The following is a 144,179-nucleotide window of genomic DNA, read 5'->3' on the forward strand; positions in this document are numbered from 1 at the left end:
ACTACTGGAGAAGATTCTGACAGAGAAAATCTATCTCCCTTTGGAGAGGCAAGGTTTGCTCAGAGATAGTCAGCATGGTTTTGTCAGAGGGAGGTCATGCCTAACAAATTAGATTGAACTTTTTGCGCATGTAACCAAGTGTATGGTTAAGAGTACTGTGGTTATAGAGTCATAGGGGTTTACAGCATGGAAACAGGCCCTTTGGCCCAACTTGTCCATTCTGCCCATTTTTTTAACCCTAAGCTAGTCCCAATTGCCCGCACTTGGCCCACATCCCTCTATACCCATCTTACCCATGTTTCTGTCTAACGGTACGGTAGCACAGTGGTTAAGAACATAAGAAATAGGAGCAGGAGTAGGCCATCTAGCCCTTCGAGCCTGCCCCGCCATTCAATAAGATCATGGCTGATCTGTCGTGGCTCAGTTCCACATTCCCGCCCTCTCCCCATAACCCTTAATCCCCTCGCTTATCAAAAACCCATCAACCCGCGTCTTAAAAATATTTTGCGAGGCAGCCTCCACCACCTCAACGGGCAGAGGATTCCAGAGAATCACCACCCTTTGAGTGAAGAAGTTCCTCCTCAACTCCGTTCTAAATCGCCCCCCCCTTTATCTTGAGGCTGTGCCCCCTAGTCCTACTGTCCTTTCTGAGCGGGAAGAATCTCTCCACCTCTATCCTATCCATCCCATTCATCATCTTATACGTCTCAATGAGATCTCCCCTCATTCTTCTAAACTCTAACGAGTACAAGCCTAGTTTATTCAGCCTCTCCTCATAGCTCAACCCCCTCAACTCTGGTATCAGCCTAGTAAACCTCCTCTGCACTCCCTCCAAGGCCAAAATATCCTTGCGTAAGTACGGCGACCAAAACTGCACACAGTACTCCAGCTGCGGCCTCACCAATGCCCTATACAGCTGCAGCAAGACCTCCCTACTTTTATATTCAATCCCCCCTCGCTATGAAGGCCAGCATCCCATTAGCCTTCCTGACCACCTGCTGCACCTGCAAGCTGGGCTTTTGCGACTCATGCACAAGGATCCCTCTGCACCGTCGCCTGCTGCAGTTTTTCGCCACGTAAGTAATAGTCCTTCCTACCATTATTCCTACCAAAGTGGACCACCTCGCACTTGCCAACATTAAATTCCATTTGCCAGTTCCTGCCCCATTCGCCCAGCCTATCTAGATCCTTCTGCAGACTCTCCACTCCCTCCGCGCAATTTGCCGTTCCACCAATCTTGGTGTCATCAGCAAATTTTGACACCATACACTCGGTTCCCTCCTCCAGATCATCTATATAAATGGTAAATAGCTGAGGCCCCAGCACCGACCCCTGGGGCACTCCACTAGTCACCAACCGCCAATCCGAATAGCACCCATTAACCCCCACTCTCTGCCTCCTATTTGACAACCAATCCTCTATCCACGCTAACACCCTACCCCCAACTCCATGCCCCCTTACCTTCTGCAATAACCTCTTGTGAGGTACCTTGTCAAACGCCTTCTGAAAATCAAGAAAGACCACATCCACCGGCTCACCTCTATCCACCGCCCTAGACACATCCTCATAGAACTCCAATAAATTTGTCAGACATGACTTCCCCTTAACGAAACCGTGCTGCGTCTGCTCTATCAAGCAATTCCCCTCAAGATGCCTCGCTATTTCCTCCTTGATGATGGATTCTAACATTTTACCTACAACAGACGTTAAACTAACCGGCCTATAATTCCCTGCCTTTTGCCTGGCACCCTTCTTATACAATGGCGTAACATTAGCCGTTTTCCAATCTTCCGGCACTTCCCCGGAATCCAGCGACGTTTGGAAAATAACCACCACTATCACCTCCGCCATTTCTTTCAGAACCCTTGGATGCATTCCATCCGGTCCTGGGGACTTGTCCACAATCAGTCCCTCCAGTCTGTCGAGCACCGCCTCTCTAGTAACAATAATGTCATTGAGACCCTCCAGTCCTACCACCTTTCCATCGCTAACACCCGGCAAATTATTCACGTCTTCCTCCGTGAAGACCAAAACAAAAAAGTTATTCAAGACCTCAGCCATTTCCCCATCCCCTACCACTAAGTCCCCCTTCTCATCCTCTAAGGGTCCAACGTTCACCCTAGCCAGCCTCTTCCTTTTTATATATTTATAAAAACTCTTGCTATCCTTTTTTATATTAAGCGCTAGCCCAGCTTCATAGTTTCTCCTACCGTTCTTTATCATCTTCTTTGTCAATCTTTGTTGACATTTAAGCCTCTCCCAATCCTCTTCTCGCCCACTACTCTTAGCTACTCAGCACTGCTGCTTCACAGCTCCAGGGACCTGGGTTTAATTCCTGCCTTAGGTCACTGTCTGTGTGGAGTTTGAACATTCTCCTCGTGTCTGCATGGGTTTCCTCCGGGTGCTCTGGTTTCTTCCCAAAGGCCAAAGATGTGCGGGTTATATTAATTGGCCATGCTAAAATTGCCCCTTAGTGTCCTGAGATGCGTAGGTTAGAGGGATTAGTGGGTAAATATTTAGTGATGTGGGGATAGGGCTTGGGTGGAGTTGTGGTCGGTGCAAACTCGAAGGGCCTAATGTCCCCTTTCTGCGCTGTAGGGTTTCTATGATTTCTATGATGATAAATGTTTTGTAAAAGACAAAATTGTACCTCCCTCTACAACTATCTCTAGCATCTTGTTTCAGACACCATCCTCTGTGTGAGCCATTGCCCCTCTGGACCATTTTGTATCTCTCCCCTTTCATGTAGTTTACATGGATTTCAGTAAAACCTTTGACAAAGTCCCACATGGGAGACTTATTAAAAAAGTGGGATACAGGGTGATTTGATAAGGTGGATTCATAATTGGCTTAGTGGTAGGAGACAGGGTGATGACAGATGGCTGCTTTAGGTACTAGAGGCCAGTGATCAGTGATATAAATTCATATTATATTATTTATATTATAAATTTATATATTTTACATTTATATAAATGACATAGATGACTATATAGGGAATAGGATCAATAAGTTTGTTGATGACACAAAGATTGGCCAGGTGGTTAACAGTGAGATTAAATCTCTAGGGTACAGGAACACATGGATGAGATGGTCAAATGGGTGTGTAAGTGGCGGATGGAATTTAACCCTGAAATGTGTTAGGTGATGCTCCTTGGAAGGAGTAATTTGACAAGGAAGTATATTAGGAAAGTCTGATACTGGGAAGTTCCAAAGAACAAAGGGACCATGGTGCATTTGAACATAGATCTCTGAAGGCAGAAAGTCAGGTCAGTAGGGTGGTGAAAAAGGTAAATGGCACACTTGCCTTTATCAATCAGAGTATCGGTTACAAAAACGGAGAGGTCATGATGGAGTTGTATAGAACTTTGATAAGGCCATAGCTGGAATACAGTGTGCAGTTCTGGTCGCCATGTTATAGGAAGGATGTGAATGCACTGGAGGGGGTGCCAAGGAGATTTATCAGGATGCTGCCTGGGATGGAACATTTAAGTTATGAAAAGAGGTTGGATAGGCTTGGTTGTTTTCGTTGGAGCAGAGAAGATTGAGGGGCAACCTGATTGAAGTGTTCAAGATTATGAGGTGCATGGTAGTATGGATAGGGAGTAGCTGTTCCCTTAGTTGAAGGGTCAGTTACAAGAAGACACAAGTTAAAAGTGAGGGGTGGGAAGTTTAGGTGGGATTTGAGGACAAACTAATTTTACTCAGAGGGTGGTGATCATCTGGAATGCACTGCCTGTGTGGCTGTTGGGTGCAGGATGCCTCACATCCTTTTAAAGAGTATTTGGCATGCCATAACATTCATGGCAATGGACCAAGTGCTGGCAAGTGGGATTAGGTTGGCAGGTCATGGCATTTCATATATCGATGCAGACTCGATGGGCCGAAGGGCCTCTTTTGCACCCTTCCCCCCTATTGATCTCAGACAGAGGTGCAGCAGACTCCCCCTTCCCCCCGCTGATCTCAAGCAGATTCAGTAAGAAGTCTCATAACACCAGGTTAAAGTCCAACAGATTTATTTGGCAGCACTAGCTTTCAGAGCTTCAAGCTCTTTCTTCAGGTGAGTGAAAGACTGGTAGTGCCCCCCCCCCCCCCCCCCCCCCCTTATCACCACGCCCCCTCCCCAAAACTGGTCTCAGGCAGAGAGCTGTCAGACTCACCTTCCCCCCCACCTGCCCCCCGCTCTACACACGATCTCAAACAGAGAGCTGTCAGACCCAGCTTCCGCCACCCCCACTAATCTCAAAGAGAGAGCTGTCAGACACTTGGCACTTACCTCCTCATTAACTGGAGGGCCCAAATTGGACTTTTGTGGAGCATGTCTGTTTCGCACCGATTCTGGATGGGTGAATGCGGTGGTAAAGAGGAAAGTGCTGGTAAGGTTGGGCATGCAGCCCAATAAGTAAATTCAGATGCATGCAAATACATTTAAATGTCCGTCACATCATTTTAGACACAATCCTGATCACAGCCATTTTCGGGCCTTGGTAAAGGGGAAACCGGAACAGAGGCGGGCGCAGATTGCGCTACCTGCCTCACACCCGACTTTACCAGGTTTTCACACCCAAAAACGGGCACAACTTGATGATAAAATCGGGCCCTAGATATATAAATACTGTGGCCACAAGAACAGTTCAGAGAAATCTAGCAGCGAGTTCATCACCTTCTGACTCCTCAAAGCCTGTCAACCATTTACAAGGCACAAATCAGGTGGACAGTGAAATAGTATCCACTTGGCTGTATGATTTCTGCTGCAAAACACCCAGGAAGTTGACAGCATTCAGGCCAAAGCAGCCCACTTGATTGCTATCCCTTCCAGAAACGTTCCACCATGGGCAAAGCGTGCCAGCTGTACCATCAATAAGCTGCACGGCAGGGACTCATGAAGGTTCCTGAGGCAGCAGCTTCAAGACAAGCAGCCATTAACATCTAGCAGGCCAAGAGTTGCAGAAACCTGGGAACACCATCACCTGGACAGCTGGAAATGTATCACTGTTTCAAAATACTGTAATTCCCTCGCTAACAATGCTGCGGGTGTATCTACACTTCGCAGACTCTAGTGATTCAAAAAGTCACCTTAAAACCAACTTTTCAACGTTAGTTAGGGATGAGTCATAAAAGCTGGTCTGGTCAGTGATGTTCACATTCCGTAACTTATTAAAAATCATCAATTGTTCAGATTTGCCCATCTGTGTTGAGAGCATTTGACTTCAAATATGGTAAATAATAAGTTGTGATTCCAAAGGTTGCACAGGAATGGGTTAACTAAAATTGTTTGTTCTTTGACTGTAATTAATGAGAGAGTCTATGGCCCTCATGTTTGTCATTTGAGGGTTTCCCTCCTGAATAAGAGGATCTACAAGACGATCCTCCTTCCAGTGCTTAATTTCTCAGTGGCATTGATCGGGAGGGAACGTGAACACATTGACGGGAGGGAAAAATGGAAAAATGTTTTTCAACAGTGTTCCAGTTTCAGATTTTTATCTTTAGAGTCCAAAAGATTTATTATCCTCTGCTGGCTGCTGTTGGAGTTCCATGTAAGTCTGTTTGTGGAAATACTAAGTCCGAAACTCATGTTTAACACGATAATTCTTCTTGTTGGTTGCAGTTTGTCTATTTATCCGGTCATCAAATCCATCAAAAATGAACCATATTTTTGTTGCTGTAGCTATTTTGTGTCAGAGGAATTGGGTTTTTGCATTAGGTTAATGTTGTTTCATTTGTTCGATTAATACATAGTACGACAATTATATTTGCATTGAACAAATGACATATTCTGTCTAATTCTCCCTCTGGGAGATTATTCTAAAGATTTATCCTTTTTTTGAATCATTAGCACATGTTAGAAGTCAGAATCAATTTCTGCCACATTTACACAATTATATTAGTTTAAGCAGGAGCGTTACAGATTGATTTATTGTATGTGATGATCTATCTCAAGCTATCCATTTTGCTTTCCACGAACTGTAATTCAGGCTGATGCTTAGTATTCTAAATGGTAATTTAACCAACGTTATTGGTCTGCTAAATGTAAATTGTTCTATCAAGGATGTTTCAATGAGTTAATCTGAAATTAATTGACATCATGTAATTTGTCATGAGAGAAAACCACTCATTTGAATGAACACTGAAGCTTCTGTTGTCTTTTTGTTAGACTCTTTTTTCCATCCTGGTTCAAGGGGTCTGAGGTGCATGAATATTCCAATGCACCATCTACAGTGTCTGCAACAAGCAAGTTCTTTTTACATGAAAAATTGGGTTGTTTGTGCACTCCCTAAGAAAGATCATCAGCACTTTATGTTTACCCATTGACATCATTCCATAGCTTTCCAAACAAGGCTTCACCATTCTGGACAGTCACGTTGATTTCCGTGCGTCGGCGAGTATGTTTGCCTACTTCAGGATGTTTTGAATACATCCCACAATGTTTCTGTTGTCTATCAGGGAGTTTCCTGCCACGGTCAAACTTTCAAGTAGAGCACTTGCTGTGGGACTTTTTTGCCAGGATTTCGACGGGCATTATGTGCAGGTTAGATGGATTTACCATGTAAAATTGGTCTTATGGTCTAAGTATGTGCATGTTTCGTGGATTGGCCATGATCAATGTGGAGGGTTATGGGGAGAGAGGGGGCCTAGATGGATTGTTTTTCGGAGAATGGGTGCAGGTTTAATGGGCTAAATGGTCTCTTTCTGCACCGTAGGGTCTCTATGGATTTTATAGGATTCCAATGCTTGTTAACAAATCCAGCAAATGTGTGACTAGTGCTTCTGTGCTGCCTATTCTCGGAGAAGATGGCACAGTTAATGGTCCTTTTGATGTAAAATTTGATCTTGTAAAGCCACCACTGATGCTTGTTTCCAGAGCTCTGAGATTCATGGTGTAGGCGGTTTATGTCCTCGAAGCATACAGGAGTTTGGGGATCTCTACTGCCCGATGGACTATTAAACTTTCATCAGGTAACCTTTATCTCAATGGCAACAGTCTGCGCTGTTACATTGGAAAAGATAATAAATTTCATTTCATTTACCTTTCTTCCTCAAGAGGAGGCTCCTGATATGAAAATCACTGTTTTTAATTCACAGATGTCGATGTTGGCCTTAATCGATGGGAAAAGGCATTGTGCTTTGGAACTAGTTGGCAGAATGTTTTCCTTGTTTTATATGAAATGCCTATTTTATCATATAGTTCAGAGGAGTTTACAATGACTAGTGCTCAGTTCTTGGTTGACCACACATAGAAGTGTCAACTGTATACAGAAATTAAAGCAAATTACTATGACGATACAATCTGAAAAACAGAAAATTCTGGAAACACCCAACAGGTCGGACAGCATCCGTAGAGAGAGAACAAAGCTAATACTTCGAGGCTCGATAGCCCTTCATCAGACTGGCCAGAGCTCTGGCGAAGGGTTATCTAGACTTGCAGAACTAGTTCTACACTCTCTCCACAGATGCATTCAGACCTGCTGAGTTTTTTTTAGCATTCTCTGTTTTTGTAGCCGCATACTGGAACTTTGTGCCTGAAACTCATTGCTAGGGGAGGTAGCGGAAGCAGACATGATAGTGACTTGTTTCTTGACAAATACATGAATAGGAGGGAATAGAGAAATATGATCCCTGAAAGAGTAGGGGGTTTTAGTTCAGTCAGGTGATTTTCACAGTAACTTCATTGCAGTGTTAATGTAAGCCTACTTATGACACGAACAAACAAACAAATAGTATGGTCGATACAGGCATGGAGGGCCAAAGACCTATTCCTGTGCTGAAATTTTCTTTGTTCTTTGTACTGAAACTGGAGTGGTTTGGGTTTGGGGTTGATTGTGTGCACGATAGTCTCCACCTCTTCTGTTTATTATCTCAAAGGGTGTGTGTACAGAATTGCAGCAATTAAAATGGAAAACGAGTTTGATGAAGTGGAACAGTCATGTTTGACCCCAGTCTTCACTGAGATATTGTATCCTTCTCTCTTTACCTGTCAGTCTTTTTTATTTGCTGTTAAACTACAACAGTGTGAATTGCAGAGCATTTGATATTGCATTGTTCATGAACATTTATTTCTATAATGTTATTGCTGAATGGCGACAATTATTTCATTAGCCCTCTCAGAGTCATTGAAACATTATGTGACACCTCCAGGTAAAGTATCCCAATGGGCAGAATGAATGGATTAGATGCATTAGCAGCCGAATGTTGTAGATATTGTTCATACAAATAGATTAGAACATTGTTTTTTTCAATGAGTGGATAAATGGGCAGCTGATGTATAATATCGAAGCACACAATTATTTTCCTGATTCAATTTTGAACAAACAAGTTGCTTACAATTGTTAATTTTAGTTGTGCTGTGTGTTGTTCAATGGGATCTATCAGGCATCTGCCTTTAGGAAGTAACCATGCCGATGGCAAAATAATTTGATATATATTCTTGCAAAAAAAACATACATAAGCAAATCTCAATAGCATTAGCGAAACGATTAGCTTTTATTTGAGCCTCATGTGTAACTTCTCTATTGATTACCCTTATTCACAGTGAACATACTGACGATGCTGACACTCTTTCGTGGAAAGTGCGGTCTGTCCCAATGTGTCACCCGCTATCTCATGGCCATGGCAATGGCAGACCTACTGGTTGTTGTCATCGATCTGATATTGAGGCAGATACCTATTGTTTATTGGTTGCAGTTTATTTTCTTGTTTTCCGTTCCTGTATGTAATATTCATGCTGTCCTACTTTATGTGGCCACTGAGTGCTCTGTCTGGTTCACTGTTGCTTTCACATTTGATCGATTTGTGGCCATTTGTTGCCAGAAAATCAATAGTAAATATTGCACAAAGAGAACAGCAGCGGTGGTTCTGTTGACAGTCACTAGTATAAGCTGTTTAAAAAACATTTTCTGGTACTTTATGTTATCAGCAAAATATTGGCTTCAGAATATTCCCTGGTTCTGTGCTGTAACCATTGATGTGATGGAATCACGGGTATGGGCTACAATTGAGTTCCTTCATTATATCCTCACACCATGCCTTCCATTTGTCCTGATTCTGCTGTTAAATGTATTGACAATAAGACACATTATAGTGGCCAGCAGAGCACGAATAAGACTCCGAAAATGCAGTAATGGTGAGAACATGCATGACCCTGAGATTGAGAGCAGAAGGAAATCCATCACGTTATTGTTTGTTATCTCTGGTAATTTCATATTGTTATGGTCAGTTATTATGGTATACTCTATATGGTGGCGAATGTTGGGTTTGGGTTATGAGTCTGTATATCTACCCAGTTTTCTGCTAGAAATTGGCTTCATGCTCCAACTCCTGAGTTGTTGCACAAACACTGGCATTTATGCCATTACACAAACCAAGTTCAGAGAAGAGTTGAAAAATCTAGTGAAGTATCCTTTCACTCTTATTGTAAAAAATAATTGAACAGTAACTTACATCCTTTTCCAGCTTTTTCAATGTATTTCTCCTTTTGGATTAGTCATACTTTAAAATATTAACACAAATTGATACAATCTTCCACTGTATTGTTTTTAGATTAATGAGATTTAGGCATATCTGGCATGACTGACAACTGTTATCCTTTGCAGATTTGGGACATAGGACTTTCATTGTGGCAATATTAAGAGTCCGACAACAAAACATTCAGATAAAATCAGTAGGTAACACAATCTGTACATGATAGCACACTTAGGGTCTTTTGGCCCATCATGTCTACACCAACCACAATCCCATCCGGGCCCTATTCCCGTAACCCCTCATTTTTACCCTGCTAATCTCCCCTGACACCAAGGTCAATTTAGCATCATCAATCAATCTAGCTCACACACCTTTGGACTTGTGGAGAAACACCTGTAGCTCAAAACATTTTGGGGAAAGTCACTGAAAGCACGTTTATTTATATTTGTTATGACAGGAAGAGGAATCAGAAGTATAATATACTTCTGCAAGATAAATACTATGATGTTATTGTGCCTTTGAAAAATGTATTTTAGACATGTTCTCTGCAGTTATAAAGCAGACCTGCTTTTCTATTTATTGGGGCACTGAATTGTCTGAGCCAATGTCCTTTCATTGTTGATAGAGCCATATAATGAGCCTTTTGTTTGTTTTTAATCTGGGCCTAATGCAATGTCCTGGAGTTTTATAATCCTTTTGAATTATCTGGTTTGTGACTGACTGATAGGTCAAGATCAGGTGGGACCTTTCCAGGGAAATCCAAACTTTCAGTTTGGCAGCAGCTGTTAAGACTCCAGACTGCAAGCAGTGTAATTCTGTCTCTCCCCCTGGTATTGGGAATTTAGTTTTTGGTGGTGGATAGCTAGTAACTAAAGTTAATGAGTGCCTCTGTCTCTCAAAGTGTGTTGGAATTTCCAGGGCTGGAAGGGCTTAGCATTTTACTCAACATCCAAAGGAGTACTGCACATCAGGATTTGGAAAGCTGCAACACCTAGCATCACGTGAGCATCTGTATTTTCTATGCTAAACCTAGGATGGGTTGTGTATGTATAGAGATTTATTTGATTGGAATAGCATTCTTAGCTGTTAAGATATATGCAATATCATGGCTATTTCTTTTCTTGTTTGTAATTGATAAACATTTTTGCTCATTGTCTTATATGTTAACTGTATTCTTAAATAAACTTTGTTTGATAAAAGCTCCCCAGTGGGTCACTTGAATCACATCTGGAGTGAAATGTCTTATGCTTACCGTGCCAAAGTTCAAAGTGCAAAACTTATGGTCTAGGCTGATTTCATTAAACACCATACAGTTTCTGAAACCAAACAAGAAAATGCTGGAAAATCTCAGCAGGTCTGGCAGCATTTATAAGGAGAGAAAAGAGATGATGTTTTGAGTCCAGATAACCCTTTATCAAAGCAGAGCTTCTGACCTGGATTATAATGCTGAATCATATTGCAAAGTTTTTTGAGGTTCTCTTTCTGCCCAAACAAAATAAATCCCATACAATTAGACATGTGTAAGACAAACTTTTATTCCCCATGGTAATATTGGAATCATATGCAGCAGTAGGCCACTTGGCACCTGGATCCTTATCCTCCAATCAAAAAGTTCATGGCTTAATTTACTATAACTAACCATCTACCCCTTATAAAAGTTCACCCACTTGGTTATAAAAAAATCATCTATGTCTTCACTAAATCAATTCAAATATTTAGAGGGTAGGAAAAACCTGCACCTATTTTGAAGTGGCATGCAGTGACTGGCCAGGTCCAGCAGCAGTCAGTAATATTATCAACAGTTTATTATCAAATGTTTTGGATGAGTGAACAAAATATAACTTTTGCAAATTTGCTGATGGCACAAAACGTAGCAGGAATGTGGTGTTAAGCAAGATTTAAGTTGAGTTACTGGGTACGTATAAAGCAGATGCATCATAACCAGCAGTAATGCAAAATCATCCACTTCAGATGGAGAAACAGAATGGCATAGTTTTATTACAATGGTCATGGATTGGAAAATGTTGATGTAAAACAGCCTGTTTGCACAATATTTACAGAAACCTTGCATGGAGGTGTAACAAGTAGTTAGAAGACAATGGTATGTTTACCTTCATTTTATGAGGATGCCAAGGGAGGCTGTCTTGCTGCAGTTGTATGGGGATACGATGAGACCCTACCAGAGTATTCTGAGCTGTTTTGGTTGCCTTACTTCATAATTTCTATGATTTGTGTCGAATGAGGGCAGAACAGTTTTTATTTTTACTGATTCCTTGGATTAGGCGAATGGGCTTATGAGTGGAGATTGGGTCAGTGTGGTTATTCACTGAATTTTAGAATAATGAGATAAGAAGTAATTGAGATTGTGACAGGGCTGGACAAAGTGGAATTTTCCTTTTGGCTGGGTGTGTAGAAAAAATGGTTGCCATCTCAGGATAAGGGTTGGTGATGTAGGATTGAGATGAGGTGATACATTTTCACTCAGAATTTGATGGTGTTCTCTACTGGTGGAGTTCTCTAACACAGAAGGCTGTGAAGGACAAGTCAGTGAAAATATTTATGAAGAAAGCAGATAGATTTCTAGTTCCTAAAGATATCACATGGCATAAGGAAACCATGGAAGAATGGTGTTGAGATCAATGATCATCAATATTCTGATTCATTGGCAGAGTAGGCTCGAAGTCTGAATGGACTGCTCCTGCTCCTTGTTTTTTTTAATCATCTTTTTGTGTACGTTTGTAAATCTAGAGGAAATCAGGATTGAAATTCATGTAAAGAGTACCCAGATTTACAAATGTTAGTATAAATATATAGAGTCGTAGAGTCATAGAGCCGTACAACACAGAAACAGGTCCTTTGGCCCAACAGGACCATGACGGCTATATTGCCCTCCCAACCACTCACAATTGCCCATGTTTGGCCCACATCCCTCTAATCTTTTCCTATTTATGTACTTATCCAAATGCTTTTTAAATGTTGCTATTGTATCTGCCTCAACCACTTCCTCTGGCAGCTCATTCCATGTACACATGACCCTTTGTGTGAAGAAGTTGCCCCTCAGGTCCACTTTAAATCTTTTCCTCTCATCTTAAACCTATGCCCTCCAGTTTTCAATTCCCACCCCCCCCAAACACCCCAGCCCTCCCCCCCCAGGATAAAAGATTTTATATCGTTCAATAAGGTTCTTCTATGTTCCAAGGGATAAAGGCCTATGCACCTCTCCTTATAACTCAGGCTCACTAGACTTGACAACATCCTCGTGGATCTTCTTGGAACTCTTTCCAGTTTATCAGTCTTTTCCAGTCTTTCTTATAATGTGGTGACAAAAACTGTGCACAAGGCGCCAAGTGTGGCCTCAACAATGACTGATACAACTTTTAACATAATGTCCCAACTCCTACATCCTGGCTGATGAAGACCAGCGTGCCCTTCATGATTTTGTATAGTTCAATAAGGTCATCCCTCGTTCTTCTATGTTCCAAGGGATAAAGTCCTAGCTATGCACCTCTCCTTATAACTCAGACCCACTAGACTTGGCAACATCCTCATAGATCATCTTGGAACTCTTTTCAGTTTATCAATGTCTTTCTTATAATGTGCTGACAAAAACTGCATAATCCAACTTTTAACATAATGTCCCAACTCTTATATCCTGGCTGATGAAGACCAGTGTGCTAAATGCCTTCTTCATCAGCCTGTCTACCTGTTTAGCCACTTTGAACAAACTATGTACTTGCATTCCTAGGTCCCTATGTTCCACAGCACTCTCCAGGGCCCTACTATTCATTGTATAAGTCCTACCGTGGTTTGACTTTTCAAAATGCAACACCTCACTTTTATCTGTATTGACACTGATTTGCCAATCTTTGCCCAATTCCCTACCTGATCAAGATCTCCCTGTAATTTTTGATAACCTTCTTTGCTATCAACGATAGCAAATTTATTATCATCCTGGGGAGACAATAGCTGAGTGGTATTATCCTAGGCTACTAATTCAGGAAACAGCTAATGTTCTGGGGATCCGGATTCAAATGCTGCCATGGTAGAATTTGAATTCAATACAAGATATTTGAAATTACGAATTTACTGATGACCATGAAACCATTGTTGATTGTCAGGAAGAAAACATCTGGTTCACTAATGTACTTTAGGGAAGGAAATCTGCATTTATTATCGGGTCTAGCCTGCATGTGACTCCAAGCAAAAGCAATGTGGTTGCCTCTCAACTAGCCTCCAAACGAGGGCAATTAAGGATGGGCAACAAATGCTTGCCAGCCAGGGAAGTGCATGTCCCATGAATGAATTAAAAAAAATGTATTAACCATGCCTTGTGTAATTATTTATATAATTAATGAATAACAAAAATCCAACACCGATACCTGAGGCATGAAACTAATCAGAAGCCAAAAACAACCATTGACCATTACCCTCTGCTTCCTACCATGGAGCCAATTTTGAATCCAATTAGTTAGCTCTCCCTGGATCCCATGTGACCTAACCTTGCAGGCTAGCCTGTCATGCAGGACTTTGCCAGAGGCCTTGCTAAAATCCGTACAGATATCTACTGCCCTACCCTCATCCATTTTCTTGGTTGCCTCTTTGACTAATGCTAAAAGATGTGTCAGACTATGTTTATAATCTGACTATATCAGGCTGTGTTGACCATCTGTAATCTTACCTTGGCTATCCAAATGTTGGTGAGGTACCCGAGGTGACAATACAAGACTCTGAAGCCTCTGTCTCATTTTAAAAACATAACTTTATTTAGCCAGCAGCTGCCAGGAGATCATCAAAGGGTCAGGGCACAGTGAAGCAGAATTAAAATAGCAAATAGTGTGAAATTAATACCTTATTAAAACCTTTGCATTATCCCACCAACAATTTTACAAGTTGCAGACTTTGAAAAAAATGTTCCTGATATTTATTCTTCACTGCCACTCCCGAGCTATGACTGTAACACTCCATTCTCCACACTCTCCTTTCCTTCTCTATATACGGTATGCTTTCTACGGTGCATAAGAAACAATACTTTTCACTGTACACTAATATATGTGACAATACTAAATCAAATCGGTGGCACAGCGATTAGCACTGATGCCTCACATCGCCAGAGTCCCAGGTTCAATACAGCCTTGGGTCACTGTCTGTGTGAAGTTTGCACATTCTCCCTGTGTCTGTGTGGGTTTCCTCCGGGTACTCCAATTTTCTCCCAAAGTCCAAAGATGTGCGGGTTAGGTTGATTGCCCATGCTAAGTTGACTCTAATATCAGGGGATTAGCGGGATAGGGCCTGAGTGGGATTGTGGTCAGCACAGAATCGATTGGCTGAATGGTTTTCTTCTGTACTGTAGGGATTCTATGATTCTAAAGGCAGTGGATTATCTGGTAAATTTAAAGGGGATTATTGCTTCAAAATACTTGCAGTGAAAATTCAAGAAAAACATCAATGCAGGGACCATTTTAAATACCAGGTTTCCAAGTTTTCTCTTTGCATTTAATTGTTAGTAACAAATATTGAACAAATAACAATAATCCAAAATTGGTATTTCATATATATTAGCTTCATTGATTGCCTTACCTGGAATACTAATGGCTGTAAGGACTGGGTGGTAAATTCGCTCTATCTGGTAAATTACAGGGTATTCCATTTCTGCTGTGAAATATCAAAATCAGTCTTGCCAGTCAAAGATACTGAGTGTATGGATGTAGAGACTTATACAGAGGAACACTTATTTAAACCAAAGGAAAAGACACGTGGACTGTCACCTTGGGAATCTGAGCAGGGAAATTAATTGTATTCTCAAGAACAGTACAATGTTTGCTCAAGGGTTTGTCTGTAATATAACATATTCGATTGAGGATATGGGAAAGAAAACATTTTCTTTGGAAAATCCTTTCTTCACCGATGAATATGGCCAAGATTCAGAGAGTTTGCCTGGGTGACATGCATCAGTAAGAATAACTCAGATGAGGAATCAGCTGAATTATTCTTATCATCAATTAGCTTTGTTCGGTACTGACAGACGTTGTCAGACCCAATGATATTTTCAAGAATTTTTCGTTTTTTGATCAGTAAGAATAGTCATTTTTAATATGACTGAACTCTCACATTCACATTAACCTCATGTATTTATATATAAGCATATATATTCAATTACCTTCTGGACATATAAACGTTTTACGAACATTTGCCAAAACAATGAATGCATTCAAGAGGCGGCTGAATATAGCACTTGGGGCAAATGGGATAAAGGTTATGGGGAAAAAGCAGGATTAGGCTATTGAGTTGGATGATCAGCCATTATCATGATGAATGGTGGAGCAGAGTCAAAGGGCCAAATAGCCTCCTCCTGCTCCTATCTTCTATGATTTTATGTTTCAGCAATAACAGTCAATTTTTGTGAGGTTTAAGTATGAAACATTAAGTATTGGACCTTCATCCCAGGCATATTTTGAATAATTTGGACTGATAGTAACAAAAAAAATGTTCCTGTGGTTGTGGTTATATATTGTGGTTCCTATGGCCATAATATATAAAACATTGCAGAAAATACTGTGGATGCTGAAAATCTTGAGATCACCCGATGCACTTTGCAGCGAATCAAATGTTGTCTGTAGAGAAATAAGCAATCTGTTGATACAGTGGCATTGTCATGACACATCACAGGGCTTGATTGAATATATATTTAAATGTTTCTTCCCTCATGGATGGAGAAGTTTAGGCTAGTATATTACATTGTAAAAGATTAGCAGGTGGAAATTCTGAAGACAAACACTGAAACTGTTTATCAATAAGGGAAGAAAAAATGTTTTTCATGGTGTTAACAACGACGTGTAACCCCCAAGAATTGCCTGGGTTGACTAAACCTTACCAACTATCCTGGCTTGAGACAATTTACACCTCTTTAACCTGTGCTTAACCCTCTCTCCACTCGCATTGTCTGTATCTCTAAAGACTTGATTGCCTGTTAAGACCATTATCTTGCAATTGAGTCTGTGTCTACATATGCACTGTTTGCGAACCCAACTTCCCACATACCTAATGAAGGGGCAGCTCATGCTAGCAAATAAACCTGTTGGTCTTTAGCCTGATGTGAGACTTCTTACTGTGCCTATGCCCTCCAATGCCAGCATCTCCACATCATGGTGTTAACAACACCTTGGTGGTAGCTAAGTGCATGCTTTGCTGCTAGGAGACCTTGCATGAAAAATCTGTTGTCAGTAGATTAAGTATATTGTGACTCATTATCTATGAAAACATAAACTTTGCCTCACAATATCCCTACAATTCCTTGACATAACTGAAGTTTATTTAACCTAGCATTGTAGCTAAGTTCCAAACATCCAGATTTATTCCAGTGAATCTCCACTTCAGCGTCTCTAGGGAAAATAAATGGTTGAAAGTGTGTGGGGGTGTACAAAGAACAGGGATGAAAGAAAGGAAGAAGTATGAATAAGGATGCTTTTTTTAATATTCTAGAATTATGTTGGCAATATGTAAATACAGTTTGTGTCCTTTGTTGTGTGCACATGTGTGTTTGAGTGTGGGGATGGGCATTTCTCTGCGAGCATGTTTGCATGGATGTCAGCCAGATTTGATTAAGTTTGAGATATGTTAATAGAGTCAGCTTCTCAGAGATAACTGAAATATAGAATAATAAAGTGACCATACATGCATTTGGAGTGAGAAGCCATGACTTTCAGCAATTTGCATTCGGAGATAGAAAATTGTTTTTGTTAGCTGTTAGATTTCACATGTTATTTGAATAGGTATATTTTCTATTTTGCAAAAAATGAGATCAAAGAAATGCTGAGGACAGTGGCATCGGGAATGAAAGGTGAAAGAATATTGAAGGTAGAATATTGAAGGTAGAGGATGAGAAAGGGGACCTAGTGGTAGGGGATGAGGATATGGCTAAGGTATTGAATAACTTTTTTGTTTCTGTCTTCACGGAGGAGGATGTGAATAATTTGCCGGGTGTTAGCGATGGAAAGGTGGTAGGACTGGAGGGTCTTAATGACATTACTGTTACTAGAGAGGCGGTGCTCGACAGACTGGAGGGGCTGATTGTGGACAAGTCCCCAGGACCGTATGGAATGCATCCGAGGGTTCTGAAAGAAATGGCGGAGGTGATAGTGGATGCCTTGGTGGTTATTTTCCAGACGTCGCTGGATTCCGGGGAAGAGCCGGATGATTGGAAAACGGCTAATGTTACGCCGTTGTTTAAGAAGGGTGCCAGGCAAAAGGCGGGGAATTATGGCCGGTTAGTTTAACGTCTGTGGTGGGTAAAATGTTAGAATCTGTCATTAAGGAGGAAATTGCGAGGCATCTTGAAGGGAATTGCTTGATAGAGCAGACGCAGCACGGTTTCATTAAAGGGAAGTCGTGTCTGACAAATTTATTGGAGTTCTATGAGGCTGTGTCTAGGGCGGTGGATAGAGGAGAGCCGGTGGATGTGGTCTTTCTAGATTTTCAGAAGGCGTTTGACAAGGTACCTCACAAGAGGTTTTGCAGAAGGTCGAGGGACATGGAGTTGGGGGTAGGGTGTTAGCGTGGATAGAGGATTGGTTGTCAAATAGGAGGCAGAGACTGGGGGTCAACGGGTGCTATTCGGATTGGCGGATGGTGACTAGTGGAGTGCCCCAGGGGTCGGTGCTGGGGCCTCAGCTTTTTACCATTTATATAGATGATCTGGAGGAGGGAACCGAGTGTAGGGTGTCGAAATTTGCTGATGACACCAAGATAGGGGGAACGGCAAATTGTGCGGAGGGTGTGGAGAGTCTGCAGAAGGATCTAGATAGGCTGGGCGAATGGGCCAGGAAATGGCAAATGGAATTTAATGTTGGCAAGTGTGAGGTGGTCCACTTTGGTAGGAAGAATGGTAGGAAGGACTATTACTTACGGGGCGAAAAACTGCAGCAGGCGACGGTGCAGAGGGACCTCGGGGTCCTTGTGCATGAATCGCAAAAACCCAGCTTGCAGGTGCAGCAGGTGGTCAGGAAGGCGAATGGGATGCTGGCCTTCATAGCGAGGGGGATTGAATATAAAAGTAGGGAGGTCTTGCTGCAGCTGTATAGGGCATTGGTGAGGCCACAGCTGGAGTACTGTGTGCAGTTTCAGGCACCGCACCTGCGCAAAGATATTTTGGCCTTGGAGGGAGTGCAGAGGAGGTTTACTAGGCTGATACCGGAGTTGAGGGGATTGAGCTATGAGGAGAGGCTGAATAAACTGGGCTTGTACTTGTTAGAGTTTAGAAGAATGAGGGGAGATCTCATTGAGACTTATAAGATGATGAATGGGATGGATAGGATAGAGGTGGAGAGACTCTTCCCGCTCAAAAAAGACAGTAGGACTAGGGGGCACAGCCTCAAGATAAAAGGGGGGCGGTTTAGAACGGAGTTGAGGAGGAACTTCTTCACTCAAAGGGTGGTGAATCTCTGGAATTCTCTGCCCGTTGAAGTGGTGGAGGCTGCCTCGCTAATATTTTTAAGACGCGGGTTGATGGGTTTTTGATAAGAGAGGGGATTAAGGGTTATGGGGAGAAAGCGGGAAAGTGGAACTGAGCAGCGACAGATCAGCCATGATCTTATTGAATGGCGGGGCAGGCTCGAAGGGCTGGATGGCCTACTCCTGCTCCTATTTCTTATGTTCTTATGTTCTTATATTGAACTGATTTGCAGTAATGGGAGACGTGCCCTGAGATGAGCTTTGTGTTGAGAAAATGTTTGAAATCTGCAGCCTTCACTCAGTGACACCAGAAACATCTTTGCTTTCAAAAGCCATTTTTTCCCTTGAAATTATTTGGATTTCTACAGCAGAATGGTAGAGGTTAAGAAGTCTGGTGTTATTCTTTATTGAAGTGAGAACCTTTTCTCAATCTTTTCTTTCTTAAGTCTAACATAAATTGCTGGTGAATTTAACGGTTTACGTCCCATAGTCCAAAGATGTGCAGACTGGGTGCATTGAACATGCTTAATTGTCCCTTTGTGTCAGGGGGATAAGCAGGGTAAATGTGTGGGGTTAGGAATATAGGGCCTGGGTGGGATTGTTGTTGGTGCAGGCTGATGGGCTGAATGGCCACTTCTTGCACTGTAGGAATTCTGTGATTCTGTGAATGTTCCTTGGTGAGATCAGCCAGATGAATCATAGAATTCTACAGTGCAGAAGGAGGCCATTTGGCCCACCGAGTCTGCACCAACCACAAATCCACCTGGCCCTATAGCCCGTTATATTAATCCTAGCTACTCCCCCTGACACAAAGGGGCAATTTAGCATGGCCAATCCACCTAACCCACACATCTTTGGACTGTGGGAGGAAACCACAGCATCCAGAGGAAACCCACGTAGACGCAAGGAGAGTATGCAAACTCCACACAATGTCCCAAGCCGCAAATCAAACCTGGATCCCTGGCATTGTGAGCATGCACTACTAACCACTGTGCCACCATTATGTCCTAGTAAATGATTGCACTATGTAAATTGGGGCACTTGAAACCTGGTTCAGACTGCTTTATTTTTTAGATTGGTGAGGATGAGACTATAAAATATGCTTTCCAGTGATTCTGCACAGAGGACCATTTTGCTCTGTGTGTGTGAGAGTTGAGGTAAGCGAGCATTTTCAGATAATTTAAGAGATTTAACATCAATTTTTTTTTCTTACATCTAAACTAAATTATTGACAAATTTACTGCTTTCCAACTCGCTGTCAGAAATTTTAAATCCTCATGACATAAAGAAGGTATAACAAGGTCCCTTGGTGAGAATTGCCAAAGGAGCAAATTAGGGCAGTGAAAAACATGGTTCAAACTTATTTTTGAAAACAGGTGAGCAACAAAATTGCTAGGGCCTCTTCATGGAGTGCCATTATGGTGGCACAGTGGTTAGAGCTGTTGACTCACAGCACCAGGGACCCAAGTTCAATTCCCAGCTTGGGTCACTATCTTTGTGGAGTTTTCACATTCTCCCTGTGTTGTGCATGGGTTTCCCCTGGGTGCTCAGGTTTCATCTGACAGTCCAAAAGATGTACAGGTTAGGTGAATTGGCTATGCTAAGATTCCCTCAGTGTACCCGAATGGGCACCGGAATGTGGTGACTAGAGGATTTTCACAGTAACTTCATTGCAGTGTGAATGTAAGCCTACTTGTGACTAATCTTTAAACTTTATACTATGGGTGTTTGGGAATTAAGGTACCCTTGTAAGTTGAGGAAGAGGGGATAGTCCTATATCTTGACCCACGTGGACTGGGCAGGGAGACTAAAAATTAGGACAGATGGTGAACAGTGGCAGAAATTAAAGGAGATGTTCAAATACTTGCGACTGTTAAATATTCTGGGAAGCAGATATTTAATCGGTGTTTAAGCAAGGAAGTTAAGAGTAACAGAAAGATATAAACATATTGCCAAGGCCAGTGACACACTGGTAGAATCACAGAGTCCCAACAGTGCAGATTGAGGTCATTCAGCCCATCGAACCTGTTCCACCCAGGCTGCACAGTGGTTAGCACTACTGCCTCACAGCGCCTGTTCAATTCCGGCCCCAGGTCACTATCTGTGTGGAGTTTGCACGTTCTCCCTGTGTCTGCATGGGTTTTCTCTGGGTGCTCTGTTTCCTCCCACAGGCCAAAGATGTGCGTGTTAGGTTGATTGGCCATGCTGAATTGACTCTAGTGTCAGGGGCATTATGCTTGGGGTTACAGGAATGTCTGGGTGAGATTGTGGTCGGTGCAGACTCAATGGGCCGAATGGCCTCCTTCTGTACTATAGGGATTCTCTGATTCTCCTATGATTCTAGGCCCTATCCCTGTAACCCCACGTATTTACTCTGCTAGTCCACCTGATACTAAGGGTCAATTTAACACAGCCAATCTAACCCGCACATCATCAGAGTCTGGGAGGAAACTGGAGCATCTGGAGGAAATGCCTGCAGACATGGGAGAATGTGCAAACTCCACACAGACAGTGACCCAAGGCCAGAATTAAACCCAGGTCTCTGGAGCTGTGAGGCAGCAGTGTTAACTACTGTGCCACCGTGACACGCTGCATAGCAAGTATTATTGGCACTTGTTATGCAGGTGCTGCTAAAAGGTTAACATGATTAACATAGAACATAGAACATAGAACACCACAGCACAAACAGGCCCTTCGGCCCACGAGTTGCGCCGATCACATCAACACCTATCTATAACCCCCAATCCCATAAAACCCCATATACTCATCCAGAAGTCTTTTAAAAGACCCCAGCGAGTTCGCCTCCACCACCACTGACGGCAGCCGATTCCATTCACTCACCACCCTCTGAGTGAAAAACTTACCCCTAACATCACCTCTGAACTTCCCTCCCCGCACCTTAAATCTGTGTCGTCTCGTAGCGACCATTTCAACCCGGGGAAATAGCCTCTGAGAATCCACCCTATCTATTCCTCTCAACATTTTATAAACCTCTATCAGGTCGCCTCTCAACCTTCGTCTCTCCAGGGAAAAGAGACCCAGTTCCCTCAACCTAACTTCATAAGGCATGCCTCCCAGTCCAGGCAACATCCTTGTAAATCTCCTCTGTACCCTTTCAATAGCTTCTACGTCTTTCCTATAGTGAGGCGACCAGAACTGCGCACAATACTCTAAATGAGGCCTGACAAGGGTCTTATAAAGTTGCAAGGTCTTATAAAGTTATAAGGGTCTTATAACCTTGGTGTCAAGGTAACCTTGGTGTCAATGTTAACAGTCCTTTTGGGATAATTTGTGGTCATGAAGTAAATACATCACTCAAATTAATTCAGGAGCCACTGGTGCTTCAAAGTTCTGAATTTATTCTCCCAGCTTATGTGACAATTATGGGACATTTATCAAAAACTTGACAAGTGATGAAGACAGATGTCAATAAAAAACATTGACTCATATTTTCGCAGTTGCGGAAAATGATAGTATTTTTGACAGTTTCAGGTGACCAATTAAAGGTGAGTTTTCTTGGATCTTGCCAGATCAAAATGAGACTGAGTGAAATGAATTGTGGGAAATATTGCAGATAGTACAAAATGTCAACAAACGTGTATGTAAACATGCTCAAAATACTTTGACAGAGACGATATGTAGAAGAAGCTAGTGGTTGCTGTAGGCCAGGCTGAAGAACCAGAAATTAAAGAGGGTATCAGCACAAGAGGAGTAAGTCAATCTGATGTTTTTGTGATTAGATTGAACAGTGAAAATTGACCTAACAATCCACGTGTGGTTTTAATTTGCCTTCCAGAAAACTGTCAAAGGGATGAAGGGAAGAGAAAGGAAGGGAACGGAATTTCAGTTGGAAATCCTTTACATAAGAACATAAGAACATAAGAAATAGGAGCAGGAGTAGGCCATCCAGCCCTTCGAGCCTGCCCTGCCATTCAATAAGATCATGGCTGATCTGTCGTGTCTCAGTTCCACATTCCCGCCCTCTCCCCATAACCCTTAATCCCCTCAATTATCAAAAACCCATCAACCCGCGTCTTAAAAATATTGAGCGAGCCTTCAACGGGCAGAGAATTCCAGAGATTCACCACCCTTTGAGTGAAGAAGTTCCTCCTCAACTCCGTTCTAAACCACCCCCGCTTTATCTTGAGGCTGTGCCCCCTAGTCCTACTGTCCTTTCTGAGCAGGAAGAGCCTCTCCACCTCTATCCTATCCATCCCATTCATCATCTTATACGTCTCAATGAGATCTCCCCTCAATCTTCTAAACTCTAACGAGTACAAGCCTAGTTTATTCAGCCTCTCCTCATAGCTCAACCCCCTCAACTCCGGTATCAGCCTAGTAAACCTCCTCTGCACTCCCTCCAAGGCTAAAATATCCTTGCGTAAGTACGGCGCCCAAAACTGCACACAGTACTCCAGCTGTGGCCTCACCAATGCCCTATACAGCTGCAGCAAGACCTCCCTACTTTTATATTCAATCCCCCTCGCTATGAAGGCCAGCATCCCATTTGCCTTCCTGACCACCTGCTGCACCTGCAAGCTGGGTTTTTGCGACTCATGCACAAGGATCCCGAGGTCCCTCTGCACCGTCGCCTGCTGCAGTTTTTCGCCCTGTGTATACTTACTCCAGATACAATGAGTATGACTGAAAACGATGGTGGGGATTACGTTTGACAATGGAGACTGTTAGCGCGAGTAGGCGAAACGAGCACTACGGACTCGGGGTGAAGTTCAATAACGGCACAGCTTTATTTTCTTTACGTTGACGGAGACGCACAGTCAGGACATACAATCAGACTGTCCCGAAAGCGCTCTGCCCGTCCCTTGCAGCAGGCTATAGTTATACCTGAACTTCAGTGCAGTATGCAATTCAAATGCTAATACTTTATTTACAGTATTCGACCTTAATCATCCTGTCTCGATGTTTCCAAGTGTTGAGGAAATTGTTTTAAGTGTGTGCTAATTGTTTTTGTCTGATTGGTTATTAATGGTCTAGAACCTCTGGGGTTTGAACCATAGGTGTGTCATTGATCTCAAAAGAGGTTTGAGGGGCCAGGAATGTTTCCTTAACTATGCTAATTTTAGGTGTCTCCGTGGGTTGTTTGACTGTTTTAAAGGTGCTGATTTTGATGGGGTAGAGATTTAGTTCCTGTAGGTGCCATCCTGTCCAATTTCCCTTACGTGCTAGCCCTCATTTGCATTCTAAAAGCATGCTCTTGCCTACTGATCGGTGTCTGTTACTTTATGATTCTTAGTGGAGAGGCTCTGCGTGTAACTTTAGTCTGCTTCCATTTTGTGCACCCAATTTCATAAAATTTGTTGTCCGATAATAGAGACCAAGAATCCATTTTAAAACACTTGGCAAAGCAGAATAGCATTTAATAAGCTTCACATCTAAGAGGAGGGATGTAATCAATGTGTCGAGAGCAAGTGTATCCAAGAAAATAATGAAAAATGTTTTGTGGGGAAAGGTTGAAATGAAGTAATGGGTGACATTTAAGGATTAGCTTTCTCCACAAAGTGCATGCTGGATATATTCTAACAAGTCGAGTGGCACAGTGGTTAGCCTCACAGTGCTAGGGATCTGGGTTCAATTCTGGCCTTTGGTCACTGTCTGTACGGAGTCTGCACATTCTCCCTGAGTCTGTATGGGTTTCGGTTGCTCCGATTTCATCCCACAGTTCAAAGGTGTGCTGGTAGGTGGATTGACCATGCTAAATTGTCCCTTGGTGTCAGGGTTAGCAGGGTTAATACATGGGGTTACAGGGATAGGGCCTGGGTGGGATTGTTGTCGGTGCAGGCTCGATGGGCCAAATGGCCTCCTTCTGCACAGTGACGATTCTATGATTCTAAGTCGGAGAGCCTGGAAGCTTACATACCAGAGTCATTGGATAGAGGGAAAACACATATGATGAAACAAAACAAGTTTGCATGGGAATTTGCCTCAACTGTACCCAAACTATCTCCTCTCTATAAAAGGTAGCTGGTTGTTCTTTTACAGCTGTGAATACTGAAATCTGATTCCAACTTTCTCGGGTCAGATATGTTTTCACAACAGTGAGACTGTCCTTCCACCAATTGTGTACCTTTAGTCCCAATTTTTGTTTGACACCCTTTATAGTTAATCACCATTTTATTAGTTGCGGTCACTAACACCTCAATGTTGGCAGACTAACGATTCATTGAGTTGACTCAATTTGTCCCCCAGGGAGAACAGTTATTCCGCTGATCCTTTTGTTTCTCTATTAGACTCCTGGTCCTCTTGTCTTTGTTGTTTCTCTCTCTTTCTCTCTTCGTCTTTTGGCGTTTATTGGTAGGGGGATTGAATTTAGGAGTCGCAGTGTAATGTTGCAACTGTACACTACTCTAGTGCGGCCGCACTTGGAGTACTGTGTGCAGTTCTGGTCCCCGCATTACAAGAAGGATGTGGAGGCGTTGGAGAGGGTGCAGAGGAGGTTTACTAGGATGTTGCCTGGTATGGTGGGGAGGTCCTATGAGGAGAGACTGAGGGATTTAGGGTTGTTTTCGTTGGAAAGAAGGCGGCTAAGAGGGGATCTTATTGAAGCATATAAGATGATTAGAGGTTTAGATAGGGTGGATAGTGATAGCCTTTTTCCTCGGATGGAGAAAGCTAGCACGAGGGGGCATGGTTTTAAATTAAGGGGGGGTAGCTACAGGACGGATGTCAGGGGTAGGTTCTTTACCCAGCGGGTGGTGAGGGATTGGAATGCCCTGCCTGCTGCAGTTGTAAATGCGTCTAGTTTGGGGGCGTTTAAGAGATCTCTGGATAGGTTTATGGACGAAAAGGGATTGGTATAGGCTAGTGGGTCATTGTTTTTGTAACTGGTCGGCGCAACATCGTGGGCCGAAGGGCCTGTTCTGCGCTGTAATGTTCTATGTTCTATGTTCTATGTTCTATGTCACACCCTTTATCTCTCTCCATCTTTCTGCTCTCTTTCCCTTCACTCTTTTATATCACTTTCTTGTCCTCCTGATTCCTTACTGTCTGCCTTCATCTGTCATTCCTTTGAAATGATCTGAAACAACAAATCCTTATCAATCTGAAACAACAACAAATCCTTATCAATCCTTATCAAACAAGGGACAATACACAAACTAAGCTCCAGACCCATGAAAATGAGTTGGTGCTAAGGAGGCATTCCCCGCCCCCTCCAAAAGTGCACTGACATAATTCGGATCTCAAAGGTTCCTTTATTGCTTCAATTCAATAAAGATTTCTGCAAAAATGAGAATCATAACCACCGTAGGTAACATAATACATCCCTGTTTTCCGAATGTTGTCCACGTGAATACTCACAGAAGAAAAGTAAGAGTGTGTTTGTAAATAAAGCTGAATGAAACCTGGTATTATTACACTCGCTATCCTGTTACAATATGGGGCAGAAATAGGGTTAATCTTTCCCTATACTTTCCTGTTAAGCACTCACATTGCTAATATAGCATGGGTTGGATACAGTCAAATGTTTGTTCCACAATATCATATGAAATTATCAAAGGATAGATTATATAATTACTGTATTTTAAAATTAGGCTGTTTCCGCACTGCTGTATGAATCACTATCAGGGCAGACACCACACGAATTAGATATTGCGTAAAGCTCCCTCTACATAGCTCCACTAAACAGTCTGTTTGTTTGCTGCTAATCGCGTCTCCTTCCAAACTGGATGAACAGATTTCAGAGTACTGACTTTGTAATATTCCTGTTGTAGCTCAGTACCGAAATTCCCCATAATGTCTCCCCTTTCCATTCCCTGCTATTTCCATTCTTCCAAGCCTCCTTTCACCTAAATAACTTCCCTCAGACACACTGATGCTGAAGAAAAACAGGACACAGGAATACAGGAGATGGGACATCTTATTGAAGCTGTGCAAGACATTGGTAAGGCCACACTTAGAATACAATTCTGGTCACCCAATTATAGAAAGTATATTATTAAACTAGAAAGAATGCAGAAAAGACTTACTAGGTGCTATCTGGACCTGATGGTTTCAGTTTTTAGGAGAGACTGGATAGACTGAAACTTTTTTCCGTGAGGCTTAGGAGTGATTTTATAGAGGTCTATAAATTAAGGAGGGCCATAGATCATCTAGAGTGTAAATATACTTTCCCAAAGATAGGGAATCTAAAACTAGAGGTTTAAGGTGAGAGGGGAGAGATACAAAAGGGTCCAGGGTGCAATTTTTTAACACAGGGTGGTGAAGGTCTGGAACAAGCTGCCAGAGGTAGTAGTAGAGGTGGGTACAATTTTGTCTTTTAAAAAGCATTTAGACAGTTACATGGGAAGTTATGTGTAAACAATGTATTGGAGATGATTGTGTATACCAATCACAATCCTTTGACATTTCTGGAAAGAATTAAGGACAAAAGCACTAGATTATTTTATTGTAGTCTCATGTTACAAGCATTTAATTTACAGATTATACATGTTGCAGGTTGTGAAAATATTATCGTGGATGCTTTATCGTGAGTTTTAAAAAAATGAAGCCATCTTTTCATGATGATGGTTCCGTTATTTCTAAAGGGGGAGGTGTTGTGAAGGTGAGTTTGTGAAGTCGGAATTTGATGTTGGTAAAAATGTTAAAAATTGTAAAGATGTTAAAGGGGAAATTGTGCAGTCCTTTTTAAAACTGGTGCTTTGTTTCATTGCTTGGAGGTTTAAAATGCTAACTATACCCAGAGTCCAAGCTGAAACACTTATATCAAAAAGGTCAAGTAGTTGTCGTGACAAGACAACCTTTTTTTTAAATTTAGCCCAATAAATTTAAAGCAGGCACTCAGCTACCAATAACCTATAAGATTTGAATTTGATAATGTTGACAACATCAGGCCAATCCTATTATGAGAAAATTGATAGACCATCACAGGAATAAAAGTGAGAGCTGGGGGAAAACACATAGAGCAACTGAAAACTGCCACTTCTCAAGCCTTGAGAAGGAGAGAGCAGCTCTCAACTTTGCCAGCTTCAGGTATCTCTTAAGAGAATGTGCCATCTAACTAGCGAAAGGTACCAACTCTGAAAGAACTTACAGACAGAGGAATCAACAGAGGAACTCCAAAAGATTCGGAAAGCCACAAACCTGGTGTATTTTTTGAGAGTGACTGAATTCCTTTTATTTTCATTAATGAATGAATAATGTATTTATTTGAACAGCATTAAATTAGAAAGGAAGTCTGTGACTAGCAATGTTCCACAAAGATCAGTTCTGGGACCTTAGTTGTTCGCAGTATATATAAATGATTTGGAGGAAAATGTAGCTGTCTAATTAGTAAGTTCACAGGTGACACAAAAATTGGTGGAGTTGCAAAAGTGAAGAGGATTGTCAGAGGATACAGCAAAATATATACCAGTTTGAGATTTGGGCACCAAACTGGCAGATGTAGTTTAATCCAGACAAATGTGAGGTAATGCATTTTGGAAGGCCCAATGCATGTAGGAATTATATGGTAAACAGTAGAACTCTTAGGAGTATTGACAGGCAGAAAGATTTGGGCGTTCATGTCCACTGATCACTGAAAGTGGCAATGCAGGTGCATAGGTAGTCAAGAAAGCATACAGCATGCTTGCCTTCATCGGTTGGGGCATTGAGCATAAAAAAGTCACAGCTGTACAGAACCTTAGTTAGGCCTTATTTAGAACATTGTGTACAATTCTTGTCATCACACTACCAGAAAGATGTGGATACTTCAGAGAGGGTACAGAAGGGGTTTACCAGGATGTTGTTTGGTATGCACGGTATTAGCTACGAGGAGAGGTTGGATAAACTCGGAATGATGGAGGTTGTGGGGTGACCTGATAGAGGTTTACAAGATAATGAATGGCATGGACAGAGTGGATAGTCAGATGCTCTTTCCCAAGTTAGTAAATTCAAGTGTTTAGGCCATAGATTGAAGGTGCGTGAGGAAAAGTTTAGAGATGTGTGAGGGAAGTTCTTTACACGAAGGATGCTGAATATCTCAGACGTGCTGTCCAGGGAGGTGGTGGGAGCATGTATGATAACAGCATTTAAGGGGCATCTAGACAAATACATGAATAGGATGGGAATGAAGGATATGGACTCCATAAGTGCATACAGTTTTAATTTAGACAGGCACCATAGTTGGCACAAGCTTGGAGGGCCGAAGGGCCTCTTCCTGTGTTGTATTGTTCTTTCTTCTTTGTTCTTTGTTTTATTTATTCCAGATGAGGCCACACCTGAAGTACTGCGTACAGTTTTGGTCTCCTTACTTGAGAAAGGAGATACTGGCACTGGAGGGGGTGCAGAGGAGATTCACTAGGTTGATTCAGGGGTTGAGAGGGTTGGCTTATAAGGAGAGACTAAGTAGACTGGGGCTATAATCATTCAGAAGAATGAAGGGAGATCTTATAGAAACATATAAGATTACGAAGGGGATTGATAAGATGGAAGCAGGGAAGTTGTTTCCACTGACAGGTGAATCTAGAACTAGGGGGCATAGCCTCAAAATAAGAACAAAGAACAAAATCAGCCCGGGAAACAGGCCCTTCAGCCCAACGAGCCCGCGCCGCCATCTCAACACCACCAGTCCACCTACTCCACCCACGACCCCTGTCTAATGTTTTATGGCCATCCAGATTGAGGGATACTGATTTAGGGACAATTTATTCCTGCCAATCAGCCTAAGAGCACATCTTTGGGGTGTGGGAGGAAACCGGAGCACTCGGAGAAAACCCACGCAAGCACGGGGAGAATGCGCAAACTCCCACAGACACCGGCCCAAATCCATGTGTCTGCACAGCAATCAGCGATAGTCACTGAGCTGTCGTCTTGCCCAGTATCTTGTCCAGTTTAGGCACACACTAACGACATGAAGCACTAGGCCAATCTCGAACAACCAAGAGCAGCCCCAGTACGACCCATCGCCTGTATGCCCCTCATTGGACACGAGGTGGACCGACTTAAAACCTGTGAATGAAAGAGAAAAAAAAACATTATTATCATACTATATCCATTTACATTACCAGGGACGCCCCAATGCTAATGACCCTTATTTAAAAGGTTCTCCTATATCCACCCATCTCCAACTCAGTCATGTGCCTGTCTAAGTTACTCTTAAAGGACTCTAGCGTGTTTGCCTCCACCACCTTACTTGGCAGAGCATTCCATACCCCCAATACCCTCTGTGTGAAAAACCTCCCTCTAATATCTGCGTTGTACCTCTCCCCCCTCACCTTAAGCCCATGGCCCCTTGTCCTACGTGTCTCTATCATAGGAAATAGCTTACCTCTGTTTACTCTATCTATACCCTTCATAATCTTATATACCTCTATTAGATCCCCCCTCAGTCGGCGTCTTTCAAGGGAAAAGAGCCCCAATTTCAATCTTTCCTCATACCCCAGTCCTTCCATACCAGGCAACATCCTGGTAAACCTCCTCTGCACTCTCTATAAACCTCCTCTGCACTCTCAATATTTATTAACATTTATTAATAGGGGGAGCAGATTTAGGACTGAGTTGAGGAGGAACTTCTTGACACAAAGGGTTGTGAATCTGTGAAATTCCCTGCCCAGTGAAGCAGTTGAGACTACCTCATTGAATGCTTTTAAGGCAAGGATAGATAAATTTGTGAACAGTAAAGGAATTAAGGGCTATGGTGAGCGGGCGGGTAAGTGGAGCTGAGTCCACCAGAAGATCAGCCATGATCTTATTGAATGGTGGAGCAGGCTCGAGGGCCAGATGACCTACTCCTGCTCCTAGTTTTTGTGTTCTTATGTTCTTGTTCGGTATTTTACTTGCTTATTTAAGATCCCTGTTAGTTCAATAAATAAATTATTATGTGTTCATTTTAAAGTGAGTTTCGGGTATTTCTGTTAGTTAACTACTGAACATTAGTGAAGAACCGTTCACATCTTCATATACACTTATAACAGATTACAAGGTGAGGCATTCCTCTTTGGGGAATTCAGTATTACTTCTCAAAAGGGGATCAAAGTCTACATTGTAATTTTGATGAGCTTTACTGACCAGGTCCTATATCATAACCATCTCACACTTGCCACTTTTTTTTCCTGCGGTAGGAATGCACTGGCAGAAATATATGGCACCTGAAGGATAATTCTGCTCCATACCTACCAGATACATTGATAATTTTTGAAGAAATCAAGAGGTCTAACATGGAATGTTAGATGTGATGTGATTTATCTACATTATTCCAAAAACATCCACAGTAATTGCCAATATTGAAATCACGGAAAGACAGAGGCTGAGGGAAGACCTGATAGATGTCTTCAAAATTATGAGAGGCACAGACAAGATGGACAGTCAGAGGCTTTTTTCAAGGTGGGGAGAAGTGTCAAGGTGGCACAGGTTCAAGGTGAGAGGGGGAAAATTTAAAGGAGATGTGTGTGCAGGGTGGTGCGAGGAACACGCTGCCAGAGGAGGTGGTGAAAGTAGGCATATTAGCAACATTTAAGAAGCGTCTGGATGGGTATAGGAATAGGGAGGGAATAGAAGGATGCGGACCTTTTTAGTTTAGTTAGGGTATCATGCAGCAGACGCTTGGAGGGCTGAAGGGCCTGTTCCTGTGCTGTACTTTTCCTTGTCTTTGTTCTTTGATGGTGATTATCCGTAAAGACTGCTATTGGATACACAATGTGTGTGAACGATTCTGAGGGTCAGTTCATATGGCAATATGATGTTTACTGCAATTGAGACGCTGTCTGTGAATGTGCAGAATGTGCCTGGTTTCAGATCAGTGCTGGGTATCAGTTAGCCAGATAGAACAATTAATATCAAGAAGGAACACTTGAATAACGCACACATATGGATTCGGAGCAGGAAGGCAGTTACAGCGGCTCACAGCTCTCTGAGAAAATAATCATCATCTCCATTTTAACTGACTCATTTTTATGAACTTATCTTTAAACAGTGATACAAAGTTCTGGATTCTCCAGCAAGAGGAACCACACCCGCAATATTCACCTTGCCAATAGCCCTAAATTCCCTAAAGTAGCAATCAAGCTGCCTTTTGCTTTTCTAGATGCTAATGGGTTCAAAGGAAGAAAACCTTAGTCCCCAAAAAATCTTTGTTATTGGATATTCCCCTTTTTGTGAGGTAACTTGATCTTTCAAAATATGCTCTTGCCAACTCTTTCTGTAGAAGTTCCTGCAGGTGAGGAAGTGACTTTAAACTAGAAAGGATGGGGGGAGGGAATAGTGATGGGGAAACTGGGACCGAGGAGGTTAGCTCCCAGGTAGGGAAGGACCACAGGCAGTATGAGAGGGAGGTTAGACAGGGGGTGGAGAAGGGAAATGCCCAGACTGAGGGGCTGAAGTCTATCTATTTTAATGCCAGGAGTGTAGTAAATAAGGTAGATGAGCTTAGGGCGTGGATTGCTGCTTGGGAATGTGATGTGGTGGCCATTACAGAGACTTGGATGTCTCAGGGACAGGACTGGGTACTTCAGGTGCCAGGATTCAGATGCTTCAGGAAGGACAGGGAGGGAGGCAAAAGAGGTGGTGGAGTGGCACTGTTGATTAGGGACAGTGTCATGGCTGCAGAGAAGGAGGATGCCGTGGCGGGACCGTCTACGGAGTCTCTGTGGGTGGAAGTTAGGAACAGCAAAGGGTCGATAACTTTGCTGGGTGTATTCTATAGACCACCCAATAGTGACAGGGGAGTTGAGGTGCAGATAGGGAAACAGATTCTAGAGAGATGTAGTAATAACAGAGTGGTTGTGATGGGAGACTTCAATTTCCCAAACATCGATTGGAATATCCCTAGGGTAAGGGGTTTGGATGGGGAGGAGTTTGTTAGGTGTGTTCAGGAAGGTTTCCTGACACAGTACATGGATAAGCCTACGAGAGGAGAGGCTGTACTTGACCTGGTACTGGCGAATGAACCAGGACAGGTGACGGATCTCTCGGTAGGAGAGCATCTTGGGAATGGTGATCATAATCCTATCTCCTTCACAATTGCATTGGAACGAGATAGGATCAGGCAGGCTAGGAAGGTGTTTGTCTGGAGTAAGGGGAAATACGAAGACGTCAGAAAGTTAATTGGACAAATAAACTGGAAGGAGGCATTCTTGGGGAAAAGTACAGAAGGAAGGTGGCGGATATTCAAGGAATGTTTGTCTGGAGCTCTGCACGACAATGTTCCGATGAGACAAGGAGGTTTTGGTGGGTCGCGGGAACCGTGGTGCACGAAGGCTGTGGTGAACGTAGTCAGGAAGAAAAGGAAGGTGTACAAAAGGTTTAGGGAGCTAGGAGATGTTAAGGATCTAGAGGAGTATAAGGATTGTAGAAAGGAGCTTAAAAGGGAAATTAGGAGAGCCAGAAGGGGTCATGAGAAGGCCTTGGTGGGTAAGATTAAGGAGAATCCCAAGGCCTTCTATAAATATGTGAAAAGTAGGATGAGAAGAGAAGGGATAGGACCTATAAAAGGCAAAGGGGGAAAGGTCTGTGTGGAACCAGAAGAACATAAGAACATAAGAAATAGGAGCAGGAGTAGGCCATCTAGCCTTTTGAGCCTGCCCCGCCATTCAATAAGATCATGGCTGATCTGTTGTGGCTCAGTTCCACTTTCCCGCCCTCTCCCCATAACCCTTAATCCCCTCTCTTATCAAAAACCCATCAACCCGCGTCTTAAAAATATTTAGCGAGGTAGCCTCCACCACTTCAACAGGCAGAGAATTCCAGAGACTCACCACCCTTTGAGTGAAGAAGTTCCTCCTCAACTCTGTTCTAAACCGCCCCCCCCCCTTTATCTTGAGTCTGTGCCCCCTACTCCTACTGTCTTTTTTGAGCGGGAAGAGTCTCTCCACCTCTATCCTATCCATCCCATTCATCATCTTATACGTCTCAATGAGATCTCCCCTCATTCTTCTAAACTCTAACGAGTACAAGCCTAGTTTATTCAGCCTCTCCTCATAGCTCAACCCCCTCAACTCCGGTATCAGCCTAGTAAACCTCCTCTGCACTCCCTCCAAGGCCAAAATATCTTTGTGCAGGTGCGGCGCCCAAAACTGCACACAGTACTCCAGCTGCGGCCTCACCAATGCCCTATCCAGCTGCAGCAAGACCTCCCTACTTTTAAATTCAATCCCCCTCGCTATGAAGGCCAGCATCCCATTCGCCTTCCTGACCACCTGCTGCACCTGCAAGCTGGGTTTTTGCGACTCATGCACAAGGACCCCGAGGTCCCTCTGCACCGTCGCCTGCTGCAGTTTTTCGCCACGTAAGTAATAGTCCTTCCTACCATTATTCCTACCAAAGTGGACCACCTCACACTTGCCAACATTAAATTCCATTTGCCATTTCCTGGCCCATTCGCCCAGCCTATCTAGATCCTTCTGCAGACTCTCCACACCCTCCGCACAATTTGCCATTCCCCCAATCTTGTTGTGATCAGCAAATTTCGACACCCTACACTCGGTTCCCTCCTCCAGATCATCTATATAAATGGTAAAAAGCTGAGGCCCCAGCACCGACCCCTGGGGCACTCCACTAGTCACCATCCGCCAATCCGAATAGCACCCGTTGACCCCCACTCTCTGCCTCCTATTTGACAACCAATCCTCTATCCATGCGAACACCCTACCCCCAACACCATGTCCCCCGACCTTCTGCAATAACCTCTTGTGAGGTACTTTGTCAAACGCCTTCTGAAAATCCAGAAAGACCACATCCACCGGCTCTCCTCTATCCACTGCCCTAGACACATCCTCATAGAACTCCAGTAAATTTGTCAGACACGGCAGAGGTGCTTAATGAGTATTTTGCCTCAGTATTCATGGTGGAAACTGATCTGGGAGGTTTTGCTACAGGTTTGCAGCAGATGGAAAAGATTGAGTATGTGGATATTAAGGAAGAGGATGTGTTAGAACTTTTGAATTCTATCAAGATAGATAAGTCACCGGGACCAGATGGGATGTACCCCAGGTTACTGTGGGAGGTGAGGGAGGTGATTGCAGAGCCCCTGGCGATGATCTTTGCAGCATCGATGGAGACGGGAGAGGTTCCGGAGGATTGGAGGATTGCGGATGTGGTTCCTATTTTCAAGAAAGGGAACAGAGATAGCCCGGGAAATTACCGACCGGTGAGTCTGACCTCAGTGGTTGGTAAGCTGATGGAGATGCTTCTGAGGGACAAGATTTATGAGCATTTGGAGAGGTTTAGCATGATCAGAAATAGTCAGCATGGTTTTGTCAAGGGTAGGTCGTGCCTTACGAGCCTAGTTGAGTTCTTTGAAAATGTGACTGAACACATTGACGAAGGAAGAGCAGTGGACGTGGTGTACATGGACTTCAGCAAGGCATTTGATAAAGTCCCCCATGCAAAACTTCTTGAGAAGGTGAGAGGGCATGGGATCCAAGGGCCTTTGGCCTTGTGGATCCAGAACTGGCTTGCCTGCAGAAGGCAGAGAGTGGTTGTGGATGGGTCTTTTTCTGCATGGAGGTCAGTCACCAGTGGAGTGCCCCAGGGATTTGTTCTAGGACCCTTGCTGTTTGTCATTTTCATAAATGACCTAGATGAGGAAGTGGAGGGATGGGTTAGTAAGTTCGCCGATGACACGAAGGTCGGTGGTGTTGTGGATGGTCTGGAAGGATGTCAGAAGTTGCAGCGTGACATAGATAGGATGCAAGACTGGGCGGAGAAGTGGCAGATGGACTTCAACGCGGATAAATGTGTAGTGGTCCATTTTGGCAGGACCAATGGGATGAATGAGTACACTATCAAGGGCAGGAGTCTCAGCAGTGTTGAAGAGCAGAAGGATCTTGGGGTCCGGGTCCACAGGACTCTTAAATCGGCCTTGCAGGTGGAGGATGCGGTCAAGAAGGCGTATGGTGTACTGGCCTTCATTAATCGAGGGATTGAGTTTAGGAGTCGGGAGGTAATGCTGCAACTTTATAAGTCCCTTGTCAGGCCCCACTTAGAGTACTGTGCGTAGTTCTGGTCGCCTCACTATAGGAAGGACGTAGAAGCTATTGAAAGGGTACAGAGGAGATTTACAAGGATGTTGCCTGGATTGGGAGGCATGCCTTATGAAGTTAGGTTGAGGGAGCTGGGACTCTTCTCCCTGGAGAGACGAAGGTTGAGAGGCGACCTGATAGAGGTTTATAAAATGTTGAGAGGAATAGATAGGGTGGATTCTCAGAGGCTATTTCCCCGGGTTGAAATGGTCGCTATGAGAGGACACAGATTTAAGGTGCAGGGAAGCAAGTACAGAGGAGATGTTAGAGGTAAGTTTTTCACTCAGAGGGTGGTGAGTGAATGGAATCGGCTGCCGTCAGTGGTGGTGGAGGCGAACTCACTGGGGTCTTTTAAAAGACTTCTGGATGAGTATATGGGACTTAATGGGATTGGGGGTTATAGATAGGTCTATGGATTGGTAGGTATTGATGTGATCTGCGCAACTTGTGGGCTGAAGGGCCTGTTTGTGCTGTAGTGTTCTATGTTCTATGTTCTAAATATTGATGGCTTCACCAGTCTTCAGGAATTTTCTAAAACATTGTGATATTGTGGTGATTCCATTCTTGAACTGCATTCATCTTTCACATTGTAATCTAAATCTTGAAGATAGATTAATGGAATGGATCTATCTCTGTGTATGAAAGGCAAATGATGAGGAAAATTAAAATGTTTGCATTGACACGATGTATTCTTTAATTTCAGAAGCTGGATTTGGAGCTTAATGAAGTGTGGGATGTACTAACGGTTTGCCTTCATAACATTCAGACAGTTATTTAAAGGCTGGAGGATTCTGCCTATTGTTTATTCATTTACATGCACTTATATAGATAATTTATGTGGCAATGCAATCTCTCCTTACACTTTTGATGTTGTTTGCTTTAATATTTGTTCGGGGACCTGTTTCAGAGTGAGCAGTGTGAAAGGTTGGTGGTAGATTCTTCATGCCCATATCCATAACTGGATAAATATTGATCTATCCATGTTGTTAGTGCGTACACTCCAGCCACTTTTCAGGACAGATCTTGTGAATCCCAATGTTGAACAAACTACTAAGTAAGGCTGCTCACTAATTGTGATTAACGTGTGTATCCAGCACTTATAGCGCACAGATGTATTATGAAGCCTATGGCCGAAGTTCTTACTCCATTCTATGAATTGGACAATAACCTTCACTATTGAAGGTTATTCACTATTGAAGGGGCGGCACGATAGCACAGTGGTTAGCACAACTGTTTCCCAGCTCAAGGGACCTGGGTTCGATTCCCAGCTTGGGTCACTGTCTATGTGGAGTTTGCACATTCTCCTTGTGTCTGCAAGGGTTTCCTCCGGGTGCTCCAGTTTCCTCCCACAGTCCAAAGATGTGCGGTTAGGTTGATTGGCCATGCTAAAGTTGCCCTTTAGTGTCCTGGGATGTGTAGGTTAGAGGGATTAGTGGGTAAATGTATGGGGATAGGGTCTGGGTGGGATTGGGGTCAGTGCAGACTCGAAGGGCCTGTTTCTGCACTGTAGGGTTCTATGTTCTACTATCCTCCAGCCACTCAATATTATGTTCATATGTGATAGCTATCTGCAATGTGATCAGGCACCACACTGTCTGTTCCCTCAACTGACCAACAGTTATTCAACTACTTCATTCAACCGTTGATATGGCCATTCTCCAAAACATTTCTCCCAGTTTTGAGATCTGAATGAGCCAAATTTTACTTCAGAAATTTGCTCCCAAACATAGCTCATTTACTTCCACTTTTACAAACAGTATCACAATCCAGCATTGATTCTGTCAGCCCCTCTATTCTTAGTGCAGACTAATCCGTGTTCTGGACCCTTGTTGTCCACCAAAGGATATTAATCGCTGTTTATCCATCACTTCTGGAGTTACTAGGGCTCTTATTACCCTTTCCAGGGGCTTTTCATCAACTCAGTCTTGATTTGTATTGACAGTTATCATGCCAGGTTTTAAAATGTGACCAGAAAGAATAAAAGAATAACAATGGGTAAAGGTTTCCTTGTGTGTCCACACAGTGAGGGTGGCAGGATGACACTGCTGCCTCATAGTACCAGGGAGCTGTGTTCAATTCTGGCCTTGGGTCACTGACTCTACTGTGTAGGGAGTACGAGCAAATTGTCTTGATAACCAAAGGGCAATTATCTTGTGGCTGCTGGCTTCTGGCTGTTTCATTCAACCCCAAATATTTCGCAAAACAAGAAAAGCAAAATCATTTTTTAAGCTTAATTTGTTTGGCATCAGTCCCTGTCAAACCAAACGATCAGAAGGGAGCATCTTCAAAGACTACTGAGACTTTCCATCTGCGACAGTACAAATATTGCCACTTGGTGAAACATTGAGTAAGAATCATAGAGCCATAGAAACCCTGCAATGCAGAAGGGGGTCATTCGGCCCATCAAATCTGCATTGACAACAATCCCACCCAGGCCCCACCTCTGCAACCGCATGTATTTACCCCATCAATCCTTATACCTATGCGTCCCGGAACATTAAGGGGCAACGTAGCATAGCCAATGCACCTAACCCCCACATCTTTGGACTGTGAAGGAAATCAAAATGCTCAGAAAAAACCCACATGCAGACAGGGGGAGAACATGCAGACTCCGCAGAGACAACAACCCAAGCCGGGAATTGTGATCAATGCAGACTCAATGGGCTGAATGGCCTTCTTCTGAACTGTTGGTATTCTATGATTCAACTAACACCAGGATGTGATAATTCTTGCACTCTATGACCAACTTGGTTATATGTATGTTGTTTTCTGAATTACTCCACCTCCAAACTTTGGACAAAAAATGCATCCTTCATTCTCAAAGTTTCGATTTTGAATACTTAAAAATTGAAGCTGTTCCACATTAGATTCTACATGTTATTTCTGTGTGGTACAGGGCATTCTGGACATGGTACAATCTGTCATCTATCTGTCTAACTAACAGATTGCGTGCTGAGATGGAAACTGCCTGGAAGGAAGGAAAGACAATAGTTTAATTAAACATCTCAATAAACACCAGTTCTCAGAAAGGTATTGTCAAGTGTTGTGTCATGTATTTTGGCACACCAACAGCCCACATATCTTGGCATAGCCTCAGGCCTCAGTGGCAACAGAATGAGTCAATGTCTGGATTAAGATAGTGTATTGAGATGTGAAAGAACATGGTGTACATTTAGGAACAGTTCTGGTCTAATGGTGGCTCCAAAGTAATTGATGAAGCTGCGAAAGATGTTTGGGCCTAGGACACAAACATGGGCGGCATGGTAGCACAGTGGTGAGCACTGTTGCTTCACAACTCCAGGGACCTGGGTTCGATTCCCGGGTTGGGTCACTGTCTGTGTGGAGTTTGCACATTCTCCTCGTGTCTCCGGGTGCTCTGGTTTCCTCCCACAGTCCAAAGATGTGCGGGTTAGGTTGATTGGCCGTGCTAAAAATTGTCCTTAGTGTCCTGAGATGCGTAGGTTAGAGGGATTAGCGGGTAAATATTTAGGGATATGGAGGTAGGGCCTGGTTGGGATTGTGGTCAGTGCAGACTCGATGAGCAAAATGGCCTCTTTCTGCACTTTAGGGTTTCTATGATTTTATGAAAGGCAACTGCCACCTGCTGAATGACAGCTTAGTTCAGCTCTGAGAGAGAGAGAGACTGGCTGGTTGTCATAGCTGCATTATGTCTTAAAAGAAAGCCTCAGCTCAATAGTAAAGATAGCAAAAGAAGGCAGAGATTCCTCAGAGAAAAGAAAACAGAAGATTCCAGAAGGTGACAAACCTAAATGCAAGTTTTTTTTTGTTAACTGGGAATTATATTTATCTAAACAGCATTCCATTAGAATAGTGTTTTATTCGGTTTATTAATAGTTTAGTTAACCTGTTCACTGTTAGATAAATAAACTGTTACTTGTTGATTGTACAGAGTGTTGGATAGTTATTTTGATTAAACCACTAAAAGTTGCTGAAGAGCAGTTCGTACCACTTCTCACACACTTTTAATAGATTGTGAGACACGATACTCCGCTTTGAGTAGTTAGGTGTTAGTTCTCAGAGAGAGATCAACCTCCGCTTCATAACACCATTATTTAAGGTCAGGATTTTCCTGATACCTTACCATGCAGCAACCATCTGCAACATCTGCAAAATGTAAGATGCCAACTACAAAGCTCATTTAAAATGTAGGCAACCACATAAAAAAAATGCCACTGAACTGAAATCCAAAAGCCCAGCTTAATGCATTGGCGACATCAGATCAAATCCAAGAACATCCATTACATGATTGCCAAGTTTGATCACATTGGTGACCATGAAACCATTGCCAGTTGCTGAGGAAATCAATCTGTTCACTGATGTCATTTTGCGATGAAAATAGAACATAGAACACTACAGCACAAACCGGCCCTTCGGCCCACAAGTTGCGCCAATCATATCCATACCTACCAAGCCATAGAACTATCTGTAACTTCCAATGCCATTAGATCCCATATACTCATACAGGAGTCTTTTAAAAGACCCCAGAGAGTTTTCCTCTACCACCACCGATGGCAGCCGATTCCACTCACTCACCACCCTCTGAGTGAAAAACTTACCTCTAACATCTCCTCTGTACTTGCTTCCCAGCACCTTAAATCTGTGTCCTCTCGTAGCGACCATTTCAGCCCTGGGAAATAGCCTCTGAGAATCCACCCTATCTATTCCTCTCAACATTTTATAAACCTCTATCAGGTCGCCTCTCAACCTTCGTCTCTCCAGGGAGAAGAGAGCAAGCTCCCTCAACCTATCTTCATAAGGCATGCCTCCCAATCCAGGCAACATCCTTGTAAATCTCCTCTGCACCCTCTCAATAGCTTCCACATCCTTCCTGTAGCAAGACGACCAGAACTGCGCACAGTACTCCAAGTGGGGTCTGACAAGGGTCTTATAAAGTTGCAGCATTACCTCCCGAGTCCTAAACTTAATCCCTTGATTAATGAAGGCCAGTACACCATACGCCTTCTTGACCACCTCCTCCACCTGCGAGGCCGATTTAAGAGTCATACGGACCCGGACCCCAAGATCCTTCTGCTCTTCAACACAGCTAAGACTCCTATCCTTGATATTGTACTCCTGCATCCCATTGGTCCTGCCAAAATGGACCACTACACATTTATCCGCGTTGAAGTCCATCTGCCACTTCTCCACCCAGTCTTCCATCCTATCTATGTCACGCTGCAACTTCTGACATCCTTCCAGACCATCCACAACACCACCGACGTTTGTGTCATCGGCGAACTTACTAACCCATCCCTCCACTTCCTCATTCAGGTCATTTATGAAAATGACAAACAGCAAGGGTCCTAGAACAGATCCCTGGGGCACTCCACTGGTGACCGACCTCCATGCAGAAAAAGACCCATCCACAACCACGCTCTGCCTTCTGCAGGCAAGCCAGTTCTGGATCCACAAGGCCAAAGCCCCTTGGATTCCATGCCCTCTCACCTTCTCAAGAAGTCTTGCATGGGGGACCTTATCAAATGCCTTGCAAAAGTCCATGTAAACCATGTCCACCGCTCTTCCTTCATCAATGTGTTCAGTCACATTTTCAAAGAACTCAGCTAGGCTCGCAAGGCATGACCTGCCCTTGACAAAGCCGTGCTGACTATTCCTGATCATTCTAAACTTCTCTAAATGCTTATAAATCTTGTCCCTCAGAAGCCTCTCCATCAACTTACCAACCACTGAGGTCAGACTCACCGGTCGGTAATTTGCCGGGCTATCCCTGTTCCCTTTCTTGAAAATGGGAACCACATCCGCAATCCTCCAATCCTCCGGAACCTCTCATCGCCAGGGGCTCTGCAATCTCTTCCCTCACCTCCCACAATAACCTGGGGTACATCCCATCCGGTCCTGGCGACTTATCTATCTTGATAGAATTTAAAAGTTCCAACACACCCTCTCTCTTAATATCCACATACTCAATCTTTTCAGTCTGCTGCAAACCTGTAGTACGACCTCCCAGATTACTTTCCACCGTGAATACCGAGGCAAAGTACTCATTAAGCACCTCTGCCATGTCTTCCGGTTCCACACAGACTTTTCCCCCTTCACCTTTTGTAGGTCTTATCCCTTCTTTTCTCATCCTTTTACTTTCAACATACTTGTAGAACGCCTTGGGATACTCCTTAATCTTACCCGCCAAGGCCTTCTCATGTTCCCTTCTGGCTCTCCTAATTTCCTTTTTAAGCTTCTTTCTATAAGCCTTCTCCTCCTCTAGATCCTGAACATCTCCTAGCTCTCTGAACCTTTTATATGCCTTTCTTTTCTTCCTGACTGGGTTCACCACAACCTTCATGCACCACAGCCCCCGCGACCTACCAAAACCTCCTTGTCTCATCGGAATGTTGTTGTACAGAGCTCCAGTCAAACATTCCTTGAAAATCCGCCACCTTCCTTCAGTACTTTTCCCCAAGAACACCTCCTTCCAGTTTATTCGTCCAATTGTCTGCCTGATGTCATCATATTTCCCCTTACTCCAGACAAACACCTTCCTAGCCTGCCTGATCCTATCTCGTTCCAATGCAATTGTGAAGGAGATAGAATTATGATCACCATTCCCAAGATGCTCTCCTACCAAGAGATCCGTCACCTGTCCTGGTTCATTAGCCAGCATGAACTCTCCATTTACCTGATGAAGAGGCAGTCCCCTCGAAAGCTTGTGAGTTTACTATCAAATAAATCGGTTGGACTAAAACCTGGTGTTGTCAGACTTTTTACCTCATTAGCCAGCACCAAGTCAAGTACAGCCTCTCCTCTCGTAGGCTTATCCATGTACTGTCTCAGGAAACCCTCTGAACACACCTAACAAACTCCTCCCCATCCAAACCCCTTACCCTAGGGATATTCCAGTTGATGTTTGGGAAATTAAAGTCTCCCATCACGACAACTCTGTTATTACTACATCTCTCTAGGATCTGTTTCCCTATCTGCACCTCAACTTCCCTGTCACTATTGGGCGGCCTATAGAAAACACCCAGCAAAGTTATCGACCCTTTGCTGTTCCTAACTTCCACCCACAGAGACTCTATAGACAGTCCCTCCACGGCATCCTCCTTCTCTGCAGCCATGGCACTGTCCCTGATCAACAGTGCCACTCCGCCACCTCTTTTGCCACCCTCCCTGTCCTTCCTGAAGCATCTGAATCCCGGCACCTGAAGTACCCAGTCCTGTCCCTGAGACATCCAAGTCTCTGTAATGGCCACCACATCACATTCCCAAGCAGCAATCCATACCCTAAGCTCATCTACTTTGTTCACTACACTCCTGGCATTAAAATAGACACACCTCAGACCCTCGGTCTGGACACTTCCCTTCTCCATTACCCATCTAACCTCCCTCTCATACTGTCTATAGTCCTTCTCTACCTGGGAGCTAACCTCCTCGGTCTCAGTCACCTCAATTCTATTCCCTCCCCCCAACCTTTTTAGTTTAAAGCCCCGCCAGCAGCCCTAGCCAACCTTCCCGCCAAGATATTGGTCCCCCTGGGATTCAAGTGCCACCCGTCTTTACTGTACAGGTCACACCTTCCCCTAAAGAGGTCCCAATGATCCAGGAGCCGGAATCCCTGCCCCCTGCTCCAGTCCCTCAGCCACGCATTCACTCTCCACCTCATTCCATTTCTGCTCTCACTGTCCCACCGTGCAGGCAGCAATCCTGAGATTACTACCTTCATGTTCCTCTTTATCAGCTGTCTACCCAATTCCCTATAATCCCTTTTCATGACCACTTCCCTCTTCCTGTTTATGTCAGCGGTACCTATATGAACCACAACCTCCGGTTCCTCACCCTCCCCTTTCAGGATGTCTGGGAGGCGTCCAGAGACATCCCGGATCCCAGCTCCAGGGAGGCAAACCACCATCCGTGACTCCCGTCTGCGTCCGCAAAAACGCCTGTCTGATCCTCTCACTATGGAGTCCCCTATTAGTACTGCCTTGCTGCTCTTTTTCTTACTTTTTTGAAGTACTGGGTCGGGCTCAGCTCCAGAGAGCTGGTCACCGCTTCCTCCCCCAGGTGAGCTGTCCCCCCCAGCAGTACTCAGACAGGAGTGCTTATTTTGAAGGGGGACATCCACCGGCGTGCTCTCCATCACATGAGCTTTCCCCTTCCTAACCGTTACCCATTTGCCTTCTTCCCGTTGCCCCGGTGTAACCACTTGCCGGTAGCTCCTGTCAATTACCTCCTCATTCTCTCTAATGAGATGAAGGTCCCCGAGCTGCAGTTCCAGTTCCTTAACCTGGTCCCTTAGGGACTGCAGCTCCACACACCGAGCACAGATATGGATGTCTGGGAGACCAGGAGCCTTCAGGACCTCCCACATATTGCATTGGCAACAACATACTGGCCTCACACTCATACTTGCCCTTTTTAGAAATACAGAGAAGAAAGTAATAAAAACTTATAAACTTACCTTACCTCACCCTTTTTGCTTAGGCCCTGTGAGTCAAAGCCCTTCCAGCTCACACAAAATCTGATGTCATTTCATGGTCTAACCTATATGTATCCCCAGTACAAAAGAGAAGTCCTCACAAATGGCCCAGAAAACTTTCCCATTGTGCCAAACTGATAGAAAGAAATCTAGTCATCCACCCCTCAGAACACCAAGCCCATCGAAGCTCTATGTTCTTTTTTTAACTAGCATCTGGATGCTTGAATCAGAATTTGAATAGCTTCCCCACAGAAAGGCCAAGGAATGGTCTCGAGTGTTCATATTCAGGGCAACATACTTTACTGAAATTGCCCAAATGCCACCATCATTATCTGTGCACATTTATGGTCCCAATAGTAGTTCTGGCTTTTCACTGGGACAAAGAAGTGAAGGTGCTATACAATGATCTGAGAATTGCCCTTTGAGTGCTCAACAGTGATGAACACAGGGCATAACAAAAACAGTGTTGAATTCAATCACATTCTATATACTTATTGCGTGGTATGTCCCCCAAACTGTCATTGCCATCAAGCCAAGGGATCAGCATCAGTTAAATCAGACCTAGAGAACATAATACCAAGTGCAGCATCAACCTCATTAAGGTATAACAAGACTACCCGAATGCAAAACAACTCAATGATAGTGCCACTAACATAGCTAAGTGAATGCAGAAACAACTGCTGATGTCAATGATGACATCTTCATCATTAGGTCACAGATCTCAGGCTAAAGGAATGATTCTTTAAGACAGAGATTAGGAGGAATTTCTTCAGTCAGAGATGTGGTGAATCTATGGAATTCTTTGCTGCAGAACACTGTGGAGGCAGGTCATTGAGTGTCTTTAAGACAGCGATAAATAGGTTCTTGATTAATAAGGGGATCAGGGGTTCTGTTCCTATGTCATATGGTCTAAATAGTGAGTCTAAGTTTTGGAAAAAAAAGGATTATGCAGTAGAGAAATCTCCATGTCATCCTTATCCATGAAGAAAGCAAAGCCAAGCTGGTCAATGTTAATGGCAACAGTAAAATATTTACTATCACCATCAATATGTTCGGTTATACCTGTGTCTCATTATGAACACTTATCATCACAGATTCTAATTTTCAGCAACATAAAATAACTCCATGAGATATCAAATGGATTTTGCATGTTCTCCCTCTGTCTGTGTAGGTTTTCTCTGGGTGTTCTGGTTTGCTCCCGTAGTCCAAAGATGTGTAGCTAATGCAAATTAACTACTGTAAATTGACTCTTAATGTACAAAGATCTATAGGTTATGTGGCTTAGCCATTGTAAATGAATGGCCCTGTGGTGAAGGGGAGGGCCAGGGATGGACCTTTGGAGTTTCAGCGCAGACCTGATGGGCAACATGGCCACTTTTTGTACTGTAGAGAATCTACAGATTCTATGGATATTTGAAAATGACTTGGAGGATAGACCAGGCCCTTCAGTCCACAATTTTGTGCCAAATATGACTCCAAATAATCCCTTCTAAACTGCCCTTGGTCCAAATACCTCTATTTCTTGCATATTCATGTGCTAAAATTATCTAAAAACCCCTTAAACTCCACTATCATATCTGTCTGCTCCAGTATCCCTTTCAGCACTTTCCAGACACCTACCATTCTCTGTGTAAAAAACTTGCCCCTCACATTTCCTTTGAACTTCCCTCCCACTCACCTTGAGTGCACGCCCCCTAGTATTGGACATTTCAACTCTAGGGAAGAAAAAGATTCTGCCTGTCAACACTATGTATGCTTCTCATAATTTTATAGACTTCTATCAGTCTCCCCTCAGCCTCTGTCACTCAGAGAAAACAACTCTAGTTCACCCAGCACTTTGCTTATATCTCATACTCTCTAATCCAGGCAGCATCCTGGTAAACCTCTTCTGCACCTCTCCAAAACCTCCACATCTTTCCTGTAATGTGGCTACCAGAATTGAATACAATATTCTAAGTGTGGCTTAACCAATGTTTTATAAATTTGCAACATGACATCCTGACCCTTAACCTTAATGCCCAGACCATTAAACGTAATCATGCCATAAGGCTTCTCTAACACCCTATCTACTTTTGTGGCCACTTTCAGGAAGCTACGGACTTGCACCCCAAGATCCCTCTGTACATTAGTGCTATTCAGGATCCTGCCATCAACTGTATATTTAGGGGAACGCTGATATGCATTGAGGGAAGTGAATGCACAGTCAGATAGGGAATGTCTGGAACAACAGTCCTCTGAGAGTCGAGAATGAGCAGCCTGAGTACAATGGAAGTTTGCTCCACCAGAGAGGCAACCGATACTCCCACACTTATTCCTTCATCCCAACATGCCCTCTGTTCAAATAAATGTGTTCATTTTGGCTGGCATCAGCTCCAGGTAATATACTCTTATTTTTGATATACTGGACCCAGAGCGGATATCTGAGACGTGGTTTGGAACACTAAGTGAACATTGCGTACATAAATGAGTAAACCATCAGAATAAATTCACAATCTGGTAACAAATGAAACACCGTGTGATATATCTATGTTCCAGACATCCAGTTCTCTGAGAACAATCGCCTAAATGCAATAGTAATAGTAATAGTAATACTAATACTAACCTTAATTAAGTTAGAATGTTAAGAAATCCGAATTTACGTCAGCGCATTAAATTCATTAAAGCATTGATATGGAACACAAAGAAAAGGGGAAAAATGCCATAACGAAGAATTCAATCCAATTTGCATCACATACAGGGCTCTAAGTGTTTAAATCCATATAGTTCATATGAATGTCATTCCAGGATACAACTTAATGATGCTGAGAAAATTGTAATCTCTGTTCAACTCATGATCAATTGTAATTTTAAAGTGATGGTTTCTATCTTTGCAGTCTTGTTATTCTTCAGTGTGGATGTTAGTGGGAAAGTTATGCTGTTGACTTAAGCGTAGTGAATTTCTAAAACAGGCTCTTTATATCCAACAGCTTGCATTAAACATAATGATCAACATACCATCAGCTGTATCTTCTGTGAGAATATAATACATGTTTCAAAGAGTAAAATTTATGCAACGCAGATAATTTCTATTGTTTGCCTTTGTGCCAAAATGTTGACCGAGTATCTAATTATTCCCAGTCACCATTTATTTCTCCATTAAAGTATGTACCAATTCTCCTTCCGATGTTTCCACTGCCCATTCAAAGGGTGCCATCAAAAAGACAATAAATCACTCCGTGAAAAGTTAAGTTCACAATACCGCTCTGCTTTCATTGCTCCAAATCTGTGCTCTCTGGTTCATGGTACTTCTATCACTAAAAATAAAATATCCTATTGGCTCCTTTAAAGGGATCATCATATTGGTCTCTGAAATGTCCTCAACATTTTCTATCATAAGGAGAACAACACCATTATCTTGGCTATTCTATTAGGTCGTCCCTGTGTATCTGAGTCACATTTGCCCAGTGTCATTGCATGAAGAAAAAACTGCATAACATAGAAGACATTTATACCTTACAAAATTTGTTTTTATTGTTGATCACAGTATCTTGTGCCTACTTTCTGCACTGTATGGATTTTTGGATTCTATGATAACAAAAGATTGATCAGGATTCAGCAGCGGGAGTAGGGCACAATGATTCAATTTCCATAATAGAGCTAGTGTGGTATCTTTAGAATAACACACCATCAACAACAGCAGGACTGCACTCCAGCATGATCTGCAACCTCATGGCCTGGTACATCTCCCACTTACCTATTACCATCAAGCCAGGGGATCAACCCTGATTTAATGGAGAGTGCAGGAAGGCATGCCAGGAGCACCACCAGGCATATCTAAAACTGGGGTGTTGAATCTACAACTGCATACCAAACAGCAGCAACAGCAAGTTGACAGAACCAATGGATACAATCCAAGCTCCTGCCACATCCAGTCATGAATTGTGGTGGACAAGTAAACATGTCACTGGAAGAGGAAGCTCCACAAATTTCCCCATCTTCAGAGATGGAGCAGCTCAGAACATAGCCTGATAACATTCTGTAATATTACTGAAGACTTGTGCTCCAGAACCTGCCGCTCCCCTAGCCAAGCTCTTCCAGAATCGTTACAAACTAGCATCTACCCAACAATGTGGAAAATTGCCCAGGTATGTCCTGTATGCATAAAGCAGGACAGATCCAAGACAACCAATTACCGCCCAATCAGTCTACTCTCAATCATCAATAAAGTGATCAAGCTCAGCAATAATCTGCTCGGTGATATCCACTGTTGGATTTCGCCAGGTTCACTCAGCTCCTGGCCCCTTTACAAAGAACAAAGAACAATACAGCACAGGAACAGGCCCTTTAGCCCTCCGAGCCTGCACCAATCATGTGTTCCTAACTAGACCATCCGTTTGTATCCCTCTATTCCCAGTCTGTTCACGTAGTTATCTAGATACGTCTTAAATGATCCTAGCGCGTCTGCCTCAACCACCTTGCTTGGTAGTGCATTCTAGGTCCCCACCACCCTCTGTGTAGAAAGCATCCCCCGCATATCTGTATTGAACCTTGCCCCCCTCCCCCCACCTTGAACTTGTGATCCCTTGCATTTGTCATTTCTGACCTGGGAAAAAGCTTCCAACTCTTCATCCTATCTATGCCCTTCATAATTTTATAAACTTCTATTAGGTCGTCCCTCAACCTCCGTCTTTCCAGGGAGAACAACCCTAATTTACTCAATGACACCTCAGCTAATACCCTCCATATCAGGCAACATCCTGGTAAACCTTTTCTGTACTCTCTTTAAAGCCTCCACGTCCTTCTGGTAGTGTGGTGACCAGAACTGGATGCAGTATTCCAAATGTTGCCTAACCAACATTCTATATAACTGCAACATGATATGCCAACTTTTATACTCTATGCCCCGTCCAATAAAGGCAAGCCTTCTTCACTGCCTTTTCCACTTGTGCTGCTACCTTAAAGACCTGTGGACTTGTACACCCAGATCCCTCTATGTGTATATACTCCTGATGGTTCTGCCATTTATTGTATAGCTCCCCCCTGCATTAGGTCTACCAAAATGCATCACTTTGCATTTATCTGGATTAAATTCCATCTGCCATTTCTCCACCCAATTTTCCAGCCTATCTATATCCTTCTCTATTCTCTGACAATGTTCGTCACAATCTGCAACTCCAGCAATCTTTGGGTCATAGAATCATAGAGCCCTACCGTGCAGAAAGAGGCCCTTCGGCCCATCAAGTCTGCACTGAACACAATCCCACCCAGGCCCTACCCCCATATCCCTACATATTATACCCACTAATCCCTCTCACCTCCGCTACCCTGGACACTAAGGGACAATTTCTTAACATGACCAATCAACCTAACCCGCACATCTTTGGACATTGTCATCCGCAAACTTACTAATCAGATCAGCTACATCTTCTTCTAAATCATTTATATATATCACAAACAGCAGAGGTCCCAGTAGAAAACCCTGCAGAACACCACTAGTCACAGATCTCCGATCAGAAAAAGACCCCTCCACTGCTACCCTGTGTCTTCTATGGCCAAGCCAGTTTTGTACCCATCTAGCTAGTTCACTTTTGATCCCGTGAGATATAACCTTTTGCACTAGCAAAGGAACATTGTCAAATACTTTACTAAAATCCATGTAGATGACATCCATGGCCCTTACCTCATCAATCATTTTTGTCACCTCCTCAAAAAACTCAACCAAATTTGTGAGACATGACCTCTCTCGTACAAAACCATGTTGTCTATCACTAATGAAACTATTCCGTTTAAATGTGTATCTCTAAGAATTCTTTATCTAAGAATCTTCTCCAACAATTTCCCTACCATGGGCGTCAAGCTCACCGGCCTATAATTACCCAGGTTATCCTTGCTACCCTTCTTAAATAACTGGACTACATTTGCTATCCTCCAATCCTCTGGGACCTCAGCTAGGTCCAATGAAGAAACAAAAATTTCTGTTAGAGGCCCAGCAATTTCATCTCTTGTCTCTCTCTAATCTAGGACAAATGCCATCTGGCCCCGGGGATTTGTCTACCTTAATGCTTCCTAAAACATCTAACACTTCCTCCCTTGTAATTGTGATTGTTCTAACAGATCTACATATCCTCCTGAGACACTACCAACCAACGTGTCCCTCTCCTTTGTGAATACTGATGCAAAGTATTCATTTAGGATCTCACCTACTTCCTTGGGTTCTAAGCATAATTCCCTTCCTTTGTTCTTGAGAGGTCTGACTTTTCTCTGACAACCCTCTTGTTCCTAATGTATGTCTAAAATGCCTTGGGATTCTCCTTAATCCTGTCTGCCAAGGACATTTGGTGACTGCTTTTTGCCCTTCTAACTCCCTGTTTGAGTTCTTTTCTACTTTCACTGTATTCCTCCAGTGTTTCATCTGTTTTTAGCTGCCTGGCCCTTATGTATACCTCTTTTTCTTTTGATTAGACCCACAATTTTCTGGCTATCCATGGCTCTTGAATCCTATCTTTCCTGTCCTTCCTTTTTACAGGCACATGCCTGTCCTGCGCTCCTATCAACTGCTCCTTAGAAGACTCCCACATACCAGATGTGGATTTACCCTCAAACAGCCTCTCCCAATCAACAGCCAAGAAATCCTGTCAAATCCAGCTGTAATTAGCCTTCCCTCAATTCAGTACCCTATCCATAGGACAACACTCATTCTTTTCCATGACTATCTGAAAGTTTACAGAATTGTGGTCACTGTTTGCCACATGTTCCACCACTGAAACTTTGATGACCTGACTAGGCTCATTCCCCGGAACTAGGTCCACTATAGCCCCCTCTCTAGTTGGAATATCAACATATTGTTCCAAGGAACATTCCTGGACACATTTTACAAATTCCTCCCCGTCCAGACCCCCAGCCCTAAGTGATTTCCAGTCTATACAAGGGAAATTAAAGTCTCCCATTTCAACAATGTTATTTTTTCTACACCTGTCCAGAATCTCCTTTCATATCCATTCCTCAACTTCCCGTGGTCTGTTGGGAGGCCTGTAGTAAACTCCCAGCATAGTGACTGTGCCCTTTCTGTTTCTGAGCTCTACCCACAGTGTCTCATTACATGATCTTTCCAAATTGTCCATCCTCTGCACCGCTGTAATACGCTCCCTAACCCAGTATTGCTACTCCCCCACCTCTTCTAGCTCCTCCTCTGTCTCGCTTAAAACATTTCTGGGGTATAACCCCAGAATATTCAGCTGCCAGTCCTGTCCTTCTTTTAACCAAGGCTCTGTCACTGCAACCACATCCAAGTTCCGCGCATGCATTAAGACACTAAGTTCATCTGTCTTGCTTGTTACGCTCCTTGCATTGAAGCAGATGCACTCCAGTCCTCCAGGCCCACTGAGTTCATCCTCCCCCAGATTGCTCTTCCTCTTAGGTAGCCTTGTCCTGGCCCTATGCTTGTCCCCAGTCTCTACGCTTGCTGACCTATTGTTCTGATCCTCATCCCCCCCGTCATTACAGTCTTGGTTCAAACATGGACAAAAGAGCTGAATTCCAGAGATGAAGTAAGAGTGATTGCGCTTGACATCAAGGCACATTTAACCAAGTGTGGTCTCAAAGAGCCCGGAAAGAATGGGATCAATAAAATATCAGGGGAGGTTGTACCATTTATGAATTTATCCGCAGGTCAGAGCCATAAATGGTACTTAGGAAGACTGTAGTGTTTGTGGGTGGGGGAGAGAGCATCAGTCTTCTCAGCTCCACGACATCTCTGCAGAAGTCCCTCAGGGTCGGCTGCTAAGCGCAACCATCTTCAGCTGCTTCATCAATGACCTTCCCTCCAACATGAGGTCAGTAGTGGGGATGTTCACCAATATTACACAATATTCAGCACTACTCGCAACTCCTCAGAAACTGAAGCAGTCCAGGTTCAAATGCAATAAGATCTGGACAATATGCAACCATGGGCTGACAAGTGACAAAAAGCATTTGCAACACAAATGCCAAGCAATAACTATGACCAAAAGGAGGCACTCTAACCACAGCCCCTGACATTCAATGATGTTACCATCACTGAATCCCCCACTGTCAACACCTTTGGGATTACCATTGACTAGAAACTCAACTGAACTCGCTGCATAATGGCAACAAGAGCAGGTCAGAGGTTAGGGATGCTGTGGTGAGTAACCACCATCTACAAGACACAAGTCAGGGACGTGATGAAATGCTCCCCATTTGCCTGGATAGATGCAGCTCTAACAGCATTCAAAAGCTTTGCATCGAGGACAGAACAGCTAACAGACCACATCCCTCCCTCTATCTACTGCCTCCACCACCAATGCTCAGTTGCAGCAGTGTGTACTATCTACAAGGTGAACTGCAGAAATTCACCAAAGATCTTTAGCACCTTCCAAACCCAGGACCACTTCCATCTTGAAAGACAAGAGTAGCAGAAATATCAGAACATCCCCACCAAATTGCCCTTCCAAATCACTTACCATCCTGTCTTGAAAATATATTCCTGTTCTTTTGAAGTTGCTAGGTCAAAATCCTGGAATTCCCTCCCTAATGCTATTATCTGTCAACCCACATCACCGTGAGTGGCAGCATTTCAAGAAGGCAGCTCAGCAATACCTTCTCAAGAGCAACTAGGGGTGGGCAGTAAGTCTGGCCAGCCAGAGATGTTTATACCCCATGGATGAATAAAAAAAGTTACCATGCATCGGTCAGTAAATTTATTAAACATAATTTTGAAGGAAAGTAGTTGTTAGAGGTGAACTAAATAAGTTGATAAATGAAATGTGCAAAATGGTTCTTGTGATGTGATTGTCTTCCTTATGCACTATATCAACTTAATTAATGTGCAGCTGAATTAAGATGTAGCCATAACCTGATCAATACTTTTCTCTTCAATCTACATTTCCCAATGCATCCTATGTCCCTTCAGATCAGTGAAAGTGGACCATCTTATTCAATGAAATTGACCAAGACTGGCTTTTTGCACTCACTCACTTGTCATTGGAAGGAAGATCCTGTTCACCAACTATGAACTGAAGTATACGTTTACAAATAAAGAATCTGAGGAGCTGCAAGGTGGAACATTGTTCAGTTTTGATTTTACCCATCTGTGTTGTTCCAATAATGTAGAAAGATAGGTTTTCCGACAAATGTGTGCAAACTGAGATCATAATTTTGAGTATGAAAATTGCACCTTTTTTTCAGAGTGGTGCTGTCAACATAATGGCAAGAAGAGTGTCAATTATTCTCACAGAGAATGACTGAAAGAATCTCACTATTGCTATTTGAGAGAAGTGGCATAGCTTTTAAAAACTGTAAAAATGCTGCATTGAGTATATTTTTTCGATTGGACGTTCTGTTCTTATCAGGTCCTGTGGATGCACCTATGCAAGATAAATTCACAGGTATGTAATGAGCTGACAATTCAAGTTCAGAACTCTCTTAAGGTTAATTTGCAGGTTGACTGGGTAGTGAGGAAAGCAAATCCAATGTTCGCATTCATTTCAAGATAATTAGAATACAAAAGCAGGCATGTACTGCTGAGGCTTTATAAGGCTCCTTTGAGACCACATTTAGAATACTGTGAGTAATTTTGGGCCATGTATCTAAGAAAAGATGTGCTGACCTTGGAGCGGGTCCAGAGAAGGATCATGAAAATGATGCCCGGAATGAAAATCTTGATGTTTGAAGGGTGCTTGAGGACTGTGGGTCTATACTTGGTGGAGTATATAAGGATAAGGGGGAATCTCATTGAAATTACAGAATAATATAAGGCCTGGATATAGTGGACTTGAGAGAAGATGTTTCCATTAGTAGGAGAGAATAGGATCCGAGGACATAGCCACAGAGTAAAGAGACAACTCTTTAGAACTGAGATGAGGAGGAATTTCGTCAGCAGAGGTTGGAGGATCTATGGAATTCTTTGCCAGCGAAGGCTGTGGAGGCTAGGTCATTGAGTGTTTTTTAGACAGAGCTGGAGAGGTTTTTGATTGCTGAAGGGAATCAAAAGTTATGGGGAAAAAGCATGTGAGAATAAGGTTGAGAAACTTTAAAACTATGATTGAAAGGTGGGGCAGACTCAATGGGCCAAATGGCCTAATTCCACTCCTATATATTATGGTTTTATGGACAAGTCTCAATGGATGGATTTATCATATATTAACAGTATCATCAGGCCCAGAAAAAGACAATTATATCTACCAAATACTTCAAATGTAAATGCTTTTTTCCGACATTACCCTGCTCCATCTTTGTAGCCCAAAATGATTAATTCCTTAATTTGCCTGGTGAATTTCCTTTGGAAATCATATTTTCTTTCACCATTTGTATGCATAGTGCCTTTCAGCTCATATAGCTCAATGTACCAAAAAAAGTAATTCCTTGTATCATTTTGTGATTCTTGCCTCAAAATATATTTGGGCCAACCAGCCCTGTTAATGAATGTAAGTGTTTTTCTTGTTTTATAACTATTTTATCCACCTCCATTATATTTACTTGCAATCTGCATTGCATTGCCCATAAGTCAAGTTACTCCAAAATAAACAGGCTGGGTACAATGCTCATTCTCTTGAATTCTGTTACATCTCTGCTGCTCCCTCTGAAGGACCTGCAAGTACCCCTTACAGCATGTTAACAAGAACTGGCAGCAATACTTTCATTGTGACCTTGCCAAACTCTAGGATAACTGTCCAGCTCCAAAGTCAATGGGCAGAATTTTATGAGATTTTGTCTAAGTGTCAGGGGGGCGTGAAACTGGGAGAGTTCCAGATCTATCCTTTGGGTGTGTTTTTTAGACCTATTCTTACGCACCCTATCTACAAAATTTTGGGTGAGTCCGTTTCTTGCTACAGAAGGCCGTGGGTGGGACTTAACATGCCCAAAAACCTGCAGCTCCGATCGAAGCCTCAAACTGCGTGTGCGCAGAAAAAAGACTGAAATGAAGGCAGCTCCTTTGCCAGATCCCTCCTGGGCCAGATACAGCCTCCCCCATGGCCCCCATGGTCATTGGACCCTGCTCAACATTACTGACCCCCTTATACTCCACTCACACCACCCTGGACCCACTTGCATCATCCCCTGGCTCCAATGGCTGCCTGACACAACCCTCTGTCCCCTCCCCACAATCGTCATAGAGCCACAAATTTATCCCTCCCATCAGCATACCTGAAAGTGCTCACGTGGCTTCCCCTCGATGGGAACAAGCAAACTGCATTTAACTTGCTGGAATGCTCACCCAAACCACCTGCAGCTGCTCTGCTCTAACAGGGGACAGCTCCATAAAAACTCCAGGGTTGGACAGACAGGCAGGCAGTGCAGGAAGAAATGGCATCAAGAAAGGCAGTTCCTAGATTTCCTGAATCTGACCTAGCCAGGTTGCTGACAGCCGTGGAGGCAAGATAGCACACCCTCTTCCCCCCAGCAGGACACTGTCCCAGGGGAAGCGACAAAAGAACAGCCTTAGAGGTAGTGGGTGTATCTGTGAGTGCCACAGTGCCAGACAGGAGAACCAGCAAGCAGTGCTGCAAGAAGATAAATGACCTCATCTGGGCAGCAAGGATAATGTTTAACCCAATCTAGCATTTTCCCCAAATCACCTCCAGATTCCCCCACCCCCAGCACCCTGCATGCTTCCCCTGACCTCCAAGCATCTCCTTTCTCCCTCCCCACCCACCCAGACCAATCCAGTTTCGGTGAGCAAGATGGTACAGGCAGGCCAGCTGGCATGTTTGGGTGTGAAGGTCTGTTATTGACATTATGATGAATGTAAAAACAGATGACATTTCATTTTTTGTTCTTGATTACCATTTTCAATATTTCTGCCAACTGTCATAGCCTATTGCGAACGTGATTCACTCGGGTCATAGCAGTAAAGAACATAAGAACATAAGAAATAGGAGCAGGAGTAGGCTATCTAGCCCTTCGAGCCTGCCTCACCATTCAATAAGATCATGGCTGATCTGAAGTGGCTCAGTTCCACTTTCCCGCTTTCTCCTCATCACCCTTAATCCCCTTGCCTACCAAAAACCTATCTACCCGCGTCTTAAATATATTTAGCGAGGTAGCCTCCACCACTTCAACGGCCAGAGAATTCCAGATTCACCACCCTTTGAGTGAAGAAGTTCCTCCTCAACTCTGTTCTAAACTGCAACCCCCCCCCCTTATCTTGAGGCTGTGCCCTCTAGTCCTGCTGTCCTTTCTGAGTGGGAAGAACCTCTCAACCTCTACCCTATCCATCCCCTTCATCATCTTATATGTCTCAATAAGATCCCCCCTCATCCTTCTAAACTCCAACGAGTACAAGCCCAGTCTATTCAGCCTCTCTTCATAGTTCAACCCCCTCAACTCCGGTATCAGCCTAGTGAACCTCCTCTGCACTCCCTCCAAGGCCAAAATATCCTTGCGCAAGTGCGGCGACCAAAACTGCACACAGCACTCCAGCTGCGACCTCACCAGTGCCCCGTACAGTTGCAGCAGGACCTCCCTACTTTTATATTCAATCCCCCTCACTATGAAGGCCAGCATCCCATTTGCCTTCCTGATCACCTGCTGCACCTGTAGGCTGGGTTTTTGTGACTCATGCACAAGGACCCCCAGGTCCCTCTGCACCGTAGCATGCTGCAGCTTTTCACCCTTTAAACAGTAATCCCTCCTACTATTATTCCTGCCAAAGTGGATAACCTCACACTTGCCAACATTGTATTCCATCTGCCAGGTCCTCGCCCACTTGCTCAGCCTATCTAGATCCCTCTGCAAAAAGGACAGCAGGACTAGAGGTCACAGCCTCAAGATAAAAGGAGGGCAGTTTAGAACGGAGTTGAGGAGGAACTTCTTCACTCAAAGCATGATATTTGTGTTACCACCCCATCCCTGCTCTCTGTAATTAACTCAATGAAAAGATATTAACTATAGCGCCATTCCTGCTAGACATGTCACATCCTATTTTATGACATTTGTGCACCCAAAATGGGTGTGCCGGAATTTTAATGTCTCACCCACCCGAGGTTCACAGAATGGTATTTTCCATTGGCTTTGGGCAGGATCTTATAGGCCTTGGGCAGGCAAGGCACCCTGTTTCTAATACTTGTGTCACAAACGCCAGGCTCCATCAACTGCTACCTTTCACTTTAATGGGGAGATTACAATATTGTTAACATTCACACTTTTTTCTGATTCCCATTTTCCCGAATATTGTTGGAAGTCACCTGGTGGGATCTAGAGCCCAATCAACTTTATGTGAAGCTAGACATTCCAATGCATTCTGGCTATTAGTTAACTTGATCCATTGTCTTTACCCTATCAACCTTTACCAATAGTTTTTAAGTAGATTCTATTTTAGTATGCACAGAAAAATGAATGTTTATTTATTGTTTGTTTCTTGCCCCGTGGATCTAAGCATATTTTCCACAATAAGTTCCAATCTGCCTCTCGCTAGCTGAATAATTAGTGCACATCTGCGGAACTGCTTGATATTTCCTTTTATGTCAATTGCCACACCATTTTCATTTGCTCTCCTTGCAATCATTGTATTGCCCTTTATCTCCGTTCTCAACTTATTGTGTTAACGTCATGTATAATTGAATAATTCATCATGCATTCTGTTTCTTTTATTGTGTTCTATACTTCCATTATAATCCAATGAGTCATTGCTTCAGATACCTATCCCTACTCACTTTCTCAATTGTGATTAGCCGGGAGCTGTAAAATCTCCCCCTCCTTGATCACACATTGCTCTTGTTAAAAATAAATTCTCAATGTGTTTGATCAATTTTTCCAGAACAAGATCCATTCTAACCCTTTGGAAGTTTACATTCTATCAATGTAAATTTGTACTTCAGATTCTCCTTGATCTTTTCAATAATTACTTAAATATGATGCTTGCAAGTGTAAACCAATAGAGACATTTTCCAGTTGGCCCACCTAATCATAGCACCGGAACCATCAGTCATCTTGCTGTTTAGACAATGCAAAAAAACTAAGGAAGTCCTATATCTTTTTCTTCCCTCACCTGAACATTCTTCAAATCAAGGTTAAATTAAATTCCCAGGATACCAGCATTCTATTGTTCTTGCAGACCTTTGTGCTTCTGCTATCGATTCACTCCTCTGCCTCTTGTACTATTTGGAAACAGATGGGATACTACCTTTTTTGCAGCCCAACTATTGCCTAATGCATTTTGTCTGTGTCTCCCGGGACAATATTTCAATAAAAACAACTTCAATATGTTCCCAAATGCATACAGCTGATGAATTTTAATTTCTTTCCTTCCATATTTTATTTCTTCACACACTAAATCTATGAAGATTATAATCCAATGTTTCCAGCACATCCGCATTATTGCTACTCATTATTGCCAAACTGACATTTCTGCTTATAGGTCACCTATAATTTTCACTGCATATTGTGCATTTGCTAAGTTGTTATCTAACTTTCTCTGTACTTTTAGGCCTTCTTAGATTAGTTCAATCTAATTTCATACTACTTTTCTCAGGACAGCACCCAGGCATTTTGCATGCTGATAGCTGTTTTTTTGGAGGTGGGGGAGGCAATATACTGTTGGGGGAGTTTGCTAAAACTATTCAGAAGAGTTGAAACAAGTCTTGTGGGTGGTGGGACACTAAAGACTAATGAGGCAAAAGGGGATAAAATTTAAAGAGAGCAAGTTAAATAGTCAAGACAGGCATGAGCATGGTAGGGAACGAGGGAAGACTGATGAATTAAACTGCACTGATGTCAATGCAAGAGGCCTGACAGGTGTGACAGATTAACTCAGGGCATGGGTGGGTACATGGGACTGGGATATCATAGCTATTACAGAAACATGGCTGATGAAGGGACAGAACTGGCAGCTCAGCATTTTGGGGTACAGATGCTATAGGAAGGATAGAAGAGGAGGCAAGAGAAGAGGAGGAGTTGTGTTTTTGATTCTGGAAGACAATACAGCAATACTTAGAGAGGATATTCCTACAGGATCATTCAGTAAGGCTGTATGGGTAGAGAATCTGAGAAATAAAAAGGGGGTTATCACTCTGATGGAATTAGACTGTAGTCAGTGGGAAATTGTAGAGCATATATGCAGATAGATCACAGACAGCTGCAGGAATAATAGGGTTGCAATCATGGGGGATTTTAACTTTCCAAACATAGGCTGGACTATCATTTAACAGCTCGGATGAGGAGAAATGTGTTAAGTGTGTTCAAGAAAACTTTCTCAATCAATATGTAAATGGACCTACAAGAGAAGGGGTAAAACTCAACCTCCTCTTGGGAAATAAGGCACAGCAAATGAATGAAGTGGGCAAGTACTTTTGGACCAGGGAAAATAATTCTATTAGTTTTAAATAGTTATGGAAAAGTATAGGTCTGGTTCACAACGTAAAGTTCTAAATTGAGCAACGTCACTTTTGGTAGCAGTAGACAATAACTTCCAAAAGTTGATTGGAGGAGGCTGTTTGCAGGTAAAGGAAATTTGGCTACCGCAAAGCTTTCAAAAGTGATATAACGAGAGTTCAGATCCCGCATGTTCCTGTTAGTGTGAAGGGCAAGGCTGGCAGGAGTAGGGAACACTGGATGACTAGAGGTTCAGCTCAATAAAAAGAAGGAAGCATATGTCAGGTATAGGCAGCTGAGGTCTGGTAAATCCCTTGAGGAGTATAGGGGGTATAGGAGTACATTTAAAAGGGAAATCCAGGGGTAAAAAGAGGACATTAGATAGTTTTGGCAGATAAGGTAAAAGAGACAGTGAGTGGCACAGTGGTTAGCACTACTGCCTCACACCGCCAGGGACCTGGGTTCAATTCTGGACTTGGGTGGAGTTTGCACACTCTCCCATGTCTGCATGGGTTTCCCCTGGGTGCTCTGGTTTCCTCCCACACTCCAAAGATGTGCGGATTAGGACTGGCCATGCTAAATTGACCCGAGTGTCAAGGCGATTAACAGGGTAAATATGTGGGGTTACGAGAGTAGGGCCTGGGTGGGGTCGATGCAGGCTCAATGGGCTGAATGGCCTCTTTCTGCACTGTAAGCATTCTATGATTCTGTAATTCTATAATTCCATAAAACTCCAAAGAGATTCTACAAACATATTAAGGGCAAAAGAGTAACTAAGGAGATAATAGGTCGTCTATGTGTGGAGCCACAAGAGATGGGTGAGATCTTAAATGAATATTTCTTGTCAGCATTTACTGTGGAGAAAGACATGAAAGCCAGGAAACTTGGGGAAGTAAATAGTGATGTCTTGAAAATCGTTCACATTACAGAAGAGGAAGTGCTGAAATCTTAAAACACATAAATGCTGACAAATCCCCAGGACCTGATTCAGTATATCCCAGGATATTCTGGGGGCTAGGGAAGAAATTGTGGGGCCCTGAGTGGAGATATTTATATCATCGACGGCCATGGGTGAGGTGCTGGAAGACTGGAAGGACTGTCTTCCTTAAATAATGTTGTGCCATTATTTAAGAAAGACAGCAGCAGGAAAAAGCCAGGGGAACTACAGACTGCTGAGTCTAACGTCAGTGATGGGTAAGTTGTTGGAGACAATTCTAAGAGACAGGAACTATATGCATTTGGATAGGCAAAGACCGATTTGGGATTGTCAGCATGGCATTGTGTGTGGGAAATCATGTCTTACAGATTTCAGAGTTATTCAGAGTTTTTTGAAGGTTTGACCAAGATAATTGGATGAGGCCAGTGTGGTAGACATTGTCTATATAGACTTTAGCAAGGCCTTCAACAAGGTACTGCATAGTAGACTGCTCAGTAAGGTTAGATCACATGGGATCCAGTGAGAGCAAGTCAATTGGATAAAAATTGATGACAAGTGAGACAGAACGTGGTGGCAGACGGTTGTTTTTCAGACAGGAGGCTTGTGACCAGCAGTATGCCGCAGGCATTGGCACTGTGTCCACTGTTGCTTGTCATTTGTATAAACAATTTGGATGAGAAAATAAGATGCATGGTTAATACATTTGCGGATGACACCAACATTGGTGGTACAATGAAACCAAAACAGAAAATGCTGGAAAATCTCAGCAGGCCTGTAAGGAGAGAAAAAAACTGACGTTTCGAGTCTAGATGGCCCTTAATCAAAGCTGGTGTCATGGATAGTGAAGAAGGTCATCTAAGACTACAGTGGGATCTTGATCAACTGGACCAGTTGATTGAGGTATGACAGATGGAGTTTAATTCAGATGTGTGAGGTGTTGCGTTTTGGTAAGACAAACCAGGGCAGGGCTTAACAGTTAATGGTAGAGCCCTAGGAAGAATTTACTGGGTCTGGAAGATTTGAATTAGAAGGAGAGGCTGAATAGACTGGAGCAGTTTCCCTCGAGCATTGAAGGATGAGGAGTGACCTTATAGATTTTAATAAGATCATAAGGGGCATAGAGAAGGTGAATAGCCTAAGTCTTTTCCCTGGAATAGAGGAGTCCAAAACTAGAGGGCATAGGCTTAAGGTGAGATGAGAAAGATTTAAAAGTATGCCTTGGAGCAACTTTTTCACTCAGAGGTTGGTGTATATATAGAATGAGCCAGAGGAGGCGAGTACAATTACAAAATCTAAAAGATATTTGAAGAGATACTTGGATAGGAAATGGAAATGGGCCAAATGGAAGCAAATGGGACTAGTTTGTTTTCGGAAACCTGGTTGGCATGGATGAGGTGGGCCAAAGGGCTTGTTTCTGTGCTGTAAATCTCTGTCTATACGATACTTTGCAACTTCTATGTGCTGATTTCTATGCCCTTAAATATTTTGCTTGGAACCTTCACAAACGGAGCCGCTAACATAGCCATAAGTTCATCCCTCCTAATTCTCTTGAAGTCTCATTTGAAATCAAGGTGCGTAGCATGCCAAAGAATAGACCCATAGAGGAGGTACAGTGCAGAAAGAGACCACTTTAGTCATCATTACTGGCCAAGGCAGGGGAGAGAAAAAAATGTTGTTTTTAATCCACCTTTACAAGTGGAGGAGAGACAACTTCAGAAGATGAACTCTCTCCTCTATCTTCACCTCATTTCTATTTATTTTCTTCCATTTCATTTCATTCATCCATTTTATCATCGTTCTTTTTCATTTCTATTTTTCCATTTCTCCATTCCAACTCTCCTTCTTTCCACATCCTCCCCACCACCCGCCTCCCTAACCACCGCCATTCAGTGCAAATGCCACATTCTGATCACTTAATGGACACTTTTAGCACCTTCTCAGCCTTCTGTATCCTCATTTACATCCCCTTCCCCCCACCCCAATCTCTGCTGATTCTCTTTGCTCTTAGCTCTGCCGAAGGCTCATCTAGACTCGAAACGTTGGCTCGATTCTCTCCTCACAGATGCTGTCAGACCTGTTGAGATTAATCAGCATTTTCTGTTTTTGTCTCTAATACTCAACTCTTCTCAGTATCTTCCTTTTTTTTACTCACTATTCCTTGCTTTGTCCATGCTCCCAAAATGCAACATCCCACACTTTTCAGCATTGAATTGCATTTGGCCCAACTCTGTTCTCAGCCTCATAAAGCACAATACAACGACTTGGCCTTGCTCAGGATCCGAAATGCAATGTGCATGCTTTAATATCGTGGGAAAGCTTCCAGTAGACATGTTGCTGCTAGAAGGCATGAAGTGCTATGACGTTTCCACATATGGCATGAATTTTGAGCACCACATCTCAGCTTATGGTCTACAAGTCACGATTCCCTCTGTTGGAATCTGCTTTTTTACTTATATAAATGATTTCACAATTCATGGCAAACGGTCCATGAACATTTCCATTCTAAATAATGATGTTACCAAACAGCCATTTGTGGAAAAGGAAGACTGAAATACGTGCAACCACTTTCAGCCAAAAGTGACTCAGTGATCCATCACATATCGATAGTTATATATTCATTATGTGTAATATGTACACTTTGTCCATTGTGTTCATGTGTGAGGACCTGGGTCGACCAAACACAAAGTGTTGTGATTAGTGAAATAGAACTGAACTGAATTGCCAATGGAACCACCCATGCACAGAACAGAAATACCCTAGAATATATTAAGAGAAAAGCCACTCCCATTTTCTGCAAATATAAATTTTAGTCTTCTATTGGAGACTGGATTCAGCATACTTCCACACCAGCCTATTGAACTAGCTGAGTGGGTGGAAGATGGAAAAAGCTGTGATTTTACTGCTTTACTTTTTGCTGATGCCTGAGGTCATCGCTGTCCATCATGAAATCTTCAAAAGAGGTGCCAGAATTTATATCTGTCAATTTATCTGATCTTTCAGACACAGTTTTACTTTTATACCGTGTTAACGTTGCTGAATCTCACACTTCGATTAGTTAATGTTTATTTTTATTATTCTCTGTTTGTGAGCCTTTTTGACAAGTCGGGAACCTCAATCATAACTCTAACTGCCACAGGGAAAGTGGCGCTGACATCAATTCCAACCAGGGCAATCCATCTACTGTAACTAAACCTACAGCATTGCTGCCTTGGAGACTCTGCCAAGCAAAATTGAAGGAACTGGGTGGGATTCACTTCCAATCAGGCTGATTGGTGGCTTTGCGAGGACATGTAGGTGTGTGTTCCCATCCATATACTGCCATAAGAACATAAGAAATAGGAGCAGGAGTAGGCCATCTAGCCCTTCGAGCCTGCCCCACCATTCAATAAGATCATGGCTGATCTGTCGTGGCTCAGTTCCACATTCCCGCCCTCTCCCCATAACCCTTAATCCCCTCTCTTATCAAAAACCCATCAACCCGCGTCTTAAAAATATTTAGCGAGGCAGCCTCCACCACTTCAATGGGCAGAGAATTCCAGAGATTCACCACCCTTTGAGTGAAGAAGTTCCTCCTCAACTCCGTTCTAAACCGCCCCCCCCTTTATCTTGAGGCTGTGTCCCCTAGTCCTACTATCCTTTCTGAGCGGGAAGAGTCTCTCCACCTCTATCCTATCCATCCCATTCATCATCTTATACGTCTCAATGAGATCTCCCCTCATTCTTCTAAACTCTAACGAGTACAAGCCTAATTTATTCAGCCTCTCCTCATAGCTCAACCCCCTCAACTCCGGTATCAGCCTAGTAAACCTCCTCTGCACTCCCTCCAAGGCCAAAATATCCTTACGTAAGTACCATGATGCTTATAGTTAGTAGAAGCTGTGCTCTGAAACGTGATTTTGAAGGAGACTTATTTTGTTGCTGTGGAGCATCTAGTAGATGTTGCATACTGCTACTTCTATGTGTTATTGCTGGTGTGTAGGTATTTAGCATGGTAGGTGAACTGCAAATCGAGCCAGCTACATAGTCCTGGATGCTGCAGAGTCTTGATTTTTTCAGGAGCTGCACTCATCTTGGGAATCAAAGAGCCTAACATGTAAGTGTTGCTAATAGGAGTAAAAGGAAAGTGTTCTTGATTCACTTCATAAATGGCATCCATAAAGATGGAAATGCGTGTGAGAAGATTCCTCAGTTGATCCAATTGTGGTAAGTGGATGCCAGTCTGACATTGATGGAAATGGTGTGAATCTCACAACCAGTGTGCCCACAAACTCAAGATTCTGTCACATAAAATTTTCTGTTGATAGGATGTTCCTTTGCCCGGTTGAGGTGTTTCCTTTGAAACAATGCTGCATTTTTAGAAACTGCTGTGAAGATCATAATGCCCTTTCGAGGATGGGACACTTTAATTATGATTTTAAAAACAATTTGTTTTCTCAACCACTGATCATAGGTAGCGTGCGTTATTGAATCCAACCTGAGGAAATCCAAGTGAACTGCACGCCAATGCAGATAGTGAATCTGTACACTTTTGCAAATGGAGTGAGTTGTGTTGTATGTGATGCATTAGAGCTATGGTTTGATAGTGCAAGTAAGGCTGATTAACTATGGTATGTTAGCCTTTATAGGAAGGGGTATAGAATACAAGAACTGGAGTCTAATGTTGCAGTTGTACAGAACGTTGGTTAGGCCACATTTGGAGTACTGTGTCCAGTTCTGGTCGCCTTACTACCGGAAGGACGTGGAGACTCTGGAGAGAGTGCAGAGGAGGTTTACCAGGATGTTGCCTGGTATGGAAGGACTGGGGTATGAGGAAAGATTGAAGAAATTGGGGCTCTTTTCCCTTGAAAGATGCCGACTGAGGGGGGATCTAATAGAGGTATATAAGATTATGAAGGGTATAGATAGAGTAAACAGAGGTAAGCTATTTCCTATGATAGAGACACGTAGGACAAGGGGCCATGGACTTAAGGTGAGGGGGGAGAGGTACAACGCAGAGATTAGAGGGAGGTTTTTCACACAGAGGGTAGTGGGGGTATGGAATGCTCTGCCAAGTAAGGTGGTGGAGGCAAACACGCTAGCGTCCTTTAAGAGTAACTTAGACAGGCACACGACTGGGTTGGAGATGGGTGGATATAGGAGATTGTTTTAAATAAGGGTTATTAGCATTGGGGCGTCCCTGGTAATGTAAATGGGTATGGTATGATAATAATGTTTTTTCTCTTTTCATTCACAGGTTTTAAGTCGGTCCACCTCGTGTCCAATGAGGGGCATACACGCGATGGGTCGTACTGGGGCTGCTCTTGGTTGTTCGAGATCGGCCTAGTGCTTCATGTCGTTAGTGTGTGCCTAAACTGGACAAGATAGTGGGCAAGACGACAGCTCAGTGACTATCGCTGATTGCTGTGCAGACACATGGATTTGGGCTGGCGTCTGTGGGAGTTTGCGCATTCTCCCCGTGCTTGCGTGGGTTTTCTCCGGGTGCTCCGGTTTCCTCCCACCCCCCAAAGATGTGCTGTTAGGCTGACTGGCAGGAATAAATTGTCCCTAAATCAGTTTCCCTCAATCTGGATGGCCATAAAACATTGGACAGGGGTCGTGGGTAGAGAGGTGGATTGGTGGTGTTGAGATGGCTCGTTGGGCCGAAGGGCCTGTTTCCCGGGCTGATTTTTGTTCTTTTTAACTCAAGCTTAGGTTACTTATTGTTCCAATGGGTGTAATGAATCTTTCATTCTTTCTTCAAATGTGCTTCCAGATTTGTGCAGCAGGGCTGGAAAAGGAGTATGTCGTGGTAACACATGTTATGTGAAGGAAGATGCTGTTCCAAGTCTGGACTGTGCAACAGGCCGGTATTGTTGTGCATACAGGCACCGGAAAATCTCTACCACATCCTGAGCAGTCAGAAGTACCAACATTGCTGATGAATGGAACCTTGTCTCTTGGGACACAGGCTCCAATTAATCAATCAGTTAAATGTAAACCCCTGACATGCTTTAAGTACATAATGAGCTGCTTTCATAAATAAACTATACTGCCTTGATTAAAGCTACATATACTTGTCTTGTATTTATTTAAAAAAAAACTCATTTAAATGATACCTGTATCTGCATCTGAAGTGTTCTAACCAAACAGGCTACAAACAGGTACTGGAACATAGGAGTAAAATGAGCCACTAGGTTATTTTTTCACTCCCTTTTTTGGTTCATGTAAGCACAATGGGATGAATGGCGTCCTTGTGCACCATTACCTTTCTATGTTTTCATAGTTAGATTTCAGATCAATTTGCCTGAATATAGAGTTTATGTAGTGAAATGTTCAAAGAACAAAGAAAAGTACAGCACAGGAACGGGCCTTTTGGTGCTCCAAGCCTGTGCCGACCATGATGCCTGCCTAAACTAAAACGTATGCACTTAGAACATAGAACATAGAACACTACAGCACAAACAGGCCCTTCGGCCCACGAGTTGCACCGATCCCATCAACACCTTCCAATCTGTAGACCTATCTATAACCCCCAATCCCATTAAACCCCATATACTCATCCAGAAGTCTTTTAAAAGACCCCAGCGAGTTTGCCTCCACCACCACTGACGGCAGCTGATTCCATTCACTCACCACCCTCTGAGTGAAAAACTTACCCCTAACATCACTTCTGTACTTTCCTCCCCGCACCTTAAATCTGTGTCCTCTCGTAGCGACCATTTCAACTTGGGGAAATAGCCTCTGAGAGTCCACCCTATCTATTCCTCTCAACATTTTATAAACTTCTATCAGGTCGCCTCTCAACCTTCGCCTCTCCAGGGAAAAGAGTCCCGGCTCCCTCAACCTATCCTCATAAGGCATGCCTCCCAATCCAGGCAACATCCTTGTAAATCTCCTCTGTACCCTTTCAATAGCTTCTACATCTTTCCTATAGTGAGGCGACCAGAACTGCGCACAGTACTCCAAATGAGGCCTGACAAGGGTCTTGTAAAGTTGCAGCATTACGGAGGCCGTATCCTTCCATTCCCACACTACTCACATATTCATCTAGTTGCCCCTAAATGCTGCTATCGTAGCTGCTCCCACCACCTCCCCAGGCAGCGTGTTCCAAACATTCACCACCCTCTATGTAAAAAAGCTTGCCTCGCACATCTCCTCTAAACCTTTCCCATGCAACTTAAACCTATGTCCCCTGGTACTTGACTTTTCTACCCTAGGAAAGAGCATCTGACTATCCATTCTGTCCATTCTCCATGTTCTATGGAATTGCAAAACACAGAAGTGGAGGGGATGGGAAACAACTCAGTGAATGTGAGAAAAGAGCAGGTATCAAAAAAAGCAAGAGCTATGCAAATTTTCAGTATGTTACTGATATTGGCCCACTTACCCAAATCCGACATAGATTTTGCTTGCATTAGACCTCCTCAGGGAGATATACATGCAAAATGTCCTGTGCCATGGTTGTTCCGGAAGTAAATTATGGATGAAATTGAAGAGAGATTATTTTGTACCTAACACTGCTTTTCATTTCAGTTCATGGGAGTGGATGTGACTGAATGGGGCAACATCCAGCCCATCTCTGATTTCCCTGGATAAGGTGATGGCAGAGCACCTTCTTGAGCCATTGTAGTCCATGGAGTATAGCTGCATTCACAGTGCTAGAAGGATGGGGTTTTGAAGATTTAATGTAACGCTAGTGAAAAAACGGCTAAATATTTCCAGGTGAGCATGACATAAGATGTGGACTTTGCAGACTGTGGCCTTGCATTCATGTGTGCTATACTCCTTCAAACTCATCGCGGTCATGAGTTGGGTGTTATCAAAGGAGATTCTGTGAGTTGCTGCAGTGCATCTTGCAAGATGTACCCTGTGTTGCCATTGTGCATCAGAGGTGAAGGGAATGGATGTTTATGGTGGTGTCAGGCGTGTCACTCAAATAGAATGAATTGCACCAGATATTTGAGAGCATCATGAATGTTGTTGAAGCTGCACTAATCCAGGTCAGAGAAGAGCATTCCATCACTCTTGGTTTGTGTCTTCTCGATGGTGGTGAGGCTTTCAGGGTGGCATATGGTTACATTGTTTAATGTTCATAACGGGCATTTGACTGCATTGATGCAGCCCAAATGTTGCTTGTCACTTAACAAACAAATCCGATATACTTTAGTTTTGTTGTGGATGGATACAGATCTCTTAATTCATACATGTCGAATCATTGGTGCATGTTCCCTTTGATATGCTTTGCCTGCATTTTGATAGACAACATTGATGCTGTATTCGGCCAAATGCTGCCTTCATATCAAGGAGAGTAACATTAACTCATCACTTGAGTTTAGCTGAACTGTTTGGACTGAAGCTACAATAAAGTCAGTTGATGAAACAGGGAAATTGGATGCTGCAAAAATGCAGCATTTTCAGGCAGCATCTATTCGGAGAGAAAGCACAGTTAATTTTTTAAATAGAATTCTTTCCTTTATATATAATCCAGTGCAGAATGAGGCCATTCAGCCCATCGACTATGCACCAACCACAATCTCAGCCAGACCCTATTCCCCTAACCCTACACATTTACCTGTTAATTCCCCTGACACTAGGGTCAATTTTTTCTTGGCGAATCACTGAACCTGCACATCTTTGGAGTGTGGGGGGAAACCAGAGCAAATGCAGATAAGGGGAGAATGTGCAAACTCCACACAGACAATGACCCGAGCCAGGAATCGAACCCAGGTCCCTGGAGCTGTGATGGAGCAGCGCTAACCCCTGTGCCACCAAGCTGCCCAGGACTGTTTTAAGTCCTTGACTGTTCATCAGAACCGGGGGTTGGATGAATATGGTTTTGATTTGATTTATTATGTTTCACGTGAATTGGGATACAGTGAAATGTATTATTTCCTGTGCGCTATGCGGACAAAACATACCGCTCAGAGTATGGGAGAAATAAAGGAGCAGAATATAGTTTTACAGTCACAGCTAGGGTATAGAGAAAGATCAACTTAATACATGGTATTTGAGCCATAAGGGGTTGTAATAAAAACTAACAGCTTTAAGAATAAAAGGCAAATGGCCTGGTGTGAGAGAGGGAGGAGTGTATGCATGTAGGAGATTTGTTTTTTAAAAAGGCGGTTAGGTAATATATGCATGAGATATTTCATAGGAAGGGGGTTAAAATGGAACAGAAGTTTCAAGATGTAAAGTTGCTGAGCTGAATATTTAATCCCCAACCAAATTATGAAAAAGTGGGTGGCATGTGGCAGAGATGGATGGCATTGTAGCACAGTGGTTAGTACTGCTGGGTCATAGAGCCAGGGACCCAGCTTCCATTTAGCCTTGGGTGACTTTCTGTGTGGGTTTCCTCTGTGTGCTATGGTTTCCTGAGAATTAGATTGATTGGCCATGACAAATAGCCCCTTTCTGAAGGATTAAATGCATTTGGTTATGGGATCGGGCCTGAGTTGGAATGATGCCTGTGCAGGCTTGATGGGCCAAATGGCTTCCTTCCGCTGTGTTCAGATTCTATGATTCTATACTTAGAACATAGAACATTACAGCGCAGTACAAGCCCTTCGGCCCTCGATGTTGAGCCCACCTGTGAAACCAATCTAAAGCCCATCTAACCTACACTATTCCAATATTATTCATATGTTTATCCAATGACCATTTAAATGCCCTTAATGTTGGCGAGTCCACTACTGTTGCAGGCAGGGCATTCTGCACCCTTATTACTCTCTGAGTAAAGAACCTACCTCTGACATCTGTCCTATATCCATCACCCCTCAATTTACAGCTATATCCCCTTGTATTAGCCATCTCCATCTGAGGAAAAAGGCTCTCACTGTCCACCCTATCTAATCCTCTGATCATCTTATTTGCCTCTATTAAGTCACCTCTTAACCTTCTCTCTAACAAAAACAGCCTCAAGTCTCTCACTGTTTCCTCATAAGACCTTCCCACTTTTATGATGAGTGTGGCTCTTCGCGTTTGCACCAGGCTTCACTGAAATATTGCAGCAGATGAAAGATAGAAGGACTGCTAAGCAGACAGTCTGGCAACAATGAAATCAGTGCTTACAAACTGCAGAGAAATGCTGTTGGTGGTTTGCTAACTAATAACTAGAATCTCTCTTTCTCTCTCTCTCCCTGGCATTTTGGGAAGCTGTTCTGACTTCAAGCTTGTCTGTGAGTTTGTAAAGAGAGCTGCAGCAGCCAATCAAAGGACTAAGTTCCAGCATCACGTGAGCATTCATATTTTATATGCTAAACCTGTGGCAAGGATATGTTATAAGGAAATTGTTCGGTTGGGCAGTCTTTTCCAGGTCACGTTCTCTGATAGGACCATCTCCATCTGACCATAGGCTCACATTCTCCCTATACATCACTGGGCTGAAAGAACCCTTCCATTTAGAGTCAGAGGGTCACATTATGGAAACAGGCCCTTCAGCCCAAATTGTCCATGCTGCCTTTATTTTAAACCCCTAAGCTATACCCAGTTGTCTGCATTTGGCCCATATCCATCTATACCCATCTTACCCATATAACTGTTTAAATGCTTTTTAAAAGTCAAAATTGTACCCGCCTCTACTACTACCTCTGGCAGCTTATTCCAGACACTCACCACCTTCTATGAAAATATTGCCCCTCTGGACACTTTTGTATCTCTCCCCTCTCACCTTAAACCTCCACTACCTTTGGGAAAAGATATTGACTATCTACCTTGTCTATGCCCCTCATTATTTTATAGACCTCTATAAGATCACCCCTCAGCCTCTACACTCCAGGCAAACAAGTCCCAGTCTATCCAGCCTCTCCTTACACTCAAACCATCAAGTCCTGGTAGCATCCTAGTAAATATTTTCTGCACTCTTTCTAGTTCAATAATATCCTTTCTATAATAGGGTGACTAGAACTGTACACAGTATTCCAAGTGTGGCCTTACCAATGTCTTGTAAGACTTCAACAAGACATCCCAAGTCCTGTATTCAATGTTCTGACCAATGAAACCAAACATGCTGAATGCCTTCTTCACCACTCTGTCCACCTGTGACTCCACTTTCAAGGAGCCATGAACATGTACCCCGAGATCTCTTTATTCTAAAACTCTCTCCAATGCCCTACCATTTAGAGTCAGAGGGTCATAGAGGTTTACAGCATAGAAACAGGCCCTTCAGCCCCAATTGTCCATGCTGCCTTTATTTTAAACCCCTAAGATAGTCCCAAATGCCAATTGCTAATCCCAGTCCTGCCCTGGTTCAACCTACCAAAATGCATCACCTCACATTTATCTAAATTAAACTCCATCTGGCATTCATCAGCCCACTGGCCTGGTGTGCCACACCCTGAGTTGCCAGGCCCCATTCTCCCCTTCTCCCATGCAGCATGGCCAAAGTTCCCCTTCTCCCATGCAGCATGGTAAAAATGCCCCCTTCCCCAAAATAACACTGGGCAAAAGGCCCCTATTTTCACCATACAGTGCTGGGCTTAAGGCCCATTTAGCCCATGCATCGCTGGGCTAACAGCCCCCTTCTCCCATACAGTGCTGGACTAAAGGCAACATTCTCCCAGTACATCACTGACTCAAAGTTCCCTTCCTACCCATACAGCACTGGGCTGCCAGGCCTCCACTACCCCCTTAGAGCACTGAGCTCATCCCCCTCGTCTCCCATTCAGTGCTGGGCTATAGGGTCACTAAAGCCATAAAACACTAGGCTCAAAGCCCCAGTTCTCCCCATACGTCACTGGGCTAAATGTTCCTTTCTCCCATTCAACGCTCATCTAAAGATCCACTGAGCTAATGCAGCACTTGGCTAAAGGTGCCCATTGTCCCCATACATCACTGGGCTAAAAGCTCCCTTCCCACCCATCTAGCACTAGACTGCCATGGACCCAATCCCCTGATACAGTGCTGAGCTAATCTCCTTCTTCTCCCATGCAGTGCAGGTATAAAGGCCCTCTTTCCCCAAACAATACTAGGCAAAAGGCCCCCATTCTTCCGTTGAAGCACAGGGCTAAAGGCATCCTTTTGCCATTCAGCACCAGGCTTCAGGCCCACTTAGCCCTCACGTGTTGGGGTAAGTGCCATTCTCCACATACATAGCCATCTTCTCCCATACAGCACTGGGCTCCCAGCCCCCCTCTCTCCCCATAGAGCACAGGGCTAAAAGTTCTCTTCTCCCTTACATTGTAAGGGCTGTGAGACACCCTTCTGCAATACAATGCTGAGCTAAAAGCTCCCTTCTCCCATTCAGCAAGAAGCTAAAGGCCCACTGAGTCTATAAAGTGCTAGGCTAGAGGCCCCACTTCTCCTCGTACATCTCTGGGCTAAAAGCAACCTTCCCACCCATACAACACTGGGCTACCAGTCCCCCTTTTGCCATACAGTGCCAAGCTACAAGGCACACTTCTGCCATACAGCACTGAGCTGAAGGCCCACTTCTACCATACAACGGTCAGCTATCAGGCCCATTTGTCCCCATACAGCATTGGGCTGGCAGGCTCCTATTCTTCCCATACTTCACTGGGCTAAAAGTACCTTCCCCCTATTTAGCGCTAGGATGCCAGACACTATTTTCCAATCAAAGTGCAGTGCTGTCAGGCCCCCACTCTCCCACAGAGTGCTAGGCTAATCTTCCCATTCTACCATGCAGCGCTGGTCCAAATGCCTCTTCTCCAAAATTACACTGGGCAAAAGACCACAGTTGTCCATGCACAGCACTGGGTTAACGGTACCATTCTGTCATTTAGTGCTGGTCTTAAGGCCCACTTAGTCCCCTTCTCCCATAGAGCGCTGGAGTAAAAGCCCCTTCTCCCATACAGTGCTGGGCTAATGGCCCCCTTCTCAAATTCAATCCTGGGCGATAGGTCCACTAAGGCTATAAAGTGCTAGGCTCAAGGCCCCAGTCCTCACCAAATATCACTGGGCTGCCAGACCCCTATTTCCCATACAGCACTGGGCTAAAGACGCCCGTTTTCCCATACAGCGCAGGACTGCCATACCTGCATCACCCATACTGTGCTAGACTAAAGATGCACTTTTCCAATTTAGCGCAAGGGTAAAGGCCCACTTAACCCAAACCACACTGGACTAAATGCCCATATTCCCATACAACACTGGGGCTAAAGGCCCTCTTCTCCCTTATAATCCACTGGCCACAAGACCCCCTTCTGCGATACAATGCTGGGCTAAAAGTTTCCTTCTCCTATTCAATGTTGGGCTAAAGGTCCACTCAGTTTATAAAGCACTAGGCTGAAGACCCCCATTCTCCTCATACATCTCTGGGTTAAAAGCCCTCTTCCCACCCCCATAGAGTGCTGGGCTGGAAGGCCCCCTTCTGCCATACAGCGCAGGGCTGCCAACCACCGCTCTACTCATAGAGCATTGGGCTAAAATCCCTCTTCTTCCATATGTGCAAGGGCTGACAGTCATCCGTCTGCAATACAACACTTCATGAAGGCCCCCTTCTCCCATTCAGCACTAGATTAAAGGCTTCCTTCCCCCAAAACAACCCTACATTAATGGCCCCCCATTCACCCAATTCAGTATTGGGCTATAGGCCCACTTAGCCCATACTGCTGGGCTAAAAAAAGCCCCCTTCTCCCGTACAGGTCCAATTCTCCCATAAAGCTTTGGGCTAAACGTCTCCTACCATTCAGCGAGGGCTGCCAGGCCACTTTCTCTGATGCAACGCTGGTCTAAATGCCCCTTTCTCCCCTTCAGCATTGGGCTAAAAACCCCCTTCCCACCTATGCAGCAAAGGACTGCAGAATCTTCTCCCCCTATTCAGCGCTGCGCTAAATGTCCCCATTCTCCCACAAAACACAGCACTGTCAAGCCCCCATTCTCCCAAACAGCACTGAGTTAAAAGACCTTAACTTCAATACTGCGCTGGTCTAAAGACCCCTTTACCAATGCTGGGCAAAAGCACCCTGTTCTCCCCATATTGTACTGGGCTACAACCCCTCCTCCTCCAGACAACGGAGGTCCAAAGGTCCCCTTCCCCCATACACTGCTGGCTGCCAGGGTCATGTTATCCAAATAGAGTGCTGGCTAAAGGCCCCCATTCAAAGCTGGGCTATATTCACACTTAGCCTGCATAGTGCTTGGCAAAAGGCCTCCTTGCCCCAAACAACGCTGGGCCAAATGCCCCTGTTCTCCCCATTCAGAGCTGGACTAATGCTCACTTAGCCAATAACATGTTAGGCTAAATGTCCCTGTTCTCCCCATACATCACTGGGCGAGACAAAGCCCCCTTCTCCCCTACAGAAATGGGCTCCCTGTTCCCCCATAGAGCACTGAGCTAAGTGCCTTCTCCTACGCAGGGCAGGGCTGCCAGGCCCCTTCCTCTGCTACAACTCTAAGCTAAAGACTGCCTTCTCTGATTCAGCACTGGTCTAAAGGCCCACTCGGCCCATACAGCACTTGGCTATGTGGGCCCCGTTAGTGGCCCTGTTTTGCCATTCAAGGCCCCCTTGTCCCATACAGTGCTCTGTTGACAGACCCACTTCTCCCATAGAGAGCTGGGCTGGCAGGCACCCATTCACCCCATAGTGCGCTGGTCTAAAAAACCCCCTTCCCTCAAAAATGCCTGGCTAAAGTCCCCCATTCTTTCTATACAGTGCTGTGTTAAAGACACACTTCTCCCATTCAGTTCTAGCATAAAGGTCCATTCGGACCATATTGTGCTGGTTTTAATGCCTCTGTTTTACCCATATATCACTGGGATAAAAGCCCCTTTCTCCCACACAATGGAGGCTAAAAACCCCCATTTTGCACTGTGCTAAAGACACCCTCCTCCCATTCAGCACTGATCATTGGGATAAAAGCAGCTCTGGGCTGTCAGGCCACCTTCTACCATACAGTGCTGGGCTAAAGGCCCCCTTCACCCAAACAATGTTGGACTAATCACCGCCATTCTTCCCATACAATGCTGGACTACCTGGCCCAATTCTCCCACAATGTTCTGGGCTGCCAGCACCACCCCTACCCTTCCCCCATATAGTACTACGCTAAATATTTTCTTCTGCCACTTAGCACTGGTCTGCCAGGGCCCCTCTCCAATAAAGTGCTGGGCAAAAGACTCCCTTCTCCCATCGAGCGCTAAGCTGCCAGGCCCACATTCTGCCCGTACAGCACGGGGCTGCTAGGCCCACGTTCTGCCCATGCAGTGCTTAGCTGCCAGGCTCACGTTCTGTCCGTACAGCACTGTCTAAAGGCCTGCTGCTGCCATATAGCGCAAAGCTTCCAGATCTGCTTCTCCACAAAGAGCACTGGGCTAAGAGCCTATTGCTGCATACATCACAGGGCTGCCAGGCTCCTCTTCTCTCCAGACAGTGCTAGGCTAATGCCCCTTTCCCCCAAATAATGCTGGGCTAAAGGTCCCGTTCTTCCCATGGAGCGCTGGCCTAAATGTTCTTGTTTTCCCAAACAGTGCTGGGCTAAAATGGCCGTTTGTCTCAAATTACACTAGGCTGTCAAGTACCCGTTCTCCCACAGAGCATTGCACTGAAGGCCTTCTTCTCCCCTGCAGTGCAGGGATTCTATGTCACCTTCTCTGATACAACACTCTGCTAACGTGCCCTTCTCTCATGCAGCATTGAGCTAAAGGCTCCTGTTTTTCCTGTACATCACTGGTCTAAAAGCTCCCTTCCCACCCACCCTTCCCTTCTCCTATACAGTGCTGGGCTAAAGTCTTCCATCCTCCACATAATGCTGGGATAAAGGCTTTTGTTCTTCCTATAGCGCATGGCCCCATTCTCCCATTCAGCACTGGCCTAAAAGGCCACTTAGCCCATACTGTGCTGGCCAAATTATCCCGTTCTCCCCAAATATCGCTGGGCTAAAAAGCCCTCTTCTCCATTCAGTGTTAGGCTGCCAGGCACCCATTCTCCCCATAAAACACTGTGCTAAAGGCCTTATTCTCCCTTTCAGCACAGGGTTTTCAGACCACCTTCTCTGATACAACACTGTGCTAAAGACCCCTTTCTCTCATTCAGCGCTGGTCTAAAGGCTCCATTCTCCTCATACATCACTGGGCTATCATAGAAATCATACAACAGTGCAGAAAGAGACCTTTCGGCCCATCAAGTCTGCACCAAACACAATCCCACCCAGGCCCTACCCCCATATCCCTAAATATTAACCCCACTAATCCCTCTAATTTACACATCCCTGATGACTGCTTAATATAATAATATAAGACTGCTTTCCACCCATATAGCACTATGCTTCCAGGCCCCTGTTCTTCCCATACAGCACAGGGCTTCCAGACCACCTTCTCCAATACAACATGGTGCTGGTATTGCAAAGTTGAGTTTGCAAAGTTGGAATTTGATGTTGGTAAAGATGTAAGAAATTGTAAAAATATTAGAGAGTAAAAAAACACTGTATGGTAATTTTAAAAGCTGGTGTATGTTTCAGTGTTTGGAGGTTTAAAATGCAAAGTACATACAGTCCAAGCTGAAACATTTATATCAAAAAGTCAAACAATTTTCTTGACAAGACAATCTGTTTTTTTGAATTTAGGCCAATAAATTTAAAGCAGGCACTCGGCTACCAGGAATCTACAACAGTTGAATTTCGTGGTATCGACAAAATGAGACCAATCCTATTATTCGAAAATTGATAGATCATCACCGGTATAAAAGAGAGTGCAAGGGACAAAAACAGAAGTCAGCAACTGCCACCTCTCAAGTCTTGAGAAGAATAGAGCATCTCTCAACTCTGCCAGCTTCAGATATCTCTTAAGAGAATGCACCATCTAACTAGTAAAGGGTACCAAATCAGAAAGAACTTACAGGCAGAGGAAACAACAGAAGATCTCCAAAATATTCCAAAAGTCAAATTTGGTTGTATTTTTGAGAGTGACTGAATTTTATTTTTTTTTGGTTAATGAATGCGTATTGTATTTATTCGAACAGCATTCCATTAGAATCTTACTTTATTCAGTTTGTTACTTGTTTAGTTAAAGTTCCCTGTTAAATAAATAAATAGTTGTGTTCATTTTAAAGTGAGTGTCAGATATTTCTATTAGTTAACCACTAAACATTACTGAAGAACAGTTCACACCTTCTCACACACTTTTAATAGATTACAAGGCAAGGTATTCATCTTTGGGGGATTCAGCGTTACTTCTCAAAAGGGGGTCAACCTCCAAATCGTAACAACAACATACTTAAACTGTTGCTGTCCCTTTGCAGATTCCCATCCTCTTTGAGACAATTTACTTCCCTTATATTTAGACTATGTTCTTGACAATTTACCTGACATTCAGTTGGTGACATCATCACATGACTGATATATATTGTAAAGGGTTGAAGGCCCAGAATTGATCCCCATGATGCTACACTAATATTAAATTGCCAATCTGTAAAGAATTATTTCCACTTAAAGAAAATAGGGAGGTCTTGCTGCGGCTGTATAGGGCATGGGGGGGCCGCAGCTGGAGTACTGTGTGCAGTTTTGGGCGCCGTACTTACGCAAGGATATTTTGGCCTTGGAGGCAGTGCAGAGGAGGTTTACTAGGCTGATGCCGGAGTTGAGGGGATTGAGCTATGAGGAGAGGCTGAATAAATTAGGCTTGTACTCGTTAGAGTTTAGAAGAATGAGGGGAGATCTCATTGAGACGTATAAGATGATGAATGGGATGGATAGGATAGAGGTGGAGAGACTCTTCCCGCTCAGAAAGAATAGTAGGACTAGGGGGCACAGCCTCAAGATAAAGGGGGTGCGGTTTAGAACGGAGTTGAGTAGGAACTTCTTCACTCAAAGGGTGGTGAATCTCTGGAATTCTCTGCCCGTTGAAGTGGTGGAGGCTGCCTCGCTAAATATTTTTAAGACGCGGGTTGATGGGTTTTTGATAAGAGAGGGGATTAAGGGTTATGGGGAGAGGGCGGGAATGTGGAACTGAGCCACGACAGATCAGCCATGATCTTATTGAATGGCGGGGCAGGCTCGAAGGGCTAGTTGGCCTACTCCTGCTCCTATTTCTCATGTTCTTAAAATGTTCTTTTAACCAGCCAAGCCTTTATCAATGCTTGATATATGTTACCCACCAGGGCCGATGTGTTAATTTGTTTTGTAAACGTCAATGTAGTATCTTATCAATTTCATTTTCCAAATCACATTTAACAACATCTTGTAATTACTCGTTTGACACTTTTAATATTGTTTCATCCGGAAAAATTATTATAGATTCAGAGATTCAAGCAAATTTCCTTTTCATGAAGCCATGTTCACTCTGTCTGATAAAACTGAGCTAAATTAATCATCCTACAAGGGTGCCATCCTATAGCTTTTGCACATCTTTGTGATGTCTTGCAAATTTCCACCTTCATTTGTTTCACCATCTGGCTAAGTAGAAAATATAGACAGTTGCGTTATCACTGTGACACAACTGTGCCTTTAAGAAATGTATTTTAATCATAATTCTCTGCAGTATTTTTCAAGAAGACCTAAGAACAAAGAAAATTACAGCACAGGAACAGGCCCTTCAGCCCTCCAAGCCTGCACTGACCATGCTGCCCGACTGAACTAAAACCCATTATCCTTCTGGGGACCTTATTCCTATCCAATTCCTGTATTTGTTAAGATGCCCCTTAAAAGTCACCACTGTATCCACTTCCATTACCTCCCCCAGCAACGAACCCATTACTCTCCGTGTACAAATTCTGCCTCCTACATCTCCTTTAATCCTTGCCCCTTGTTGCACCTTAAACCTGTGCCCCTAGTTATTCACTCTTCCATCCTGGGAAAAACCCTCTGACTATCCACTCTATCCATGCCTCTCAATCTTGTAGACTTCTATCAGGTCGCCCTTCAACCTCCGTCATTCCAATGAGAACAAACCAAGTTTCTCCAACCTCTCCTCATAGCTGATGCCCTCCATACCAGGCAACATCTTGGTAAATCTTTTCTGTACCCTCTTCAAAGCCTCCACATCCTTCTGGTAGTGTGGCAACCAGAATTGAACGCTATATTCCAAGTGCCGCCTAATTAAAGTTCTGTAAAGCTGCAACATGACTTGCCAATTTTTGAACTCAATGCCCCGGCCACTGAAGGCAAGCATGCTATATGCCTTCTTGACTACCTTTTCTACCTGCATTGCCACTTTCTGTGACCTGTGTACCTGTACTACCGGATCCCTTTGCCTATCAATACTCTAAAGGGTTCTGTCATTTACTGTACATTTCCATTCTGTATTACACCTTCCAAAATGCATTACCTCATATTTGTCCACATTAAACTCCATTTGCCATCTCTCCACCCAAGTTTTCAACTGATCTATACCTGTTTTATCCTCCGATGGTCCTCATCGCTATCTACAAATCTTTGTGTTGTCTGCAAACTTACTAATCAAACCAGCTACATTTTCCTCCAAATCATTTATATATATTACAAACAGCAAAGGTCCCAGCACTGATCCCTGAGGAACACTACTTGTCACAGCCCTCCATTAGAAACACATCCTTCCACTGCTATCTTCTGTCTTCTTTGACCAGGTCAGTTTTGTATCCACCTTGCCAGCTCAGCTCTGATCCAATGCGACTTCACCTTCACCTAGTTTGTTTGCTTTATTGCTGTGAAGTCTGAGCCAATGTCTTCTAATTGTTGGTGAAGCAATATAATGGCTATCTTGTTTATTCTTAATCTGGGCTGATACGTTGTCCCGGAGTTTAATGTCCATTTTGGAATTGTTGGGTGGAACATGATTGACAGGTCAGGTGCTGGCTTTGCACAGTCTTTGTCCCTACATGAAAAATCCAAGGTTTTAGTTTCATTTTGTTAGAAGCTGTTTGGACTGCAGACGGAAAGCACTATTTTCTGTCCCCTGCTAGAGTGAAAATTCTGATATCTGTGTGTACAGCTAGAAGCTGCAAGCAATGTCCCTGTGTGTTCCAAGGTGTGCTGCAAGTTCCAGAACAAGGAAAACTCAGTAATTCGTAATCTGTAACACTGCATTCTGTACAAAAAACAACACATTTCACTGTATGCTATACATGTGACAATAAATCAAATCAAAAAATCAAAATCAACATTTCAAAGGACCAAACATATTGCAAAGCTGCAAAATCCAACATCATGTGAGCATACTTGCTTTCTCTGCCAAACCTGGAATAGGTTCATACCTATCAAACATGGATGTTTAATTTTTTGTAATTGTTATAGTTATGCTAATATTCTTATTATATGTTAACTGTGTTCTTAAATAAACTTTGTTTCATAACAAAGGGTGGCACAGTGGTTAGCACTGCTACCTCACAGCGTGAGGGACCAGGGTTCAATTCCAGTCTCGGGTCACTGTTTGTGTAAAGTTTGTACATTCTTCACTGCGTATCTGCATGGGTTTCCTGCATGGGTGCTCCGGTTTCCTCCTACTCTCCAAAAATGTGATTAGCCATGCTAAATTGCCCTTAGTGTCAGGGGGATTAGCTAGGGTAAATGCATGGGGTTATGGGGGTGGGATTCTAGTCGGCGCAGACTCGGGCCAAATGGCCTCTTTCTGCACCTTATGATTCTAGAAGCTTTCTACTGGGTCACTTGAATCATGATGTGGAGATGCCGGCATTGGACTGGGGTAAACACAGTAAGAAGTCTCACAACACCAGGTTAGAATCCAACAGTTTATTTGATAGTAAACAAAGAACAAAGAACAATACAGCACAGGAAACAGGCCCTTCGGCCCTCCAAGCCTGCACCGCTCATTGGTCCAACTAGACCATTCGTTTGTATCCCTCCATTCCCAGTCTGTTCATGTGGCTACCCAGATAAGTCTTAAATGATCCCAGTGTGTCTGCCTCCTTGTTCCTTTTCCTTGTTCCTGTTCCTTGTTCCGAAAGCTTGTGGCGTTTACTATCAAATAAACCTGTTGGACTTTAACCTGGTGTTGTGAGACTGCTTACTGTACTCACTTGAATCATACATGGAGTAAAACACCTCATGCTCACCCTGCCAAAATCAAAGTGCAAAACTTATTGTTTAGGCTGACTTTGTAAAACACCTTGGATTTTCTGACCTGGATGATAACACCACACAGTTTGTTTTTCATCTCCTTTGCCTTTGAACTGCATGCAGTAGTGTAACACTCGGAAGTGATATATATTCCTGTATCAAAACTTACATTCGATTTCCATTTTCTTCACTCCACTTTAACAGTCTTTGTTTTCCTGTATTAAAACGTGAACTCGATTTTCAATTTTTGTTTGCTCTAAGATAAAGACACGGATGATAGTGAGATTTGTGTGGAGCATACTAATATGCTAGTGTATTTTGAGGTCAAAAAATAAGCGGTGTTGGGTCTATTCAAGAATATTAAGGTGGATAAGCCCCCAGGGCATGGTGGGAACTACCCCAGATTATTGAGAGGCAAGAGAGGAGATTGTTGGGGTCGATATACTCACTGGCCACTTGTGTGGACCCGAGCGAGTAGCATGAAAGCATGTTGGGATAATCCAGGAAATAATAGACCTGTGAATCAAAGGCTGGGAACCTGTCAGAGACGATTCTTAGGGATAGGTGTTAAATGCATTTGGAAAACCATGGCTGAATTAGGGAAAATCAGCATAGCTTTGTGTGGGGCATGTCCTACTAACTTGATTGATTTTTTTTGAGGAGGTGATTAAGGTGATCAATGAGGGTAGAGCAGTAGATGTTGTCAACATGGATTTTAGTTAGATTTTCGACAAGGACCCTTATCGTAGGTTCATCCAGATGATTAAGATGCATGTGATCCACAGTGAGTTGGTTCCTTTCATTCAGAATTGGCTTGCCCATAGCAGTCACAAAGCTTACTCTACATTGGAGAGACCAAACATAGACTGGTTGATCACTCAACATATTTAAGCGGTCTGAAGGGATTCACATGAACACTATTAAACAAAATGGGGATAGCGGAAGTCGGCAAGATAGAATTGAAGGAACACCTTTGGGAAAGTAAATTAAGGAAGTATTTACAGGGAGACATTTACAGTTCAGAATGCTGCATTAAAAGAGACAGGCCTCAGTCAAGGGATGACTAAAATCAGAGATCTACAATTGTTAATATCATACTGAAACTGATCAGTGTCTGTAACAACAGAATCTAAATTGTAGAGGCATGACGTAATTGTTTTCTGTCAAAATATGGTGAATGCCAACAGAGAAATAAACTGCCAACAAATATAGCGCCATGCAAAGTTAAACATTACAGAGAACAGAAACCCATGCAGATTTCATGTGAGCATAAATGTTAAAATCACTCCAAATCTGTGAATCCACGTATGCCATCTGATCTGGACGAGCTGCGCTGAAATGAGAATTTTGCATTTGCTCATTGCTTTCCTGTTATTAATAGGGCCCATAAATGCACGCCCTAGAAGGACTCAATGGTGGGAAGCTGGACCTAAGGAAGGTAATTTTATTTTAATCTGCTGGGGGGCAATGCACAAAGAATTACCTTTGCTTTAAACTAAATGCTTACCCAAAAATGACATTTACGATATGTCAACTGGATCAAGGGCTGTGGAATTGTCTGTTCAGAAAAGAGCAGGACCACAGCTCATATGCTCATTGACTGGATGGGATGAGGAATGCTGAGTTAATCTAAATAAACCAGAAGCAAACGTTACTGGATCTGAACTGCAGCATTGAGCTAACTGGTGGCTGTATGCTCCTGATCACTGCTATCTGAGACTTGTTCTTTGAAGGTACCATCGTTAGCCCCTTCAGTCACTTTCCCTGAACACTCAATGTTCAGTATGGCAGTTGAGCAGCAAAGTCAACCATTTATGAACGGTGGAGTAGGACTACGAGCAAAATAAATTCACAAAAGTTTATTTAAATCGATTAGTACCGCAGTTTGTATTGAGGGGGGACCGAGAATAGGAATTACTAACATGAGAACCAGTGTTACTACCCATGTTCATTTATTGTATGTCAATCAGTTTCAATTGGGATTTGGGTGAAGAACTTTGAACTCATGCCCATGTCTGGTTAAATATAGCTCCGATTGCTTGGGGGCAACTAGACGAATACATGAATACGATGGGAACGGAAAGGTACAGACTCCTAAGTGCATACGGTTTTAGTTCAGGCAGGCATGGAGAAAAGATGGTGCTGGTGTGAGAGGAAGCATGATGGCAAGATCCTTCTTGAAATCCAGCTGTTTGATGAGGTCCGGTGAGAGTTTAATGTACATCAACCAACTTTAAACATATCGGAGTGCAATTGCAAAGACAGAACTTTGAAAGCCTGGTTTAGATCCTTTCCTACTGTGTGTGCTCAGCAGGGGAGGTGCTGTGAATTTCAGCTCAGTGTGCAAACTCTTCTTTTTTCACCCAAGAAAGGGTGAATTAAGGTGGGAAGCAGGAGCCATTGAGATCTTGCTGCAAATTGCAAGCTGTTAATTTTATTTTTGGATTGCTTTTTTTTCAGCGAGAGCTCATTGAAAGGCATTCTGAGACTTGCAGTTCTGCCTGGAACCATCTTGTAGTTTATTCACTCAGTCAAGTGTAAATTGATTTAAAGCGAAAGGCAGCCCAGGGCAGAACTCCCTGTAATACATCAACCTGATACACTGTGCTATCTTTTTTTCACCCAGCCAAGGGTGAATTAAAGTGAGGGAGAAGAGTTGCACCTTGCAGCTCGGCTGGGAACCCTTTGCTGCTTTTGTTTGCTCAGATAAGGGTGAAGTAGGGGGCAAAGCAATCCAAGTAAGAACTCCGGTAGATCCAACAGTGAGACAGCTTGATATGTGGACCAAGAAATAGCGCTCCAGGCTGCAGGAAATGGGTAAGCCCACAGGCTCTGGGACTGGCAAAATGGCAGGAGGCAAACCAAAATCGAAGAGTGGGGCCACAGGGGCAGAGGGATGGAGGGGGTGTGGGGGGAACACTGCCGCGCTCTCCCGGAAGGATCTCTGAACAAAGCATGCTGAGCAAAAGGACAGGGGAAACTATTATGGAGGCCAAGCAAAGATTGGACAGTAAGTTGGGCCAGTGGGCCACTGAGTTGCAGGCCAAGATAAATGAGCTGAGAGAGAAGCTTGGGTTCTCTGTTAAATCTCTCCAAAGTTCACTGTTACCCATGAGAACTGCTTGAATGAGCTTGAGGACTCAGACGCATTTAGTAGAAACACTATCTCCGAGCTGAAGATCCAAGTTACTATTTGACATTGGAGGTTAAGTCCCTAAGGGAGAAATGTGATGAGATGGAAGGATGCCAAAGATGAAATAACGTCCATCTGATAGGCCTTCCAGAGGGAATCGAGAACTTTGTTGCCCGGTTTTTAAAGAATGTGCTGGAACTTGAGGATGAGCCTCTTCTGGATTCTGCACACAGAGTGTTACGGGCAAAGCCCAGACTGGGAGAAGCTCCTCAGCCCATTATTGCATAAGTACATTACACCTTGGCATGAGACAGAATCCTGCGGCAAGAGGCACAGGCTACCACTCTGAGGTACCAGGAAAATAAGATTTGATATTTTCCAGATTTTACCCCGGCAGTGGCAAGGAGAAGGGTGGCCTTTGCTAATGTCAAATGACTTCTGTGTGATTGTCCTTGGGTCAGGTTTGGGCTTTGCTTTCCAGCCTGCTTGAGGATTACTTTCAACAGTGAAACCGACACAAGTTCACGGATCCAGCGGCAGCGATGAAATTTGTGGAGCAGACTTTTAAATCGGGTGATCATATGGCAGATGTAAACTGATATTTGTTTCTTTATGAACCTGCATTTTATGCCTGGATCAAATTGTCAGCCAAGAAAGGGTAATGGATTTTGTGACTGTTAGGTTAAGTGTTAAGAGTTTGGTATTTCTATGCACATTTTCAGGTTACAGCACCTGTGACCGTGACAGGAATGGAGGTGGAGATCGTGTCCCATGCGGTGTGCTGTGAAAGTGCCACAATAAGGAAGTGTTGGAGGCACAGGTGCCCTGTTTGGGAGGGCTTCTGCAGAGGGTTGGGGAGGGGGGATGTGGTGGGTTGCTGTACTTGCGGGTTTGGTCTGTGTGAGTGCTTTTGTGTCTTTGCTATTTTGTTTTCTCTGTGGGTGTGGTTTGGCCTATTTCAAGCCCACCCTGTCTTTCTCATGGTTGGTTCTTCGCAGCCAAAGGGGGGATGGGGCCCTAGGGTTTGGCATCTGCCGATGTCAGTGGTTGGGGGGAGACTCCCCAGTGAGGAGGGATACCAGGCCACTGTTAGGAATGTGGGATGCGGGCCAGGAGGCCCTTGCGCTCCGACTTTGGAGTGATCACGTTCACTAGCTGGAATGTCAGTGGATTAAATCATCTGGTTAAGCGCGGTAAGATATTTCAGCGTCTTCAACAATTGGGAAGCCAAATTGTGTTTCTCCAAGAGACCCACCTCAGGCCAGTGGACTATTTTAGGCTCTGTAGAGGATTGGGGGTTCGGCGGGTGGGGGGTAACGCTTTCGCTCAAATTTTCATATCAAGGCACGAGAGGATGGCAATCCTCATCCACAAGTCCTTACCCTTGGTAGTAGCCAATGTAATTTCTGACTCAAATGGCTGACAAATCATTGTTATGGGTAAATTACATGGGAAGGCCCCGATGTTAGTCCATGTGTATGCCCCAAACTGCGACTGTGAAAACTTTTTCCGGTCGTTTTTCACGTACTTCCAGATTTAAATTCACATTAGTTGATGCTGGGTGGAGATTTCAACTGTTGGTTGTATCCTGCCCTGCACTGCTCCTCCCCCGGGACCACTGTTGGCAGAAGTTATTAAATCATTTCTCATGGAATACGTGGTGTCAGACCCATAGAGGTTTCTTAACCCAACTAGCAGGGAATTTTTTTTCCACCTGTACACCAAATGTATTCACATATAGATTACATTTTGATAGATAAGTTGCTCCCAGCTGTGCACGCATGCTCCTGTGAAACCATTGTAATTTGGACCATTCTCCTTTGATAATGGACTTGGTAGTGGGGAAGAGGATGGGCCCCCACACGCCTGGGTGATTTAATCCTTGTCTGCTCTATGATTTGTTTTAACCCAGGTTGATGATTTCTTAGAGTTTATTGATGCTCTGGGAGTCTCGGCAGCTACCTTATGGGAGACATTGAAGGATTATTTAAGGGGCCAGATTATATCTTATCCAGAGCATGATATGAAGCAGAGAGGTAGGAAATTATTGGAGTTGCTGGGTCGTATCACCCAAGTTGATGCCGCCTACACAGTGGGCCCTTCCCCAGAGGTATATACAGAATGTTTATACTACAGGCAGAGTTTGAGAACTTGTCCTCACGTCAAGCAGAAGAGATGCTGTTCAAATCTCAATATGCACATTATGAGCATGGGGACGAAGCAAGCAAGCTACTAGCTCATCGGCTGTGCCAATTCTCAGCCAGAAGTCCAATAACACAAATACAGACTCTGATTGGGGTCTCTACTGATCCATAATGAATAAATAAACTGTTTAGGGACTTTTACTCAACCCCCTATAGCTCAGGCGGACTTTCAGGAGTTCTCTATAACAGTATATTCAGTACATAACGAGTACAGCATTTGAGCAGCTGGACATTCTCTCCCCATTCCTCACAAATATGACACTCTCTTTTAATGGTGAGAGATTCTCCATCCTCGCAAGTCCCCTTCGCTGTTTGTGCCAAATTGTAGACGATTTGTTTATATATGTGAAATAACGTTGGTGACTTCAGCAACTTGTTAGTTCCTGCGTGATATAGGATTAGTTCAGCAGCATTCACTCCAAGCTCTGGGATAGAGCTCTACCCTTAGGTATGAAATGGTTTCGTAAAGATGATTCCAGCTCAAACACCGTCTGAAGTTCTCGCTAGATGGCAGTGGTGGTCAGGGAACTGCCATCGTCAAATGGAAGATGGAGCAAAAAGGGAGGGCGATTGAGGAAAGAGTTTGCTTAAGAGTTCGACGACAAAGGCGAATATTATTGTCACATGCTACTTAGAACGACACACTCCATGTACATCTCACTCTTTTCCCTTCCGGATCAATAAACTTTTAATTTGTTTTCTTTCCAGTTACTTTAAACATCATGTCTAAATTTTTGCTTCTTAATGCAAAAATCAGTATGTTAGCTATAGCCTACCTCACATTCCCAATGTGATGGTGTCTATTCTAAGATAACACTCCATGGCTGTCCTGCATGGTAGGGTCTGAATCTGGAGACGGAAGTTGACAAGTATTCGTGTATTTGTGTTATCTCTTTGTGTTGGGTTCAGTGCCAATCATAGCTTCACGTCTCTCTCCCACACACACACGCGTTCACGGTGTACTGTGTCCTCGCTAAGTTAATTCTTCCTTTTGATTCCAGGTGCAATTGTGCTGTGCTAGAATCTGAAAGCAAATTGTCGTGAAGGCAAATGTCCATACGACGAATGGCTTACCGAAGGTGCTAAATGCCCCCCAGGATATGTTTGTTGCGAATATAGCTGACGGATTGCTCTCTCTCCAAACCATTGATGAATACAATATCCATTCCACTTGAACTTGGTCAATTTCATGTATTCCTGTCCGAATTGTAGGCTTTAATGAAAAACAAAATAATGTGATTACAGCGTCCCACCTTGTTTTCTTTTAAACATTAAACAAGAGTGTGAATAATGATAGGGACCAGGAATGCAAACTGTCTCTGGACAGCTTTTCGGTGTTCAAAGAAATACAGTTCAATGTCGGGAATTCTCAAAGTTCAGCCCAACACCTTAGAAGTGAACTGAGATGAAGCAGGGAGTTCAATCGTCTCAATACTGAAAAATCACTTTATAACAGCTTACATTATCCAAAGATGATTATTGCAACGAGACTAGCAAGCCAGAACCACAGGCAAATTGTTTGGGCGACCTAGTTTCAAAGTCCGACTGGGCAGATGGTGGAATTTGAGGCATGAAACGATTGTCCTGAAAACCCAATTACTCCCTTACAGAAGAAGGTTTGCTGTCCTCTCCACGAACTGTTAAGACTTTCACTTTAAGGCAACAGATGCTGGCCTAAGAACACGTAAATCCTCTGAAAAAAAAGAGCACTGAAATTCAATTATCAGAGCTGAAGACATCCTGCACAACAGGCAGACATCCGACTATAGCCAATTTTTAAACTCAAGTAGGCCATTCTCTCCAGCCACATGAGTAAAAGTAGAAGCCACCGTGTAATATATACAATTAAGTCGACAACTGGCACATGTGACAGATTTAAATGATACTAATAGATATTTTACAGGGAGCTGTGCAAAGCAACCGTAGACACGACAGATAGGATGCACGTCATATTCACTTAATCGAGCAAAAATTAATGTGGCAGCCAGATGATAGGAAGTAATTGATGCAATATGACAGTTCAGAGATGATAACGTTGACTGTCCAGTCTAATTTGGATTGATTTCTGGAATATATCCTCTAAAATATTGATAGCATCAATTATTCTCATATAAGAACATAAGAAATAGGAGCAGGAGTAGGCCATCTAGCCCCTGGAGCCTGCCCTGCCATTCAATAAGATCATGGCTGATCTGTCGTGGCTCAGTTCCACATTCCCGCCCTCTCCCCATAACCCTTAATCCCCTTGCCTATCAAAAACCTATCAACCCGCGTCTTAAAAATATTGAGCGAGGACTGAGATTGCACCAGTCATTCTCTGAAGGAAAACATGTCATTCATATCGAAGTAAGGTAGTGATGAGACCACACTGTCCTGTTATAACACCTTATATGAACTTTTGAAGTAAGGTATTTTACCAACTGATTAGCATACGGATTCACCAGGCATTTAACACGTTCGTTACCTTGATCAAACCAGATTAATCCTCAACAGGTTCTTCTTCAATGTGAATATAGTGTACCGAAACTTAAGATTCCCCCCTCCTTTTAGGGAGCTACCCTTTTATGAGTTGTACCTAAGTTAATTTGAGTTTGTTTATTTAGTTAGTACACAAAGAGCTACCGAAAATATGACTGGTGTCCCAAAGCAGCGATCGGATACTTATACAATAAAAATACTTTGGTTAATTTGAATTTTTTTTAGCAATACTTGACGAGCTTGTTCTTGAAATGGTTATCACCGTAGCACAATGGTTCACAGCGCTAAGGATCCAGGTTCGATTTCTGGTTTGGGTCATTGTGCAGAATCTGCATGTCCTTGCTGCGTGGATTTCCTCCACAGTCCAAAGAGGAACTGGTTAGGCGCATTGGAATGGGCAGAATTGGTCTCTTTTAAGGTCAAACCAAATAAACAAACGCAAATTAAGTTAGGACGTAGTAAAAGGGGCAGCTCCTCAAAAGGAAGGGGAACAGCCCAAACAAAATCAAAGTACAAAGGAAATTTAAAAACGTCAAATTAAAATGTGATTATTAGGGTCAATAATGCATCCCAGCTCCTGCGGTGCCCAATGGGCACAGAAGGCATGGGCAGAGTTGGCAGCTAAGGGATTTTCACAGTAACTTCATTGTATTGTTAATGTAAACCTATTTGTGACATAAATAAACTTAAATTCTTTTGTCTTCATGTGCACATTCAGTTGCTTTTGTTCCAACCAATACTGCGGTATTGCATTCAATACTTGCCAAAGCAACAATGCAATGCCTGTTGCGATTATGCAAAATTGTTCTGATATTACCATTGAATTAAATGAACATAGAACACAGAATAGTAGAGCACAGTACAGGCCCTTCAGCCCTTGATGTTGTGCTGAGCTATGTCCAAATCCAGGATCAAGCTATCCCACTCCCTATCATTCTGGTGTGCTCCATGTGCCTATCCAATAACCGCTTGAAAGTTCCTAAAGTGTTGGACTCCACTATCACAGCAGGCAGTGCACTCCACACCCCAACCACTCTCTGAGTAAAGAATCTATCTCAGACAACCCTCCTATATCTCCCACCGCGAACCTTATAGTTATGCCCCCTAGTGACAGCTGCATCCACCCGAGGAAATAGTCTCTGCATGTCAACTCTATCTATCCCCCTCATCATCTTATAAACATCATGGCTGGAATTCTTTGGCTATTCACGCTGGGGATAGCAAAAAATGCACCATTCCATTGGGAAGCACGCAGCTAAGAGGCTGGAGAATCTGACCCAATATATACTGACTGCTGATGGCATTATCCTGAATTGATCAAAATCCATTCCTCACACAGCCCGTAGCCCTGCAGCATACATTAATTAAGGTGCAGATCTGTGTACTTTTTAAATGAGTTCAAAGTCTGTGCCTCCAACACCAACTCTGGCAGTGAATTCCAGACAGCCACCACATTCTGCCGAATAACCTGCTTTTTACTCATGTTCCCCTGTGAACCTTCTGCCCCTTAGTTTGAATCCATGTCTCCTTTTTTATTAACTCTCTGCCAAGGGAAACCGATGCTGCCTGATTATTCAACTCCTCTTAATTTTGTATACTTCAGTCACGTCACCCTCAGCCTCTCCGGTCTGTCCTTGTAGCTGCAGTTCCCAGCCATGGCAACATTCTAATAGCTTTTCTCTGCACTCTGCCTAGAGCAATTACAACCTTCCCGTGGTAAGCAGGTGCTCAGTACTCAAGTTGTGGCTTCACCAATGCTTTACATGTGTTCATAATTATATTCCTACTTTTCTATTCTATGCTCTGGCAACAAAGGTGAGCATTCCATATGTCACTTTCACAACCTTATCTTCCTGTACTGCTACCTACTCTTTTGAGGATGCATGATGCCATCAGCATAGTTCTAGACTGTATTGTGAAAAATAAAAATCTTTTAAGTTGCAACCTCCTGAAACTGCACTGAAATATGGGCCGCAGTCTGGGAAACATCAGCATAGCTGATAGCCAGTCTCCCTGGCTCTTTTTCTTCCATGGAAGCATGCCTGAAATTGGCATAGGTCTGATTACCATACGGAAATCTGAATTTCCATTTGATTAACAGGCCTGAGATGGTGCCAAGGGGCACTGGGCAGTGTCAAGGGACAGGGCATACTGGAGGCACAGTCTACTGAGACAGGACATACGGGGATGGGATGGGAGCGATCGGTGGTGGTGAGGATCCAGCTGCCACTACGCAATGGGATTAATAAGGGAGGGAGTAAGTGGGTGATTATGGCTAGCCATGGGTAAGGGAGCGGGTGGTGGTGGTTTGGGGCTGGCCATGGGTAGCGGGGGGAGTCTGGTGATCGAGTGGGTTGCCATTGCACAAGCGCCAATCTCCCTACTGACAGATTGGCATTTATGCAGTGGTCCGTTCAACACCATTCTTCTCCAGCAGGATGAGTTCCACCCTCCACCCTGTCATGCCCCCATCCCTTACAATCATGAATCTCTCTGAAAGAAAGTTCTGATGCTAAGTATGCAGAAAAAGAGGCTGGAAAATCTCCTGTTTTCCTACCAGCTAAACATTTAGTTTAATTTTGGGACAATCCAGCTGTTGCGCTTTCAGATGATGACACAAGAAGAAACATGAAGTTCAGAAATAGGAAAAGACAAGGGCTCGAAGTCCCGGCCAACTGTGCTGATGGAGTGGGCTGGGAAATATAACTGGGAGGCCAAAAACAGGAAATGCGCCGGGCGGCTGGGTCTCTTTTCTAGGCCATTTTTTTTGATGTGATTGCGTTCACACCAGAAATGGGTTGACACACATTTTAATGTTTTTCTTTATCTTTACATCACATCAGCGAGTTTGGGATGGCACATCCCCCCCTCTCTGTTGCACCCCAGCTCTCTGGCGTGATGTCATGGCATTTACAACTGTTCCATAAACATCAGGCTTAGCAAGGCGGCAGTGATGTGGAGTGAGGATGTAAGTTAAATGGAGCTGCAGCCTCTGGAGTGCAGGATATGTGGGAGTGGTCATTGGGCAGCCAGGTGCTGTGAAGTTGCTGGATCAGGTGGGGGACTCAGATGGATGCTGTGTTTTGGGGGCTGGGATCGACATGCTGTTTGAAGGTTCCTTGCATCAACGTGCTGCTTGAAGGACTGGAACGACAGACGTTGAGGGGCGACCTGATCGAAGTCAATTACTAGGGGGCACAGGTTTAAGGTGTGAGGGGCAAAGTTTAAAGGAGATGTACGAGGCAAAATTTTTACAGCGTATTGGGTGCCTGGAAATCGTTGTCAAGGGAGATTGTGAGTTTTAAGGGGTGTCTTGACAAATACATGAATAGGTTGGGAATATGGTCCCCAGAAGGGTAGGGGGTTTTAGTTCAGTCAGGCAGTATGGTCAGTGCAGGCTTGGAAGGCTGAAGGGCCTGTTTCTGTGCTGTAATTTTCTTTGTTCTTTGTTCCGCACTTGGGGTTTGCTGTCCCCAGGCCTAGGGCTGTGCATTGGTCTGCTGTGGGATGAGTTGGGGAGTCCAATATTTGTTAGGGCTGCTGTCCCCTGGCCCAACAATGTTCCACTGGCCTGGCTGTAAGAGATCCCCGAGGGGTGGTGGAAGTCATGATCTTCAAAGAGCCCAGGGATATCTAAACTCTTTAGGAAATAACTGTCTTGCACAGTCTCCGGGTGTCATGCACACATTAGTGTGATAATGAGCCTGTGGTTGCAGAATATCTGAACATTGAGGGAGTGGAACCCCTTTCTATTAATAAAGTGGATCATGATTTCCACCACCAACTCCATGACTATTGACCTGCTTCACGCTATCCTTCTGCTGGACTAGGATTGTGGCTGAAGTAGATCTCACATCTCAGGGCCCACTAACAGCAACAAGTGGTAGGTCTGGCAACTGCTGATCCAAGGAAGGGATGGAGCTCACTAGGTGTAAACACAGCCCCTCATACTGCATGGACTCAGCAGTGCTGCTTTGAATGCAAGTGCATCTTGTGATAGTCAGGAGATTGACCCTGCCTCATATGGCTGAATTGCAACCCATATCTGAAAGGCAATGCAGTGGTAAGGCCCATGACAATGGCCCTAGGGTCCTCAATGGCCAACTCTGCACACTAACACTTATGCTCTCCCTGCCTACCATGGCCAATATGTCAATGGTAGGCAACCTATTCAGATGATGCATAAAGTCATAGAGCTTTACAGCATGGAAACGGGCCCTTTGGACTAATTTGTCCATGCTGCCCTTTTTTTTAAACCTCTAAGCTAATCCCACTTGCCTGCATTTGGTCTATATCTCTCTATACCCATCTTACCCATGCAACTGTTTAAATGCTTTTTAAAAGACAAAATTGTCCTCTACCCCTGTCTCTGGCAGCTTGTTTGACACTCACCACCCTCTATGTGAAAAAATTGCCCCTCTGGACACTTTTGTATCTCTCCCCTGTCACCTTAAACCTATGCCCTCTAGTTATAGACTCTGGATGGTATCGGATTGCCAGTGTCCACGCCTGGGGACCCGGGGAGGGGGGTGGGGGCGAGTGTGGGCAGAGGTAGGAGGAAGCGGAGATCTAGGGTCAGAAAACATGCATGTTTTTTGAGGGCATGTTGGAAGCCATGTGCTGGTGTTTGCTCTATCCATGCAAGGGGGCAGTGTGTCCTCGTAGGCCTGGTATCACAGAGAACAGGAGGACACCCCGTTTCTTCCCACACTCCAAAGATGTGCGGCTTAGATGGATTGGCTATGCTAAATTGCCCCTTAGTATCAGGGTCTAGTTAGGTTATTTGGCCTGAGGTTATGGGAATGGGGTCAGGGTGGGATTGCGGGTGTTGCAGACATGATGGGTTGAATGGCCTCCTTCTGCACCATAGGATTCTATGATATCTATGACAACCACTCCCAGTGGAAGTTAAGTTCTCTTCCAGGCATCCAGTGGGGGCATATGTGTAATTCAGCAAATATCCATGCACGAGTGTGTCCACCAGGTCATAGATGCCTGTGCACCGGAGCAGGCCAGTACATGCACTTTGATATTGTCCAATAGGAAGCACAAACTGCATTTTGCCAATGTTGCTAGAATGTCCCACGCGCAGGAGGTTACAAATGGCATACAGGTCATACTGTGGTCCCCGAGAGGTGATGGTGATTGCTTTATTAATAGAAAGGGATTCCATTCCCTCAATGATCAGATAGTTTGCAACCGTAGGCTCATTATCATGCCAGTATGCGCATGACATCCGGGCACCACACATGACAATTATTTCCTAAAGAGTTCAGGAATCCCTGAGCTCTTCGAGGATCAGCCCAGGCTGCTGGGATGGCTCATGGGAGACAACGAAGCCTGCTAAGGTCCTGCTGATGATGCCAATGCAAAGGCCTGAGAACATGGCAGAATCCATTATAGTGAGACCCAAACTATCAACTGGTCCAGCATTGAGTTCCTAAAGTTGCAGTTTGGGTTCCTGGGCCACCCAATACAGGCCTCCTGCAATATCGGTGTAAGCTGCACGCTCCACAAATTGGCACAGCAGCGGGGAGACCTCCTGGAGGAGGAGGATGTGGAGCAGGACCACCACCTGCATGATGTGCAGGAGGAGGGCGATGCGGAGTCAGAGGACGGAGGACAGACGGCACTGGCAGAGGATGGAGGACAGGCGAAGGTCTGGCAGGGCAGGGCAACAAGGCAGGCACTCATAAATGTCCTGCTGTCCAATGGCTGCTGCAACCACACCCTGGAAGACATTGCAATCCCACAGCCCAATAACTCCACCAAAACAGTGCCCTCAACCACCCCAAATTACTTATCCCCTCGCTTGCCATCTTGCACCCCACCCACAACCTCCAAGGGTCTGAGCATAGCGTGATGGGCGTGGATTGGTCGTGCTAGCAAGTCATCGGTCAAAGTTGGAGGGTGATGACGATTTGCTATGAGGCTCTGGAATGCTGCCCTGGTACCACACAAGTCTGAATTCTACCTGTTCTCTGACTGCACACTGGTACCTGGGCCCAAGTATGAGAAGGGATTGTGGCCACAGGTATGGTTGGGGTGGTGGTGGGGGGTGCTGCAGAGGCAGGGCAGTGGTGGTGTTTGACACCAGTGGTCGATGCTGTCTGGCGGATGCTGGGGAAACCAGAGCGAGTGGACACTGACATTTGACTGTGGGGCTGATATTTTGCAGCACAACACTCTGCACTTCGATGGATGGGACGAGTACAGTTAGCTCTGTTGGGGAGAATTATAGACAGATTAGTCACAGCTGTGGGGTACAATAGTCATTTAATGTGTTTTTAACATGTACAAATAACCCTGACTTGTGCTGACCTTGTTCGTGACCCTACAACTTCCTAATCATACATGGCCTCTTGCTATGCCTAGGTGATCCTCCAAGATGAACGGAGGTGGAGATGCCAAACTGTGAACCCCCACCATCCCTGTGGCCTTTGATGCTTTTGGTGGGTGGCCCTGGGGTGAGGAGGGGGGCTACACTTGGAGGCCCCTAGCTAGTTTGCGGATGACACTGATATAGCTGTGCCACCTTGTTCATCCCGCTACTCATGAAATGCCCTGCTGTGAGCAAAGTCTGGGGATGCATGGAGTCTCCCAAGTGGAGGACCCCAGCATGGGCTTCACCGCATCCTCCTCCCTTGAGATGCCCATAGATCCTGGGGACACTCCATGTGATGGCGGAGCAGATGGAATGAGCTTCAGAAGTCTTGCCATTACCAGTCTTGGAGGCCAGATGCATTCTCCCCATGGTAAATTGAACCTACTGTCAGAGGATTAACGATAAACATGTGGCGTGACAGAAATAAGGCCTGGTGGGATTGTGGCTGGTGCAAACTCAATGGGCTGAATGGCGTCCTTCTGCACTGTAGGAATTCTATGATTCTATGGTATTCCATCCCTCAGTGCTAGCCCTCTGAGACTGGGTCAATTCTAGAGCCACTCAGCATTAGCCATCAGCATAGGCTAAGTTGTCAATGCCTATAGCCTGGTATGCTCCAGAATGCCTGTGAGAGCCTCGTCGCACCACCTCCATCCCTCCCCCTCCCCCCACCCCACCCGCATCTCCCCTACCCTCCATGGCCAGCTCTGTCTCCAAAATTCTCCCGACACCCATGGTCATGGACCAACATGCCTCCACAATCCTAGCAACACCCTTGGCTGTGTCTCCAGGATGGTCTGCACCCCGTTACCTATGGGGACCAATTCCTGACCCAGACTTTCCAATGCGAGCACTACCCTTGCAGTGTTGGCCTGGGGACCACACTTTGCTGGCACCACCTCTGTGACAGCATTCTTTTGGACTCCATAGTTGCTGCATAGTTGCTGACAGCTCTTTCATCATTACCTGGGTCTGCTGATGCATCTGCAACAGTTTCAGGATGACAGACTCCAGAGACCTGGCACCTGGCTCACAGCCAGCTGATTCCTTATCACTGGCAGTCTTCCGTGTGCCCGAGTCCCCAGACATTGTCACCTCCACATGATTTGCCTCAACGGATGTGCTGTATACATCAGTAAGTGATGCAGAAGCCTCACTAGTAACATACCCCATCGTGATGATAGATGTTGGTGGCTTGTGTGGTGGATGCCTTTGCTGAATCACTGGTGCTATCCCTGGAGGTTTTTCAGGGGCTCCCTCTGAGGTGTCATGTGAACTATCCTTTGGCGTTTCAACAGAAGTGGCAATGGTGGTGGAGGGGGGTGGATGGGGGAGGTGGGAATGGGGCATGGAGAAGCACTGACACCAGAAGGGCCTAGATCATCTGAGTCACCTCCTGTAACAAAGGACACATGTTAAAGGAAGGGAGGGACAGGTCTGGGCAGCATGCTACTAGATACTTGCACCAGTAGATGGTTAATATTAACATAGGCAGCAGTTTCAATTGAAATAAAAGGAACAATTGTGAGTGGAACTATCTCAGTACTTATGTTGCAAAGTATATTAAATTGTCCTCAAGCCATTTCACTGAAGACTTTAAGCTAAAGATTGACAAAAAAGTTGATAAAGGAGGGTAGAAGAAGCTATGAGGCTGGGCTAGCACTTAATATAAAAAAGGATAGCAAGAGTTTTTATAAATATATAAAAAGGAAGAGGCTGGCTAGGGTGAACGTTGGTCCCTTAGAGGATGAGAAAGGGGACCTAGTGGTAGGGGATAGGGATATGGCTAAGGTCTTGAATAACTTTTTTGTTTCTGTCTTCACGGAGGAGGACGTGAATAATTTGCCGGGTGTTAGCGATGGAAAGGTGGTAGGACTGGAGGGTCTTAATGACATTACTGTTACTAGAGAGGTGGTGCGCGACAGACTGGAGGGGCTGATTGTGGACAAGTCCCCAGGACCGGATGGAATGCATCCAAGGGTTCTGAAAGAAATGGCGGAGGTGATAGTGGATGCCTTGGTGGTTATTTTCCAGACGTCGCTGGATTCCGGGGAAGTGCCGGAGGATTGGAAAACGGCTAATGTTACGCCGTTGTTTAAGAAGGGTGCCAGGCAAAAGGCGGGGAATTACAGGCCGGTTAGTTTAACGTCTGTGGTAGGTAAAAAGTTAGAATCCGTCATTAAGGAGGAAATTGCGAGGCATCTTGAAGGGAATTGCTTGATAGGGCAGACGCAACACGGTTTCATTAAAGGGAAGTCGTGTCTGACCAATTTACTGGAGTTCTATGAGGATGTGTCTAGGGCGGTGGATAGAGGAGAGCCGGTGGATGTGGTCTTTCTGGATTTTCAGAAGGCGTTTGATAAGGTACCTCACAAGAGGTTACTGCAGAAGGTCAGAGGACATGGAGTTGGGGGTAGGGTGTTAGCGTGGATAGAGGATTGGTTGTCAAATAGGAGGCAGAGAGTGGGGGTCAATGGGTGCTATTCGGATTGGCGGTTGGTGACTAGTGGGGTGCCCCAGGGGTCGGTGCTGGGGCCTCAGCTATTTACCATTTATATAGATGATCTGGAGGAGGGAACCGAGTGTAGGGTGTCGAAATTTGCTGATGACACCAAGATTGGGGGAAAGGCAAATTGTGCGGAGGGTGTGGAGAGTCTGCAGAAGGATCTAGATAGGCTGGGCGAATGGGCCAGGAAATGGCAAATGGAATTTAATGTTGGCAAGTGTGAGGTGGTCCACTTTGGTAGGAAGAATGGTAGGAAGGACTATTACTTACGTGGCGAAAAACTGCAGCAGGCGACGGTGCAGAGGGACCTCGGGGTCCTTGTGCATGAGTCGCAAAAACCCAGCCTGCAGGTGCAGCAGGTGGTCAGGAAGGCGAATGGGATGCTGGCCTTCATAGCGAGGGGGATTGAATATAAAAGTAGGGAGGTCTTGCTGCAGCTGTATAGGGCATTGGTGAGGCCGCAGCTGGAGTACTGTGTGCAGTTTTGGGCGCCGCACCTGCGCAAGGATGTTTTGGCCTTGGAGGGAGTGCAGAGGAGGTTTACTAGGCTGATACCGGAGTTGAGGGGGTTGAGCTATGAGGAGAGGCTGAATAAACTAGGCTTGTACTCGTTAGAGTTTAGAAGAATGAGGGGAGATCTCATTGAGACGTATAAGATGATGAATGGGATGGATAGGATAGAGGTGGAAAGACTCTTCCCGCTCAAAAAAGACAGTAGGACTAGGGGGCACAGCCTCAAGATAAAGGGGGGGCAGTTCAGAACGGAGTTGAGGAGGAACTTCTTCACTCAAAGGGTGGTGAATCTCTGGAATTCTCTGCCCGTTGAAGTGGTGGAGGCTGCCTCGCTAAATATTTTTAAGAAGCGGGTTGATGGGTTTTTGATAAGAGAGGGGATTAAGGGTTATGGGGAGAGGGCGGGAAAGTGGAACTGAGCCACGACAGATCAGCCATGATCTTATTGAATGGCGGGGCAGGCTCGAAGGGCCAGATGGCCTACTCCTGCTCCTATTTCTTATGTTCTTATGTTCTTATGTTCTTATGAATTGACTGCATTTATCCTCACAATACTGTTTCCAATTTGAATATAATTTTGGCAGTGCAATAGGTATTAAAAATATCGACTTGCAGACCAAGGATCACCCATTGCCACCCTGTGGAAGACCTACCCTCTCCTAGTGGAGAGCATTTCATGCAAAAGAAATCTAGGAAAATGGACAGATTTCACATCTTGCTGATGCAGAATATACATATATATTGTTTGGTTAAGAATCACCAATACAAATGGTTTGGAAGAGAGTCAGGAAGAGAAATGATTTTAGGATATGGAGCATGGCAGAAATGTACAGGTATTGTTTTCAGTGGAATATATGTTCCTCTTTTGATCCCATGTAATTGGAGAGAAGGAAATATTCTCAACTGATTTTTAACAAGAGCTGCTTTTCAAACTGGAACTTTGTGCAGGAGAAATGGAGAATTTAAGTATCAAAGAACAAAGAACAAAGAAATTAACAACACAGGAACAGGCCCTTCAGCTCCAAGCCTGCATCAACCATGCTGCCTGACTTAAATAAACCCTCCTACCCTTCCAGGGACCATATCCCTCTATTCCCATCCTATTCACGTATTTGTCAAGATGCCCCTTAAAAGTCACTACCGTACCCGCTTCCACTACCTCCCCCAGTAATGAGTTCCAGACACCCATCGCCCTCTGTGTAAAAAAATCTGCCTCGTACATCTCTAAACCTTGCCCCTCACACCTTACATCTGTGCCCCCTAGTAATTGACTGTTCTACCCTGAGAAAAAGTTTCTGACTATCCACTCTGTCCATGCCTCTCATAACCTTGTAGACTTCTATGTCATTGCCCCTCAACCTCCGTCATTCCAGTGTGAACAAACCAAGTTTCTCCAACCTCTCCTCATAGTTAATGCCCTCCGTACCAGACAACACCCTGGTAAATCTTTTCTGTACCCTCTCCAAAGCCTCCAAATCCTTCTGGTAGTGTGGCGACCAGAATTGAACACTATAGTCCCAGTGCGGCCTCACTAAAGTTCTCTAAAGCTGCAGCATGACTTGCCAATTTTTAAAATCAATGCCCCTGGCCGATGAAGGCAAGCATGCCATATGCCTCCTTGATGATCTTCTCCATCTGCGTTGCCACTTTCAGTGACCCGTGTACCCATACAGATTCCTCTGCCTATCAATACTCTTAAGAGTTCTGCCATTTACTGTATATTTCCTCTCTGTATGCAGCCTTCCAAAATGCATTCCTCATATTTGTCCAGATTAAACTCCATCTGCCATCTTGCCATCTCTCTGCCCAAGTCTCCAACCAATCTACATCCCGCTGTATTCTCTGATGGTCCTCATCGCTATCCACAAATCCATCAACTTTTGTGTCATCTGCAAACTTCTTAATCAATCCAGTTACATTTTCCTCCAAATCATATTACAAACAACAGAAGTCCCAGCACTGATCCCTGAGGAAGTCCACTTGTCACAGCCCTCCATTCAGAAACTGACTGAGCCAGTTTTGTATCCACCTTGCCAGCTCACCTCTGATCCCATGTGACTTCACCTTCTGCACCAGTCTGCCATGAGGCACTTTGTCAAAGGCATTACTGAAGTCCATGCAGACAACATCCATCAGCTTATTCCACATACACACCACTCTCTGTGTAAAAACATTTCTCCCCAGGTTCCCATTAATTCTTTCTCCTCTCAACTTAAAACTATGCCCTCTAGTTCTCGATTCCCCAATCCTGGGAAAAAGACTGAGTGCATTCACACTATCCATGCCTCTCATTATTTTATACACCTCGATAAGATCACCCCTCAGTCTCCTGTGCTCCAAAGAAAAATGTCCTAATCTGTCCAATCTCTCCCTATAACTCAGTCCTTGAGTCCTGGCAACATTAGTTTAATAACATCTTTCCTACAGCAAGGTGGCCAAAACTGAACACAAAATTCCAGATATGGCCTCACCAATGTCCTGCAAAATAACTTCCCAACTTCTATACTCAGTGTCCTGACTGATGAAGGCCAGAATGCCAAAAGCTGCCTTCACTGCCCTATCTACCAGCGACTCCATCTTTAGAGAACCTGAACTCCAAGGTCCCTCTGTTCCACAATACTACCTAAGGTTCTACCATTCACCATGAAAGTCCTACCCTTGATTTCACTTTCCAAAATACAACACCTCACACTTATCTGTATTGAACTCCATTTGCCATTTCTCGGCCCACTTCCTCAACTGATCAAGATCCTGCTGCAATTTTTGATAACCTTCTGCACTGTCTACAATACCACCTATTTTAGTGTCATCTGCAAACTTACTGATCATGCCTTATATATTCTCATCCAAATCATTGATATAGTTAACAAACAGCAATGGGCCCAGCACTGACCTGAGGCATACCACTAGTCACAACCCTCCAGTCTGACAACTATCCTTCCACCATTACTCTCTGCTTCCTACCATCAAGCCAATTGTACATCCAATTTGCCAGCTCTCCCTGGATTCCATGTGATCTATCCTTCTACAGCAGCTAACCATGTGGAACTTTATCAAAGGCCTTATAAAAACCCATGTAGACTATGTCTACTGCTCAACCTGCCTGGTCATTTCATTAAAGAATGCAAACAAATTTTTAAGGCACGATCTCTCATGCACAAATCTGAGCTGACTACTCTTAATCAAACCCTATCTTTTCAAATGTGTGTATACTGTGTCCCTCAGAATCCTCTCTAGTAACTTACGCACCACAGTTGTTAGGCTTACTGGTCTATAATGCCCAGGTTTTTCTTTGCAGCCCTTGGTAAATAAAGGCACAGCTTTTCTACCCTCCGGCCTTCTAGTACTTCAGCCGTAGCTAATGATGATGCACATATCTCAGCCAGGACTCCTGCAATTTCTTCTCTAGCCTCACGCAGTGTTCTTGGGTATACCTGGTCAGGGACAGGAGATTTATCCACCTTCCTACATTTTAATATGTCCATCACCATCTTTATCATAGTACAAACTATTCCCAATATACGCCATTAACTTTCCCACATTCCCAAGTCTTCATGTCTTTCTCTACGTAAACACAGAGAGAAATATTAATTGAGAACCTCAACAATCTCCTGCTGTTCCACGCATAAGTGTCCACTTTGGTCCTTGAGGGGTCCTATTCTCTTTTTAGTTATTCTTTTTCCTTTAATATATATAAGAAAAAGCACAGAAACAGGTTCTTCGGCTCCCCAAGGCTGCGCTGATCATGATACCTGCCTGAACTAAAACCATATGCACTTAATCCTCTCCGCCAAAGCTACCTCATGTCCCCTTTTTTGCCCTCCTAATTTCCTTCTTGAGTATAACCCTATACACCTCCAGGACACTTCTGTATCTCTCCCCTCTCACCTTAAACCTATGCTCTCTAGTTTTAGACTCCCGTACCTTTGGGAAAAGATATTGACTACCTAGCTGATCCATGCCCCTCATTATTTTATAGGCCTTGATAAGATCACCCCACAGCCTTCTATTCTCCAGAGAAAAAAGTCCCGGTCTATCCAGCTTCTCCTTATAACTCAATCCATCAAGTCTGGGTAGCGTCTAGTAAATCTTTTCTGCACTCTTTCTGGTTTAATATTATCCTTTTTATAATAGGGTGACCAGAATTGCACACAGTATTCCAAGTGTGGCCTAACCAATGTCTTATACAACTTCAACAAGACTTTCCAACTTGAATATAGAACTTGAAATCAAGCTATTTCACCTTTAAAGGCCTCCCACTTCCCAGAGGTCCCCTTGTCCTCAAACAAACTACTCCAATTAACCCTTGCAAGATCCTGTCTAATTCTATCAAAATTCACCGTGCCCCAATTTAGAACTTGCATCCGTGGACCAGTTTTGTCCTTTTCCATAAGTATTTTAAAATAAGTAGAACTATAGTCACTGGTTCCCAAAGTGTCTCCCATCATCACCTCAGTCACTTGACCTTCTTTATTTCCCAAGAGTAGGTCAAGTTTTGCCCTTTCCCGAGTAGGATCCTTTACATACTGCCTGAAGAAACTTTCCTGAAAACACTTAAATGCCACTCCGTCTAAGCTCTTAATGCTATGGCAACACTACCCCAGGCTATGTTACCAATATTAAAATCCCTGACTATGACAACCCAATGACTCCTGCAAGTCTCCCCAGTCTCCCTGCACATTTGTGCTTCTAATTCCCCTTGACTACTTGGGGGCCTATAGTACTCCTGCCAGCCTTGCCCTTCACCTTAACAGGAAGATATAGAGTCATAGAGGTTTACAGCATGGGTGGCACAGTAGCACAGTGGTTAGCACTGCTACTTCATAGTTCCAGGGACCTGGATTCGATACCCGGCTTGGGTCACAGTCTGTGTGGAGTTTTCACATTCTCCTCGTGTCTGCATGGGTTTCCTCCAGATGCTCTGGTTTCCTCCCACAGTCCAAAGATGTGCGGGTTAGGTTGATTGGCCATGCTAAAATTGCCTTTAGTGTGCTGAGATGTGTAGGTTAGAGGGATTAATGGGTAAATATGTGGAGATATGGGGGTAGGGCCTGGGTGGGATTGTGGTCAGTGCAGACTCAATGGGCTGAATGGCTTCTTTCTGTGCTGTAGGATTTCTATGATTTCTGTGAGTACAATCCCAATAAGGTCACCATCCCCTTCTTATTTCTTCGTTTCATCCACAAAGCCTCGCTGGATGATCCCTTGGTTATTTCATCTCTGACTACTGCCATGATGCTCCCCTTAATCAAAAATGCAACTCCTTCTCCTCTCTTTCCTCTACCTCTGTCGTGCCTAAAGTACCTGTACCCTGGAACATTAAGCTGCCAGTCCTGTCCCTCCCTTAGCCATGTTTCAGTTATGGCTTTGATATCCCAGTCCCATGTATCCATGCCCTGAGTTCATCAGCCTTACCTGTCAGCCCTCCTGCATTGAAATAGATGCAATTTAATCCAATAGGCTTTCCGCACTCCCTGCCACGCTCCTGCCAATCATGTTTATTCAGCTTGCCTTTGCGGGTACTGCATCTCCTTTCAACCCTTCATTTGCTTCCCTAATTTTGAGGATTCAAACCCACTGCCAATCTAGTTTAAACCTTCCCTTGTAGCAGCAGCAAATCTGCCTCTCAGTGACTTATTTTGTTTATATATCCAATTCAATCCAATCAAAGTCCAATTCAGAGTCTCAGCAAGTGAGACATTCCAGATCCAAGCTGATAAGGGAGGCCTCTCACCTCCTGTCTTCGGCTTGATCTACATGATCCAAGCTGATTGGAGCAAGCATTGCACCTTCCTCCAAGGCTGATCTCATTTGCATCTTACTCAAAAGGTCAAGTTTGAAACTTTAAAAAAAATTGCTTCCAATGAAGCTTTAGTGTAATCTCGTGACTTCAACCCAAGTGCAGGATGTCAATACGACACTTGATCTCAGCCAAATAATAGTGACGTTTTTTATTTCAAAAATATACTTTAATCACAAAAAACCCTCAAATAAACCATTGCAAAACGACATATCCAAAAATTACAAACAGTGCAAAAAAAGTCATTTTTACAGTACTATACAATGCTTATTAACACGACATTACATTCATTACATTTCAGGACTTGAAAATATATACGAACATCAGATTTTATTGTATGCTGTTGTTTTTCAGATTAGCACACAGTTACGCAGGCTGAGGTCATTCTGCAGTTCCTGGGCCCTCAGTCTGCCTCGATTGAAAGGCTTTACACAGTGGCCTTTCCCCATTGTGCCTTTGCAGTGGCTGCCCCAAGCTTGAGCGCATCCCTCAGTACGTAGTCCTGGACCTTGGAACGTGCCAGTCTGCACTCGGTTGAGGACAAATCTTTCAACTGGAAGGTCAACAAGTTTCGGGCGGACCAAAGTGTGACCTTCACCGAGTTGATGACCCTCCAGCAGCTGTTGATATTTGACTTGATGTGCGCCCTGGAAACAGCTGCGTCACCGAGCTGCTCAGGACGAACCTCGATAAATACCCCTGTATCTCACTGCAGACCTTCTTTGCAAAGGCACATTCCACAAGGAGGTGTGCGACCATTTCATCACCCCTGCGGTCGCTTTGAGGGCAGCGTGCGGTGATGTTGAGACCTCGAGCGTGCATAAAGGATCTGACCGGGAGTGCCCTTCTCACCATCAGCCAAGCCAGGTCTTGGTGCTTGTTTGTGAGTTCTGGTGATGAGGTGTTCTGCCAGACGACACTGACAGTCTGCTCAGGGAACCATCCGACAGGATCCGCCATCTCCTTTTCTCTCAGGGCCCCAAGAACGTTACATGCTGATCACTGCTTGATCGCCACGCGGTCAAAGGTGTGTTTCCGGAAAAATTTCTCCATGAAGTACAGGTACTGCGGCACGGTCCAACTACTTGGAGCGTTCCATGGCAGTGTATCCAGACCATTCTCCGCAACACTTGGGACAGGTAGAACCTCAGAAAGTAGTGGCACTTGCTGTTAGCGTACCGAGGATCTACACACAGCTTGATGCAGCCGCACACAAAGGTGGCCATCATAGAACAGTACAGCGTAGTACAGGCCCTTCTGCCCTCGATGGTTTCACAGGTTGGTGCAACAATCTAAAGTCCATCTAACCTACACTATTCCAATATCATCCATATGTTTACCAGGATGAGAGCAGCGTTGGGAACGTTTTTCTCTCCGTTCCCCAGATATTAGTGCATCGCTTCCCCGCAGACATGATCCATCTTTGATCTCCAGATAAATCTGAAGATGGCCTGGGTCACTACTGCTGTGCAGGATTTGGGGATAGGTCAGACCTGCGCCACATACAACAACACGGAAAACACCTCACACCAGATGACCAGGTTTTTCCCGGTGATAGAGGGAGCGTTGCTCCCACAAGCCCAATTTTTGCCTCGCTTTGGTGATGCGCTCTTCCCAGTTTTTGGTGCATGCCCCTGCAGCTCCAAGCCACATCCCCAGCACCTTAAGGTAGTCTGCCCTGATGGTGAAGGGGACAAAGGATCTGTCAGCCCAGTTCCCAAAGAACATGGCTTCGCTCTTGCCCCGGTTGACTTTGGCTGCCGGGGTCAGCTCGAACTGCTCACAGAATTGGTGGAGCCTACGAATAAACAACGGGTCCAAGCAGAAGACAGCCACTTCATTCATGAACAGGGAGCCTGGCATTGTAACCCCTTTGATATCTGGGTCGCTTCTGAGGGCCTCGGCAAAGGGTTCAATGCAACACACAAAAAGGATGGAGGAGAGAGGGCAGCTTTGCCTGATTCCAGACCTGATCTGAAACCTATCTGATTCCCACCCATTGATTGAAACTGCGCTACTGATGTCTGTGTAGAGCAGTTGGATCCAATTGTGGATTCCCTTTCCAAAGCCCATTTTAGAGAGCACTTCCATCATGTAGTTGTGCGATATTCTGTCAAACTCCTTCTCCTGGTCTAGGCTGATGAGGCAGGTATCCATCTGTCTGTCCTGCACATCGGCGATTGTATTTCTGAGTAGTGCGAGGCTATCAGAGATCTTCCTGCTGGGTATAGCATAGGTTTGATCAGGATGGATCACTGACCCTACAGCAGATTTGACCTGGTTGAACATAAGAACATAAGAAATAGGAGCAGTAGTAGGCCATCTAACCCGTCGAGCCTGCCCCGCCATTCAATAAGATCATGGCTGATCTGAAGTGGATCAGTTCCACCTTCCTGTTTTATCCCCATAACCCTTAATTTCCTTGTCTATCAGAAACCTATCTACCCGTGACTTAAATATATTCAGCGAGGTAGCCTCCATCACTTCAACGGGCAGAGAATTCCAGAGATTCACCACCCTTTGAGTGAAGAAGTTCCTCCGCAACTCTGATCTAAACTGCACGCCCCCCCCCCCCCCCCCACCCAACTTATTTTGAGGCTGTGCCCTCTAGTTCTGCTATCCTTTCTAAGCAGGAAGAATCTCTTTAACTCTACCCTATCTAGCCCCTTCATTATCTTACGTGCCTCTATAAGATCCCCCCTCAGCCTTCTAAACTCCAACGAGTACAGACCCAGACTATTCAATCTCTCTTCATAGGCTAACCCCCTCATCTCCAGTATCAGCCTAGCGAACCTTCTCTGCACTCCCTCCAAGGCCAATATATCCTTTCGCAAATGCGGCAACCAAAACTGCACACAGTACTCCAGTTGCGGCCTTGGTTGGCGATGACCTTGGCTAGAATTTTATAGTCCATGTTCAATAGTGAACATTTAAAAGGTATTTAGATATGTACATGGATAGGAATGGTCTGGAGCAATATGGGCCAAACAAAGGCAAATGGAACTAGTTCAAAAATGCCAGAGTTGGAGGAAGGTTGGTACTGGAAATTGTTAATCTAGAGATTAATCAGACAGGGAGTGATGATATTCAGAAGGAATGTAAATCTGAATGAGAATTTCGATTTGAAAATATCGGTGAGATTCCAAACTAATATTCTGATCACTCGTCCCAAATATTCTTCTACTGAAAATATGCTCCCTCCATCCCCAAACTAGTTCCAGTACAGCGACCTTCACCATTGGAATAGGAATACATTAATCAAAAAATTCTCTTACTCGTGTCAGGAATTTCTCTCCATCTTTTGCAATGTTACTATTTCAGTCTATATTACTATGATTGGAAGTCCTCCACGATCAGTAATCTGCCATTCTTGGATCTGTTTATATTTATTCATGTTGCTGCTCACCACGATTTCGTATGTATCCACTGACTAGTGAGCGGCTCCAAATTGTTCCTTAAATCTAACCAAGTCATGTTTAATCTTTTACATCTCAACTAGGTAAGCCTACCTTGTGGCTGTAAGTAATTATTTACAATAGTGACACTTTCATGTTGTGGTTTCTCTTTGTATATCTTTTCGAACTGTCTTGTGGTCAGAAGTACTAAGTTCAAAGAACAAAAAAAATTACAGCACAGGAACAGGCCCTTTGGCCCTCCAAGCCTACAGCGATCATGCTGCTTGTCTGAACAGAAATCCCAACCCTTCTGGGGACCATATGCCTCTATTCCCATCCTATTCATGTATTTGTCCAGACACTCCTGAAAAGTCACTATCGTATCTGCTTCCACTACCTCCCCCTTGCAGTGAGTTCCAGGCTCCCACCATCCTCTAAAAAGCTTGCCTCATACATCTCCTTTAAACCTTACCCCTTGCACCTTAAACCTATGCCCTCTTCCACCCTGGGAAAAAGCTTCTGACTATCCACTCTGTCCATGCCCCTTCTAATCTTGTAGACTTCTATCAGGCTGCCCCACAGCCTCCCTCATTCCAGTGAGAACAAACCAAGGTTCTCCAACCTCAACTCATAGCTAATGCCCTCTATACCAGGCAACATCCTGGTAAATCTTTTCTCTAACCTCTCCAAAACTTACACATCCATCTGGTATTGCACCGACCAGAATTGAACACTATGTTCCAAGTGCGGCCTAAGCAAGGTTCTATAAAGCTGCAACATGACTTGCCAATTTTTAAACTCAATATCTCAGCTGATGAAGGCAAGTATGTTGTATGCCTTCTTGACTACCTTCTCCCCATTTGATGCACTTTCATTGACCTACGTACCTTTACACCCAAATCCCTCTGACTATCAATACTCTTACGGGTTCTGCTATTTATGTATATTTCCCATCTGTAGTAGACCTTCCAAAATGCACTACTTCACATTTGTCCGGATTGCCATCTGCCATCTTTCCACCCAAGTCTTCAACCGATCTATATCCTACTGTATCCTCTGACAGTCCTCATTGCTATCCATGATTCCACCAATCTTTGTGTCACCTGCAAATTTACTAATCAAACCAGTTACGCTTTCCTCCAAATCATTTATATATTTAACGAACAGCAAAGGTCCCAACACTAATTCCTGAGGAACACCATTTGTTGCAGCCCTCCATTCAGAAACACACACTTCCACCCAACACTGTGTCTTCTATAACCGAGCCAGTTCTGTTTCCATCTTGCCAGCTCACCTCTGATCCCATGCAACTTCACCTTCTGTGCTAGTCTGCCATGAGGGACTTGTCAAAGGCCTTACATGTTGTCCATGTAGACAACATCCACTGCCCTATCCTCATCAATCATCTTCGTCAAAAAACCTGATCAAGTTCGAGAAACACAACCTCCCCTTCACAAAACCATGTTGCCTCTAACAATCCTCCCTTTCAGTTTCACGGAATCATAGAAACCCTACAGTGCAGAAGGAGGCTATTTGGCCCATTGAGCCTGCACCAACAACAATCCCATCCAGGCCCTATTCCCATAATCCCAAGTATTTATCCTGCTAATCCTGCTGACATTAAGGGACAATTTAGCATGGACAATTCATTTAACCTGCACATCTTTGTAGTGTGGGAGGAAGCTGGAACAGTTTGGTCATTGCCATTGTATCATAGGCCCATATGGCAACTTTTGCATGCAGCTCATCAACAGCTTTATAATTGTCCCTTTGATCATAGAATCATAGAATCCCTACAGTGCAGAATGAGGCCATTCAGCCCATCGTGTCTGCACTGACTACAATCCCACCCAGGCCCTACTTCTGTAACCCCACATATTTTTGATTTGATTAATTATTAGAACCATAGACCATTACAGCACAGAAACAGGCCTTTTGGCCCTTCTTGGCTGTGCCAAACCATTTTTCTGCCTCGTCCCACTGACCTGCACATGGACCATATCCCTCCACACCCCTCTTATCCATGTACCTGTCCAAGTTTTTCTTAAATGTCAAAAGTGAGCCTGCATTTACCACTTCATCTGGCAGCTCATTCCACACTCCTACCACTCCCTGTGTGAAGAACCCCACCTCTAATATTCCCTTTAAACTTTTCCCCCTTCACCCTTAGCCCATGCCCTCTAGTTTTTTTCTCCCCTAGCCTCAGCGGGAAAAGCCTGCTTGCATTCACTTTATCTATACCCATCATAATTTTATACACCTCTATCAAATTTCCCCTCATTCTCCTACACTCCAGGGAATAAAGTCCTAACCTATTCAATCTTTCTCTGTAACTCAGTTTCTCAAGTCCCGGCAACATCCTCGTGAACCTTCTCTGCACTCTTTCAACCTTGTTAATATTCTTCCTGTAATTAGGTGACCAAAACTGCACACAATACTCTAAATCTGGCCTCACCAATGTCTTATACAACCTCACCATAACATTCCAAATGTTATATTCAATACTTTGATTTATAAAGGCCAATGTTCCAAAAGCACTCTTTACAACCCTATCTACCCGTGACGCCACTTTTAGAGAATTATGTATCTGTATTCCTAGATCCCGAGTGTTCCATGACACTCTTCAGTATCCTACCATTTTCCTCGTATGTTCTACTTTGGTCTGTCCTTCCAAAGTGCAATACCTCACACTTGTCTGTATTAAACCCCTTCTGCCATTTTTCTAGCTGGTCCAAGTCCCTCTGCAAGCTTTGAAAACCTTCCTCACTGTCCACTACACCTGCAATCTTTGTATCATCAGCAAATTTGCTGATCCAATTTATCACATTATCATCCAGGTCATTGGTATAGATGACAAACAACAATGGACCCAGCACTGATCCCTGTGGCACACCACTAGTCACAAGCCTCCACTCAGAGAAGCAATCCTCCAATACCACTCTCTGACTTCTTCCATTGAGCCATGTCTAATCCAATTTACTACCTCTCCATGTATACCTAGCGACTGAACCTTCCTAACCTCCTATGCGGGACCTTGTCAAAGCCTCATTGAGGTCCATGAAGACAACATCCACTGCCTTCCCTTCATCCACTTTCCTGATAACCTCCTCGAAAAACTCTAATAGATTGGTTAAACATGATCTACTATGCGCAAAACCATGTTGATTCTCTCTAATAAGTCCCTGTCCATCCAAGTATTTCTAGATCCTATCTCTTAGTACGCCTTCCAATAATTTAACTACTACTGAAGTCAAACCTACCGGCCTATAATTTCCCAGATTACTTTTTGAGCCTTTTTTAAACAACGGAACAACATGAGTTATCCTCAAATCATCCGGCACCTCACCCACGGATCCCGACATTTTAAGTATATCTGCCAGGGGCGCTGCCATTTCAACACTAGTCTCCTTCAGGATCCGAGGGAATACCCTGTCCGGTCCTGGGTATTTATCTACTCTGATTTGCCTGAAGGCAGCATCTCCTCCCCTTTAATCTGTATAAGTTCCATGACCTCCCTACTTGTTTGCCTTACTGTTGTATTGTTACTTGTATTTGTGTACAGTGAAAAGTATTGTTTCTTGTGCTAGTCAGACAAAGCATGCCATTCGTAGAGAAGGAAACAAGAGAGTGCAGAATACAGTCATACATAGCTAGGGTGTAGAGAAAGATTTACTTAATGCGAGGTAGATCCATTCAAAAGTCTAATGGCAGCATGGGGGATGCTGTCGGTTGGTACGTGACCTCAGACTTTCGTATCTTTTTCCCAATGGGAGAAGGTGGAAGAGAGAATGTCTGGGGTGCATGGGCTCCTTAATTATGCTGGTTGCTTTGCCAAGGCAGTGGGAAGTATAGACAGAGTCAATGGGTGAGGGGCTGGTTTGTGTGGATCACGACCAGGGTGGGCTGTTGATCTGGACACCTAAAAACTTGAAGCTCTCGACCCTTTCTACTTCATCCCCATTGATGTGGACAGAAGCATGTACTCCACTACACTTCCTGAAATCGTTGACAATCTCCTTTGTTTTGTTGACACCGAGGGAGAGATTATCGTCGTTGCACTAGTTCGCCAGGTTCTCTATCTCATTCCTGTATTCTGTCTCATTGTTGTTTGAGATGTGACCCACTATGGTGGTGCCATCAGCAAGCTTGAAAATTGAGTTGAAGGGGAGTTTGGTCACACAGTCATAGCTGTATAAGGAGTACTGTAAAGGGCTGAGAACACAGCCTTGAGGTGCACTGCTGCTGAGGATAATCATGGAGGAAGTGTTGTTGCCTACTTGATTGTGGTCTGTGTGTTAGGAAGGTCAGGATCCTGTTGCAGAGGAGCCAAGGCCCAGCCCATGGAATTTGGAGATGAGCTTCGTAGGAATAATGGTATTGAAGGTTGAACTGTAGTCAATACATAGGAGTCTGACATAAGTGTCTTTGTTATCCTGGTGTTCCAGTATAGGGCCAGGGAGATGGTGCCTGCTGTGGATCTGATGCGGTGCTACATGAACTGTAGTGGATCCAGGCAATCTGGGAGGCCAGGATTGATCCCTGCCATGACTAACCGTTCAAAGCACTTAATAATGATGGATGTCAGAGTCATCACATGAGTTTCATGTGAATAATGGTGTTGAACACTGAGATGTAGTCAATAAATAAGAGTCTGATGTAGTTATCTTTGTAATCAAAGTGCTCCAGTGTTGGGTGCAGGGCCAGGAAGATGGCATCTGCTATGGACCTGTTGCAGCGGTAGGTGAACTGTCATGGATCCAGGCAGTCCAGAGGCTGGAATTATTTTGTGCCATGACTAACCTTTCGAAGCACTTCATAATACTGGATGTCAGAGTTACTGGATGATAGTCATTAAGGCACGCTGCTTGGCTTTTCTTTGCTACTGGGATGATGGTTGTCTTCTTGAAGCAGATAGGGACCTCTGTTTGTTGTAGAGAGAGGCTGAAGATATCTGTGAATACCCCTGCCAATTGATCCATGTAGGATCTGAGTGCTCATCTGGGTACCCAATCCAGGCCAATTGTTTTCTGTGGGTTGGCCTTCGAGAAGTCTGCTCTGACATCTGCAATGGTGACTTTAAATATAGGTTAATCCAAGGCTTCCAGTGTGGAGGACCTGCTCTTGCTGACCTCTCACTCAAAATGGGCGTAGAATGTATTGTGCTCATCAGGGAGGGCTGTGTTGGAGCCGGCAATTTTTCATGCCTTCATCTTGTAGCCTGTTATGTCTTGAAGACCTTGCCGTAGTTGGTGGGGGTGTGTATGGCTAGCCTGGGACTCTAGCTTGGTCCAATACTGTATTTTGGCATCATTGATTGATCTCCTTAGATCGTGTCTGGCTTTCTTGTGTAGGTCAAGGTCACCTGACTTCAATGCCTCAGACCCAGACTTCAGCAAGCAGCGTTTTCCGGTTGGGAAGCATGCGCAGTTGTTTCTTTGGCACATAGTCCTCTACATACTTGTTGTTGTTCGTCCATCATCATCGATGAGGACCTAGACACCATTAGTCATTTTGAGGCTGGATGCAGTGTGTCCGAAGATGACTGATCAGGCCAATTCTAGCACGGAATGTCCTGGCACACATTGGACAGACTTGTGTAAGCACTGTGGTTGTTGTGCTGGTGGTTCTGGACTTGTGCAGCTTGTGCTTAAGTTGTGCTTCAGCAATGCACCTTGCTTCATAAGCTTGACAGCTCTTCTGGATGAGGCAGTGACAGGTAGGGCGGTTTTGTGCCAGCATTTCCCAGGTGGTTGTGTCTATGTCAAGCAACTTCAGGAAGGACTTGAGTGTGTCTTTGAAACGTTTCTTCTGCCCTCCATATGGATTTTGTCGTCCATATGGATGACACGATCTGCCCACCAGGTCTGCGCTCTCATCAGCAGTGTGTGGACTGATGGTAGACTTGCTCTAGAGAGATCTCCAGCCTGCTCCTCATGCACCGTACACAGAGCCCATAATCACAATCAAACGGCAGAAACTACAGGCAGTGGACCAGTTCACTTATCTTGGCAGCACCCTCTCCCAAGCAGTGACTATCGATGCAGAACTTAACTGCAGAATAGCAAAGGCAATTTCTGCTTTTGGTAGACTGCGCTCCACTGTATGGGAACATCGAGGAATCAGCCCAGCAACAAAACTGAAGGTCTACAGCGCTGTGGTACTCACTACCCTCCTGTATGCCTATGAAATGTGGACTGTGCATGCAAGACAGCTCAATCATTTCTGCATGACTTGTCTTCACAGAATATTTTGCATCAGATGGCAAGACAAAAGTACCAGACACTGAAGTTCTCTCTACAGCAAGTCTATCATCAGTCCACACTCTGCTGATGAGAGTGCAGACCCGCTGGGCAGGTCATGTCATCCGTATGGCAGACGAGTACATACCCAAGCAGTTCCTTTTTGGGGAACTCCTCTGCTGGAAGACACTCGCATGGAGGGCAGAAGAAATGTTTCAAAGACACACTCAAAGCCACCCTGAAGTCGCTTGACATTGACACGACCACCTGGGAAATGCTGGCAGAAAACCGCCCTACCTGGCGCTGCCTCATCCACAAAGGCTGTCAAGCTCACAAAGCAAGGTGTATTGCTGAAGCACAACTTAAGCGTGAGCTGCACAAGTCCAGAGCCACCAGCACAACAACTACAGTGTCTACACAAGTCTGTCCAATGTGTGCCAGGACATTCCGTGCCCGAATTGGCCTGATCAGTCATCTTCGGACACACTGCAACCAGCCTCAAAATGACTAATGATGTCGAGGTCCTCATCGATGACGGTGGATGAACAACAAAGGGTTTTGTGTACGGAGCATGAGTTCGGTCTTTTTAATGTTGATGGTGAGTCCAAAGTTTTCACAAGCCGTGGAATATTTGTCCATACTGACTTGCATCTCTGGCTCTGAGCCAGCATGCAGGATGCAGTCATCAGCAAAGAGGAAGTCTCTCAGTACAGTCTCCTTCACTTTGATAATAGCTTGAAGTCTCCTCAGGTTGAAGAGCTTCCCATCCACTCTGTACTTGAGGCTGATTCCAGCAACACTGTTCTGGAAGGCATCATTCAGCATGGCAGTAAATATCATGCTGAACAGTGTGGGTGCAAGCACACAGCCCTGTTTGAAGCCATTGGTGACTGGGAATGCCTCAGAGGATTCTCTGCCATCCAGTACTCTGGCCATCATGGAAGTGGCATACCATCTGAATGAATTTGGGGGGGGCAGCCGAACTTTGACATGATCCTTCACAGGCCTTGTCAGCTTACAGTGTTAAAGGCTTTTGCGAGGTTAACAAAGTTATGTAGAGCTTGCGATTCTGCTCCTGACACTTCTCCTGAAGTTGGCACACAGCAAAAATCATGTCAATAGTCCCGCGACCTTTGCGGAAGCCACAGTGTGACTCCGGAAGCAGGCCTATCTCCAGATGAGTGACCAGACGATTTAGCAGGACTCTTGCGAGGGTTTTTGCTGTGATGGAGAGTAGGAAGATTCCTCGGTAGTTGTCGCATACTTGTCGATTGCTCTTCCTCTTGTAGAGGTGTACAATGGAAGCATCCTTTAAGTTCTTGAGGAATGGATCCTTGCTTCCAAAAGGACTGGAACAGTGAGCTTCTCGATAAGTACAGGATCAGCAGCTTTATAGATCTCTGCGGATATGGCATCTGCCGCTGGGACTTTGTCACTGGCAGACAGCTTTTGTGACTTTGGCTACTACCAGTGGGTCATCCATGGCGCTGTCTAATCATTCAAACCGTCCATTTCTCCCCTATTATTTTAGACCCTCCCCTATAAAACTTGTTAAGTATTAAGTATTGCGGGGAGAGACAAGGGCATTAAGGGTTATGGGGAGAAAGCAGGAAAGTGGAATTGATCCACTTCAGATCAGCAACGATCTTCTTGAATGGCAGGGCAGGCTCAGAGCTAGATGGCCTACTCCTGCTCCTATTTCTTATGTTCTTATGTTCTTATGTTAACCAATCCATGAAGATATTAGTTTACTTTCCATTGGGTTACAACCTATTCAAGTTAATTTGGACCCTCCTGCCCTTAAAAAGATCCACAAGAATCGGAATGTCTCCCTGCTACAGGGAAGACATTCCCTGTAGCAGGTGTACTAAGGAAGTTGAATCTCTGGTGAAGAGGAAGAAGGAGGCTTATGTAAAGATGAGACGTGAAGGCTCAGTTAGGGCACTGGAGAGTTATAAATTAGCCAGGAAGGAGCTAAAGACAGAGTTAAGAAGAGCTAGAAGAGGACATGAGAAGACTTTGGTGGATAGGATCAAGGAAAATCCTAAAGCTTTCTACAGGTATGTCAAGAATAAAAGATTGGTTAGGGCAAGATTAGGGCCAGTCAGAGACAGCAGTGGGAAGTTGTGCGTGGAGCCTGAAGAGATAGGAGAGGCACTGAATGAGTATTTTTCATCAGTATTCATGCAGGAAAAAGTCAGTGTAGTCGAGGAGAATACTGCAATACCAGGTAGTAGACTAGAAGGGATTGACGTACATAAGGAGGTGGTGTTGGCAATTCTTGACGGTGTGAAAATAGATAAGGCCCCTGGGCCGGATGGGATTTACCCTAGGATTCTCTGGGAGGCTAGGGAGGAGATTGCAGAGCCTTTGGCTTTGATCTTTATGTCGTCATTGGCTTCACGTATAGTGCCGGAAGACTGGAGGATAGCAAATGTTGTCCCCTTGTTCAAGAAGGGGAGTAGAGACCATCCTGGGAATTATAGACCAGTGAGCCTTACTTCTGTTGTCGGCAAAGTTTTGGAAAGAATTATAAAGGGATAGGATTTATAATCATCTAGAGGGAAATAAATTGATTAGGGATAGTCAACACGGTTTTGTGAAGGGTAGGTCGTGCCTCACAAACCTTATCAACTTTTTTGAAAAGGTGACCAAAGAGGTGGATAAGGGTAAGGCAGTTGACGTGGTCTATATGGATTTTAACAAAGTGTTTGATAAGGTTCCCCATGGTAGGCTATTGCAGAAAATGCAGATGCATGGGATTGAAGGTGATTTAGCAGTTTGGATCAGGAATTGGCTAGCTGATAGAAGACAGAGGGTTGTAGTTGATGGGAAATATTCAACCTGGAGTGCAGTTACAAGTGGTGTACCTCAGTGATCTGTTTTGGGGCCACTGCTGTTTGTCATTTTTATAAATGACCTAGATGAGGATGTAGAAGGATGGATTAGTAAATTTGCTGACGACACCAAAGTTGGAAGAGTTGTAGACAGTGAGGATGGATGTTACAGTTTGCAGAGGGACATAGATAAGCTGCAGAGCTGGGCCGAGAGGTGGCAGATGGAGTTTAATATGGAAAAGTGTGAGGTGATTCACTTTGGTAAGAATAACAGGAGTACAGAATATAGGGCTAATGGAAGGACTCTTGGTAGTGTGGACAAGCAGAGAGATCTCAGGGTACATGTGCATAGCTCCCTGAAAGTTGTCACCCAGGTTGATAAGGTTGTTAAGAAGGCGTATGGTGTATTAGCTTTTATTGGTAGAGGGATTGAATTTCAGAGCCGTGAGGTCATGTTACAACTGTACAAAACTCTGGTGCGGCCGCACTTCGAGTATTGCGTACAGTTCTGGTCGCCGCATTATAAGAAAGATGTGGAGGCATTGGAAAGTGTGCAGAGGGGGTTTACCAGGATGTTGCCTGGTATGGTGGGAAGGTCTTATGAGGAAAGGCTGAGGGACTTGAGGTTATTTTCATTGGAGAGAAGAAGGTTATGAGGTGACCCGATTGAGGCATACAAAATGATCAAAGGATTGGATAGGGTGGACAATGAGAGCCTTTTACCTCGGATGGTGATGGCTAACACAAGGGGACATAGCTTTAAATTAAGGGGTGGTAATTATAGGTCGGATGTCAGAGGTAGGTTCTTTACTCAGAGGGTAGTAAGGTCGTGGAATGCCCTGCCTGCAGCAGTTGCGGACTCGCCAACTTTAAGGGCATTCAAATGGTCAGTGGGTAGGCATATGGATAACATTGGAATAGTTTAGGTCGAGGGTCATTAGATTGGTTCCACTGGTTGGCGCAACATCGAGGGCCGAAGGGCCTGTACTGTGCTGTAATGTTCTATGTTCTGCTACATCATTTTTCCAAAGCTGCATTAACCTGTTTTATTTCACTCTTCCAATAGCCACTTGCACCTGGTACAGGGAATGACCCAGGAATACGAAAGCCCAGTTCCTGCTTTTTAACTTTCAGTCATGTTCCTGACATTCATTCCATGATGCCAGTTATTTTCCTTTCTATTGTAAGGCAATGATAGATAGAATTAAGAGACATATCAGGCATAATTTAATTAAATGGAGAAATTGGCTCAAGGAGTTGTATGGCCATACCATGTCCCTATACTTCTGCATTTAAACATGGGCTGAATAACGAACTGAAACATTTGTTCAACCTAAAACTAACTGGGCTTTGTCAGCAATCATTTCCGTACAGGAGGCTTTGAACATCACATTTCACTGGATTATGTGGGTCTTTTGTATTTAAGGCTGAATGGTACCTTGCGTAACTTCACATAATTCCAGGATGGTGATTTGAGAGAGAAAACTTTATAAAATATAGTTGAGTAAAAGCACACCAAAAAAAACTGGGACGTTTTTCTCTGGAGCGTAGGAGGCTGAGGGGTGAACTTATTAGAGGTCTATAAAATAATGAGGAGCACAGATCAGCTAGATAGTCAATATCTTTTCCCCAAGGTAGCAGAGTCTAAAACTAGAGGCCATAGGTTTAAGGTGAGCGGGGAGAGATACAAAAGTGTCCAGAGGAGTATTTTTTCACACAGAGGGTGGTGAGTTCTGGAACAAGCTGCCAGAGGTGGGTACTATTTTGTCTTTTAAAAAGCTTTTAGATGGTTACATGGGTACAGAGGGATATGGACCAAATGCGGGCAATTGGGATTAGCTTATGGATTTAAAAAAATGGCGGCATGGACAAATTGGGCTGAAGGGCTGTTTCCATGCTGTAAACCTCTTTGACTCTATCTATGACTCTAAAAGCACCAGCATGTGTTTCGTCAAGTTAAACTGAAGAAAATTTGCTTTGAAAATTAATGATGGTGGTTATTCAGAATTGGTTAATAGCTCTGAATTAGAGATGTATTTCTAGGGGCAAAGCAACAGCTGGCACGTGGGAGGTTTTCAAGTGTAAGTTGACAGAATTCAGGAACGGCACATTCCTGTGAGTATGAAGGATAAGTATGGCAAGATTCAGGAACCTTGGATAACGAGAGATATTATGAGCCTAGTCGAAGAGAAAAAGGAAACATTTGTCAAGACTTGGAGGCTGGGATCACACGAAGCAAGTGTGGAATACAACGAAAGTAGAAATAAACTTAAGCAAGGAGTAAGGAAGGCTAAAAGGAATCATGAAAAGACATTGGTCAGCAGGACTAAGGAAAATCCCAAGGCTTTTTATAAAGAGCCAGGGAGAGGGTTGGCCCACTCAAGGACAGGGGAGGGAATCTATGCATACAACAAGAGGAAATGGGTGAGGTATTAAATGAATTATTTACACCAGTATTCACCAAAGAGGACTTGGTGGATGACGAGTCTGGGAAAGGGTGTGTAGTTAGTTTGAGTCATGTTGAGATCAAAAAGGTGGTATTGGGGGGCTTGAGAAACATTAAGTTAGACAAGTCCCCAGAGCCTGATGGGCTATATTCTAGAATACTGAGAGAGGCAAGGGAGGATGGGTGGCATGGCAGCACAGTGGTTAGCACTGCTGCTTCACAGCTCCAGGGTCCTGGGTTCAATTCCCGGCTTGGGTCACTGTCTGTGCGGAGTTTGCACATTCTCCCCATGTCTGTGTGGGTTTCCTCCAGGCACTCTGGTTTCCTCCCACAGTCCAAAGATGTGCAGGTTAGGTTGATTGGCTATGCTAAGAAATTGCCCCTTAGTGTCCAGGGATGTGTAGGTTAGAGGGATTACTGGGTATAATATGTAGGGATATGGGGGTAGGGCCTGGGTGGGACTGTGTTCGGTGCAGACTCGATGGGCCGAAGGGCCTCTTTCTGCACTGTAGTGTTCTACGATTCCATGAAATTGCTTCCTCAGTGGCTACAGGGGAAGTCCCAGCAGACTGGAGAATAGCCAGTGTTGTTCCTTTGTTCATGAAGCGTAGCAAGGATAATCCAGGCCAGTGAGACTTACATCTGTGGTAGGGAAATTATTGGAGAGGATTCTTCAAGACAGGATTTACTGCCACTTGGAAATAAGTGGACGTTTTAGTGAAAGGCAACATGGTTTTGTGAAGTGGAGGTTGTGTCTCACTAACTTGATCAAGTTTATCAAAGAAGTGGCGAAGATGATTCATGAGGATAGGGCAGTGAATGATGTGTACGTAGACTTAAACATAAGAACATAAGAAATAGGAGCAAGAGTAGGCCATCTAGCCCTTCGAGCCTACCCCGCCATTCAATAAGATCATGGCTGATCTGTCGTGGCTCAGTTCCACATTCCCGCCCTCTCCCCATAACCCTTAATCCCCTCTCTCATCAAAAACCCATCAACCCGCGTCTTAAATATATTTAGCGAGGCAGCCTCCACCACTTTAACGGGCAGAAAATTCCAGAGATTCACCACCCTTTGAGTGAAGAAGTTCCTCCTCAACTCCGTTCTAACCCTTTATCTTGAGGCTGTGCCCTCTAGTCCTACCGTCCTTTCTGAGCGGGAAGAGCCTCTCCACCTCTATCCTATCCATCCCATTCATCATCTTATATGTCTCAATGAGATCTCCCCTCATTCTTCTAAACTCTAACGAGTACAAGCCTAGATAATTCAGCCTCTCCTCATAGTTCAACCCCCTCAACTCCGGTATCAGCCTAGTAAACTCCTCTGCACTCCCTCCAAGGCCAAAATATCCTTGCGTAAGTGCGGCGACCAAAACTGCACACAGTACTCCAGCTGCGGCCTCACCAGTGCGCTGTACAGTTGCAGCAAGACCTCCCTACTTTTATATTCAGTCCCCCTCGCTATGAAGGCCAGCATCCCATTCGCCTTCCTGACCACCTGCTGCACCTGCAGGCTGGGTTTTTGCGACTCATGCACAAGGACCCCGAGGTCCCTCTGCACCGTCGCATGCTGCAGTTTTTCACCAAGTAAGTAATAGTCCTTCCTACCATTATTCCTACCAAAGTGGACAACTTCACACTTGCCAACATTAAATTCCATTTGCCAGTTCCTGGCCCATTCGCCCAGCCCATCTAGATCCTTCTGCAGACTTTCCACACCCTCCGCACAATTTGCCGTTCCACCAATCTTGGTGTCATCAGCAAATTTCGACACCATACACTCGGTTCCCTCCTCCAGATCATCTATATAAATGGTAAATAGCTGAGACCCCAGCACCGACCCCTGGGGCACTCCACTAGTCACCAACCGCCAATCCGAATAGCACCCATTGACCCCCACTCTCTGCCTCCTATTTGACAGCCAATCCCCTATCCATGCTAACACCCTACCCCCAACTCCATGCCCCCTGACCTTCTGTAATAACCTCTTGTGCGGCACCTTATCAAACGCCTTCTGAAAATCAAGAAACACCACATCGACTGGCTCTCCTCTATCCACTGCCCTCGACACATCCTCATAGAACTCCAATAAATTTGTCAGACACGACTTCCCCTTAACGAAACCGTGCTGCATCTGCTCTATCAAACAATTCTCCTTAAGGTGCCTCGCTATTTTCTCCTTGATCACAGATTCTAACATTTTACCTACAACAGACGTTAAACTAACCGGCCTATAATTCCCTGCCTTTTGCCTGCCACCCTTCTTAAACAACGGCGTAACATTAGCCATTTTCCAATCTTCCGGCACTTGCCCGGAATCCAGCGAGGTTGGGAAAATAATCACCAAGGCATCCACTATCACCTCCGCCATTTCTTTCAGAACCCTTGGATGCATTCCATCCGGTCCTGGGGACTTGTCCACAATCAGTCCCTCCAGTCTTTCGAGCACTGCCTCTCTAGTAACAATAATGTCATTCAGGCCCTCCACTCCTACCATCTTTCCATCGCTAACACCGGCAAATTATTCACGTCCTCCTCCGTGAAGACCGATACAAAAAAGTTATTCAAGGCCTCAGCCATTTCCCCATCCCCTACCTCTAAGTCCCCCCTCTCATCCTCTAAGGGTCCAACGTTCACCCTAGTCAGCCTCTTCCTTTTTATATATTTATAAAAACTCTTCAGTAAGGCCTTTGACAAGATCCCTCATACCAGACTGGTACAGAAGGTGAAGTCACGCAGGATCAGAGGTGAGCTGGCGAGATGGATACAGAACTGGCTCGGTAATTGAAGACCAAGGGATCAGTGGAAGTTTGCCTTTCTGAATGGAGGGCTGTAACAAATGGCATTTCTCAGGGACCAGTGCTAGGACTTTTGCTGTTTGTAGTATCCCTAAATGATTCGGAGGAAAACATAACTGGTTTGATTAATAAGTTTGCGGGCAACACAAAGGTTGATGGACTTGTGGATACTGATGAGGACCATCAGAGGATACAGCAGGATATAGATTGATCGGAGATTTGGGCTGAGAAATGGCAGACGGACTTTAATCTGGACAAATGAGAAGTAATTTGGAAGGTCTAATAAAGATAGGAAATGTACAGTAAATGGCAGAACCCTTAAGTGTATTGATAGACAGAGGGATCTGGGTGTACAGGTACACAGGTCACTGAAAGTGCTTACACAGGTGGAGAAGATAGTCAAAAAGGCATACAGCATGCTTGCCTTCATCGGCCACGGCACTGTATTCACAAATTGGCAAGACGTGTTGCAGCTTTAGAGAACCTTAGTTAGGCTGCACTTGGTTCAATTCTGGTCGCCACACTACCAGAAGGATATGGAAGCTTTGGAAAGGGTACAGAAAAGTTTTACCAGGATGTTGACTGGTATGGAGGCATTAACTATGAAGAGGGGTTGGAGAAACTTGACTTGTTCTCACTGGAATGATGGAGGTTGAAAGGCAACCTGATGGAAGTCTACAAGATTATGAAGGGCATTGACAGAGTGGATAGTCAGAAGGTTTTTCCCAAGGTGGAAGAGTCAATTACTACTGGGCATAAGTTTAAGGTGCAAGGGGCAAAGTTTAAAGGAGCTGTACAAGGCAAGTTTTTTTACACAGAGGGTGACGGGTGCCTGAGACCCGCTGCAGGGAGAGGTAGTGGAAGCAGATATGATAGTGACTATTCAAGGGCATCTGGACAAATACATGAAAAGGATGGGAATTGAGTGATATGGTCCCTCAAAGAGTAGGGGGTTTTTAGTTCAGCATGGTCAGTGCAGGTTTGGTGGACTGAGGTTCCTGTGCTGTAATTTTCTTTGTTGATTGAGTTGTGAGCAGTGCTGAACATTGTGCAAATATTGGCGAACATGCCCACTTCTGACCCTATGACGAGGGATAGTCATTGACGAAGCAACTGAAGATGGACACTACCCTGAGGGACTCCTACAGAGATATTATATATTACTAGCTACCTTACACTCATATTTCATCTCTCCCCTTATTGCTTTTATAGTTGTTCTCTGCTCGCTTTTAAAGGCTTTTTAATCCTTTGGCTTTCCACTAATCCTTGCCACTTTATATATTTTTTCTTTTGCTTTTATGCTGTCTTTGACTTCCCTCGTCAGCCAAGGTTGTCTCGAACTCCCCTTAGCATGTTTCCTCCTCAAAGAATCAGAGATTTATGGCATGGAAGCAGGCCCTTCGGTCCAACTTGTCCATGCTGCCCTTTTTTTTAACCCTTAAGCTAGTCCCAATTGCCCACATTTTGCCCATATCCCTCTACAGCCATGTAACTGTCTAAACGCTTTTTGGAAGACAAAATTTTACCTGACTCTACTACCACCTCTGGTAGCTTGTTCTAGACACTCACCACCCTCTGTGTGAAAAAATTGCCCTTCTGGACACTTTTGCATCTCTCCCCTCTCACCTTAAACCTATGCCCTCTGGTTTTAGACTCTCTCACCTTTGGGAAAAGACATTGACTATCTTGTTAATCTATGCCCCTCATTATTTTATAGACTTCTATAAGATCACTCCTCAGCCTTCTACACTCCAGAGAAAAAAGTCTCAGTCTATTCAGCCTCTCCTTATAACTCAAACCATCAAGTTCCAGTAACATTCTAGTAAATCTCTTCTGCATTCTTTCTACTTTAATAATCTCCATTCTATAATCCAGCATCTATGGGATGCTGGCCTTCATAGCGAGGGGGATTGAATATAAAAGTAGGGAGGTCTTGCTGCAGCTGTATAGGGCATTGGTGAGGCCGCAGCTGGAGTACTGTGTGCAGTTTTGGGCGCCGCACCTGCGCAAGGATATTTTGGCCCTGGAGGGAGTGCAGAGGAGGTTTACTAGGCTGATACCGGAGTTGAGGGGATTGAGCTATGAGGAGAGGCTGAATAAACTAGGCTTGTACTCGTTAGAGTTTAGAAGAATGAGGGGAGATCTCATTGAGACGTATAAGATGATGAATGGGATGGATAGGATAGAGGTGGAGAGACTCTTCCCGCTCAAAAAAGACAGTAGGACTAGGGGGCACAGCCTCAAGATAAAGGGGAGGCGGTTTAGAACGGAGTTGAGGAGGAACTTCTTCACTCAAAGGGTGGTGAATCTCTGGAATTCTCTGCCCGTTGAAGTGGTGGAGGCTGCCTCGCTAAATATTTTTAAGAAGCGGGTTGATGGGTTCTTGATAAGAGAGGGAATTAAGGGTTATGGGGAGAGGGCGGGAAAGTGGAACTGAGCTACAACAGATCAGCCATGATCTTATTGAATGGCGGGGCAGGCTCGAAGGGCTAGATGGCCTACTCCTGCTCCTATTTATGTTCTTATGTTCTTATAATAGGGTGACCAGAACTGAACACAGTATTCCAAGTGTGGCCTTACCAATGTCTTGTACAACTTCAACAAGATGTCCCAACTTCTGTATTCAGTGTTCTGACCAATGAAACGAAGCATGCTGAATGCCTTCTTCACCACTCTGTCCACCTGTGACTCCAGTTTCAAGGAGCTATGAACCTGTACCCATAGATCTCTTTGTTCTGTAACTCTCCCGAACATCCTACTATTAACTGAGTAATTCCTGCTCTGGTTCAATCTACCAAAATGGATCACCTTGCATCTATCTAAATTTAACTCCATTTGCCATTCATCAGTCCACTTGATCAGTTGATGAAGATCCCATTGCAATCGGAGATAACCTTCTTCACTGTCCCTTATGCCATTAGCCTTGGTGTCATCTGCAAACTTAATAACCATGCCTCCTATATTCTCATCCAAATCATTAATAAAAATGACAAATAACAGTGGACCCAGCACTGATCCCTGAGGTACACTGCTGGTCACGGGTCTCCAGTTTGAAAAACCCTCCACAACCACCCTCTGTCTTCTGTCAAGTCAATTTTACATCCATCCACCTTGGGACGAATTTCTGTTGTGCCCCAAATAACCCCCAAAAACTCCTGCCATTGCTGTTCCACTGTCTTCCCTGCTGGGCTCCCTTTCCAATCAACTCTGGCCAGCTCCTCCCTCATGACTTTGTAGTTACCTTTATTTAGTTGTAATACTGTTACATCTGATTCCAGCTTCTCCCTGTCAAACTACAGGATAAATTCTATCATATTGTGGTCACTGCTCTCCAAGGATTCCTTCATCTTAAGTTCCCTAATCAAGACTGCCTCATTACACATCACCAAATCCAGAACTGCCTGTGTCCTGGTAGGGTCTGTCACAAGCTGCTCCAAAAAAACATTTCTTAGATATTCCACAAATTCCTTTTCTTGGGATCCACTACCTACGTGATTTTTTCAGTCCACCTGGATATTCAAGCCCCCCATGATTGTAATATTGTCTTTTTTTAATTTGCTTTTTCTATCTCCTGAGTTATTTTCTGTCCCACATCCTCACTACTGCTTGAGGGCCTGTACCTAATTCCCATCTTTTGATTTTGATTTATTATCAGCATACACTGAGAAGTATTACTTCTTGTGCTCCATACAGACAGGGCATAAGGTTCATACAGAAGGAAACGAGAGAGTGCAGGATGTAGTGTTACAGTCATAGCTTGAGTGTAGAGAAAGATCAACTTAATGCTCTATTCAAAAGTCTGACACCAGCAGGGAAGAAGCTGTTCTTGAGTTGGTTGGTACGTGACTTCAGACTCATGTCTTTTTCCTGACGGAAGAAGGTGGGAGAGAGAATGGCTGGGGATCATGGGGTCCTTAATTATGCTGGCTGCTTTGCAAAGACAGTGGGAAGTGTAGACAAAGTCAATAGATGGAAGGCTGGTTTGCATGATGGACTGGACTAGTCACTACCTTTTGTAGTTTCTTGTGGTGTTGGGCAGAGTAGGAGCCATACCAAGCTGTGATACAACCAGAAAAAATGCATCTGTAAAAGTTGGTGAGAGTTGTACCTGACATGCCAGATTTCCTTCGTATTGTGTGAAAGTAGAAGCGCTTTCTTAACTATGATGTCGGTATGAGGGAACCAGGACAGGTTGTTGGTGATCTGAACACCTAAAAACCCGAAGCTCTCGATCCTTTCCACTTTGTCCCCATTGATGTAGACTGGGGCCTGTTCTCCTCTACACTTCCTGAAGTTGATGACAGTCTCCTTTGTTTTGTTGACATTGAAGGAAAGATTATTGTTGCCACACCATTTCACCAGACTCTCATTCCTGTACTCTGTCTTGTCATTGTTTGAGATCCGACCCACGATGGCGATGTCGTCAGCAAACCTGAAAATCAAGTTGGAGGGGAATTTGGCCATAGTCATAAGTGTGTAAAGGGTATAGTAGGGGTTGAGAAAACAGCCTTGTGGGACAGATGATGATTGTGGAGGTATTGTTCCTTCTGATTGTGGTCCGTGTGTTAGGAAGTTCAGGATCTAGTTGTGAGAGAGGAGCCGAGGTCCAAGCCACAGAATTTGGAGATGAGTTTCATGGGAATAATGGTGTTGAAGGCTCTGCTGTAGTCAATGAATAGGAGTCTGACATAGGTATCCTTGCTATCTAGTTGTTCCAGGGTTGAGTGCAGAGCCAGGGAGATGGCATCTGCTGTGGACCTGTTGCAGCAGTAGACAAACTGTAGTGGATCCAGGCAGTCTGGGAGGCTGGAATTAATTTGTGCCATGACTAGTGTTTCAAAACACTTTATAACAATCGATGTCAGAGCCACTAGACAATAGTCATTAAGGCACACTGCTCGCCTTTTCTTAGGTACAGGGATGATGGTCATCTTCTTGAAGTAGATAGGGACCTCAGATTGTTGGAAAGAGAGGTTGAAGATGTCTGTGAATAGCCCCGCCAGCTGATTTGCATAGGATCTGAGTGCTCGTCCGGGTACCCCATCTGGGCCGGTCGCTTTCCAAGGGTTGACCTTTGAGAAAGCTGCTCTGACATCTGCATTGGTGATCCCAGATACAGGTTCATCTTGGGGTTCCACGGTGGAGGGCATGCTCTCACTGACCTCTGAGCTCATCAGGGAGGGGTGCATTGGAATGGGCAATTCTACATGTCTTCATCTTGTACCCTGTTATGTCTTGCAGACCTTGCCATAGTTGGCAGGGGTCAGTGTGGCCAGCCTGGGACTCTAGCTTGGTGCAGTACTGTATTTTGGCATCTTTGATGGATCTCCTTAGACTGTATCTGGCTTTCTTGTATAGAACTTCAGCAAGCAGTGGATATCCATGTTCATCCATGGTTTCGGGTTGAGGAACACACGGATTTGCTTCGTTGGCACACAGTCATTTACACACTTACTAATGAAATCAATTACTGTTGTGGTGTATTTGTTCAGGCAGGTCAGAGTTTTTAAGTACTGACCAGTTCTACTTTTACAATTCCTCAACTCTACCCACAGAGATTCTACGCCTTCTTGCTATCGATAGGAGTAGGCCATTCGGAACATTAATCCTGTTGCACAATCCAATAAGATCATGGATTATCTGAATCTGGCCTCAACTCTATTTTCCTGCCTGTTCTCCATCTCAATTCACTTGGCAATCAACATGTTGTTTAAGTTAGCCTTGAATGTATTCAATGATCCAGCTTCCACTGTTAACTAAGAGTGAAAATTCCAAACAAGTTCCTCCTCATCTCAGTCTTAAATGGGAGATTCCATTTTTTAAACTGTACTGCTAGTTCCTGATTACTCCATCAGAGGAAACATCCTCTCAGGAGTTACCCTACGAAATAACATTTCCCTCACTGTCTGATTTCACAGGTAACATCCTCCGAGATGTCCAATCTAAAAAGTTCCTCTGTGACAGGTTAGACACTGTCCAATCTCACTAGCTCTAGCCTCCCCTAGTTATGGACTGATCTCACTGGCTATGTTGTCTCATAGAAACATAGACATAGAAGATGGAGCAGGAGGAGACTATTTGGACTTTTGAGAACTCCCCACTCACCTGACAAAGGAGCAGCGCTCCAAAAGCTAGTGGCGTTTACTACCAAATAAACCTGTTGGACTTTAACCTGGTGTTGTGAGACTTCTTACTGTGTTTACCCCAGTCCAACACTGGCAACTCCACATCATTTTCCTCCATAGCCTTTGCTCCCATTCACTAAGTGCTATATCTAGCTGCCTTTTGAATACATTCAATATTTTGGCATCAACTACTCCCTGTGCTAATGAATTCCACAGGCTCACTACTCTTTGGGTGAAGAAATGTCTCCTCACTTCTGTCCTAAATGCTCTACCCTGAACCTCAGACTGTGATCCCTGGAACATCCTCCCTGCATCTACCCTGTCTAGTCCTGTTAGAATTTAAGTCTCTGAGATTCCCCCTTCATTCAAGGTAACCAGCATGCTTACCTTCAGCAACTGGTGCACAAGGACACTCATGTCCCATTGCACACCCCCCTCTCCCAATTTACAGCTATTGAGTAATCTGTCTTCTTGGTTTTGCTCCCAAAATGAATAACCTCACATCTATCTAAATTACACTGCATCTACCGCTGATTTTCCTACTCATCCAACCTGTCCAGATCATGCTGAAGGATCACTGCATTCTTGTCAATTCACCCTCCCAAGAAACTTGGTACCATCTTCAAACTGAGATGTTACATTTTGTTCCCTCATCCAAATCATTAATATATATTGCGAATGCCCCAGCATTGATCCCCGTGGCATCCAACTAGTTACTGCCGCCAATTTGAAAAGTACACATTAATTCCTACTCTTTGTTTCCTCTCTGCCAACCAGTTTTCTATCCATCTCAATATACCTCCCCCAATCCCATGCACTTTCATCATGCATAATAATCTTATGCGTGGCTTTGTCAAACGCTTTTTGAAAGTCCAAATATACCACATTGACTGGCTCCACCTTGTCAACTCTACTTGTTACATTTTAATCTTACACCTTATGTCTTGGGGTTACACAATGTCGCATCTTACTGACACTAGCCTCCCTGAGTTACAAACCATATGATCCCACCAGTTCCACCTGATAGACTGAAGAATTCGTCGACATCTCGTGGTCAGGTACAAGTGTACGACTTTATTAAGAATTCTTTCTCTGTCTCTTACAAGGTGTTCACAGATGCTCTATTGTCCTCTCTTTTACAAATATTATTGTACATCATCGAAGAAAACACCCATTCACATTCATTGATTAATTAAACACATCAGCAAAGGCGACTAACACTAATTGGTTCTGACCTCTGATCATGCACTGTTCGTGAGATAGTGGTCGCTGCCAGGTTTAGCTGATCATGTAACTTTGTAACATGCCCCAGTACTAGTGAAACCTGAAATCTTTGCAGGATTTATCACATAAGAATGTGTTAGTACTGTTATGACGCAAGGTTGTTCCCCTTTTGATATAACACCAAATTCCCCAAAGAGGAATACCTTGCCTCGTAAACTGTTAAAAGTGTATGGGAAGGTAAGCTGTCCTTCAATACTGTTTAGTGGTTAACTAACAGAAATACCTGATACCCACTTCAAAATGAACATTTGACAATTTATTTAACTAACAGGAAACTTTAACTAAACAAGTAACATTATCCAACAAAATAAGATTCTACTGGAATGCTGTTCAAATGAATTCATGAACCAAAAATATAATAGAATTCCATCACTCAAAAAAAATACAACCAGGTTTTGTGGCTTTCAAAACTGAGTTCTTCTGTGGATTCCTCCTGTCTGACAGTTCTTTTTGATTTGCTATCTTTTGCTGGTTAGATGGTGTGTTTTCTTCAGAAATATATACAAGTGGCAGGGTGGAGAGCTGCTCTCTCCCTCTTGACTTCAGAGGTGGCAGTTGCTAACCCGTTTTTCCTCCCTGCACTTTCTATACCTGTGATGATCTATCAATTTTCTTACAATAGGATTTCTCTGATTTTTTACACCACCGTCAAATTCAAATTTTATAGGTTCTTGGTAGCCAAGTGCCTGCTTAAATTGATTGGATAAAATTCAGAACATTCAAATGCTTGAATCCTGTTACCAAGCCAACCCTTATGTCTGGCCTTGGAGGTTTAAAATGCAAAGTACATCCAAAGTCCAAAACTGAAACATTTGTGTCCAAATTCAAGTATTAAAACAGAACACACAATGTTTTGTCCCTCTCGCATCTTCTTCACATCTTTACAACTCAACTTTGCAACAGTACAAATACATTGTGGAAAATGTTATAAAAATTATAATGCAAAAATAAAATAAAACAGTTGGCTTCCCACATGCCCTTCCTCTGCGTTACAAACCATTTAATCTCCCTGGCTCCATCCAACCTCGGTTACCTGCAATCTGATTGCATTGATGCTCGCCTATTTGGAAGGCAGTGGTATAGTCAGATAAAGTCAGCACGGATTTACAAAAGGGTTGCTAAATCTACTGGACTTTTTTGAGGATGCAACTAGTAGAGTTAATCGAGAACCAGTGGATCTGGTTTATTTAGACTTTCAAAGGGCTTTTGACAAGATCTCACATAACACACTACTATGTCAAATTAAAGCACAGGGGATTGCAGGTAATGTCTTGAGATGGATAAAAAGCTGGTTAGCAGATAGGACGCAAAGAGTTGGCATAAATGGGTCTTTTTCTGACTGGCAGTCAGCAGCTAGTGGGGTTCTGCAGGAATCTGTGCTAGGACCCCAACTGTTCACAATATATATTAATGATTTGGAAGAGGGAACAATGTATTATCTCCAAATTTGCAGATGATGTAAAGTTGGGTGGGAGGATGAGCAGTGAGGAGGATGCAGAGATGCTTCAGCGTGATTTGGACAGGCTGAGTATATGGGCATCTGCATAACAGATGCAATATAATGTAGATAAATGTGAGGTTATTCATTTTGGTAGCAATAATAGGAAGACAGATTATTACTTGAATGAGTGTAAATTGAGAGGTGGATACACAACAAAACCTTAAGCTCACAGGTACAACGGGCCGTAGAGAGGACAAATTATATGTTGGTCTTCATAGCAACAGGATTTGAGTATAGGAATAGGGATATTTTGCTGCAATTGTATAGAGCATTGGTGAAGCCACATCTGGAGTGTTGGGTGCAGTTTTGCTGTCCTTATCTGTAGAAGGATGTCCTTGCTATAGAGGGAGTATAGCAAAAGTTTACACAGCTGACTCTTGGGATGGCATATCTGTCATATGAGTAGAGACTAAGTCAGTTATATTCAACGGAATTTAATTCTAACAGGGTTAGACAGGGTAGAATCAGAATGTTCCCAATGGTGGGGGAATCCAGAACTAGGGGTCATAGGGGTCAGCACAGTGGTTAGCACTGCTGCCTCAAAGTGCTAGGGACCCAAGTTCGATTCCCAGCTTGGGTCACTGTCTGTGCTGAGTCTGCACATTCTCCCACTTTCTATGTGGGTTTTCTCCAGGTGCTCTGGTTTCCTCCTACAGTCTGAAAGACATGATGGTTAGGTGCACTGGCCATGCCAAATTCTGTCTGTGTACCTAAACAGATGCCAGAGTGTGCAAACTTGGGGATTTTCACAGTAACTTTGTTGCAGTGTTAATGTAAGCCTTCTTTTGACGCTAATAAATAAACTTTGAACTTAGTTTGAGGATAAGGGGTAAACCTTTTACAACTGAAGGAGAAATCTGATGGTGAATGTGTGGAATTCACTACCACAGAATGCAGTTGGAGCCAAAATGTCTGATTTCAAGAAAAGGGATCAAAAGATATGGGGGGTGGGGGGGCGGAGATGAATACGGGAGAATCAGGATATTGAATTTGATGATCAGCTGTGATCAAAATGAATGGCGGAGCAGGCTTGAAGGGCCGAATGACCTACTGTTTCTAGTTTCTATGTTACGTTCCCGGGTTATACAGTGAGATTTCACTGGCTCCATGCTCCACATGTTGTACAATGTCTGGATCTCACTGGCTCCATCCTCTCCGGTTATGCTCCACCTGATCTCACTAGAACATCGAATAGAACATCTCCACACAGTGCAGAGAGAGAAGCTATTTGACCCATCCAGTCTGCATCTACTTTCAACTGAGCATTCCACCCAGGTCCACCTTCACTCACCACTGCCCCCTCCCCCCTCCCCCACCACCACCCCAAGGTTTTTAACTCCACTATTCCCCTAATGTACACATCTTTGGACACAAAAGTGCAATTTATTCTGCCACGTCCAACTAACATACACATCTTTCGACTGTGGGAGAAAACCAGGGATCCTGGAGGAAACCCACGCAGACGCGGGGAGATGGTGACACACTGTCCCATTGTCACTGGCTCCATCATTCCAGGGTTACGCACTGTCGGATCTCACTGGCTTCATCCTCCCTGGTTTATACAAGGTCTGACCAGACTTCTCCATCTTACTCTCTATCTGTTTTCACTGCTTCTATCTTCCCCGAGTTACACAGTTTCTGATCTCACTAGCTCCATTCACCCTGGGTTACACAGTGTGCAATCTCACTAGTTCCATCCTCCCCAGGGTTATATACTATTTAATCTCACCGGCTCACTCCATCCAACCCAGGTTACCCATGGTCCAATTGCACTGGTGGGTTACACTACCTGATCTCACTGGCTCCATCCTCCCTGGGTTACACACTGTCAGATCTCACTAGTTCCACCCTCCCTGTGTTACACACCATTTGACCTCGCTAGCTCCATCTTCCCTGGGTTGCATATCATACAATCTCACTCTGTTCCATCCTCCCCAGGTTATACAGTGTCTAATAATAATTGACTCCATCCTGCCCCAGATAGATAATCTGATCTCACTGGCTCCATCCTCCCAGGGATACATGCTGTTGAAATCCACAGGCTCCACCTTCCCAGGTCACACATTGTCCGAACTTAGTTGCTCCTTCCTTCCCAGGGTTCAGTGCCAACTCTCACTGGCTACGTCCTTCCACTTATTGCACAATCTGATCTCACAGGCCCCTTCCGCGCTGGATTACACTGACCTCATTGACTCAATTCTCCCAGGATTGCACACTTTCTGACCTCACTGACTTCATCTGTCCCAGGAAATCTACCCTGGTTACACAGTCGGATCTCACTGGCACCATCTTTCCCAGCTTACACAGCGTTCGGTCTAATTGGTTCTGTCCTCCGCCGGACTGACACTATCCAATCTCATTGTATAACCCAGGTAAGATGCAGCCAATGTTCGATCACACTGATCCATCCTGACAGAGATTACACACTGTCTGATCTCATTGGTTCACTTATCTCACTGAACCAATGAGATAAGTGGCACATTGGTTAGCACTCCTGCTTCACAGCACCAGGGACCTAGAACATAGAACATCGAACATTACAGCGCAGAACAGGCCCTTCGGCCCACGATGTTGCGCCGACCAGCTTTTTAAAAAAAAACACTAACCCACTAATCTAAACCAATCCCTTTTCGTCCATAAACCTATCCACAGATCTCTTAAACGCCCCCAAACTAGGCGCATTTACAGCTGCAGCTGGCAGGGCATTCCAGTCCCTCACCACCCTCTGGGTAAAGAACCTATCCCTGACATCAGTCCTATAACTACCCCCCCTTAATTTAAAGTCGTGGCCCCTCGTGCTAGCTTTCTCCATCCTAGGAAAAAGGCTATCACTATCTACCCTGTCTAAACCTCTAATCATCTTATATGTTTCAATAAGGTCCCCTCTTAGCCGCCTTCTTTCCAGCGAAAACAACCCCAAATCTCTCAGTCTCTCCTCATAGGATCTCCCCTCCATACCAGGCGACATCCTGGTAAACCTCCTCTGCACCCTCTCCAAAGCCTCTACATCCTTCCTGTAATGTGGGGACCAGAACTGCACACAATACTCCAAGTGCGGCCGCACCAGAGTTGTGTACAGTTGCATCATGACGCTGCGACTCCTAAATTCAATCCCCCTACCAATAAACGCCAAGACACCGTATGCCTTCTTAACAACCTTATCTACTTGATTCCCAACTTTCAGGGATCTATGTACACATACACCTAGATCCCTCTGCTCCTCCACACTATTCAAAGTCCTCCCGTTAGCCCTATACTCAACACATCTGTTATTCCTACCAAAATGAATTACCTCACACTTCTCCACATTAAACTCCATCCGCCACCTCGCGGCCCAGCTCTGCAACCTTTCTAAGTCACCCTGCAAACTATGACACCCTTCCTCACAATCTACCACACCTCCAACTTTGGTGTCATCAGCAAACTTACTAATCCACCCAACTATACCCTCATCCAGATCATTAATAATAATATGGGTTCAATTCCTGGCTTGGGTGACTGTGGAGTTTGCATATCTGCATGGGTTTCCTCTGGACGTTCCTGTTTCCTCCCACGTTTCAAAGATTTGCAGGTTAGGTTGATTGGCCATACTAAACTGTCCCTTAGTGAGAGTGGTGCATTGTTGGTGCAGGCTAAATGGGCCGAATGGCCTCCTCTGTACTGTTGTGATCCTATGATGATTCACTGACTCTACCTGGCCCAGGTTACCCCATGTTCCAAGTGCACTGGCGCTAACCTCCACTGATAACACACTATCTACCTCATTGGCTCCATCTTCCCAGGTTACACACTGTCCAATCTCTCTGGATTATCCTGTCAGGGGTACAGAAGGTTTGATCTCACTGGTTCCATCCTGCCCAGATTACACACTCTTGGGCTCCATTCTTCCCAGGTCACACAATGGCTGATCTCACTGGCTCCATCCTTCCCAGGGTAAACACTGTCTGGTCTCACTGACTCCACCGCCCCTCCCTCCCCAGGTTACAAACTGGTCTCACTGGCTCCATCCTCACCTAGATATACACAGTATGATCTCACTACAGCATACAATAGAATATAGAGTCCCAACAGTGCTGAAGGCGGCCATTGGATCCATAGAGTTTGCACTGGCACAGGCTCACCACCAGGCATTTACTCACTAATTCCCCGAATCTACACAACTTTGGACACTAATGGCAAATTTAGCATGGCAACTCCACCTAACTGGCATATCTTTGGACTGTGGAGGGAACCAGAGAACAGAGGAAACCAACATAGGGGAGAATGAGCAAATTGGTTCTATCCCCCGGGGTGACAAACTGTCCGATATCAGTGGCTCCATCATCCCTATGTTATACATTATCTGATCTCAATAGCAGCCCCCCCACCCACATCCCGTAAGATCTCACTCGTTCTAACCTCTCCTAAATTACACAACTGATCTCTCTGGCTCTATCCGTCCCAGATTACACATTCCCTCATCCCAATGGTTCCATTCTTTCTTCCCACTTACACGTTGTCTGATTTCACTGGCTCAATCCTCTCACTGCTCCAAACAACCTGATCTCACTGCCTCCGTTCTTCCCATGATACACACTGCTGGAGCTTCCTAGTCCAATCTTCTTGGGATTACACACTGCGTGAACACACAGGCTCCATCCTTCATGGGTTTTCACACTGTCTGATCTCACTGACTCCATCCTCCCTGCATTACACATTACCTGATTGCACTCACTCCATCCTAACTGGAATGAAAACTATATGATCTCACTGAGTCCATCCTCCCTGGGATACACATTGTTTGATTTCACTGGCTCCATCCTCCCTGACTACACACTGTCCAATCTCATTGACTACATCCCTCTGGGTTTCACTGTCAGATCTCACTGGCCCCATCCTCTCTGGGTTACACACTGTCTGATCTCACTTAACCTGATGGTATGATTCTATGAACCCCATCCTCCCCTGATTAAATACTGTCTAATTTTACTGATCCCATCCTCTCCAGGCTGCACACACACTGACCTCACTTGCTCTATCTTCCCAGGATTACAGACTTTCTGATCTCACAGGCTCGATTCTCTCTGGGTTGTACACTGTCTAATTTCACTGGCTCAACCTCTCCTGGATACAAAATGTTTGATCTCAATGGCTCGATCCTCTTGGGTTACACACTGACTGAACTCTCTGCCTCCATACTCCACGAATACATGTTGTCTGATCTCATTTGACTCCACCTTCCCTGGGTTATATATTGTCTAATCTCATTGGTTCCATTCTTTCAAGATTACACACAGTCTGATCGCACTGGTTCCATCCTTCATGGGCTTCACAATGTCCAATTTCATTGGGTCTATGCTCCCACTACTTCACCTTGCCTAATCTTGCTCAATCCGATTCAATGGTACCATACTCTGAAGGTCAGCTGACCTGTTAAAACAGGTATAGAAAAGGCAGAATAATGTAATGGTCAACTGATATGCTGACCCAGTGTAAATATAAAGCAGATGGGGATTGTGGAGAGCATTCGTGGCCCATGGTGTGGTCCAAGTGATGGTGAAATGGAAGTTTCTTTAATAATCCCTTACTTTGATTTGCTTTGTCAAATTAGTTATTTTATTGCTTGCTACTGCAGTATCCTTACTACTGGATGAACATTGTTGGCAGAAGAAAACCCATGATAGCTTGGGTATTTATTTTGTAAGGTTTGAAGAGATGCTACAGACTCAGGACATGATTCTGGCAGAAGGTAAACATAAACTTACATTGTTTAATTGTCCCCCTGTCTTTTTGGATGCTGAACGATACGAGCAATGGAAGGCAGAAATGGAAATGTGGACCCTTGTTGCTACAACATTGAAGAAAAAGCAAGGTATGACCTTATCTTACTTCTAGCCAGAAGTGACAAAGCTAAGGAGCGAAGTATTTTCTGACTGGACTGCACATGCCTGAAATAAAGAAGAAGGGTTACAACATCTGTTGAAATATCTAGCTAAGTTTTACAAAAAAATTTGTTTCTGGAGAATTGTGAAGGGTGGATTATTTTGGACAAAAGAAGAATACCAGGCCAAGAAAAACAAAGAACAGTACAGCAGAGGAACAGGCCCTTTGGCCCACCAAGCCTGCTCACATTACATTGTCCTATCTAGACCAACTGCCTGTATCCCTCTATTCCCCGCCTGTTCATGTGTCTATCCAGAAAAGTCTTAAATGTGTCTGTCTTAGCCACCTCACCTGGCAGTGCATTCCAGGCTTCACCACTGTGTGTAAAAACTTACCCCCGCACATCTCACTGAACTTTTTCTTCCTTACCTTGAACTTGTGTCCCTTGTACATAGAGACATTAAAGATAGGAGGAGATCATTCGGCCCTTTTGCGCCTGCTCATCACAATCATGGCTGATCGTCCAACTCAATACAGTACTGAGGGGCGTACTCACTACATCCAGGGACCCAGATTTGATTCCCGGCTTGGGTCACTGTCTGTGTGGAGTTTGCACGTTCTCCCCATGTCTGCATGGGTCTCCTCCAGATGCTCCAGTTTCCTCCCACAGTAATTGTCACCTATGCCTTGGGGAAAAAGCTTCCAACTGTTCACCTTATCTATGCCCCTCATAATTTGATAAACTTCTATTAGGTCACCCTTCAACCTCCATCTTGCTAGGGAGAACAATCCCAGTGTATTCAATCTCACCTCATACCCTCCATACCAAGCAACATCGTGGGGTCTGGATTCATAGGACGCTCAAAGCAGCTTCGCAGGTAGAGGCAGTGGTTAAGAAGGCGTGCGGTGTACTGGCATTCGTCAATCAAGGAATTGTGTTTAGGAGTTGGGAGATAATGTTGCAGCTGTATAAGACCCTGGTCAGACCCCACTTGGAGTACGGTGCTCAGTTCTGGTTGCCTCGTTACAGAAAGGATGTGGAACCCATAGAACGGGTGCAGAGGAGATTTACAAGGATGTTGCCTGGATTGGGTAGCACGCCTTACGAGGATAGGTTGAGAGAGCTCGGTCTTTTCCCCTTGAAGAAATGAAGGATGGGGGGTGACCTGATAGAGCAGTATAAGATGTTGAGAGGTATTGATCGAGTGGATGCTCAGAGGGCCACAAGAAGACACAGATTTAGGGCACTGGGGAGTAGGTACAGAGGAGATGTTAGGGGTAAGTTTTTCACTCAGAGGGTGGTGGGTGTGAGGAATCGGCTGCCGACAGTGGTGGTGGAGGCGGATTCAATAGGGTCTTTTAAGACACTTTTGGATAAGTACATGGAACTTAGTAAGATAGAGGGTTATAGGTGAGCCTATATTTGGTGCAACTTGCAGGCCGAAGGGCCTGTTTTGTGCTGTAGTTTTTCTATATTTCTATCCTGGTAAACCTTTTCCGTCGTCTCTCCAAAGCCTTCACGTCCTTCTGGAGTTGGAGAACCTATACATAGAACCTTATTTAGGCTTCACTTGGAATATAGTGTTCAATTCTGGTCGCTACACTATCAGAAGGATGTGGAAATCATAGAACCCTACAGTGCAGAAAGAGTATCATCCGCAAACTCACTACATTTTCTTCCAAGTGATTTATATATATTACAAACAACAGAGGCCTCCACACTGATCCCAGAGGAACATCACTAGTTACAGATCTCCATTCAGAAAAAACACTCTTCCACTGCTACTTTCTGTCTTCTGTGATCAAGCCAGTTCTGAATCAATCTAGCTCATTCACCCCTGATCCTGTGTGATTTAACTTTTTGCACCAAGCTGCCATGAGGGGCCTTGTCAAAGTCCATGTAGGCAACATCCATGGCCCTTTTCTCAACAATCATTTTTGTCACATCCTGAAAAAACTCAATCAGATTAGTGAGACATGACCTCCCTCGTACAAAACCATGCTGTCTGTTGCTAATAAGACCACTCAGTTCAATATGTTTAGATCCTAAGCCTAAGAATCTTCTTCAACAATTTCACTATCACTGTTGTCAAACTCAAAGGCCTATCATTTCCCAGGTTATCCTTGCTATCCTTCTTAAATAATGGAACAACATTGGCTAGCCTCCAATCCTCTAGGACCTCACCTGTGGTCAACAAGAAAACAATGATTTCTGTTAGAGGCCTAGCAATTTCTCTCATCTTCCTCAGTCATCTGGGATAGATGAAATCTGCCCTGAGAATTTGTCTACCTTAATGCTTGGAGGAATATATTATGGAATTCAATAAGGGTTGGAATAAAATTTAAGTCAGAGATTCCTTAAATTGTTCCACTCTGCATGCCTGTCTCAGATGGATGGTCTTCTGGTAATGATAGGAGTACAATTTAAGGGAACAAAGTTCCTCTTTGATCAAATGGTAAAAACATTAAATAAGTTTTTTGGGAAACAATCATTCTCTGCCACTTTTTTCATTTCAAATCACAATGCCAGAGCACTAAGAGTGGAGGATTTGATGCTAACTCAGCTGCATGTTTGACCAAATGGTCCATGAAGGCCCCTAAACAGAGACAGTTCCACCAATAACAGACCTGATAGTGAAACTGGATATAACCAGTTTCATAATAGAAATAGAAGATACACATGGGAGGATGACAAAAGACATTTAAACCAAAGAAATGGTAAAGGGATGGTGAATCACTGCTTTCAGTGCAATTCCCATATCATTTTAGTGAATTGTCCAAAAAGAAGAAGCCATGTCTTTGAAGCCACACATGGAACAGAATATGTCGAAACTGACAGCGGGGAGGATGAGGACCAAGAAGACATTGTTTTGTCACAGAAAAATTGAGCCCAATAAGGAATCTACTGATGATAGACTCTTTTAACTGTGCAATTTTAGATATTGGATGTGCATGAACTATATGTGGCAAAGATTGGCTAAATATTTAGAGTCCTTTGATCAAAAAGATTTAAAGTTAAGAATGTGATGGTTCCACCTGTTTTCAATTTGGAGATGACAATACTTTAACTTCCAAAAGGGTGGCACTCCCCTATAGAGTTGCAGGAATCAGCTTGTTCGTAAGTACAGATGTTATTTCAAGTGACAACTGGAAAGAATTTGGGGTGTACATTGAAGTATCAGGCAAAGGACAATGTGCGCGGTGCCATCGGTGGGTTTGAACAGAGAAATTTTTGCAAGATGGGACTTATAAAGCAAAAGATTAGATTAGTAGCAGCCTGTGGGTATGAGGAAAACTTGGAGGGAGAGATATTAGGATTGATTCACCCACAGTGGGGAAATTTTATCACCATCTTAGCCTCTAATAATTGGAAATGCAAGTCGTTAGACATCAATGTAGCATTTCTGTAGGGTGAAACATTTCAAAGTTTTTTTTGAAGCCACACAAAGAGGCAGGTACTACGCAGTTGTGGAAACTGTACAGATGTGTATACTGTTTGAGTGATGCATCAATGGTTTGGTATTTTTCTGTATGATCCATACTGATGATAACCAGCTGTGTCCAATTAAAACTGGATCTTGCAATGTTCTATTAGAAGTCTGAAGGAAAAATCACACGAGTTTTCGTAACGCACGTTGATGACTTTCTATGGGGTGGCAGAGGTGAACTTGAAAAAGAGGGTGATTAATAGGTTCAAGATAAAATTTAAAGTAGGGAGTCAAGCTGCCAGTGCTTTTTGATATCTTGGCCTTAATAACGCAAATCCGTGGTAATTGATGAATCAACAGGGATATCGAGACAGCATTGATTCCACTCCCATAACCAGAAGAGTGGCACTCTCTTTGTTGAATGGGAACCAGCCAACGAAAAGAAACTGAATTGTTGAGGAGTATGATAAAACAGTTAAATTTGCTATGCCTGCAGGCAATACTGGATGGGAGCTTTAGCGTCCTAGAGCTATGTAATACTTTGACGTGCTTCAGACAAAGATCTTGCAGGCAAATTAAACTTTAAATAATCTGAAACTAGAGGAATGTGAATTAAATTCCTGGCACTGGGAGAACCGGAAGACATGAAGTTAATTGTGTTTATGGTGCTTCATTATGCCAAACTACCAGACAGACATTCGATCAGTGCCAGTTTCATAACATTCTTGGTGGTAATGAAGGAAAATGTTTCTCCTTGTCTAGGGTAACAAAGAAAATAAAAAGTGTGGTCAAAAGTACATTGGTAGCCAAACCCCAAGCTTTAGTGGAGGCAATAGATTTGAGAATATATCTGCCTGACACATTAATAGAATTATTTTTTGAGATAAGGAAGTATCAAGAAAGAAGGTACCAACTGAATGCTATGTGACATGAAAGTGACTGAGAATTGCTTTAGCCAACATTAAAACCAATACTGGAAAACAAGGAGGTTTCAAAGCTAAACTGGGTTGGTGCAAATCTACAATTTATCCAACTGTTTTATTAAAAAGAATGTGGGACTGGAAAATTATTGAGAATATTGGAGTGTGGTTACTGAAAATTAATTTGAAGAAAAAAGGGACTCTGTTAAATTGTAAGCAATGGTAAAATACTGTGAGGGTCAATTGACAATCTGATGGGGACAGTGGAGAGCATTTGTGGCCCAGAGCACAGCCCAAGTGATGGTGTAATGAAATTTCTTTCTTAAGACATTATTTAGTGAAATTAGTACTTTTATTGCTTGCTACTGGAATATGCTTACTAACTAATGAACAAATCCTTCCTGTGAAACATACTGACTGATTCCACTAGCTCCATCCTTCCCAGGTTACACAATCTCCCTGGGCATCTTTAAGTGCTTCCAGGAATTGCCACAAACTTGTTAAAGACAAGGTTTTACTCGAGCTCCTCCCTGGCTAACATACTGTCTGATCTCTCTGGCTCTATCCTCCCAGGGACGTACACTGTTTGATCTCAACGGCTCTATCACCTTGGGATTACACACCAACAGATCTCACTGACGCCATCATCCCTGGATTACACACAACACGACTGAACAAACTCCATCCTCCCTGAGTTACACACAGCATGCTCTCACTAGAACATGGAAAAGAACATAGAATCCCTGCAGTGCAGAAGGAGGCCATTTAACTGATAGAGGCTGCAGCGACCCTCTGACAAAGCATCCCACCAAGGCTCACTCCCAAACTAATCCCCGAATTTACACATCTTTGGACACTAATTAAACTTAGCATGGCAAATCCACCTAACCTGCACAAATTTGGACTATGGGAAAAAAAACACAGAACCCAGAGGAAAGCAACACGGGGAGAACGTACAAACTGGCTCCTTTCTCCCAGGGTGACACACTGAGATCTCACTGGCTCAATCCTGTGGGGTTTTAAACTGTCTGAACTCTTTAGCTCCTCCACTCCAAGTTATATATCATACGATCTCCCTAATTTCATCCTTCCCAGGTTACGTACCAATTAATCTCCATCCAACCTGGAGGTCTCATCTCACTGACTCCATCCACCCCAGGTTGCCCATTGTTCCAACTCCCCAGTTTACACTCCAAATCTCCAGTGATTCCAAATCTCCAGTGGAAGGGTGCATTTCTGAGTGGAGGCTATGACAAGTGACGTTCCTCAGGGATCAGTGCTGGGAACTTTGCTGTTCATAATATACATATAAATGATTTGAAGAAAATGTAACTGGTTTGATTAGTAAGTTTGCGGATGATACAAAGGTTGGTGAATTTGCGGGTAGCGATGAGGACCATCAGAGGACACAGCAGGATATAGATCGCTTGGAGGCTTGCATGGAGAGATGGCAGATGGAGCTTAATCTGGACAAATGCGAGGTAATGCATTTTGGAAGGTTTAATAAAGATAGGAAATACACAATAAATGGCAGAATCTTTAAGAGTATTGATGGACAGAGGGACCTAGGTGTACAGGTACACAGGTCACTGAAAGTGGGAATGCAGGTGGACTAGGCAGTCAAGAATGCATACAGTATGCGTGTCTTCATCGGTTGGGGCACTGAGTTTAAAAATTGGCAAATCACGTTGCAGCTTTACAGAACCTTAGTTCGGCCACACTTGCAAATGTAGAACATAGAACATTACAGCGCAGCACAGGCCCTTCGGCCCTCGATGTTGCGCTGACCAGTGGAACCAATCTAATGACCCTCTAACCTAAACTATTCCAATGCTATCCATATGCCTATCCACTGACCATTTGAACGTCCTTAAAGTTGGCAAGTCCAAAACTGCTGCAGGCAGGGCATTCCACGACCTTACTACCCTCTGAGTAAAGAACCTACCTCTGACATCCGTCCTATAATTACCACCCCTTAATTTAAAGCTATGTCCCCTCATGTTAGCCATCACCATCCGAGGAAAAAGGCTCTCACTATCCACCCTATCTAACCCTCTGATCATCTTGTGTGCCTCAATTAGGTCACCTCTCAACCTTCTTCTTTCTAACGAAAACAACCTCAAGTCCCTCAGCCTTTCCTCATAAGACCTTCCCACCATACCAGGCAACATCCTGGTAAACCTCCTCTGCACCCTTTCCAATGCCTCCACATCCTTCTTATAATGCGGTGACCAGAACTGTACGCAATACTCCAAGTGCGGCCACACCAGAGTTTTGTACAGTTGCAACATTACCTCATGACTCTGAAATTCAATCCCTGTACCAATAAAAGCTAACACACCGTACACCTTCTTAACAACCTTATCAACCTGGGTGCCAACTTTCAGGGATCTACGCACATGTACCCCGAGATCTCTCTGCTCGTCAACACTACTAAGAGTCCTTCCATTAGCCCTATATTCTGTACTCCTGTTACTCTTACCAAAGTGAATCACCTCACACTTTTCTGTGTTAAACTCCATTTGCCACCTCTCAGCCCAGCTCTGCAGCTTATCTATGTCCCTCTGCAAACTGTAACATCCATCCTTGCTGTCTACAACTCCTCCGACTTTGGTGTCATCAGCAAATTTACTAATCCATCCTTCTACACCCTCATCTAGGTCATTTATAAAAATGACAAACAGCAGTAGCCCCAAAACAGATCCCTGAGGTACACCACTAGTAACTGAACTCCAGGTTGAATATTTCCCGTCAACCACCACCCTCTTGTCTTCTATCAGCTAGCCAATGCCTGATCCAAACTGCTAAATCACCCTCAATCCCATGCATCTGCATTTTCTGCAGTAGCCTACCATGGGG

The 144,179-nt window shown here is 44.2% G+C and overlaps 1 protein-coding gene across 1 annotated transcript; it reads left to right on the top strand.

The window, feature by feature from the left end:
• Positions 1-5,437: 5,437 nt before the first annotated feature.
• Positions 5,438-95,144, top strand: LOC145348607 (putative G-protein coupled receptor 139). The gene is made up of 3 exons (XM_080196783.1): positions 5,438-5,534; positions 8,528-9,408; positions 94,761-95,144. Exons 1-3 carry the CDS (start codon positions 5,438-5,440, stop codon positions 95,142-95,144), a joined length of 1,362 nt encoding a protein of 453 aa, XP_080052909.1.
• The last annotated feature ends 49,035 nt before the right edge of the window (positions 95,145-144,179 follow it).

The sequence above is a fragment of the Carcharhinus amblyrhynchos genome, chromosome 9 (genome assembly GCF_965287045.1).
Source record: "Carcharhinus amblyrhynchos chromosome 9, sCarAmb.v2.hapA, whole genome shotgun sequence".
In the NCBI taxonomy this organism is placed as follows: domain Eukaryota; kingdom Metazoa; phylum Chordata; class Chondrichthyes; order Carcharhiniformes; family Carcharhinidae; genus Carcharhinus; species Carcharhinus amblyrhynchos.

Excerpts from the sequence above, each read along its gene's own strand:
- LOC145348607 (XM_080196783.1), top strand. The coding sequence starts at position 5,438 with ATGGAAAAATGTTTTTCAACAGTGTTCCAGTTTCAGATTTTTATCTTT. Across the intron at positions 5,535-8,527 it reads GGCTGCTGTTGGAGTTCCAT|TGAACATACTGACGATGCTG; the intron begins GTAAGTCTGTTT and ends CCTTATTCACAG. Across the intron at positions 9,409-94,760 it reads AGTATCCTTTCACTCTTATT|GCCTCCTGCAATATCGGTGT; the intron begins GTAAAAAATAAT and ends CACCCAATACAG.